Consider the following 125,381-nt stretch of genomic DNA (forward strand, 5'->3'; position numbering starts at 1 on the left):
TATGGTTCTACATTTTCTTAAAAATGTTTTCCTTCAATAAAAATTGGGCAGAACTTAGTAGATGCTTCCATTACATTACCTTATATAAATTATTTGCCCTCATCATCACCATTATCATTTCTAGCATGTATATAGATGTTAAAGTTTTACAAGGTATTTATGTATATTAAGTTGATATTTCATTGATGGTAAATTAATTCTAATTAAAATATTATTGAATATAACCCTTTCAGGGAAGTTTACAGCCATTTTAAAAAGTTTTTTTAGGAGTTTAAATTATTTGCCCAGAGTCCCACAACCAATATGTGTTAGATTTGGAACTTGAACCCAGATCCTCCTGGTTATGTAGCTGCCCTTCTTGCCACTATACCACAGTTCCTTTAATAAAGTAATTTAAAAAATCTTTTTCCAGGCAAGTCTAAGCAGTCCTGGCAATTTTGCTACTGCAATAGCTCTTCCATTGGTTCATTCTGACATATTCTCTCATTACACCTTTATCTGTACTGATACAATAAGGATCTTATCTGGTCTCAGGCTCCACAGCCATATACATGCTGTCTAAACAAATTTTCTAAATCTCTTGGATGTCTTATAATTCAATCTTGTCCCTACTCAAAAACAATAAAGGAGAACCAAGAGAACATTGTACACAATAATAGCAACAATGTACAATGATCAACTGTGAATGATAACTATTATCAACAATCTAAAACAATGCCAAGGGATTCATAACAAAAAAGACTGTCCACCATCACAGAAGGATCTGATGGAGTCTGAATGCAGATTCATACCATTCTTCACTTTATTTAATTCCTGAAGTTTTCTTTAGTGTAAGTGATATGTCTTCTTTCACAGTATGATGAACTTTGAAATATGTTATAACAACACATGTACAACTAATATCACATTTCCTGCCATCTTGTGGGCAAGGAGGGAGGAAAAGAACATGGATTGCAAAATGTCAGAAGATGATTATCAAAACTGTATCTACATCTAATCTGGGAAAATGTAGAATTAAAAAAATAATGGTTTCTTATTGCCCACAGATCAAAATCCATACTTCAACATCTGGAATACAGTTACCTCCATGATACGGCCCCAAACTATCTTCCTAACTTTATCTCTAAAGTTTTTCTCTTACACCCCACTATGCTTTGGATAAGAGATGGCAAATGTTTAAATCATCAACACTCTCACGTGTGACTATAACCAAATTAAAATGCAACTGGGAAATATTTAACAAAATAAATAAAAACACCATAGAATATAATATTAATGTGTGATTTTCTACGTTGATATTCAGCCCAAAGGAATCTTTATATATAACTTAATGGCACCCTTTTCTAACTGAGTTTGACACCACTGGTCTAGATAAATGGACCAGAACTCACTGTTTTGCAAATATATTCTATTCTTCCTTGATTTGAACATTACTCCTATTCCTTTCTACACATGCAATGTTTCTCTCTACACCTTCACCTGTGATGTCTTACACATATTCCAAGGCTCGGGTGAAAGGAATAACTTTTTTATATTTCCAATCAGATATTTCATGTTTTTATAGATTTAGAGCTGGAAGAAACTTCAGATCTCATTTCATACAACTCTTTCATTTTGCAGATGAAACAATGGTTAAGTAACAAGCTTACAATCATACAGGTAATAAATAGCAAAGTTGGAACTTCATCCCAGGTTCTCTAGCTCCAGATACAGTACTCATCCATTGTACTATTAGGCTGTTCTTCACATCTCTTATTGCTTTTTATCTTTTGCAGTCAAAAGCAAGTCACTGAGATTTTTCAAGCCTCAGTTGCCTCATCTGGAAAATAACAAAATAATAATTGACCTGTATATTTTTCTATAAGTAAACTGATAATTATAATAGAATTATAATTCTAAATATATATGTACATATTTTAATTTATTATTTATATATTACAATATTGAATGATATAATTTACACATATGTGTAAACCTTAAAATTTCTTAGACTTATGAATGTTGGAAATTTCCCCATTGGGAAATTTCATACTTGAAAAAATTTCCTACTGATAGTAAGAACTCTATTGGAATGTGAAACTCCTTGGCATGGGAGGATCCTTCTCCTCCCTACTTAAGACTACTTTAAGACAGAAACCTTTTGCTAAACAATGGAAAGGGCTTTGACCTATGCTTAAGCATAGAACAGGAAGTTCTTTGAGTCATGGTTGATTTTAGAATTGATACAATAGAGATACTTGGAATGACAGAACCAGGTCTTGGAAACTACAATCTCCACCCTACTCAGAGTAACAGGATTTAGGAAAGGCTGCAGCAAAGATCAAGATTTAATTATTTGAGAATATGACCTTCAACAGACATGTGCAAAGGGGAGAGACCTCTGGGCAGTCCTGGGTTAAACTAGAGCCACCATTGGCACAGGGGAGACATCGACAATGATTGGTAGATGTGAGAACTGAGGGGAGGGAACTTAGATTATTGGCTTAAAAAGATAGGGGGGTCTGAGGACTGGAGGTTTTGCTCTGAGGAGGTTGCTCTGAAGGAGGTGAGAGGAGAGAGGTCCTGGAGGGAGAGCTCCTAGAGAGGTCTTGAAGGAGGCTATGGAAGGTGAACTCAGGAGGAGAATGCTCTGGAAATATTTTCTTGAAAGGAGGCTCTCTTGAAGGTGGAGCCTGAGGTTGGCATGAGAAGCCTTACCTAGAGAGATCGTGGGTGAGTGATAAAACCAACTGACTGATTTATCTCTTAGGACTGAGGTCTAGACCTTATTGGCTTGAGGCCCTTCATTCTTATTCCTTTCTTACTTTCTCTCTTTTTCTATTGATTAATCAGTGTATTATAAATTAAATTTCTCTATAAAACCCAGTTGGCTTGGACATATTCATAAATTGGGAATATATTCCCTGGCGACCATCTTATATTTATATAAACCCGAGACACAGTAGAAAACATATTTCAGTGGTCATGATTTATATATATATATATATATATATATATATATATATATATATATATTTCCCTTGCTCCGAAACATTTTAATTATCACAGTTTATGGCTCCCATTCTCTTATCTACAACTATTTAATGCTAAAAACTATTTTAAATCTAACATATGTTACATTATATATAATTATAATAATATATCTTTGTAAGTAAACATAACTAAGCTTCCTTAGCACTATGTGAATTTGAATTATTATAACTTCTAAGTACTTACGCACTTGGGTCAGCTAGATGGCACAGCACATAGGCTGTTGGATATGGAGTCAGGAAGATTTATCTTTAAATTTGACTTCAGACATTTTACTAGTTATGTGACCCTGAGCAAGTCATTTAATCCTGTTTGTCTCAGTTCCTCATCAGCAAAATGAGCTGGAGAAGGAAAAGGAAAACCACTCTAGAATTTTTGCCAAGAAAACCCCAAATGGGGTTTTGAAGAGTCAGAAACAACTGAAACCATTTGGACTGTAAATTCATAGCTTATAAACTCTTTGGTTTTACTCCTCTTTATATATTCTCAGTAGCAACTGGTACTATGCTGGGGAAAGAAGGAAAAGAAATTTTCTCCCTCTCTTGTTAGAAGATGAAAGGAGAGAAGTTTAGTGAAAACAGAGGAGTGTGCAAAAATACAAACTCTTTTCCACAGCTGAATTTTATAGTTCTCAGAGAGGATAGAATGTTCTAAGATTATACGCTTCCCAGATTCTTTGCCACCAAAAATATGTAAGGCAACCCAGTTTCTGGGGACCAGTAATGAGAATTTGCTGAATTCTCCCAGGAAGATCCATGTCCATCAGCAACAAGTCAAAGTCTGTAACCAGCTCCATGGAAAGATACCCAATTCTGACAAACATCTATGCCTTGAAATCATACTAAGTTGTATCAAAGACTTATCAAACTGACCAGAGTCTCTTGATCATACCTGCTCCATCCAGAAATCCAAGTACTAAGAAAAAGAGCTGAATCCCTTCCAAGAAATCGTCTTAAATCTATCCTACCTTCTTTCTACCTCATTCTGAGTCATCTGCTTCTAATCTAATTGCATTCTTTAACAATAAGTGATGAAAGAATGATGGTCAAATGTTTGTAAAGCAAGAATAGGACTAGTTTGGTACTTGACCAACAATTCCACTTCTACTCTTGTTCTCCTGTGTACAAATGGGGGAAAATGTGCATAAGCTATGCAATACTTTTTTCACTGCAAACTATTTATCCTATATCCCAATGAACAATGACATCTCTTACAGAGTTCCTAATAAGCAGAAGAAATTACTGATCTTAAAAGAGACGGCAGACAGTAATGCTTTGTGATTTACAAACCTCTTTCTTCCCAGCAGCCATATGTGATAGATAATGCAAACATTATTATATATTATACAAGTATTATTTACATATCAGGGAATAGAGGCACAGGAAGGGTGTCTCAATCAATGGTGCCTGGCTAGTAAGTGGCATAGTCCAAGGCCCTGGATATTCCATTTACCAAGAGATAACTGCAAAGAAATAAATATAGCTGGGGACTTGAATGGTTAAGAGTGCTGGACCAAGAGTCAGAAAGACCTAATTCTGGACAATATATTTAATCTTTACTTACCTCGGGCAGTTGGAGAAAAAAAAATGGCAAATCACTCCATTCTAAGGGGAATTTGGAGAAGAGTTTATTATTAATATATATGTCAAAGGGTATGTAGGACACACATAAGATGTAGAATTTATAAGGTCATATACTAAAAACTACTTAATCCATCTTCTTCACTTCATATAATGATTTTATTTTACCAATTATATGTAATAAAAATGTTCCATATAAATTTTCTGAATTTATATGATCCAATTGTCTCCCTTCTTTCCTTCTCCCTTCCTAGGGATGGTAAGCAGTTTGATGTAACAATATGATGGTCAGAGGAGGAAAAGAAAATGATCTTTGTTTCCAATGAATAATGTTTGAAAATAACCAAATAAAATAATGTTTCAAAGGAAAAAAATAAAAAAATGAAAATTTGGATACTCTAAAAAAAAAAAACAATACGCAATATGATGGTCAGAGGACCAGTGCTTGTAATTCATGGGCCACTGACAGTGAATGATAAGGAGAATATAATTCCTAACTATGGATTTTCTTCCATTTCCCTACAATGGAGAATGACCTTTAGACCTGGATTATTACCCCCAAAAAGGGTTGGTAAGAAATTGAAAATCAAGAAGAGCAAAGAGGGCAAAAAGTCATAACTCTCTATCCACAATGAGTTCACAAAACAGATGAAACTCTATTTTAGAATGCTAAAAACAAAACAAAACCTTGTCAGTGCAATATTTAAGTTGCTTTTGGTGATCTAGGGAAGAGATTGTGAGGGTGGCATGAGGGACATCACGCAGAATTGAAAAAGGAGACACCAAATTGCATATGAGAAAATGAAGATATGATTTTAAAAAATAAAGTGAGCTCTTTAAATTATAGACCAATAACTTTTTTCTTTAAACTCTTATTTTTCTGTCTTGGTAACAACTCTAAGACAGAAGGGAAAAAAGGGGCTAGGCAAATGGGTTTAAGTGACTTGTCCAGAGTTCTATAGCTAAGCAGTGTCTGAGGTAAAATTTGAATCCAGGATATCCCAACTCCAGACCTGGCATTAGTGAATCTTAACTTGTATTCCTGGAGGGAAAGAGTGGTTCTAGATTATATTCCTAAAGAGATGGTTTGTCTAAGTTTTAATATTGTGGAACCAATGATTCACAAGAATAGATTATATTGGAATAATATGAGTTCTTTTCTTGGCATGGTTACTCAACTATGAAATCGAGGTAGCAAAATGAACCAATAAACCTGGGTCACAGTAAAGCATGTTACAAAAGATGTCTTCGTGAATGGGATGGATAAATGTGAGCGATCGGTAGGCTTTGTTTAGGTGGATTAAGTATTGATTGAATGTTCAAACAAAAGATTAATAATGAATTAGTGTAAACCTGGAGAGGAAGTCTGGAAAATCTCTAATGAAATAATCAGGAGATAAACAATCGAAGATAATTACAAAAGAGTGTTCTCCTAAAAGAATTTTGTTATCAGTATTAACACTAATAATGAATTAGAATTGCCAACTAAGAACTTTTTTTATTTCTCTTTGAAGACCCTTCGATTTGAAAGGCCCATGATTATTATCAGAGATGTTGCTGTTGGAATATGTGGCATATTTCTTAAATTTAAAGAGATGGAGTAGTAGGAATAGCTGACATGACAGATGGCAGAATGAGGATTCACAGAGACCTTGACTGGTTAGAATGAAAGGTGAAATACAGTAAGAAATTGGATAAGAATAAATATAATGCCCTATACTTCAGGTAAAAATAATCAAACACACAGGTACAGGATGGGAAAATTGTACCTAGACACAATTGCTTAAGGAGAAAAGACATAGGAGTTTTAATGGACTGCAAGTTTAATTTATTCAATGGACAGATATGTCAGCCACTGAGCAACTGAAATCACAATCTGGTACTTGAATGGGCAGCATCCATCTCTAAGCTGTATCGTTAGTTGGGTTGTGTCCAGAATTAAGAAGTCAATACTGGTCATATTCAGACCACATTTGTAGTACTGACAAGCTTGTAGATGAATGAGGATTCTGAGAGGACTGAAACTATGATGGAAACTATGATGATTTGTTTAAGGAAGAAGGAATCTTTAATCTGATTAAGCAAAGACCAAAGAGGAGGTCTAAAAGTGGTCTTCAAGTATTTTATAGGTTATAGTCAGTCAACCTGGCAGGTAGGTGGTACCCTGAATAGAAAACCTGTCTTTGAGTCAGAAAGACTTATCTTCATGAGTTCAAAACTGACCTCAGACACTTACTAGCTGTGAGACCCTAGGCAAGTCGTTTAACTGTTTCCCTCAGTATAATCATCTGTAAAATGAACTAGGGAAGGAAATGGAACCCCATTCTGGTATCTTTGCAAATGAGGTCACAAAGAGTCAGATACAACTGAAAAACAACAAGGTTTTCATATTTGGTAAGAAGGATTTATTTGTCATAACAGCGTGGGAGTATTGAACTGAAAGCTGAACTCTAATCTAGGAAGATTTTGGTCCAAGTCTGACCACTGACTCATAAAGGACATGATGGACCTTTCAGGGTCTTAGACCACATTTTAAAATGAGTAAGTGCCAACCTGCATCAGCATAAAAAGCTTTCCCTACCTGGAGTTCTCTATGACAATAAAATTATAGCTTTCATCCCTTTCACCACCATGTAGAAAGAGATAGACTATTCTTCCCACACATAACTATTTTCTGTTAAGTAGGAATTTACAAGCCTTTTCCAGTAATCTCTCTAACACTTGCTGGACTTGATAGTGCAAGACAGTCTCAAGTGAGAAAAAAAAAGATGAAAAATATTTATTTAGTCACTGTGCTATATATATATTATGACTTGTCATTCATAGGCAATATTATCTGAGATCAATCGGAAACATGTCCATGTGTAAGGAATTATTTTTATTGTTTGTAGCTAATAAAATTAAGGTCACATAATTGTGAAAAATGACATCAGAGAGAACTATGAAAGCTAGCATGTTTGCCATAAGAGGAAGAGGAAATTATTCTAGTCTAGCATAATCTTTTGTTGATGTTTAGTCTAATGAATACAACTTTTCTTGTACTGCCTTTAAATGATCTCTTGAGTATTTAAGGTAGAAATTTAGATCTCACCACTCTCCCCCAGTCCTTATAAGGTCATTGTTTGACAGAACCCAACAAAAAGGCATGCAGGAATTTATTAGAAAGAGAGTTAAAGTATGTACCCAAGACTCAGAGGTGAGTTAAAGGTCACCACTGAAATGATCAATCAAGACATGTAGACATATGGAAACTAGACATACGATATTGATCAGAAATTTTTCTTGAATTCATACTAAAGAAATGTGAATGCCCCCAGCACTGGGAATATTGTTCCCAGCAGTGGGAATATGGGAATACTACCTAACCAATATCTGTATGCATACAATGTAGAGAAATAAATTAACTACATATTTAAATATATTTGTGATTAACTGAAAGTGTGGACTCAGAGTACTAATTAATGGGTGACTATCCACTTCAAAAAAGTCTCTAGTGCAGTGCTTCAGAATTTGGACTTTATCCCAATTCTGTTCAACATTTTAATCAATGACTTGGATGAGGACATAAATGGCAGGCTAATCAAATTATATATGACACAAACTTGGAAGGAATGACTAACTCTTTAGATGAAAGAACCCAAGTCCAAAAAAAAAATCAACAAGCTAGGTTAAAGAGCCAAATTTACAAGACTAAATTTAATAGGTATAAATGCAAATTCCTAAAATTCCTACACTTGGATTCAAAAGATCAATGGTACACATCTAGTTAGAGAAGGCATAGGTAGATAATAATATATGTAAACACAGGTTGAATATAACAGGGCACAAAAAACAAAAACAAAAAATAATAATCTTAGACTGTTTTGATATAGAATCAAAAACCAAGAAGTTATAGTTCTACTGGTGAGCCTACATCAGAAACCCATGATGAATTAATAGATTGATGCTTTTGTATTAGACTCATTGGGGTCAGTAATTAACATTATGGAGACAGAAATTCTGAAAAGGATTTAATAATGATGAATCAAGCAGTTGTTGATATGACTCACATACATATGCACACATATGTGTGTACACAAGTATATGTATATACATATTTGGGATATATTATATATATATATATACATATAAACATACACATATAGGAACCAGCCATGGAAAAAAGAAATGAAGAAATTCTAATGGCAACTTCCAGTATCTGAATTTACTCAATTAATATGTAGCCTTTGAATGGCTTTTTTTAAATAGAGAAGTATAAATTAAGATAGTACCTTCAAATTCTTCTTAATAAATGAATTAATGAATATATGTATATACATGGATTACATATAACATATAATACAGCATATAGTAACATTACATTTAGTAATATAATTAATCTATGTATATAAATATATATTTACATGAATTATAATTGTGAAGAATTCCTTTAAAGGTATAGCATTATTCTCCACTAAAATCCAGTTTTTGAATGCAGAGAATTCCTATGAGTCCCAATTCACTTAAAATCCATTGATATCACTGGCTAGTTATGATTCCTGTTTATGGGATAAGATTATCAGAACTACAAAGGACATGGAAGGCCATCCAATCCAACTCCCATGTTTTACAGAGGAAGTAACTGACACAGATAAAAGTTAAGTGACTTCCCAGGTTCACACAGCTATATCTCAGACAGTATATTAATTCAGTTCTTCTTGACTCCAACTCTAGCTCTTTATCTACTATGCCAATGGCTTAGAGCTAGAATGAATTTTTAAGGACATCCAGCCAACTCTCTTCATTTTCCAGATGAGACACTGACTCTCAGAGACTTTCAGTAGTCTTTCCAAAGTCAACCAGGGAGTCTGTGACAAACACAGGATTTTAACCCTAATCATCTGACTCTAAATCCTGTGCAATTTCTAATAAACTATTCTCTTACTTAAACAGCAGGCTTAAAAGTACAATTACTGTTACTCCTTCATATTAATGTTGGCATTCACTTCACAGAGTGGTGTTTTATGAACATGATGTTTCTTTATATTTCTATTTCATACATCTTGAGTAGTGACTTATCCAAATACAAGTTGGCAGAAAAATATTTCTAGAGATTATTTTTACTATTTTGATTAAAAAAAAAAGTTCCTTTGTCATTGTTTTCTCTGTTTTGTTTTTCTTATTTAACTTGAAAATGCACTGACATCTCATGATAAAACATTTTCTTGCAACTGCCATATTTGGTAGCAACATGGAAAAAAGGAAAGTTGGACAGCTCTAATCAGGGTGTAGGAATCACTTTGATCTTCACAAAAAGAAGTTCCTTTAATTTGTGGTCAGCTATTTTTTAAATATATTAATTGTGGAATAAATTAGTTGTCTTTATAGCCTTTACACAGAAAAAAAAATCTTTGAAGTAGATATGAGTGTTTGTATGTGTGTTTGTGTCATGAATCTTCACTCACTTAAAGACAGATAGATTTTCCCAAAGGTTGACTGGGAAGTCTCCTAAGTTTGCAGCAATCTTCAGCTTCATCTTTCAGCATCAGTTGAAGGAAGTTGTGGTTAGCCTAGAGAGAAAACAATTGGGTGGTAGGGTGGAGGTAGGTAATAGGAGGAAGCATGATAGTTTTCTGCAAGTATTAGAAGGGTTATCATGGTAAGGAGATATAAGACTTCTGATTGGGTCATAAAGTAGAACCAGTGGCAATAGGAGGACATTGTATAATCAATGTAGGTTTGATATCAGGAAAACAAAACAAAATAACCGTAACAATTAAAGCTATCTCAGAGTGTAATAAGCCACATGAGGAAATGGTCAATGTTATAATAGAGATTCCCTTTACATATGGATTAGACAAGATGGTTACGAAGATCTCTTCTAGCTTTCAAATTATTTTATTCTGCTCTCTCTCCAACTACTGACGACCCCTTCCTTTGCTGCAGGATCCCCACACTTGCTACATTTTTCCCTTTCTCTACCCACCAAAACAGTTTATTATTTGATATCTCACCTCATTCTTACTGATTATGATTTCCTTTCAATCTCAAACCCATTTTAACAACTGTTATCTCTAACACTTATTTACATGATACAGATCTTGTTTTTCGACCCTTAAAAGACATCTCCTTCCCACAAAGGATTTTAGTCATCAGTGGATTCATAGAGATACCTTTGTAATTGTTAAGAACCTTCATAACCTTATAAACATGCTTTAGGATTTTAGAGTGAAATGACATGGGGGAGATGGTGGGAGTGAATCAAATGGATTGTCCACTCTCATGAGTATCATGGCATGATGGGGAAATTCACTGGATTTGGAGTCAGGGGGACTGGATTTGAATTTTGATCCTGATATTTACTACTTATGTATCAAGTCACTGTGCCAAGTCACTTCAATCTTATGGAACTCAGATTCTTTATCTATACAATGAGGGATTGGTCAAATGACCACCAACATCTCTTCTAACTCCTAAGCTATGATACTGTGACCATCAATTGATGGACCATAACATTGCATGTTACTGTCTTGTCACACTGAGTGTTTTTGTATGTACATGTATGTATTTAGATGTGTGTTTATAGGCATGTATGTTTATATGTGTGTATATGAGAGTGTGTGTGCATGTGCATGGGTTATTTCCCCCAATATACTATAAACTCCTTAAGGTCAGTGAGCAGCTATTTTTTTTTGTTGTTGTTTGTTTATTTGTTTGTTTGTTTGCTTGCTTTTTTATATTCCCAAGGCTTAGCACAGTGGCTTATACCAAGAAAACTCTTCACAAATATTTGTTGGCTGATTATTGCTTGGAGATGAGTTGAGGGCTCAATAAGTGGCTACGTCTGAAATTGCCTCAATCAAGAACTATGATAAAGGTGAGCAAATCTGGGTCCAATCAGTCTTGGCCTTCAGAAAATCAATATCTTTTCTGCTCTCTCCTTTTCTCTTTCCCTTTCTTCTCTTCCCCTCTATTCTTCACCTTGTCCTGCCTTCCCTCATCTCATCTTTCTCATTTCCTTTCTCTCTGCTTTAAGATTCTTACCTGTGTTCTTTTTTTGGACATACATGGTATTAAGATCACTAGCATTTAGTCTTTCTTCCAGTTTTTCCCTCACTTATCTCACTTAATAGAATGTAACAGGATGTTTCCTGTATTATATCTCTCTCTAACAATAAGGTTTCTGAGTAAAGAAGTATGTCAGAGAATTATGTCTTTTTCATTAATAGACTAATTATTCTAGAGGCTAATATGGACCCATAAATTATTTCATATTAGAAAAATTTATATCAACAGCCATATCAATAGAATGAATTAACATTTGAGATCAGCAATAAAAAAGACAGCCTCCATACTGATGCCAAGAATGAAAAACACTTTTTTTTAACTAGACTTTGACCTATATCAAGATGACAGATTGAAATGACCCAAAATTTTGACAGAATGCTTTTGCTGAAATAAACAGATAGCACAAACACTGGAGTAATTAAAGTCCAGAAACAAATCTGATTGAAGCTATGCCATTTGCTTTGCTAAGAGGGAAAAAAAAATCAGGCTTAGTTACAAGTGAGGTATTGTATTGTATTGTATTTTTTTTTTATCTTAAAGAGCTCTGGACTTACTTTGTGACAGACTAGGTATATAAATTTACATAAGCCAACAAATGAACTAGAATTGATATGGGACCTAACATGGCACTGTTCTAGGCTAGATGATGCGGATACAAAGATAAAAATGAAACAATCTTTGCCCTCAAGGAACTTATGTCCTCCCAGAGAAAGAAGGAAGGAAGGAAGGAAGGAAGGAAGGAAGGAAGGAAGGAAGGAAGGAAGGAAGGAAGGAAGGAAGGAAGGAAGGAAGGAAGGAAGGAAGGAAGGAAGGAAGAAGGAAGGAAGGAAGGAAGGAAGGAAGGAAGGAAGGAAGGAAGGAAGGAAGGAAGGAAGGAAGGAAGGAAGGAAGGAAGGAAGGAAGGAAGGAAGGAAGGAAGGAAGGAAGGAAGGAAGGAAGGAAGGAAGGAAGAAGGAAGGAAGGAAGAAGGAAGGAAGGAAGGAAGGAAGGAAGGAAGGAAGGAAGGAAGGAAGGTAGGAAGGAAGGTAGGAAGGAAGGAAGGAAGAAGGAAGGAAGGAAGGAAGGAAGGAAGGAAGGAAGAAGGGAAGAGAAGGTAAGGGAAAGACTTATAGAGTATTACATGAAAACTTAAGAAGGTCTTAAAGATTGTCTAGTTTAATTTCCCCATTTTACTGATGAGGAAATTGAAACCAGAGAAATTACCTTACTTGCCTATGGTTACAAAATTATAAATATATTTTATTTCAACTGACATGTTCATCATAATGCAGAAAAGGCATTATTCACTCACATGTGAACCATTATAATAGTATATAAATGTTTTAATTCACTCCAAATGTGTATTTCCCCACTTCTCTACCTGGCAAGCCTTTCCTTGTGACAATGTATAAAAAAGAACAAAGGGTAAACATTCCATTACAACTATATAGACTATGAAATGAATCCCAAAGAATGTGTAATATTCTGTAGTCCTAATCTCCTACCTCTACAAAGAAGATATGGAAGAGTGTTTAAATTTCTTTTCTTCAAGGTCAAGTTTGATCAATAAAATTTTACATTCTTTAATTTCTCCGTTGTGTTGTGATTATGGACATAGATGGTGTTCTTGATGTACCATTTTAGAAGTCATTTTGTATTATATTGTTTGCATAGTTCTTAATTTTCTTTGGATCTATTCACAGATATAGTTCCATTATTCTTCAAATTATTTATATATTTGATGAATATAAATAACTTACAGATGAGGAACCTGAGGCAAATAGGGTCACACAGCTTGTATATGAGGCTGGATTTGGACTCTGGTTCACCTGAGTACAGGGCCAGCATTCTAATCACTGTGCCATCTCGCTACCCAATACATGAGAGTACAACACGTATACAATACAATACATATTTCTTAGGGGAAAGTCTTATTCTATTACATTGTGGTTCCACAGTTGGTTTAAACACTCAACATTCACTATTTTCATATTCTGTTTCTCATTCATTGTTATTAATAGGTTTTTCAATCCACAGTTTATTTATCTTGTCATTAATCCAGTATAGTCCCACTAGACTATAACATAATGTTAACTTTGGCATGTCACTGTTTCTTCTTGAAAGCCATTAAATTACCTACCAAATGAAATCCAAATTTTCAAATTTGTCATCCAAGCCTTTCAACACACTGGCTCCATGGTTACCTCTATAGGAACCCTCCATTCTAGATAAACTATTCTTTAAATATCATTCCCTAAGCATCCACTCTATGTTTTTACCATTTTTCTGTCTTTGTTCTCATTGTTCCCCTGCCTGGCAATTCTTTCCCCCCATCAGTACCTACCAATCTTTCAAAGTTCTTCTAAAAACTTACCCTTTCCATAGACTTTTCTTTGATCATCTCTTCCCACAGTGACCTCCTTTTCCCCTAACTTCTTACAGATTTTACCATCTCTATGACTCATGACAGCACATACATTACCTTTTATTAGGCAATGCATTATATTATAGTTTTCCTAAGGTAAGGACTATAGCTTATCTTTCTCTACCCACAAGTCCAAAAAAAGTTACATGAACAAGGAGATATTCAATAGTATCTACTGGATAGATAAGTAAATGAATAATGAATCTCTGTAGATGGCAGGCATTATTACTTTTTGTGACTTTTTTTTCTTGCAAAGAAAATATAAAAGGAATGAAGCCATTTAGCTGAAATATTCCATAAACTAAATATCAAAGCTCAACAACAGGGCAGGGTTCCAGTCTCCCAACCCATGGAAATAGACAACACATTCCTCTGTCTTCTTTTGAAGTTCTCTAACTTAATCAGATAAACCTAGAACACAGAAAACTTTGGAAATGCCTTCAAAAATAAATGTTTTACTAATCTCCCCAAGAGATACTGAGTGTGTACATAAAAGGGTAGCAAGCAAGTCATCTTGGGAAGGTTTCTAATAAAAATCCTTCAACACCTACTGATGAATGTTATACATACGGTTTTGCTATTGTTTGATTGTTTCTGACCCTTTGTGACCCAATTTGGGGTGTTCTTGGCAAAGATACTGAAGTGGTTTCCCATTTCCTACTCCAGCTCAGTTTATAGATGAGGAAACTGAGGCAAACAAGGTCACACAGCTAGTATTTGAAGATGGATTTGCATTTATATCCTCCTGAATGCAGTGTCAATGTTCTAACCACTGTACCTCTTAGCTTCTGAGTACATAGACTGTACATAGACTAGGCAAAGAGTATTTAAGATTATGTTCTATTTTAAAATATTTTGATTACTCTCAATATAATTTACAATTTATAATCCTATATGTTTTTAAACCCTTAACTTCATTCATAGAATAAATAATAAATATTGATTCCAATGCAAAAGAGTAGTAGGGGCTAGGCAATTGGGATTTTGACTTGCCCAGGATCAGACAACTATCTCTGTGCCTGGTTCTCTGCCCACTAAGCCACCCAATCCTACTCCTTTTTGCATTTAAGAACTTTATTTTGTGGTGATCAAAGGCTTCATAAGACTGCCAAAGGGGTCCATCACACAGACACACACACACACATACACACACACACACAAACACATACACATACACAAAGTTAAGAATCTTATTTTTAGAATTATTTTTAGACTTTAGGTTACAGAAAATGTATCAATTTACATTGGGAATTGCAGTTCTCCATATTTTTTTTAATTTTAAACATTATTTTATTTGGTCATTTCCAAACATTATTCACTGGAAACAAAGAACATTTTCTTTTCCTCCCCACCCCTCCTCCCACCACCTTTCCCTCTCCCATAGCCAATGCACGATTCCACTGGTTATCACATGTGTTCTTGACTCGAACCCATTTCCCTGTTGTTGGTATTTGCATTAGAGTGTTCATTTAGAGTCTCTCCTCAGTCATATTCCCTCAACCCCTGTAGTCAAGCAGTTGCTTTTCATTGGTGTTTTTACTCCCACAGTTTATCCTCTGCTTGTGGATAGTATTTTTTAGATCCCTGCAGATTGTTCAGGGACATTGCATTGCCACTAATGGAGAAGTCTATCACCTTCGGTTGTACCACAATGTATCAGTCTCTGTATACAATGTTTTCCTGGTCCTTCTCCTTTCGCTCTGCATAACTTCCTGGAGGTTGTTCCAGTATCCATGGAATTCCTCTACTTTATTATTCCTTTTAGCACAATAGTATTCCATCACCAACATATACCACAATTTGTTCAGCCATTCCCCAATTGATGGGCATCCCCTCGTTTTCCAATTTTTGGCCACCACAAAGAGTGAAGCTATGAATATTCTTGTACAAGTCTTTTTCCTTATTATCTCTTTGGGGTACAAACCCAGCAGTGCTATGGCTGGATCAAAGGGCAGACAGTCTTTTATCACCCTTTCGGCATAGTTCCAAATTGCCCTCCAGAATGGCTGGATCAATTCACAACTCCACCAGCAATGAATTGGTGTCCCCACTTTGCCACATCCCCTCCAGCATTCATTACTTTCCATAGCTGTCATGTTAGCCAATCTGCTAGGTGTGAGGTGATACCTCAGAGTTGTTTTGATTTGCATCTCTCTGATTATAAGAGATTTAGAACACTTTTTCATGTGCTTATTAATAGTTTTGATTTCTTTGGCTGAGAACTGCCTGTTCATGTACCTTGCCTATTTGTCAATTGGAGAATGGCTTGATTTTTTGTACAATTGATTTAGTTCTTTGTAAATTTGAGTAATTAAACTTTGTCAGAGGTTTTTATGAAGATTGTTTCCGAATTTGTTGCTATCCTTCTCATTTTGGTTACATTGGTTTTGTTTGTACAAAAGCTTTTTAATTTGATGTATTCCAGATTATTTATTTTGCATTTTGTAACTCTTTCTAATTCTTGCTTGGTACTGAAGTCTTTTCTATCCCAAAGGACTGACATGTATGCTATTCTGTGGTCGCCTAATTTTCTTATAGTTTCCTTCTTTATGTTCAATTCATTCACCCATTTTGAATTTATCTTGGTGTAGGGTGTGAGGTGTTGATCTAAGCCTAATCTTTCCCACACTGTCCTGCAATTTTCCCAGAAGTTTTTATGAAAGAGTGGATTTTTGTCCCCAAAGCTGGGATCTTTGGGTTTGTCATATACTGTCTTGTTAAGGTTGCTTGCCACCAGTCTATTCCACTGATCCTCCTTTCTGTCTCTTAGCCAGTACCAAATTGTTTTGATGACTACTGCTTTATAATATAGTCTGAGATCTGGGACTTCAAGACCCCCTTCCTTTGTATTTTTTTTCATTATTTCCCTGGATATCCTTGATCTATTGTTCTTCCAAATGAACTTTGTTATGGTTTTTTCTAAATCAGTAAAAAAAAAATTTGGAAGTTCCATGGGTATGGCACTAAATAGATAGATGAGTTTGGGTAGGATGGTCATTTTTATTATATTGGCTTGTCCTACCCATGAGCAGTTAATGTTCTTCCAATTGTTCAAGTCTAGTTTTAGTTGTGTGGAAAGTGTTTTGTAGTTGTGTTCATATAGTTCCTGTGTCTTTCTCAGGAGATAGATTGCTAAGTATTTTATTTTGTCTAAGGTAATTTTGAAAGGGATTTCTCTTTCCAGTTCTTGCTGCTGAGCTGTGTTGGAATTATATTGAAATGCTGATGACTTATGTGGGTTTATTTTGTATCCTGCAACTTTGCTAAAGTTGTTGATTATTTCCACTAGCTTTTTGGTTGAATCTCTAGAATTCTTTAAGTAGACCATCATGTCATCTGCAAAGAGCGATAATTTGGTCTCCTCCTTGCCTATTTTAATGCCTTCAATTTCTTTTTCTTCTCTAAATGCTACTGCTAGTGTTTCTAATACGATGTCAAATAATAGAGGTGATAATGGGCATCCTTGTTTCACTCCTGATCTTAATGGGAATGAATTTAGTTTATCCCCATTGCAGATGATATTAGTTGATGGTTTTAGATATATACTGTTTATTATTTTTAGGAATGACCCTTCTATTCCTATGCTTTCTAGTGTTTTTAATAGGAATGGGTGTTGTATTTTATCAAAGGCTTTTTCTGCATCTATTGAGATAATCATGTGGTTCTTGTTGGTTTGCTTGTTGATGTGGTCAATTATGTGGATAGTTTACCTAATATTGACCCAGCCCTGCATCCCTGGTATAAATTCTACTTGATCATGGTGGATGACCCTTCTGATCACTTGATGGAGTCTTTTTGCTAGTATCATATTTAAGATTTTTGCATCTATATTCATTAGAGAGATTGGTCTATAATTTTCTTTCTCTGTTTTTGTCCTGCCTGGCTTTGGGATTAGTACCATGTTTGTGTCATAAAAGGAGTTGGGTAGAACTCCCTCTTTGCTTATTATGTCAAATAGTTTGTATAGTATTGGGATTAACTGTTCTCTGAATGTTTGATAGAATTCACTGGTGAATCCATCAGGCCCTGGGGATTTTTTCTTAGGAACTTCTTTGATGGCCTGTTGGATTTCTTTTTTTGATATGGGATTATTTAAGAAATCGATTTCTTCTTCTGTTAGTCTAGGCAATTTATATTTTTGTAAATATTCATCCATATCACCTAGGTTGGTATATTTATTGCCATATAGTTGGGCAAAGTAGTTTTTAATAATTTCCTTAATTTCCTCTTCATTGGAGGTGAGATCCCCTTTTTCATCCTTGATGCTGTTAATTTTCCTTTCTTCTTTCCTTTTTAAATTATATTAACCAGTACTTTGTCTATTTTGTCTGTTTTTTTCAAAGTACCAGCTTCTAGACTTGTTTATTAGCTCAATAATTCTGTCACTTTCGATTTTATTAATTTCTCCCTTAATTTTTAGGATCTCTAGTTTGGTTTTATTCTGGGGGGTTTTTAATTTGTTTGTTCTCAAGCTTTTTGATTTGCATTTCCAATTCCTTGATCTCTGTCCTCCCTAATTTGTTAATATATGCACTCAGGGATATGAGTTTTCCTCTAAGTACTAACTTGGCTGCATCCCATAAGGTTTGCAAGGGTGTCTCGCCATTGTAATTTTCTTCAACGAAATTATTGTTTCTATGATTTATTCTCTAACTATCTGATTTTGGAGTATCATATTATGTATTTTCCAATTAATTTTTTATTTTGATCTCCATGTATCCTTACTGATCAATATTTTTATTACCTTGTGATCTGAAAAGGCTGCATTTATTATTTCTGCTTTTCTGCATTTGAGTGCCATGTTTCTGTGACCTAGTGTATGATCTATTTTTGTGAATGTGCCATGTGGTGGTGAAAAAAAATGTGTATTCCTTTTTATCCCTATTTATTTTTCTCCATATGTCTATTAACTCTAATTTTTCTAAGATTTCATTCAACTCTTTTACCTCTTTCTTGTTTATTTTTTAGTTTGATTTATCTAAATTTGATAGTGGTTGGTTCAAGTCTCCCACAAATATGGTTTTACTGTCTATTTCTTCCTTCAATTCTCCTAGTTTCTCTATTAAAAATTTGGATGCTATATCATTTGGTGCCTACATGTTGATTAGTGATATTTCCTCATTGTCTATACTCCCTTTTAACAGAATATATTTACCTTCCCTATCCCTTTTGATCAGGTCTATTTTTGCTTTGGGTTTGTCAGATATCATGATTGCAACTCCTGACTTCTTTGTATCAGTTGAGGACCAAAAGGTCTTACTCCAACCTTTAATTCTGACCTTGTGAGTGTCAACCCGCCTCATATGTGTTTCTTGAAGACAACAAATGGTAGGGTTTTGGGTTCTAATCCAATCTGCTATTTGTCTACGTTTTATGGGCGAGTTCATCCCATTCACGTTCAAAGTTATGATTGTCATTTGTGGATTTGCTGGCATTTTGATATCTTCTCCTAGTTCTGACCTTTCTTTTTTAGCTATCTCCTTTTGAACCAGTGATTTACTTTAGGTCAGTCCCCCTAGTCCCCTCCCTTGAGATGCTTCCCTTTCTAGCCCCTCCCTTTTTATGCTCCCTTCCCCTCCCCCTCTCATTCCCTCCCTTTATATACTCCCTACCCTCTCCCCCTCCTTAATTTTCCTTTCTTTCTTGCCCTAATGGATAAGATAGAATTCAGGATTCCACTGGATCTAGATGTTCTTCCCTCTCAGATTTGATTTCACTGAGATTAAGGTTTAAGTAATTCCACTTCACGCACTCTTCCTCTCCTTCTCATATGAGAGTTCTTCCCCTTCCCTTCCCATGTGTATCTTTATATGGGAAAGATTATTCTATTAAGTCCTCCCCTATTTCTTGAAGTAAATCTTAGTGTTATCAATGGTTCCCCCCCTCCCTTTTCCTTTCTTTGCCCCCACTGTCCCCAAATCTTCTTAATGCCCCAATCTTTCCCTATGCATGTTTCTTCTAACTACTCTTATGATGCATACAATTTTTGAGAGTTACACAAAACATTTTCCCCACATATTAATATATATAATTTGATGTAAATGTAGTCCTTATAGAAGAGATTTTGACTTAAAGAAAAAGATAAGATTTATCTCCTTTTCCCTTTCTTTAATATTTACCTTTTCATGTTTCCCTTGCTTTCTGTGCTTGGATATCAAATTTTCCACTAAGTTCTGGTCTTTTCTTAGCAAATTCTTGGAAATCTTCTATTTCCCCTGGAAGTTTATAGTCAGTTTTGCTGGGTAGTTGATTCTTGGTTGGAGACCCAGCTCTCTTGTCTTTCTAAATATCATGTTCCATGCTTTGTGGTCTCTTAGTGTGTTAGCCGCTAAGTCATGTGTGATCCTTATGGGAGCCCCCCTATATCTGAAGCTCCTCTTCTTGCCTTCTTGTAGGATTTTCTCCTTTTCTTGGAAGCTCTTGAATTTGGCAATTACATTCCTAGGGGTAGTCTTTTGGGGATTTAGTATAGAGGGTGTTCTATGGAACCTTTCTGTTTCTATTTTCCCCCTTGCTCCAGAACGTGTGGGCAATTTTCTTTTATAATCTCCTGTAGAATAATATTGAGTTTATTGTTTATCTCTGGTTTTTCTGGGAGACCAACAATTCAGAGGTTGTCTCTTCTTCCTCTGTTTTCCAAGTCTGTGACCATTTCAGTGAGATATTTTATGTTTTCTTCTAATTCATTAATTTTTTGGCTTTGCTTTATTGATTCTTGCTATTTTATGATCTCACTTTCTTCGAGTTGCTTAATTCTGGTCGTTAGGGACTGGTTTTGCTTTTCAGGTTTGTCTGCCCTTCTATTGGATGCTTCGAGCTCTTTTTCCAATTGAGCAGTCTTATCTGTCATACTGCTGATCTCTTTCTCCCATTTTTCTTTCCAGGTTTCCATCTTTTGTGTAAGTTCCAGTTTGAGATCTTCCAGAGCTTGTTGATAGTTTCCATTTTAGGAGGCATGTTCTGATTTTTTTTGGATTTCATCCTCATTCTCTTCTTTTCCTTGGGTACTTCCACCATAAAAGTTTTCAATAGTCACCTTTTTCCCTTTCTTCCTGGAGGCTTGATTTTGGGCCATGTGAGCCATCCCTTTGGTGATTTTCTTCCCCTTTCCTTTTTGGTCTGGGGTCTGGGTGATATGGGCAGGTTTTCTGTGAATTTAGGTTGCCTCAGACTAGTTCTTCCCAGCCTCCGAGGTTTCTTAGAGTGCTGGGCCCCTGATCACAGCCAAACTGCCCAGGTGTTCAGCTCCACCCAGATAATCAGCGTGTGGTCCACCCCTGGTGTTAACTCTGCCCAGATGCTCAGCGCAACTGCCCCAAGTACAACTCCCTGGGCCCCCTGTGCTCAGTGCAGGATTCTCCCATGAAACCGCCCTGAGACGTTTTTTCCTGGAAGTCCCCAGATCCCAAGGACCCTGGAGTGCCCCCCCAGACAGAGACATTCCCCACTCACTCACTGTCCCAGTGAGTGCTCCGGTAGCCCACTCTGGTTTGGTGGGGGAGGTGGGGAGGGGAAGGCCACTCAGTTCATGTTTCTGTGCAAGCTTTTCCTCCTTCTTATTATAGTGTGGAAATGTTCAAACACCATATACCTTCACCTTTGTGGGGTACTGGGGAGTACTGGGGAGTCCTTCTTTTTCTCCAAAAGTGATTTTTATGCTCCTTTGATTCTAGTCTATTTTGTTTGGTCCCAGGGAGGGGAAGCGTGTGGCGTCTATATTGCAGCCATGATTACCCGGAAGTAAGAAATAGAATTCTTAAATAATCCCATATCAAAAAAAGAAATCCAACAGGCCATCAAAGAAGTTCCTAAGAAAAAATCCCCAGGGCCTGATGGATTCACCAGTGAATTCTATCAAACATTCAGAGAACAGTTAATCCCAATACTATACAAACTATTTGACATAATAAGCAAAGAGGGAGTTCTACCAAACTCCTTTTATGACACAAACATGGTACTAATTCCAAAGCCAGGCAGGACAAAAACAGAGAAAGAAAATTATAGACCAATCTCTCTAATGAATATAGATGCAAAAATCTTAAATAGGATATTAGCAAAAAGACTCCAGCAAGTGATCAGAAGGGTCATCCACCATGATCAAGTAGGATTTATACCAGGAATGCAAGGATGGTTTATATTAGGTAAACTATCCACATAATTGGCCATATCAACAAGCAAACCAACAAAAATCACATGATTATCTCAATAGATGCAGAAAAAAGCCTTTGACAAAATTCAACACTCATTCCTATTGAAAACACTATAAAGTATAGGAATAGAAGGGTCTTTCCTAAAAGTAATAAACAATATCTATCTAAAACCATCAGTCAACATCATCTGCAATTGAGATAAACTAGATGCATTCCCAATAAGATCAGAGGTGAAACAAACATTATCACCTATATTATTTAACATTGTACTAGAACACTAGCAATAGCAATTAGGGAAGAAAAAGAAATTGAAGGTATTAAAATTGGCAATAATGAGACCAAGATATCACTCTTTGCGGACGATATGATGGTCTACTTAAAGAATTCTAGAGAATCAACTAAAAAGCTAGTGGAAATAATCACCAATTTTAGCAAAGTTGCAAAGGATATCCAGGGAAATGAAAAAAAATTGTGAGGGAAGGTGGCTTTGCTGTATCAGATCTCAAAGTATACTATAAAGTAGTGGTCATCAAAATAATATGGTAGTCTCAAGCAGAGGACAAACAGGGTGAGTAAAAACACTGAGGAAACACAACAGCTTGACTACAGGAGTGGAGGGGATATGATTGAGTAGAGACTCTAAATGAACACCTTAATGAAAATACCAACAACATGGAAAAGAGTTCTGACTGAGGACACATGTGATACCCAGAAGAATCACGCATCACCATTGGGAGGGGTATTGGGAGGAAGGGGGGGAGAAAAAGAAAATGATTTTTTGTTTCTAATGAATAATGTTTGAAAATGACCAAATAAAATAATGTATAAAATAATAATAATATGTTAGTGGCTAAGAGACAGAAAGGAAGATCAGTGGAATAGACTTGGGGTAAGTGACCTTAGTAAGACAGTCTATGATAAGCCCAACGATCCCAGCTTATGGGACCAAAATCCACTATTTGATAAAAACTGCTGGGAAAATTAGAAGACAGTGTGGGAGAGATTAAGTTTGGATCAACATCTCACACCCTACATGAAGATAAACTCTGAATGGAGGAATGACTTAAACATAAAGAAGGAAACTATAAGTAAATTATGTGAACACAGAATACTATACATGTCAGATCTTTGGGAAAGGAAAGATTTTAAAACCAAGCAAGACTTAGAAAAAATCACAAAATTTAAAATGAATAATTTTGATTACATCAAATTAAAAAGGTTTTGTTCAAACAAAACCAACGTAAACAAAATTAGAGTGGAAGTAGCAAATTGGGAAACAATCTTCATAACAAAAACCTCTAACAAAAGTCTAATTATGCAAATTTACAAAGAGCTATATCAATTGTACAAAAAAATCAAGCCATTCTCCAATTGATTAATAGGCAAGGGACATGAATAGGCAATTTTCAGTCAAAGAAATCAAAACTATTAATAAGTACATGAAAAAGGGTTCTAAATCTCTGATAATGACAGATGCAATTCGAAACAGTTCTGAGGTATCACCTCACACCTAGCAGATTGGCTAACATGACAGCAAAGGAAAGAAATGAATGTTGGAGGGCATGTGGCAAAGTTGGGACATTTATGCATTGCTGGTGGAGTTGTGAATTGATCCAACCATTCTGTAGGGCAATTTGGAACTATGCCCAAAGGGCGATAAAAGACTGTCTGCTCTTTGATCCAGTCATAGCACTGCTGGGTTTGTACCCCAAAGAGAGTATAAGGAAAAAGACTTGTATAAGAATATTCATAGCTGTGTTCTTTGTGGTAGCAAAAAATTGGAAAATGAGGGGATTCCCTTCAATTGGAGAATGGCTGAACAAATTGTGGTATATGTTGGTGGTGGAATGGTAGTAGTAGTCTCTCGGTAATCGAGAATGACGATTGTCTTTGTGCATTTGCACAAAGACACTTGTGCGTGAAAGAGATTTAAGTGGAAGAGTCAATGCACAGTGACAGTCCCATTCTCTCGGCGTTGGAAGCCTGGTTCCAGTGGCATGAAAAATCGTTACACCTGGAGACTTCCTCAGTTGCATTGGATGGCCGTGTTGTCTTTTGTGCTCCAACATGCCCTAAGCACTCCACAGTGCCTTGCTTCGTCACCATTTCAGCCATTGAACTTTCTTGTTGGTTTCTTCCATCTATTCAGCCGAAGTTGTATGAATACTATTGTGCTCAAAGGAATAATAAAGTGGAGGAATTCCATGGAGAGTGGAACAACCTCCAGGAAGTGATGTAGAGTGAAAGGAGCAGAACCAGGAGAACATTGTACACAGAGACAGATACAATTGAATGTAATGGACTTCTCCCTTAGTGGCAATGCAGTGATCATGAACAACTTGGAGGGATCTACGAGAAAGAACACTATCCACATTCAGAGGAAAAACTGTGGGAATAGAAACACTGAAGAAGGCAACTGCTTGATTACATGGGTAGAGGGGAATATGATTGGGGATATGATTGGGGATGTAGACTCTAAATGAACATCCTAAATCAAACATCAACAACATGGAAATAGGTTCTGATCAACATCACATGTAATACCCAGCGGAAATATGCATCAACTACGGGAAGGGCCGGGGGTTAGGAGGAAGGAATAAAATATAATTTTTGTAACCAAGGATTAATGTTTGAAATTGACCAAATCAAAAAAATTAAAACTATCAACAATCATATAGAAAAAATGATCTAAATCCCTACTGATTAGAGAAATGCAGATCAAATCTGCCTTGAGGGACCACATTGCATCTACCAGACTGGCCAATAAGGGAACTAATAAATGTTGGAGGAGATGTGGCAAAGTTAGAACACTAATGCATTGCTGTTTGTGAATTGATCCAACTATTCCAGAGGTCAATTTGGAACTATGTCCAAAGGGTGCTAAAAGAATGCCTACCCTTTGGTACAGCAATACCACTACTGGGTTTATATCCCAAAGAGATATTTTTTTAAAAGGACCTCTTTATACAAAAGTATTTATAGTTGTGATTTTGGTGGTAGCAAAAAATTGAAAAACGAGGGGATGTCCCTCAATTGGGGAATGACTCAATAAATTGTGCTATGTGATGGTGATGAATACTATTTTGCTGTAAGGAATTATGAATTGCTTGATTTCTTTAAGAACCAGAAAGAGCTCCATGAACTGATGATGCAGAGTGAAATAAGGAGAACCAAGATCACATTATACACAGAAACTGTAACACTGTGGGACAGATAAAGTAATTGACTTCACTACTATTAGCAATGCAATGATCCAGGACAATTCAGTGAGACTTATAAGAAAGAATGCTATCCATATCTGGAGAAAGACCTGTGGGAGTAGAAATCCAGAAGAAAACATATCACTTGTCATTTGTTTATATGGGTGTTTGATGTGGGGTTTTGTTTTTAAAGGATTACTCTTTTACAAAAATGAATAATATAGAAGTGGGTTTGAGTGTATATATATATATATATATATCATTTTATATTATATTTTATATATTGTTTATATAGATGTATATGTTCATATATGTTATATATAGGTGTATATGCATACATGTACTTATGTATGCATATATGTATATAAACCCATTCGAAAAATTAAATTAAAATTGAAAAAATTAGTAAAAATAAAATTAATTAATTTTTGAGTTCTAAATTCTTTCTGTCTCTCTCATCCATTCTTTATCCATTGAGAAACTAAGTAATATACTCTCAATTATACATGTGAATTCATGAAAAACTATTTCATGTTAGCCAAAAAAAGCAAGAAAAACAAAGTGAAAAAATCAGTCTTGCATTTGCATTAAGATTCCATCTGATTTCTTTCTCTGAAGATAAATAAGATTTTTCATCCTAAGACCCACAGAATTGTCTTGGATCATTGCTTTGATCAGAATAGCTGAGTCAGTTGATCCTTATTTCACTACTAAGATTATGTACAAGATGGTTCCCCTCATCTCATTCTGTATCAGATCATGTAGGTCTTCTGAGGTTTTCCTGAATTCATTTTGCCCATCATTTGTTATAATATTCCATCATTAATAATATGCCATAACTCATTTAGTTGATAAATATTCCTTTATTTTCTAATTCTTTGCCATTACAAAAATATTACAATAAAATTTTTGTACTATATAGTTCCTTTTCCTTTTTATTTGATCTCTTTGGGATACAGACATAATAGCGACATTGTTGGGTCAAAGTTTTATAGCTCTTTAGGCATAGGTCCAAATTGTTCTCCAGAATTGTTGGACCAGTTCACAACTGTAGCAATAGAACATTACTGTCACAATTTTCCCACATCCCTTGCAATATTTCTCATCTTCCTTTTCTGCTACGTAAGCAAGCCACAAAGTTGAGAAGTGTTACTTCAGAGTTCTTTTAATTTACATTTCTCTAATCAATAGTGATTTAGAGCATTTTTATATCGCTAAAAATAACTATGATTTCACCATCTAAAAACTATCAGTTTACATTCCTTGACTATTTATCAATTGGGGAATGACTCATTTTTGTGAATTTGATTCAATTCCCCAGATATTTGAGAAATTATCCCTTTATCAGAGAAAATTATTGTAAAAAATTTCCCAGTTTCTCTGTTTTCCTTCTAATCTTGACTTCATTGACTTGTTTGTATAAAACCTTTTTAATTTAATAAAAGCACCCATTTTACTCCCTGTATATCTTTTCCATCTTTTGTTCAGTTATAAATTCTTCTCTTATGCATAGATCTCACAAATAAATTTTCTATGTTCCCCCAAATTTATATAGCTTTCCAGTTTTTCTTGAGGTCCTTAGAAAGTATGTCAGAAGATCATAGGCTTAGAGATGATAGGGACCTCAAAGACCACCTAGTCCCACTCCCTTACTTTACAGATGAGGAAACTGAGGACCAAGTAAGTCAAATGACTTTTCTGATTCAAAAGATTATAGATCTAGATTGTCAAGGCCACTTGAATAAAGGTCATCTAGGTCAAGCCCCTCCTTTTACAGATGAGAAAACTCAAGCCCAGGGAAGTTAGGACTCAACCAAAATCACACAAGCAGAACATTTCAGAAGTAGGACTTGAACTAACTCTCTATACTCTGTATGTCCTTTCAAATCCTAGAAGGCAGAGGGAAGGAAATACTATTATGAGAAGAATCACTTGCTATAAATTATTTGTAGTTGGATAATACTCATTTCAAAATTTTCATGTGAAAAAATAGATGAATTGTTTTACTGTTTTACCATACAATCATATAGTTTCTCTCATCCTTAGAGGGTCAGGGTTTTGATGGAGAAGCTCATACAGGAGAAAGAAATTAAAGATATAAGGACAGAGGCAAAGATGTAGGTTGAGGGCTACAAGGGACCTCAGAACTCATAGTCCATTTTACATATAAAGGAGATGTTACTTAAAAAGGCTAACTTTCATTCCCAGGGCCATTTTAGAAGTAAGAAACAGAACTAGGATTTGAACTCAAGACATCTTTTTCCAAATCCATCGTTCTTTTGAAATAAAATTAATTTATTTCTTTGTTCCCTTAAAGTTCCCAAATGTCTCCCTCTCCACACTAGAGAAGTCATTATTTGACCATATTTAATATAATATAAATTTGTAATATATTACTTAAATATACATTTGTAATATATAATATATATGAGTATAAAATTTTAATACATATATGCACTATTTCTTGTTATCAGTTCTTTTTCTGGAGGTGGACATACATGAGCTCTTCTTCAAATAAATTTTCTGTTGCTATATATAATATTCTCCTGGTTCTGCTCATTTCATTCTTCATAATTTCATTTAGGTCTTTCCATGATTTTCTAAAATTAACCCATTCATCATTTCTAATGGCACGGTTGTAATCCATCACTCCATCACAATCATATGCCACAACTTGTTTAGCAATTCCCCATTTGGTAGAAATCCAAGTGCTCTATCTGTGGTTATATCATGCTTGAATATGGGTCAATATCAATGTCTTGTGATAGTAGAAAAAGGGACAGGTAAGACAATGATGATCAAAACCAAGGGCTGTGATTTCTTTGCAAGATGGAAATAAAGCAAATATGCAGAGGATTTGACTCTGTTTGTTTCCAGAGATTGAGGCCATTTCTGCAAATGAACATTACAATCCATGATGAGGCAATTGTATTTGAGGCTTTGTTCCATGTCATCTACTCTCTCCTTTACATGATATTGGCTGGCAAATAGGTAAAGAACATGAAATGACTGCTGTCAAGGCTTGCTCAAAGTATTTTACTAGTTTGGGAATTTTTCTAAGCAATTTGATGAAAGGAAGCTGAAGGGCTTTTATCTCACTTTAGAAAACAGAAATAGAATGAGATCAAATATTCAAATGAATCACTACTGCAAAATAATTTTAGCTTTGCAGTTTCCATGATCAGAAGGTAGTTGTCTTCTGTTTTTCTTTTTTTCCTTCTCTCCTTTTGGCTCCATCTCTAACTATACTCTGCCAGCCATCTGCAATAAAATCTAGGCTCAAGGCTACTCTCAAGACTGATTATGAGTTCATTTTTGTTGTGCATTCTTACCATGGATATCAAGATGTCAAAATCATGTGTGCTACTTCATGTAAATATAATATTGTGTCTTTGGCATGATTCCAGTAAGATCACCAGTTGTAGTTACCAATAAATAAAGCATTTTTTCTGTGATTTGTACAGAAAAACAACTTATTTTGAATAAAGAATACAAAGTTCCCAAATATTAAAGACATGGGAAAATTGTAAGAAAAAGACACTTAAGTAATATTAGAATGTAAATTAATTTACAATATATATGCTTCAAATTTTGCTTCCAACTTAATATGTTTAAAAGATATGTTTCATTTTAAATTGAAATATCTAGCATATTAAAGATCATAAGTTTAATATAAAATGTTTAATCCACAAATAGAAAAAAATTGAAAGATATAAAAATAAAATGTAGCTTCACTTTTTAAAAAAAGCTTTTGAAAGGATGCTTGCCAAAAACTCCTGGCTTGGTTTCCAACATGCCCCAAAGCCAAAAGCTCACCCAGCATGCACTTGGGATATACCGCATCCCAAAACACAAATCCACTGCTTTGAACTGAATCCCTCCTCATCCTCCATTCTATGTTAAATAAAAGCCAAATTGAATATTTTGCAACAGGAATGTTGATTCCACATTGAATGGGAACCATTGCATTGAATAAAACATATGTATGTTTCTATATATCATATGCAAACATAAGAAATTAGGAGTACTATACTAATTTGATATATTTTGTACATATTCAAATATGTACATGTTGCTTCCTCAATAAAAATCTGAATTTTTTGAGGACAGGGATACTTTCCTTTTAGTCTTGGTATCCCTAAAACCTTACATAATAGTTGACACATTAGATGTATGACAAATGTTTTTGATGGATTGACTGATATTTGCAATGGGTTGGAAAAATAGAAACATGCAGAGGAAGGAATTAGAGATTCTCTATTCCAATCACCTTCAGTTACCTGAACTCTAACCCAACCATCCATCTAACTTTATTTTGCCAAGAATTCTGGATATTTTTGGTCTGTGGATTTAGAGATTTCAGGTGCCTTTCTGTTGCAAAATGACCTCTCTGTCAAGATCTGGGTATCTACTCCCTCAAGATGCACTGTGTAATTGGACTGCCAACTCAGTCCACTCAATGCTTTCCTTTCTGGTGACCTTCCAGGAACAGGTGCTGATGGTTCATACTGACTTAAAAGTAGCTTAATGGGGTGACAGTCCCTTGATAACCCCATAAGCCACCTAAAAGTAATTGTCCTTGTAAGATAAAAACATTTCTCTGTTTTTTTTAAACAGTCATAACCAGATGTGAACAGGCACAGGCATCTCCTTGAATCAATCAAATATTACAATTAGGTGCAATAGGAAGGCTGTTGTAGTTGATTTGAGAGACTTGGTCCTGCAATGAGAAGTTCATATGAAAGTGGGAGCTACTTGAGAACTAGAGAGAGAGATTGAGTAAAGAAAGAGTGGAGACAACAAAAGTTGAGCTGGAAAGAATTTGTGGCCCCCCAGGGCAATTTTGAGAGGAAGAACAAGGATTGAACCTTGGTGGTCAAAAGAGAGATCTAGGAGGAACTTTGGCCCTGTAGGCATCTCTGAGCCAAAAACTCTGGCTGAAGCCACCAGTTGTATACACTTCCTTCAAGTTCAAGAAGTTCCAGAGCTCAATAAAATTCCAAAGAGAATGGGGAAAACCACACATTTCCCCCTCCAAATGCATGTTTATTAACAGACATTTAATATATTCTGCTTCTTCACATAAATATTTGTCCTGTAACACGAATGTTGCCTTAACCACAAAGAGGCCAGGGGTTAGCTAAAAGTTAAATGTAAATGTAAATTAAGGCTCTGAGCCAAAACTAACATTGCCTAAATGTTAAGAATTTTCCTAACTGGGGGATTAGTGTATTTGTACTCCTAATGTTTCATTTAATATAAACTACCAAAAGGAGCCAAGAAAGGCAATAGATTAATTAAGTGACTCCTATGCTCCAGGCACAAATATACCATCTAACCCCCACAGCAGCTCTAGGTGGAAGGTGATATGATCATTGCCATTTTACAGTTGAGGAAACTAAGATATATAGAACTGATGGAGATATGGGTATGATAGGAAAGAGGGAAATTTTAAGTTTTAGGGAAAGGTCTAGAATATCCAAAATAGGTAAAATGTTCATGATAGAGAAATGAAAAAAGCTGAAGGGACAACCAGATTGACATTGGGAAGCATGAATAAAAGAAACAGGCCAAATATGAATAATTTCCCTTCTGTTTTAAGAATAATTGATTTGGAATCAAAAAGACTTGGATCTAAACATCAGCTCCACTGCTCATTGTGAATGACCATTGGCAAGTCATCCATCCTTTCTGGGGCTCAGCTTCTTTAAATGCAATATATGGAGACACAACTCAATGACTTCTAAGTTGTCTTTCAACTAAAATCTTAGAAGTATATTCTCTGGCTGAGTTATAAGAGTTGAGAAACTAGATGGTTGTTAGTGTTGCCAGTCATCACCATCGCCATCTTTTTTTCAATGAAGTTGAGAAAGAAAGACTCTTGGAACAAATCTCTATCTGGCTATTATTCTAGTATGTTTAATATTCTAGGAAACAGTACACAAGTTGCCCAAGTGGATAAAATAAGTGTTTTTTTGTAATGTAATGATTATCTTAATATGGACATTTATTCTCTGTAGTTTCACAGAAAACATCTGAATAGTGCTTTTACCAGCTAAGACAAGATCCCATTTCTACATACTGTTGATCTCCTCTGTTAGGTCTATATATTTTGAAATTGTTTTCCCATGTTTCTTGGAAATATGGTCACATGTGAAAAATATTGTCCTTAAGTATTTATGGATTGGTATTGTGCCCAGTCATTGTCAGCAACAATTCAATCTATAATGAGGTCCTGGATGATCCAAAGCAATGTATTGATTAAATAGTCCAAGATATTTAGGGTTTCCATTTGTAGTATCAGGATTTTTCATTGGTTGATCTATGAAAAACTGAAAGCTCCTGATGTATAATCCCATTTCTTTGTCTTGCTAGATATTCAGTAGGTGTGAAATTATTTTATCCTTCAGTGATATGCTGCAGTTTCTACAATTTCCTTGCATCATCTATATTAACCATTAGTCCAGCATCCTTAAGGAAAACCCTTCTGTAATTGCTAGTGGAAATGCCCTGGTAATGAAATGTTATTATAAAGTCTTCCAATTCCTTTTTTAAAATTATTATTTTTCCAGATTACATGTTAACACATGTAATTTTTAACACTAACCTACCATCTTAGAATCAATAACATATCAGTTCCAAGACAGAAGAGAGGTAAAGGCTAGGCAATGGAGATTAAGTGGTTTGCCCAGGATCACACAGCTGGGAAGTGTCTGAGTTCAGATTTGAACTCAGGATCTCCTCTCTGTAACCCTGGCTCTCTATCCACTGAGCCACCTAGATAATCCCTTGATATAATTTTTAATAATTGCTTTCTCTTATTTTGTGATCCATGTTATTTCCTTGCCTCCCCATCCCTAAAATGTGGGGAATTATGAAATAGATTGTGCATGTGTTATCATGCAATATTTATTTCCATATTCATCACGTTATGAAAGAAGACACATTTTATTTATACTAGAGAAAAATTCATGGAGGAAACAAAGTAAAGAATGGTAAGTAAATTTTTCCAATCCCACAAAGAAATCCACATGACTAAGTCTTTTGTTCAATACATCTTTATAAGTACAATGGTTAGCTAAGATCATATGGATGATGCTCATGGCAGCCCTTTGGATTTCCTTCTTGGATATCAGCTGCTTCCTGAGCTATATCAGGAGCTAAATCACTTTTGATTCCCTTTTAAAAATCCCATGGCATGAATCTACTTTCAGCCTTTCTTGTGAAATCTGCTTATTCTGAAAAGTATTTCCAGAGTTTTTTTAAATGTTTCTCACATACTCTAAAAATTATGTTGCTGTTGCCATTATTAGTTTGCATGGATAAGACAAGTGAAAGTTTGTGCATTTGCAAAAATGACTGTAAAATCATCTTCCAAAGAATGCTTTTCTTCTTCCTCATATAACACCCGGGTTCCTTATCTAATAGTTTTTCTTACAATTTATGAATAATAGCAACAACAAAAATAAAAAATGGAAACCATGTCCTTAGAAAATCAAAACCAGACTACTCAGAGAAAAAACAAGCAAACAGGTAATCTCACTGTTCAATACCAAGGACACAAAATAATCAGTATATTGAATGAATTCTTTTCTTTTCAAACTAGATGTTTAAGAAACCTTGAGCTCCTTGAAGGCAAGAGGTTTCTCAATTTTGTATCTGTATATCCAGTACCTAGAACACTACTTGATATATTTTGTTGTTGTTCAGACATTTCAGTGGTGTCTGACTTTTAATGACCCATTTTAGAGTTTTCTTGGCAAGATCTTGGAGTAGTTTTTCATTTCCTTCTCCAGCTCATTTTACAGATGAAGAAACTGAGGCAAATAGGGTTAAGTGACTTGTCTAGATCACATACTAGGACCTAAATAAAGTAGTTGGTTGATTAATTGACTGTAGCAATTGAGTGAATGCCTATGTATGAATGGAGAGTCTATGTCAGTCACATATCTTTAAAAGAACTGAACTATATGGATATTAAAATTTAGAATGTTGTACTTTTCATTAAAGGATAATAGATATAATTTATATAGCATTTTGATATTTGCAAAGTGCTTTACTTATTACCTCATTTGAGCCTCACAATAGCCCTGCAAGGTAGGTACCATTACTTTTACCCATATTATAATTGAGAAAACTGAGGAAGAAGTGAAGCAACTTGCCCATGGTCACACAACTAGTAATTGGGTTGAGGCAGAATTTGAACTTCGATCTTCCTTTTTTCAAGTCTAGCATTCAATCCACGGTACCCTCTATTTTCAGTAAACAATACCATGGTTAGATGTTGTGGTTGTTCATCCTTTGTTTTGAAGAAGACCAGTGACTTCACAGAGTGATATCTTGTTTTGAGCCTGAATTAGTTTCATTCTTTCTTCCAGTCATCCAAATCCAGTGAAAAGAGAAAAGTCAGGATGACTACCAATGGCTTGGGATGCAATGGAAGACCTTGGTGTCTTCATTGCCTGACCAACTTCTTCAGGTTTCTTCATGGCCATTGTTCATATTCATCCATTCTGTTAAGGAAAGTCTTCACACTCTTGGGGTAGACATCTCCCTAACTAACCAACATTTTGAGGTCAGTTGGTTACTCTCAACCTGGTGTACGCCCACCTGCCAAAATGGAATGGGCCAGTCTGCATGGAGCCACAGGTGAGAGCTGGGTGAAAGGTGGACACTAAAGATGGATGAGAAGTCCTGAAAAGGGATAGGATGATAGCCAGTGATTAAAATCTGCATGTAGCTTTAAAAGCTATGATTTCCCCTGCATCACCTGCCCTTAGTTTTCATGTGTAAGAATTATATCCAAGGGTTTGGGGGAAGAAACAACTATTAGTAGAAGCAATCACTCTGTAGCTCTGTGCATGTCTGAGCATTTCTAGTCTGAAAGGGGCCAAGAGCCAACCCTTAATTCACTGTAGCCCATCCATGCTGCTGCACTACACAGCAGAAACAAAGAAATTCTGATCTCACTGCTCGTGGGTTGTCATAATGACTCATTTTAAATTTTGGTCACATCTAACCTCACTGGCCTTACACTGACAAGGCTTCTAACTCCTGTCCATCGTGATACCTGGGCTCAAAAAGTGATCTCATCCCCAGCTGCTGGTGGTATATTTATGCCCAACAATCCACAGCAATGCAGAATCATTTAAAATATTGTATTTTTTCATTGCAGCCACAAAGAATGTCTTTTCTCCTCCCTAGCTACAGATGCCAACTTCTTGCTAACCATAGTGAAGTCACTGAACTGTTTTCTCATCATTTTTATTAAAATGAAATAAATAACCATTTGAATACCACTTTGAGTGCTACGAAACATTTATCATAATTTTTGTTTTGTCTGATGTGTACTTTAAGCTTGATCAGATAGGTGATTTAGGCATTATTCCAATTTTACAGATGGAGAAATTGAGATTCACTGCTAATATGTCACTAATACTATAAGGCAGTGTTTGAAACTTACTGCATCTCCACTTATCTCAGATTTGAGTTCCTAACTAGACTTTTTTAGTTGAAAATTTTTATCTAATTAATTAATTTAGAATATTTTTCCATGGTTACATGATTCATGTTCTTTCCCTCCTCCTTCCACCCTTCCCTGTAGCCAACGAGCTATTCCATTGGGTTTTACATGTGTCATTGACTAACTAGACTTTTTTTAAACCCTTATCTTCTGTCTTATATTGGTACTAAGGCAGAAGAGTCACCAAAAGGCACAGGAACATTGAAAGCCCTATTGCTTGTACACTAGAGTTCACTCTAAGATTCAATGTGAATTAAGTAGGGGACTTAGGTTTAGAGACAGACACCCAGGTGGTAATGCAGAGCAAGGAGCAGTTTGGGGCTTGATGCTATATACCGAGCAAGAAGCAAGAACAGAAATGAAGAGCAGAAGCTATGTGGCTCTGACACAGGAATGAGTGGAAGGTCAGATTTAATTCTCAATTTGGTCTTAAACCTGCAGTTGAGTTACAATGGTAAGGGGGAAGACTATAGTTATATTATATTGATCCTTCAGTGTCAGCAGATAAGGTCAGCAGGAGTCTACTTGAGTTCCAACCAGGGATGAGCTTAGAGTTATGCCACCCAGATCCAAACAAGAGTGAGGAGCTTTTAAAGCCCAGACCAAAAAGTCAGCAATCAGACTTCTACCTAGATGAGGTCATTTTTGGGTGCACTGAAAGTTTGTCAGTTCCCATCTTGAACTATCCTTGAAATTCTTTTCTTTTATCCCTTTCTTTCTTAGACTTAATGCTGTGTATTGATTCCAAGGTAGAAAAGCAATAAGGAATAGGCAATGGGTCAAAACAGCTAAGACGGGCTGAGACCAGATTTGAAACAAGATCTCCCATCTCTAGGCCTGGCTCTCAATCCACTGCCCCCACTTTTGGAATTCTTGAAGCATGCAGAACTGAATACCTGAAGAAAACCAGAGCAAAAACCCAGAGAATATAAAGTAGAACCAAGCAAGGACTGACTATCCCCCCAAATAAATGTATAAAAACCTGAACTACAAAATCTTAATTCAGGAGTGATAGAAGAGCAAATTAAACAAACCATTATATAAAGAAACCCACCATAAATAGCTGATAGGAAGACCAAAGACAAAGAAAATGAATGAATGACTCCAAAACATCTTTAAATAAAGTTTCAGAGTATAATTTGAATGCAAGGTCACTTAATATAATATAGGGATAGGGAATGAACCTGTGATCTCCTAAATAAGTAAGTTCTTACTAAGCAAAGTAACTTCTAAATAAGTACACCCCCCCCTATAAATATGGATCAGTATCTTCTATGCATTAGTTCCCTAAAATGGGGGGATGGGGTTTGCAGCCTGGCCTCTTAGCTGGGGTTGGGCTACCAGAGGGAATCAGCTTTGGCTGTTTTTAAATTGTGGAATGAGCCCCCACTGGGGCAGCTGTAGGAGCAGCCTGGGTTTGAAATCTCCAGGCAGAGGGAGTCCTTAAAAAAAATTCTCAGTTCAAATCCCTTCATGGTTGCTAATTGTAAAGATTAAAATTAATATCCGGATACTCCAAGTATTATTTTAATAATACTTAATAAAAATCAACTTACAGCAAAGGGAAGAGTAAAACCAGAGGGGGAAAAAAAAACACACTGCTACTGCCAGCCAGATCTTCAGGAGAGAGTAAATGTGGGAGGCAGAAATGGAACCAAAACTCAATTGACTTAAATGATGCACAAACAGGAAATGGAAAAGGGGATTGTGGGAAATGTAGTCTCTTGGGTTCAAGATTCTAAATCAATACAGATGGACACTACATTGATAGAACTATGGGTGTAGAAAAGCAAAAACAACACATAAGATATCACTTATCACATGTATATATGGATATGTGATTTGGGGTTTAGGTCTTTAAAAAAATCTCTCTATAGCAAAAATGAATAATATGGGAATAGGTATCAAGTGACAATATTTGTATAACCCAGTAGAATTGCTTTTCAGTTCTGGGAGCAGGGAGGTAACAGAAGAAGGAAAGAAAATGAATTATGGAAACATGGAAAATTATTCTAAAATAATAAAATTTTAACAGTTTCCTAGATCACTGAGAAATTATGTGACTTGCTCAAGGTCACACACACAATATGTGAAAGAGGCAGTTGCTTAATCCCAGTATTCCTGGAACCCATCAGCACTCAATCTACTATTCCATAAAGCTTAAAAAACAAAATAAAATCAACCATCTCTCTTTTAGATTCTCATTCACTTTCTTTATAAGTTTCATTTATTTAAAATTTTAGAATGATTCACTATTATTACAAGACTGAGCCACACATTTGTATTCCTTGAATGATATAACATATATTCTGCTTTACAAAACTTAAATAGCTATATACATGCTAGTTGTTACTGGTAATTGTTTCTATTTTCTGTAGATGTATCTTGAGTTATAAGTCAATGCCTCTCCTGTGAATTCAAATGTGTCTTTAGACAACTCCCCTTACCAAAATTCTTTTGCTTCACATTTTTAGAATTTTATTTAAGAGTTTCCCTCCTAGGAAAAATTTCACTATAGAATTTTAATCAATAAGACTTTATCTATCATTTTCAAACTCTTTGAAATGAGTCTGCATTTGAGATTTAAGACTTGTCTTCTCAAGACCATCAATTTCCTCTTTCTGGACAGGAGGAATACAGCATATTTCAGGTGATGGAGCTATTCCTGTTTTTGCTTCTGTCAACCTATACTCAAATATTCTTCACCATGTTTTACTCTCTTTATGACTGGATTACCTTAAATTAACATATCTTTTTCACTTACAATTCTGTTCCAACACCCTGGTGCTACATTTTTTTTTCCTCGTCTTTCTAAATAATATGGATCCTTCCAGTCATGGGTCTCATCCTGACAAATTTCAGTGAAAGCTATGAATTTTCTGAATGTAGTGATGTTTTCCTTTAATCCCATCTACTAAGGAGGCTTCCAAACTGTGGTTAATTAAGCTAGTCACAGGTTCTGTGTCAATCACTTATTGGGCTAAGCCCTTCTGAGGGCATTGAGTTTCTAGCCTGAGTGAGACAAAGAGACCTAGTCTAGTCAATGAATTCAAATTTGATTCCTTCTGTTAAGAATCTTGCTTGTTGAGTTTTGGCATATGATTGTGATGGAATACTACTGTACCATAAAAAAGGAGGATCAGGTTAATTAAATATGGAAAGACAAGCATGAAATTCTAAAGAGTGAAGTGAGTAGAACCAAGAGAATATCATATACAGCAAAATAAATATTATTAGAAGAATGACTTGTGTATGTTCATCTCTGGAGAAAGAACAGATTAATAAAATAGACAAGACATAAAAAAGAATCTTGCTTGTTACCTTTATTTCTGCATATGTATAAAGATTTGTGAAACCATAGGTTTTATTGATGCTACTTTCTTAGATTTTATATCCCATGGGTTTCTGAGCATCTCTACTATCATTATTTTACCCATATTCTAGCACTGGATCATATCCAAATAATAATTTCATTTTATAAAGGATTTACCAGATTATATAGGTAGATTACCAGATTTTATATATATATATATACATATATATATATATATATACCAGATTATATAGGTAGAGTGATATATATATATATATATGGTCTGAACTTGTAATTTAAAAAACACTATTCCAAAATAATTTTCTTCCTTTCTAATTCTATGAATTTTATCTTATGAATTTAAATTCATAATTCTGAGAAATACATTGGCTTCACACACACATAGTTACTAATAATTGGTTTTAAGTCTTACCATTTAGATTTCGAAGACCCAGACAAATAAAATGATGCTCTCCCAAGTTTTCCTTTCTGGTTCATGAATTTCATCATATGAAAATCTGATATCTTTGTATACAGTATTACTCTATCATCTTTTTGGGTTAATCATTTTTTTAATCTTACCTCCTGACTTGAAATCAATACTAAATATCAGTTCCAAGGCAGAAGAGTGGGAAGGGCTAGGAAATTAGGAGTTATGTGATTTGCCCAGGGTCACACAGTTTAGAAGTGTCTAAGGCCAGATTTGAACCCAGAAGCTCTTGTCTCTAGGCCTGGCTCCCTATCCATTGAACCACCTTCCAGCCCTGAATTAATGGTCTTTTTAAATAAATATCTTATTACTACATTCCAGATATTGGATCACATCCTACTAATAGTTACATGTCAAATTGTTTTTCTTACCTTCACATATCTATTTTACTTTATTACCCTCTATGGGTTTGTCAATAGATATCTGAGACCCAAACTTTTATGTTTTTATGTTTGGATGTTGAATTACCATTATGAGTCTCTTTTTTCTATTTTTTCCTCTTTATGTCATATCCATTATTATCTGTGGAGTCCACTTTGACCGATATGTGAATATGCTTAGTACAGTGTCTAGAATATATTAGGTTCTTAATGAATGTTTATTGATTAATTGATTTTAAAACCCTTAATTCCTGTTCCTATATCAATTCTAAGACAGAAGAACAGTAAGGGCTGAGCAATTGGGATTAAGTGACTTGCCCACATAGCTAAGAAGTCTGAGGCCAGATCTGAATCCATCTCCTGGCTCCAAGACGGGTTCTTTATCCACTGTTCTATCTAACAGCTCCAGATTAATCTATTGTTCATGGATGGAATATTTTGTCTTCCTCTCATAATTTTCAGATCAAAAGCCCTTTGATCAGATTTTTAGATTTCTTAGGCAAATAGATATATATTTTTCTTGCCCTCAGTAAATGTCTATCCTTGGCCAAGAATCCTCTTTTTGCATACCATAACCTCATTTTTACAAACCATTCTAAGCATCTGATCACTTCCAGTATCTTCCTGATTGGTTCTGAAGTTTCTGCTATTCAGTGGTAAGTGATAATAACACCATTCTAATCCCAATGGCTTTTTTTTAAATCATCTGCAGAATTCCAGGAACCCTTGCATTTCTTTCTAGGTTCTTTATGGCACTCTTATGCATTACTACATGATTCATCAAATTATAATATTGAATCAAATATTCAAGTATGACAAAGACTGGAGGGCTCTCTGTCCTGCCTCAAGTGGCCATTCCTAAAATGATTTTTTTTTTTTACTTTTTGCTTCTCTCTAAGAACCCAACCTGCAGTTCTGTACCTACATTTGTTACTCAGAACTTATATTTTGGGGAACCTCTACTGATATCATAAATAGTCCTTTGACCTCCCCCAGATTTGCTCATAAGAAGTTTCTAAATCTTCTGTTATTCATTTTACTATCACTTGTGGTTAATTTCTGTGCAAACCAATTGTTTGCTCCACCCACTCATATTCAAAGGACCCTTCCAATGATAGTTCCTAGGTGAAAGTACAATCCTTGAATAGAGAACAAAAGATGATCCAATTAAAATGGAAGAGGTTATACAAGGGGACTATCTTGAGGTAGTTTTTGCAAGGTAAGGTGGTGCCTGACTCTAAAGGACATTGAATGAGAGTTTAAGGAGTTGGAGTATTTTTATTTGGTAGGCAGACAGGAGGCATTGGAGGGTTCCATATATTATGATTCTATACTACCCTTATATATTGATGGTAACCATTTTATCATTTGAATCTTAATGTAAACTTAGTCACTATATTGTATTGGCCTTAAGCTAGAACTCATCAGTTAAAATTAGTAAACTTTAAAATTATTTTTACAAATACTATCAAAATTAGAAATTACAAAATTATCCATTATGTACTCTTAAAGAGAAACAACACATTACCTACAACTATTTTATGAGTCACAAACTCACAGAAAAGGGCTGGGAAAACCATTAAATGATAAAATTAATAAAAATAAAAATAATAAAAATAGCATTTCCAGTTGCTTAGATAGTACATTATATAAAGTACTGGGTTTGGAGGCAGAAAGATTCATCTTTGTTTTTGTTTTTGTTTTTGTTTTCAATTTGGAATTTTTATTTAATTAATTAGTTTAGAATATTTTTCCAAGGTTATAAGATTCATTTTCTTTCCCTCCCCTCCCCCCATGCCCCTTCCTGTAACTGATGTGCAGTTCCTGGATTTTACATTTAAGACTCATCTTTGTAAGTTTACATCAAGCATCATATACTTAGGAGCTATGTGACCCTGGGCAAGTCATTTAACCCTCTTTCCTTAGTATCTTCATTTCTAAAATGAACTGGAGAAGGAATGGTAAACCACTCCATTATTGTTGTGAAGAAAGCCCCAAATGAGGTAAAAAAAAAGAGTCAGATATGGCATAAAAATAAAAATAACAACAAATATTAGCATTTATATATTGCTTTAAAGTTTACAAAGCAATTTACAAATATCTCATTTGAATCTCATGACAAATATGGGAGATGGGTGCTACTATTGTGCCCATTTTATTTATGTGGAAACTGAGGCAGACAAATTTGCTCAGGTCCACATATCTAGGAAACATCTGAGGCTAGATTTGGGTTCAATTCTTCCCCCTTCCATCCCAATGTTCTATCTCCTGCTACCACTTGCTTCCATCTCTAAATTCAGAAGGGGCGGGGATAGTTGTGTTTTTTTTTTTTTAAGTTTGGTCAAATGACAATTTCTCTGAACCTCAGTTTTTCCCATCTCTAAAATGATGGTCTTGATGCCTCTCTGATCCCTGCTAGCTCTAAATCCATCTAAATCTATGACCTTGTAATCGTCTGACTGGGCACATTGGTTGGATTGAATTCAAAGACACCAACAAATTCCATGTGTTCTTCTGAAATGCTTCTGCCTTAACCACCTATATGAGCCCTGCCTAGAACAGATGCAGGAACATCGTCTGGGTGAATGTGCATACATCAGAACGTTTCAATGCCGTCTGCACACCCTCTCTGTCATCATCCTAACACTTCCCACTTATTGAGCGCTTTACAGTTTACAAAATATTTTTCCTCACCACACACCTGTGAGGTAGGCAGCAGAGTTGCACTATCTCTATGTTTCCCATGAGGAAACTGAATGGAAGGGTCTAGCTCAAGGTCCCAGGACTACTTGAACTTCTAATTTTGAAATCCAAACTTGGTACTCTTTCCTTTACATCTTGTTGCCTCTTTAGAAATTGCAGGTCCAGTCCATTAGGATACACCGAAATGTTTGGGAAGATGGGTACCATTAAAGTATGGCACAGCTACAGGATACTCTATTGAAACCATATTGTCCATTGCAAGTTAGATTTGGGACAAATAATTATCTTGCCTGTTAATCCTTTAAACTTTATTTTAGTTATAACCACTACAAAAGAGAAGTTCCATCTACATATTTATCTAGATACTCACAAGTTTGCTTAATTTAATTAGATTTTAAAACATTTTAACATTCTTCAGTTGGGGAAAAAAAGGAACTACTAAGCACTGTGTAAACACTTTACAAATATTATCTCATCTCATCTTCATGACAACTGGGGGGTAAGTATTCTTTTTAATATCATTATATTAATTGGGAAACTGAGGCAGGCAGAGATTAAGTGACTTGTTTAGGATCCCACAACTGGAAAAATGTGAATCAGGGCTTCCTAGGTTCAAGTCAAGTACTTCATCTACTGTGCCATCTTGCTGTCTGACAACACAAGGACAGAGGCTTTGCCTTTGATTTCATTGGGTCAAGGAACTTCTAAATGAGAATGATCCCTCTACCGGATAAGAGCAGCAAAGCACCTTCTCTGTATCTTATATTCTTTACACATTTATCTACAGCAGAAATGTCAACCTAAGTAGATTAAAAACCCAGAGTCTGGCCAAAAGTAGATTAAAATGTATTTGGTAAATGTTTAACAAAATAAATGAAAATACAATGCAGCATACTGTTGATCTGGTGTTTACTCAGTCAATATGAGCCTTTGAGAGTCCATTTCTATTTGAATCTGACACCACTGGTCAAAAGTATTTAGAGATTACATGACTTGTGTCCAGGGTTACATGGTCAGTATGTCAGAGGCAAAATTTGAAACCAGTTCTTCTGGGCTTTAAATCTGATTATTTATTACACTACTCTGCCTTTGTCTAGATACATGCCAAGTATTATTCATCTAGGAATGTGAACTTTTAGTTTGTTTTTAATATATGATACTATCATTTCTCTAAATTCTGTATCTTTTAATAATAAGATATGTTTTGCCAATTATAGAGCTCACATAGTAGAATCACAAAGGGTGAGCCCATTTGAAACTTTCCATTGGCCACCATTTTTTTTTAAATATATTTTATTTGATCATTTCCAAGCATTATTCGTTAAAGACATAGATCATTTTCTTTTCCTCCCCCCCACCCCCCATAGCCGACGCGTAAGTCCACTGGGCATTAGATGTTTTCTTGATTTGAACCCATTGCTTTGTTGATAGTATTTGCATTAGAGTGTTCATTTACAGTCTATCCTCTGTCATGTCCCCTCAACCTCTGTATTCAGGCAGTTGCTTTTTCTCGGTGTTTCCACTCCCATAGTTTATCCTTTGCTTATGAATGGTGTTTTTTTTCTCCTGGATGCCTGAAAGTTGTTCAGGGACATTACACCGCCCCTAATGGAGAAGTCCATTACGTTCGATGATACCACAGTGTATTAGTCTCTGTGTACAATGTTCTCCTGGTTCTGCTCCTCTCGCTCTGCATCACTTCCTGGAGGTTGTTCCAGTCTCCATGGAACTTCTCCACTTTATTATTCCTTTGAGCACAATAGTATTCCATCACCAACATATACCACAGTTTGTTCAGCCATTCCCCAATTGATGGGCATCCCCTCGTTTTCCAGTTTTGGGCCACCACAAAGAGCGCAGCTATGAATATTTTTGTACAAGTCTTTGTGTCCATTATCTCTTTGGGGTACAGACCCAGCAGTGCTATGGCTGGGTCAAAGGGTAGATATTCTTTTGTCGCCCTTTGGGCATAGTTCCAAATTGCCCTCCAGAATGGTTGGATCAGTTCACAACTCCACCAGCAATGAATTAATGTCCCTACTTTGCCACATCCCCTCCAGCATTCATTACTTTCCTTTGCTGTTATGTTAGCCAATCTGCTAGGTGTGAGGTGATACCTCAGAGTTGTTTTGATTTGCATCTCTCTGATTATAAGAGATGTAGAACACTTCTTCATGTGCTTGTTAATAGTTTTGATTTCTTTATCTGAGAACTGCCTATCCATTTCCCTTGCCCATTTATCAATTGGAGAATGGCTTGATTTTTTGTACAATTGATTTAGCTCATTATAAATATGAGTAATTAAACCTTTGTCAAAGGTTTCTATGAAGATTTTTTCCCAATTTGTTGTTTCCCTTCTGATTTTAGTTATATTGGTTTTGTTTGTACAAAAGCTTTTTAGTTTGATGTAGTCAAAATTATTTATTTTACATTTTGTGATTCTTTCTATATCTTGCTTGGTTTTAAAGCCTTTCCCATCCCAAAGGTCTGACATGTATACTATTCTGTGTTTACCCAATTTACTTATGGTTTCCTTCTTTATGTTTAAGTCACTCACCCATTTTGAATTTATCTTGGTGTAGGGTGTGAGGTGTTGATCTATTCCTAGTCTCTCCCACACTGTCTTCCAATTTTCCCAGCAGTTTTTATCGAATAGTGGATTTTTGTCCCAAAAGCTGGGATCTTTGGGTTTATCGTATACTGTCTTGCTGAGGTCGTTTTCCCCCAGTCTATTCCACTGATCTTCCTTTCTGTTTCTTAGCCAGTACCAAATTGTTTTGATGACTGCTGCTTTGTAATATAGTTTGAGGTCTGGGACTGCAAGGCCCCCATCATATGTGTTTTTTTTCATTATTTCCCTGGATATCCTTGATCTTTTGTTCTTCCAAATGAACTTTGTTATGGTTTTTTCTAAATCAGTGAAGAAGTATTTTGGTAGTTCAATGGGTATGGCACTAAATAGATAAATAAGTTTGGGTAGGATGGTCATTTTTATTATATTGGCTCGTCCTATCCATGAGCAGTTAATGTTTTTTCCAATTGTTCAAGTCTAGTTTTAGTTGTGTGGCGAGTGTTTTGTAGTTGTGTTCATATAGTTCCTGTGTTTGTCTTGGGAGATAGATTCCTAGGTATTTTATTTTGTCTAAGGTGATTTTGAATGGGATTTCTCTTTCTAGTTCTTGCTGCTGAGCTGTGTTGGAGATATATAGAAAAGCTGATGATTTATGTGGGTTTATTTTGTATCCTGCAACTTTGCTAAAGTTGTTGATTATTTCAATTAGCTTTTTGGTTGAATCTCTAGGATTCTTTAAGTAGACCATCATGTCATCCGCAAAGAGTGATAACTTGGTCTCCTCCTTGCCTATTTTGATGCCTTCAATTCCTTTATCTTCTCTAATTGCTACTGCTAGTGTTTCTAGTACAATGTCAAATAGTAGAGGTGATAATGGGCATCCTTGTTTCACTCCTGATCTTATTGGGAATGCATCTAGTTTATCCCCATTGCAGATGATATTAGCTGTTGGTTTTAGATATATACTGTTTATTATTTTTAGGAATGACCCTTCTATTCCTATGCTTTCTAGTGTTTTTAATAGGAATGGGTGTTGTATTTTATCAAAGGCTTTTTCTGCATCTATTGAGATAATCATGTGGTTCTTGCTAGTTTGCTTGTTGATGTGGTCAATTATGTGGATGGTTTTCCTAATGTTGAACCAGCCCTGCATCCCTGGTATGAATCCTACTTGATCATGGTGAATGATCCTTCTGATCACTTGCTGGAGTCTTTTTGCTAGTATCCTATTTAAAATTTTTGCATCTATATTCATTAGGGAGATTGGTCTATAGTTTTCTTTCTCTGTTTTTGACCTGCCTGGTTTTGGAATCAGTACCATGTTTGTGTCGTAAAAGGAGTTTGGTAGAACTCCCTCTTTGCTTATTATGTCAAATAGTTTGTATAGTATTGGGGTTAACTGTTCTCTGAATGTTTGATAGAATTCACAGGTGAATCCATCAGGCCCTGGGGATTTTTTCTTAGGAAGTTCTTTGATGGCTTGATGGATTTCAATTTCTGATATGGGATTATTTAAGAATTCTATTTCCTCTTCTGTTAGTCTAGGCAGTTTGTATTTTTGTATATATTCATCCATTTCTCCTAAATTGGTGTATTTATTGCCATATAATTGGGCAAAATAATTTCTAATGATTGCCTTAATTTCCTCCTCATTGGAGGTGCTGTCCCCCTTTTCATCTTTAATGCTGTGAATTTGCTTTTCTTCCTTCCTTTTTTTAATTAGATTGACCAGTACTTTGTCTATTTTGTTTGTTTTTTCAAAGTACCAGCTTCTTGTCTTATTTATTAAATCAATAGTTCTATCACTTTCGATTTTATTAATTTCTCCCTTAATTTTTAGGATTTCTAATTTGGTTTTCTGCTGGGGGTTTTTAATTTGATCGCTTTCGAGTTTTTTCAATTGCATTTCCAATTGATTGATCTCTGCTCTCCCTTGTTTGTTAATATGAGCTTTCAGGGATATGAATTTGCCTCTGATTACCGCTTTGGCTGCATCCCAAAAGGTTTGAAAGGATGTTTCGCCATTGTCATTTTCCTTGATGAAATTATTAATTGTTTCTATGATTTCTTCTTTAGCTAAACGGTTTTGGAGTATCATATTGTTTAATTTCCAATTGGTTTTAGATTTGGTTTTCCATGTACCATTACTAATCATTATTTTTATTGCCTTGTGATCTGAGAAGGCTGCATTCATTATTTCTGCTTTTTTGCATTTGTGTGCTATGTTTCTGTGACCTAATGTATGGTCAATTTTTGTGAATGTGCCATGTGGTGCTGAGAAGAAGGTGTATTCCTTTTTATCCCTATTTATTTTTCTCCATATGTCTATTAATTCTAATTTTTCTAAGATTTCATTCACTTCTTTTACCTCTTTCTTATTTATTTTTTGATTTGATTTATCTAAATTTGATAATGGTTGGTTTAAGTCTCCCACTAGTATGGTTTTATTGTTTATTTCTTCCTTCAATTCTCCTAGTTTCTCCATTAGAAATTTGGGTGCTATATTATTTGGTGCATACATGTTGATTAATGATATTTCCTCATTGTCTAGAGTCCCTTTTAACAAAATATAATTACCTTCCCTATCCCTTTTGATCAGGTCTATTTTTGCATTGGCTTTATCAGATATCATGATTACCACTCCTGCCTTCTTTCTATCAGTTGAGGCCCAGAAGGTCTTAGTCCATCCTTTAATTCTGACCTTCTGGGTGTCAACCCGCCTCATGTGTGTTTCTTGAAGACAACATATGGTAGGGTTTTGGATTCTAATCCATTCTGCTATTCGTCTACGTTTTATGGGTGAGTTCATCCCATTCACGTTCAAAGTTATGATTGTCATTTGTGGACTCCCTGGCATTTTGATTGCCTTCCCTAATTCTAACCTTTTCTTCTTCGGCTCTACCTTTTAGTCCAGTGATTTACTTTGAATCAGTCCCCCTTGTCCCCTCCCTTGATGTTTCCCTTTTTAGTCCCTCCCTTTTTGTTCCCTCCCCCTCCCCCCTCTCTTTCCCTCCCTTTTTGTTCTCCCTCTCCCCCTCCCCCCCTTGGTTTTCCCTTCTCCTTACCCTTGTTGGGTAAGATAGAATTCAAGATCCCAATGGATCTGGATGTTTTTCCCTCTCAGAGTTGATTTCCCTGAGATTGAGGTTTAAGTAACCCCCCCCCCTCTCTTCCTCTCCTTCTTATAGGAGTTTTCTTCCCCTCCCCTTCCCCTGTGAATCTTTGTGTGAGAACCATTATTCTATTTGGTCTTTCTTTACCCCCTATTTATACATTACATTTTCCCCACATATTAGTATACATAGGTTGATATAAATGTAGTCCTTATAGAAGAGAGTTTGAGTAAAAGAAGATAACATTTTTCCCCTTTCCTTAATATTTACCTTTTCAGGTATTCCTTGCTCTTTGATTTTCGGTATCAAACTTTCCACAGAGCTCTGGTCTTTTCTTTGCAAAAAGTTGGAAGTCTTCTATTTTGTTGAATGCCCATACTTTCCCTTGGAAGTATATAGTCAGTTTTGCTGGGTAGCTGATTCTTGGTTGGAGACCCAGCTCTCTTGCCTTTCTGAAGATCATGTTCCATGCCTTACGATCATTCAGCGTAGAACTTGCAAGGTCTTGTGTGACCCTGATTGGCATTCCTTTATATCTAAATTGTCTTTTTCTGGCTTCCTGTAGGATTTTTTCTTTTGTTTGATAGCTTTGGAATTTGGCAATTACATTCCTGGGAGTTGTCTTTTGGGGGTTTAGTGTAGAAGGTGTTCTGTGAGCTCTGTCAGTGGATGTATTGCCCCCTTGTTCTAGAATCTCTGGGCAATTTTCTTTGATTATATCTTGTATCACCATGTCCAGTTTGGTGTTTATTTCTGGCTTTTCTGGGAGTCCAATTATTCTTAAATTTTCTCTTCTCCCCCTGTTTTCCAGATCTATCACCTTGTCGGTGAGATATTTTATGTTCTCTTCTAATTTCTTGGTGTTTTGGCTTTGCTTTATTAGTTCTTGCTTTAAAGCCTGGTTTTCTTTTACAGTTTGGTCAAACTGGTTTTGTAGATGCGTGAATTTCTTTTGCATCATTTCCCACTTTTCCTCCCAGAGGGCTTCCATCTTTTTGGTCCTTTCTGATTCAAATTCTTCATGGGTTTGTGGAGAGTTTCTATTTCCTTTGGATGATTTTGGAGAATTTTCTTGTATATCTTCTTCTATCTGCTCTGTATTTTGTATTTTGGCTCCATAGAATGTGTCCAGAGTCGCCCCTTTCTTCTTATTTTTCTTGGTATTTTGGGGCTTCTGTGCTTCTGTGGAGTTTGTCATCTCTGAACGTGGAGGATTGGCTTTTCTTGTCTTTGTCTGGTGATCAGAGGCTTTAGTCCTGGGCAGATGTTGGTTCTATGAGCGTTCCCTGGGTTAAACTGAATATGCCTCACTGGAACTGGAATGGAAGGGTCGGACCACGAGGCCACACTCTCCCCCTGGCTCGATTTCCGGAAGTTGCCTTCAGAATCCCTGGCCGTGAGGCTGTTTCGTCGGCCTGCGGGGGGATGGGCTGCCGCTTCCCCAAGCTCCGAGAGCACAGACTTTCACTGAGACTTGGATAGCAGGATCCAGCCCGTGAGGCTGTCTTGCCCGCCCTGAGGGTTGCTGTTGTTTTGACCAGCTCTCTGCAGCGGAGGCCCCAGGCAGTAACTTTCACCCGGACTGACCAGCTCTTTGCAGCGGAAGCCCCAGGCAGTAACTTTCACCCGGACTGGGACTTGGGTAGAAGACCCTGAGGGTTGTTGTTCCTCAGACCCTGCTCTCTGAGCCCGGCGCGGCTGCGGCTTCCGGGAGCCTTGGACTCTGCGCTCCTACCCCTGAGGTCCGAGGGATCTCGGGTTCTGGCTTTTAAGGGGAGCCGTACCTTTTGAACCGGGTCCAGGTCCAGGAGGAGGGTTCCCAGGGTCTGTGCTGTTGATCGTTTTGAATTTCGGCGCCTTAGGAGCTTCTAGTTTGAGATCGGTCGGGAAGGGTTTTCCGGAGATCTGAACTTCAGCTTTCTCTAAGCCGCCATCTTAACCGGAAACTCCTGGCCACCATTTTATTTCAAAGTCAGACTAACAAATTGATAATAAAGCACAATTTGGCATACTTAAATGATAAAGAGAAATAATGTTGTTTAATGGATAGATGGCTGATATTGGAAAAAACCTGAATTCAAATGTGAGACAACTAATTCTGAGATCATAGGCAAGTTGTTTAACCTCTCTAAAGCACTTACCTGTGATTCACATTTATAAATATGTTATATTATGTTTCAATGAAAGTAGCTCAAAAGATCATAGGACCCAGAGCTAGAAGTGATCTCAGAAGTCAACAGATCCAAACCTACCATTTTACTGAGGCAGAGGAGACTAAGTCCCAGAGACATTAAGTATCTTGCCCAGAATCAAGCAGCTCATAAACATCTGAGGCAGATAACTTAGGTCTTCCTGATTCCAAGTCCAGCAGCAGTTTGTGCTACTTCTGTGAAATCAGAATAAATCAACTAATTATTAAATTTAGTCTAAATAAGTAACAAATCATGAAATGAAAAGCCACCAACTAGAAATAGTAAGTTCTTGACTTGAAAGACTCTTCTTTGTTCAGTCAAGAAAAGAAATTCTTTTTCCTCACTATTATTAAGTTTCCACTTTTTATATCTACCTATGCATTAAACAGATTGTCAGAACAATATAACAAGCCTCATAAGTCAAATGACAGCATATTTTAGAAATATTTTTATTTTAAATTCATAAATGACCAAAGTGAAAGTTGCCAACATTTTTTTGCTGCAATTGTATAAATACCACATATTCCAATACTCAGTATTCAGGCTGTGCATTATTAAGAAAATTATTGGTAATTTGAGTAGTTATAAAATAATGTTTACTTATTGCATTGACTTCCCTTATGCCATTTTTTTCCCCACAATCCCAGTGGGTGCTAATTCTGAGTCTCTCCAGAGCACAAAAAGAAGAAAAACGTTCTGCCTGTCAACTCTTACTCTTACTCCTCACTCTAGATATTCCCTCAATCCAGATCAAAACTGAGATAGATATAAGAATGCCAGGAAGGTTTCCATGAATCATAAATTCCCCTTTTAGTAGAATCACATGAAAGTGAATTACCATATGGGACAGGTTTCTAAATGATTGTATTTCGATTTGTTCTTTTCCAAGCAAGATGGAAGACCCCCCACCTGTTGCCACCACTTTTGACCTCTCTTTGTTTTGAACCTCTTTAATGCCTTTCACATAGTGTTAAAAATTAGACTAATACAATCATTTGTGTTTGGATCTTATCCTTCTACTATATTGAAATCTCCAAGAAGGAAGAGGCTATGTGATATCAGTGTAGTTCTCTCAGGACCAACACAGAACTCTGTAACAAGTGAGTGAATGACTGAATAAATGAATGGATGGATTAGAGGTTAGATGGATGGATGAATGGAAGGATGGAAAGATGGATGGATCCATGTATCATTGAATTAAAGGTATAAAAACCTGGAAACATATATAAAATGATGCAACGTGAAGTGAGCAGAATCAGGAGAATATTGTACACAGTAACAGCAATAATGTATGATGATCAACTGTGAATGACTTTATTATCAGCAATCCAAGGACCCAAGATAATTTTGAGAGATTCAAGATGATAAAGAGCTATCCACTGCCATAGAAGGAACCAACAGATTCTGAATATAGATTGAAACATACCATTCTCCACTTTATTTTCTCCATGAATTTCTCTAGTTGAAGTGATATGTTTTCTTTCACATGACAAAAATGGAAATATGTATTGCATGATAACACATGTACCACCTATTTTATATTATATACTGTCTGAAGTCAGGAAAAACACAGGAGGAGAATATGAATTGCAAAAAAAAAGTATTAACATATGAAAAAGTATAATTGGGAAATGTTTAACAAAATAAATCAAAATACAATAAAAATAAAGTTTATTCTACTATTTAAAAAAAGTAATGAATGGTATGGTGGTAGCCTCTATTCAAATCCCCTTTCTAGCTTAATACAATATATAAAGTGCTGAATCTGTAGCCAAATAGCTTGGGTTAAAATTCCAATTCTCTCACTTACGACCAATATGACCTGGAGTAAGTCTCTTTGCCTCATGGGGCCTCATTTTCTTCATATATTAAATGAATGAATGAGAATAGATAAGGTTGAAGGTACCTTCCAATTCCAAACCAACAGCCTATTAGTTGGAAGACAATGGAACAATCACTTGGCTCTTCTGTACCTTAATTTCTCATTAGCAAAATGGGAACAATGACAATAGCACTCCTATCTTCAAAGCATACTGGTGAAGCTAAATTGAGATCATTGCCTATAAAGTACAATTTAGCCATGAGCATGTAAGTTGTTCAGGTTTTTGTTGAACTGATGATCACTGAATGGTTTTGTTCAATGAAATATAAATCTAGAAGCTCAGCACAATAAAATGAACAGTGACTCCGAAGTCAGGGGATGTAATTCAAAACAGAAATGCCCCTCACACTGAACACACACACAGACACCAATTCAATAACTACAGACAAGTCACTTCACTGGTCTCTTCCTCATCTACAAAGTTAAGGGTTGGATTAAATGGTGTCTGAGTCCCCTTACAACTCTAAATGAAAGATTTTGATTCAAGAGCTAGAAGGGACCTTAATATCTTCACTTTTCAAGGGAGAAATCAAGCCCAAGGATATTAAGTGACCTTTCCCATTGTCACTTGGTACCACTGGTACAAGGTAATATCCAAAGTGGGATTTGATCCTATGTCTTTAAATTCTAAAACCAGGATTTATTCCATTGAACCAGATTGCCTTCTCATTGTGCTTTCCTTCCTTCCTTCCTTCCTATACCACAATAGGTGCTTAATAAATGTGTTAGGTTCTAGAGAAGCAATACCATGAACTTAACATTCTATTGGAAAGGTTCAATGGTATTGATGTAAGAGAGCAGCATATATATATATATATATATATATATATATATCCATATATATGGATATATATATATAATTAAGTAAAAATCATATACTTATATCTGGGTGTGTGGAATAGAAGAAGGATCCTAGCAAGCTGCTTAATTAGACCTTAAGCAGGAATTTATTTAAGTAAGATCTTAAGTAGCAACAGGGATTGTCTTGTAATTTTTTTTTATATTCCTGGTGTTTTAAGCACAGTGTCTGACATACAGCTGGTGCTTAATAAATGCTTGTTTATTAAGGGACATATCCAAGAGGACACTAGAGGAAGATCACAAAACTAGTTCATGAGGTGATGTTTATGCTGAAGTCCAATCATAAGTAAGCCCCTTAAAGGGAGAGACATTATGGCATTTCGTATTTATATCCCCAATATCTGACACGGAAAGACATAGTGGATTTATAAAAATATATGAGATTAAAAAGATGGTATTTATTTTTAATACCTCCCTTGCCCAAAAGGTTTCCATTAATATTTTTACTGTTTTGATTTTGTGGCATGTCATCTGTGAGTCACAGGTAAACACAGTAGTTATTTGAAGTACCTTGATTTTTTGTTTGTTTTTAAATAAAACAATTAAAGATGTTTTAAAAACCCTTCAGAACAAGACTCTGATCTTCTGTCTTCCAGTTACTCTGTTGTTTTTCCTTTTATCATGATGCTTGACAGCTGAAAAATATAAAACCCTGAGAAATCTGGAAAGAGAAAGACTTGGGTGCCAGCCACAATGGGGCTAGAAACGATGGAAGAACTGGGAAAAAGGCATGTTGCACCATAATCTAAGCCAACTATCTCCTTCCTGAGGGAAGAAGTTCCAAGGAATTATTTCTTACTGAAATAGCTAGTATTTGGAGAGCAAGGGTAGGAGAAAAAAAATCCTGACAGTAGAACCAGATTTCCCATGCATGCTCTGATAGTATCCAGAGATTTTGAATTATGATGGAAAAAATATGAGCATTGACCATACCTGGCTTCCTCTTGGAGGCTTAGGATCCTGGTCTACCCGCAACATCCCACCAGCAGTTTCATTTTCTCTACCCTGCTGCCCATAGAATACAGCCCAGACAGTTTGACTGTTTTCTTTATTATTAGAGACAAGATCTCAGTTCTGCTTCTGGGCATTTTTACTGTCTGTCTACTGTGACTGGAACTCTCTCATTCTTCATCTCTGCTTCCTGATTTCCTTCAAATCTCAGCTAGTGTCCCACCTTTGTCAAGGAGCTTTTCCCAGTCCTGTTTAACCTTAGTGTCCTTGAAGATTACATCCAATTTAACTTGTCTACATACAGCTTGTACACAGGTGTTTGCATTTTATCCTTTCCCTTTTGTGCCCCTAGAGCTTAGCACATTAATAATTATTACCTTGATTGCCTTCCTTTAAACTTAATTCCTCCTTCCTCTTTTGCCACACATGAAAAAAAAAACTAGCAGAAAAATGAGTCAGCAACCCTTGGGAAAAAATACGTTCTAGTTTGACTTTAATTCTATCTCAGAATCGAAGATGCAAGAGCTTGGGAAGGAGGTCAGAGGAGAAGCCACAGCAAGTTAAGCCTTAGAAGAGGAGAAAGCAGCAGGGCATTTGTATATAGGATGGATCTGTGCACAATAGATACAGGAGAGCTTTTAAAAGAAAATGGGGGAATCAGTTTCTAAGTGAGGGTGAGGCAAAAGAGATAGAAACAAGCCTGTGGGAATAGAAAAGATCTTTTTTTGTGAGACTTCAAAAGCAATTTTACTCTATATTCCAATGCATAGAATATGTTTTATTCTGAATTCTTCCTTGCCTGAACTTCTGATAATCTATCTGCCTTTCTTTCTCTTATTAGTTTAGGATGACCTCAGATATAAGTGGCAAAATATGGATTCCTATCTAACTGGACTTCTTTTCCTTGGCTGCCAGTGAGAGTCAAAGCTTCCTGAATAAGCAACTGTAGAAGGTACCACGAAGACCATAATGAGTGACAACAATTAAAAGAGGATAGTGAAAATAATAATAAGGCTATCAATATTCCAGAAAAAAGCAACATTCTAGAAGATTCCTTTATAGTAAGCATTTATTAATTCCTGTCATGTGCAAGACATTCTGCTAGACATTAGGAAGATGCTTTAAAAATATGAAATGACCCTTACCCTTACCCTTCCTTTTCCAGTTTATACTTAATTAAATTAATAATTTTATTATTAAAGGATTAAATGAATAAATGAAATGATAACCAAGAAATGAAATGATGTATATAAAAACCCTGGGCTCTGATGTCAAAGAACCTGGGTTCCAATTCTCCGTATCAATTGTTACCTGTGTGACCATGGGCACATCTCTTAAGCACTCTGGGGTTCAGTTTTTTAGCATCTAAAATGAGAGGGGTGGGGAGAGGTTAAAATAGGTGGTCCCTAAGGTTCCCTTCTAACTTCAGATCCACAAAATCTAAATTAGATGATCCTATTAGGTCTTTCCAGAGGAAAAGGTAGAAGAGCACTCCAACCCTGTCCCCAGCTAAATCTGGCATAACTATACTTTGCTGGCTGTTTTCTTTTTCTAAAAAAAGAGAACTCTTTGAAAAGTTGATGGACTATCCAATTTTATAGAAACCTTGAGATGGAACAGGGAAGCAAATTGTGTTCCAAACTTGGAATTAATTATTTTTGTCCAGGAGAAAACATTCAGCACGTTCCCATAAAAGGAGCTGGTACATTAGGGAAAGCAAATGTAAATAGCGGATACTAAATATATTGTATGGAGCAGACAAGTCAATTTCTCTTCTTGGGAAGGAGCGCCACCTAGTGGTTCATCTTGTCTGCTTGTTTTGCCATCATAACAGCTTTCTGCTTAATTTAGCATTATGCCTCTGTGTTCTTTAGTTAGGTTTCCATTTTCTCTGTTTTGCTGTTGTTGTTGAACGTTTGTTTCAGTAGATAAGAACCAGAGAACCCCCCCCCCAATATAGATCTACGGCTTGGTTAAGCCAAAAACATTTCTGGGATTGACTTGGGCAGCTATTATTTGTGGATTTGCTATTTTTTGTTTGTTTGTTTTGGAGGGGGGAGGTTGCTATGGTCATTTTTTCCTTTGGTGGATCTGTGATTTTATATATATATATATATATATATATATATATATATATATATATATATATATATATATGTATGTATATATATGTATATATATATATGTATATATATGTATATATATATATGTATATATATGTATATATATATACACATTTATTTATTTATATATATTTTATATATATATATATATATATATATATATTCCCTTTGTGCCTCCATATTCTAATCTTTCTAAAAGTCACAGACGTAGCCAAAGCAATGGAGGGTCTCACCTTGTGCTTTTTTAAATATCAAGGTTTGTCAATGTTCACAGCTTTTCCTCTGTTATACTTACTCTTTTATTTTTCCTTTAAAAAAATTATATTTATTTTTAACAGCACCTTTTTTTATCAATATATCCTTTACTTACTCCCCTATTCAAGGAGCTGTTCTTTATAATAGTGAAATTAAAGGGGGGAAAATCCTTTAGCAAAATGAGACAAAACAGCCAATCTTGACATCACATAATGCCTCCTCCTTGCAAAGAAGTTCTTGTTTTTTTTTTTTTTTGAGAGAAGCCAGTTTTATGTATTTTAATTTTGTGGCATTCAGTTTCATTTATTTATAGCCATTTAATGTTGCCCAATGGCAGACCTGGAATCAGGAATCTTCCTGAGTTCAAATCTGGCCTCAGACACTAGCTATGTGACCCTGGACAAGCCATTTCACTATTTTTGTCTCCTTTTCCTTATCTATAAAATAATCTGGAGAAGGAAATGATAAAACATTGCTGCAAGAGTCAGACTCAACTGAAAAATGGCTGAATAAGCATGGTAAAATAGAGGAAAAGAATAGGATCAGGAGCCAGAGCTCTGGACTATTCTTTCTGATATTTTATTACTCATGTGATTGTGGATAAGTCTTTTAACCTCATTGATCTCATTTTCTACATGTAGAAATTAGAAAATTGCATTAGCTGGTCCCTGAAGTCTCTCCTAGCCCTAAAATGATGATTGTGCTCTGTAGGAATTTGGAGAGTGGTTTTAGAAATACCTTCTGATTCTCACTTTTCTTTCTGAAACTATTTTGGGGAAAGATTGGCCATCAGTGTAGGCAAACACCTTCTAATATTAGCCTAAGTAAAACATAATTAAGAAAGTAAGATGTTACACTGAGAAAAGAAGACTTGACTTACACTAAAGATATGTTGTTTGCCTCCATAAAAATTAGAGTAGATAAATTTATTTTATTTTATTTGAGGAATTTTATTTACTTTGGAAAAAATTAAAGATGTTTTCTTTAAAGAGGAATATTCTGGAAGCACTTAATTAGATGAAAGCATCCACCCCATAATTCTGAATACCCTGGTTTAGTTTCAGCTGCACCTGATAAGCACTGATTGAAAAAGATGTTATTCAAGGCCCCCAGACGAGGATATTAAAACCCACTGGAGGATTTGCATTTCTCTTTCCAATGGAAGGCTGGTCCAAGACAACACTTGATAACTAAAGGCTTGTATGGAGGCAGGATCATAAAATGATAAGATCCCTTCTAGCTCCTAATCTATAATTCTCTGATGAAATTTAGAGTTTCCTAGAGAATTCTAGTTGTCTTAGGTCTTCCTATAAGAAAAGGTATAAATACACATTAATCCTCTCTTTGGAGGGAAGGTAGCATAAATCTGAAAATCAACACATGCAAGAGAGCTAATGGCATGGCAGAGAGGGAGACCTGGAATCTGAGTCAGGAAGATCTGTGTTTAAATCCTGCCACTGCCATTAATGAGTTTTATGATGCCTTAACCTCTCTTTACCTTAGTTTCCTCATCTCTGAAACAGAGTTAATACTTGTATCTACCTTATAGGGCTTTTTGAAGATCAAATATATAATGTACTTTGGAAAATAATGCACTATATAATTGTTAGCTATTATATTATTTTCATCCTCATGGTTTTTATATAGACATGCCTACTATATGTCAGAATCTGGTGATATGGATATAACTGAAACAATCTCTGCCCTTAAAAATGTATGTTCAACTGGGGAGGGATATACATATTCATAGAGAAGTAATTGCAGGATATATACCCCAAAAGTACATGGAGAGAGTTGGAGGAACACTAAGAAGAGAGGGACTTGTTACTTGAATTGAACTTTGTAGAGAACTAGACATTCTATTCTTGACATAGGGAGGAAAATGCACAAAATACCTCCTTAGGGTTGCTTGGCTAATGAAAGTCTTTGCAGAACATCAGGGGACATATGATTAACAAAAAATAATTTACCATGGGGGAAAACCTCCATGATTTTAACTAAGCTGAAAATGAGCAGATCATGAATTCTGCATCAATGAAAATCTGTACTTTCCCCATGAAAATATGGACTAACTCCAAGAGAAAATATTGTGCCAAAGGAAATGTGATCTCCCATCATGAATTAAATAATTTCACAATAGCTAGTACTTTTAAGATTTACAAAGTTTGCAAGGGATGTTGCAAATATTACCAATTTTATCTTCACAAAAATCCTGGAAGACAGGAGCTGATATTAGCCCCATCTTAGAGCTGATAAAAGTCAAGTGAATTGCCCAAAGTTTTACAATATCTGTGTCAGGATTTGAACTCAAATTCTCTTAATTCCAAGTCTAGGTCTCTCTCCATTGTACCTAACAAATGGAACACTAGACACTTATGTAAAAAAGGAAAAAACACACAAATCTACCTCAAGGGAAATTATACTCTATAATATATAATATCATCTATAGCAATATATGTGTATAATTAATATTCAATGATATATATTAAATATATTAAATGTTTTAATATATTAAATATTTATAAAAATATAATTTAATAAGTATTTTAATTTTATTCAATATACTTATTTTTACATTTGCTTATATTTATATTATAAATAAATATTATTTTATATTTGTTTACAAATATTTATATTATGTTCAATATAAAAATATCCATAGAGACATAATTTTATAGGCCACCATCTACACTCTTAAGTATATGCATGGTATTCTAAAAGTCATAGTGTAGGTTTAATCTATTAAAACCCCAAACTGCATTAAGACTTCTAGGTCACTGTATAAAATAGATTCATGGTCATTTCAGGAATGGTAAGTGTTAGTAACATGTGGTGGCACTTAAAATGATTTTTGAAGAAGACTGGTGACTCTAACAGATGGAACAGTGAGGGCATTCCAGACCTGGAAGGTAGCCAGTGTAAAAGAACAGAGATGAGAGATGGAATGTCTTGTGGGAGAAACAGCAAGAAGACTGGTTTCATTGGACTATAGCATGGATAAAAGGAATAATTAACCTTGAAAAGTAGATGAGAAGGGGCAACTAGGAGGCTCAGAGGATTGAAAGCCAGCCCAGAATTTGCAAGGTAACAGACCCTCCTTAGGTTTACTCTATTTTATAACAAACTTTGTATTTTCCTGTACCTCTATTATTTACTGTTGGGATTGTAGAAAGCAGTCATTGACCCATCTGCACGTTGTGCTTCAATAACTTTTTTCCACATTCTTTGCCTCTAAAAACAAAAAAAAAAAAAGGCACTTAATCCCAGTTGCCTGGTCCTTACTACTTCTGTTCTGCCTTGGAACCAATACTTAGTATTGATTCTAAGAAGGTACCAGTTTAAAAAAAATAAAAGCAGTTGGCAATATGGGGTTGAATCACAGGAAAGTGATGAGGAATGAGTTTGGTTATCATCTGTAGAGAGATAATGCTTGACTCCATCAGAACTAATGAGGTCTCTACAAGAAGATACAGAGAAAGTAGAGTCTTCTTTCCTTCTTTCTCTTTCTACTTTCTACTTCTCTACTACAGTGGAAGCCAGCACCATGAAGTACCCATGGTTAGAGGATTGGATAACAATAATTATCCAGAAAAGGAGACAGCTAATTTGTATCTAAAACTCTGTGGTTTAATTCAACTCAACAGTAATTTGTTTATTATGTGGCATTTTTCTAGATGCTGGGAATACAAAGACAGAAGAGAAATGGATGTTGCCTTTACATTGAAAATCTCAAGTGATCAGGACAGAATTGGCTCCCTTTTGGGAGGAAGGAAGGAAAAAAATGTCATTGAAGCATTTTAATTTCTTTTTAACAGAAGGAAAGCATGAAGGAATAGCAGGCAGGATAGCCTTGAAAATCACATGTTGAGCCTGGCATGGTGGTACAGACCTCTAGTCCCAGGTACAGGAAGGGGTGAGGCTGGCAGAATTTTTGAAGGCTGTAGGGTCAGTGGTACACATCAAGTTGTGAATTAAATATGATAAACCCATCTGCTGCGAAGGACAATTAGGCTGCCTAGGGAAGAAATGATAGAGCTCTGTTCAGAATAGGAGAGGATCTTAGGCACCCATGCAAATCAAAAAATGAGGCTCAAGAGTAGACCCTGCACTTCCAGCCTGGGCAAGGAGAAAGAGGCAGAGGAAGAAATAGAGGACGTTGTTGAATTTATTATATATTGTCTGCACATAATCACAGTTTCATTTCCAATCTTCTTTCTGTTATGTTAGGTATATGGAAAATTCTCTTTTAATTGGTTAAGTTTTAGAGGGGGATAACTTAAGCTTCTATCGTACATGCCTTATTTGAGTTTAATATATACATAGTTTTTTAATTATTATTTTCTATCATTGAGTCAATATTATGTTCTGAAGGTGTTCAATACACTCATGTCATTTTCCTTAGACTCCCGCCTGCCCAGCCTAGCTTGATCTCCCCAAGCTTCTGGTTCTTTACTATGCCTTTTAATTTCCCTTAAAAAGAGAGTGTGTATTAATTCGTGTCTAAAACTTCAGATTAATTCAATTCAAATCCATTTGCTTAATATCTCCATAAAGGAGACATTAAAAAAATAGAAACTATTTTCTATTCCTAAAAGTACCAGTTAGCTCATCAAAAAGTTAATCTATGCTGCTGTGTTAATACTATGATTTAAATGGAAAGGATTATAATTTCCACTTCTTCTTCCTCTTTCCTAATAATAAGAACATTTTAACAGTGTCCTTATGGAGATAATATGCCTGCCTCTAAACAAATGAATACCTAAATATTGGATTTTCTTATGAGATAGAAGACATCTAAAAGAAGATCAAGACAGACCAATAGGACAGAGAAGGTAATGATACATCAGGATGCAAGTTATGACTGTCTTAATGTCTTTCATTCTGTTTTATAATTTAATTTTTTAATTAACAAAAATCTATTTTTCTTCCTTCTACTTCCTCTTCCCCAACTGAGAAAAGAAAAATAGAAAGTAAATCTTTAGTAACAAATATTAATAGTCAAACAAAACAATTTCCCTCATTGGCCATGTCCAAAAATATGTTTTCAATCTTCACCCTAAGGCCATTATTTCTCAGTCAGGAGTCAAATAGTATGATTCATCATCCATTCTTTGAACATATAGCTCCTATTTCTGCTGATCAGTATTTATAAGTCATTCAAAATTATTCCTTCTCACAATGTTGTTGTTATTGTATAAATTGTTCCCCTTGTTCTATTCACTTCATACCGTACCTACATCAATTCATACAAATCTCCTTAGGGTTTTCTAAAGCAATCTTATTTGTAATTTCCTACAGCATAAGAATATTTACATATAATTTATTTAGTCATTTTCCAATTGATAAACATGCCCTCAAGTTTTTACTTTTTTGCTATATTTTTGTACATTTGGGTCCTTTTCTTCTTTAGAACATAGGGCAATTAGTGATATCACTGGTCAAAGGCCAAAACTTATAGTTCAAAATTGCTTTCTGGAATAGCTGGACCAACTTGTAGATATCTATTCACTTAATATACCTATTTTCCCACAAGCCCATCAGTATTTATCATTTCCCATTGCTTCCATCTTTGTTAATCCAATGGGTATGAAATAAAATCCTAGAATTTTTTAATTTTACATTTTTCTAATTATTACTGATTTGGAATATTTTTTTTCTTTATTTACATTTTCAGATAATTTGACTATCCATGGAGAATGGCTTTTATTTATTTATTTTTTAATTTTAGTAATCAGTTTCATGTCTGGAAAGGAAATTTTTATCAGAGAAATTTTCTGAAAAGATATTTTCCAGTTAAACGCTTTCCTTGTAATTTTAACTGCATTGGTTTTATTTGTGCAAAACTCCTTTTTTTAATGATGTGTTCAAAGCTGTTCATCTTATCTTTTATATTCAATTGTATTTCTATAAATAGATACATTGCAAAGCCTTTGGAAGACATTCAAAGATAAAGACCTATTATTTTTCCTCCAATAGCTTACGATGTAATGTACTTCTGCTGAGAGATAGCCCAAATGGTCTGTTATTAATAACCTAATGACCAGTTATTAATACTACAGGTACTGGAGGGGATGTGGCAAAGTGGGGACATTAATTCATTGCTGGTGGAGTTGTGAATTGATCCAACCATTCTGGAGGGCAATTTGGAACTATGTCCAAAGGGCGATAAAAGACTGTCTGCCCTTTGATCCAGCCATAGCACTGCTGGGCTTGTACCCCAAAGAGATAATGGACAAAAAGACTTGTACAAAAATATTCATAGCTGCGCTCTTTGTGGTGGCCAAAAATTGGAAAATGAGGGGATGCCCATCAATTGGGGAATGGCTGAACAAATTGTGGTATATGTTGGTGATGGAATACTATTGTGCTAAAAGGAATAATAAAGTGGAGAAGTTCCATGGAGACTGGAACAACCTCCAGGAAGTAATGCAGAGTGAAAGGAACAGAACCAGGAAAACATTGTACACAGAGACTGATACACTGTGGAACAATCGAAGGTGATGGACTTCTCCATTAGTATCAATGCAATCCCTGAACAATCTGCAGGGATCTAAAAAAAAAATACTACCCACAAGCAGAGGATAAACTGTGGGAGTAAAAACACCGCTGAAAAGCAACTGCTTGACTTCAGGGTTGGAGGAGATAAGACTGAGGACAGACTCTAAATGAACACTATAATGCAAACTCCAACAACAGGGAAATGGGTTCGAGTCAAGAACACATGTGATAACCAGTGGAATCATGCGTCGGCTACGGGAGAGGGAAAGGCGGGGGGGGGGGGGGGGGGTGGAGGGGAGGGGAGGAAAAGAAAACGATCTTTGTTTCCAGTGAATAATGTATGAAAACGACCAAATAAAATAATATTAAAATTTAAAAAAAATACTACAGGTAACTGAAGAGTAGAGTGATAATACAGCTATAGTGTCAAACTCAAATAGCAATGGGTCCCTGACTTGGAAATCCACAAATTAACATTATCTATGTTGTGTTGTATTTTATTTTGTTAAGTATTTCCCCAATTACATTTTTATTCTGGTTTAGGACTCCTAAGCCTAGAATTTGACACCTCTAGTATATATTACATATCTATATTAAGTCCTGTGTAATAGGGGGCCCATGACGACCTACCTCTTGCCTTTTAAAAAAATTCAGTTTCTCATTTGAGTAACTTAGTGTACTATTATCTTGCCTAGCCTTTATTTCTAAATCCTTCAAGATCTCCTCACAGCAAACCTGCTTCTGTTATTTCTCTTTGGCTCAAGACTACAGCATCTGCTTCAAAGTGGCCTACCAATACTGGCTCCTGCTTGGTTTACGATTCCCCCCACCACCATCCTGGCAGCCCAAGGTTCTTCCTCTGCCAATACCTAGCCAGCTTGCATGCCCACCTACATTCATTAGTGACAGCTGAGCCCTAATTTAGAAAATTAGACATTCTAGAAGCTTAGACTCCTGCCTTAGAACAAAAGGGGCAAACTGCCTCGATACTCTTCTTATAAAGAGAAGGTCCATTATCAGAGCTTGTTCCTGATTTTTAAAAGTTTTAATCTCATAAATAATGCGTCACAATATTTCCAAGCCTCAATGACTGATACTCAGCACTTTGGTGGTCTGGTATTACATATTATAATATGGAGAAGTTTCTTCTGAGACTGACACAGAAAGTTCTGTCCTGAAAAGGCTGGAATTCGTCATCTTCCCAAAGCTCATGCATCTCAGTGAAATGATGGCCAAAAGGGTCATAACAGAGGAAAGAAAATGGACCTGAGTCTGGTTTTATATTGATAATAGGGAATTTTCAGATAAGAAAACTCCCTCTATTAATAGTACCTTCTTTATACTTTATACATAAATTTTATGGCCTTAATATTTATTTATCTTACAAAAAGGTGCCTTCTTTATACTTTATGGCCTTAAAGAGTTGCCTCCATTTGAACAGTCAGAATTTGTGACTTACTAGACTCATAAGCCAAAAAGCGTCAAGATTAGGGACTGGAATCAAGGTCTTTACAGCCAGCTCTCTAGTCCTTAAAAGGAGTGACTCATACTGGTATGAAGAATGCAAATGTTGAAAAATTCCGCATTGTTAAAACATTCAGATGAATGACCTCACCTTCTCCCTTGCATTTTTTGTACCAGCACATATTTTATTGTACAATGATAATTTGCTTGTATAAGTTGCTATGACCAAATACATACATGACATATAATATTGATCACCCAGTGGCCATGTGTGGGGATAAAAGTGTATCTCAAAATTTAAAAAAATATAATTATCTAATGATGAAATTTTCATTTTAGTGAGAACAAGAGCTGGAAGAGACCTCAGAAGCTATATAGCTTATTTTAACAATAAATCAATATTTATTGGGATCTTTGCAGGGCAGCCAGATAATACAGAGGAGAGAATTCTAGATGAGCAGTCAGGAAGAGCTGATTTCAAATGTGACCTCAGACACTTTCTAGTTGAGTTACCCTGGGCAAGTCACTTAATCCTATTTGTCTAGCCCTTGCCCTCCTGTCTTACAGTTGTTATTGAGGAAGAAAGTAAGGGTCAAATAATAAAGAACTTGCTTACTATGCATCAGATATAATACTAAGCACTGACAATACAAAGAAAGGCAAAAGACAATTTCTGCTATTAAGGAACTCAAAGTCTAATGGGGGAGACAGCATATATACAAGATGAATAGATAATTAAAAGAGGGAAGACATTTGAATTAAGAGAGTTTAGGAAAGTTTTTTCTATGGAAGTTTGGATTTTACAGATGAAGAAACTGAGGCACAGAACTACTGCAGCAACTACCTCAATAGTAGCAGCAGTGGAAGATCGGACCAAGATGCCAAAGTAAGAAACAATTGAAGCCTACAACCACCCTCCAAACAACCACAGAAGAATAAAAAATGCTTCAAAATAAATATACTGGAGCAGCAGAACCAATAGAAGAAGGGGTGAAGGAATGTTCTGGCCCAGGAGACCACTGAAAGCCATCAAGGAAGACTCACCTCCCTGTGGTATGAGGAAGGGATGCTGAACAAGCCTAGCAGGCTTCAGATACAATATTGTGCAAGTGGCTTGAGAAAGATAACAGATGGCTGAATCCAGCCTCAGCAAGGTAAGATGCAGAAGGGTAATAGTGGGAGGAAAGTGGCCCTGCATAATCCAGCCAGAAAAGAGGCTGGGCATAACCCAGAATAGATAGCAGCAGGAGGAACTCATTCCAACAAGGTGCAGCCTAGGCAGAACTGGACAGAACCCAACTCCATTTGAACTGAATAGTTGCAAACCTCCACACAGCAGGTCAACCAGGCTGAATGGTCAGTCTGAGACCCAGACAGCTGAATCAACCCCAGGCACAAAAATACAGAGCTAAGCTTCAGCATATAGACAAAATTGAAGTAAAAAAATTACCTCCAAATTAGCAAAAGCAGAGAAATAATAGCCTGATGTTAGAAAAATATCTCAACAAGAGAAATGGCCAAAGTACAAACTCAGATGAGGACAGAAATACAAAAATGAAAAGATATGAAACCTCAAAGGAAGATGTGAAAGAATGTTAAGCCCAAAATGAACCCTTGGAAGAGTTACAAATAAAAGAACAAATAAGTAGAAAAATTAGAAAATGATAGAAAAAAATCAATAATTTAGTACAAAAACTTACTAAAGAAAGCAATTCCCTATCAAAAGAAAATATAGAAGCTCAAATAGAAAAATAACTTCCTAAAAAAGTAAGTATAAACCCTCATAAAGAAAAAAATGGCTCCCTAAAAATTGGAATTAGACAAATGGAAGCTAACAACTTTAAGAGACAGCTTGAAACAATAAAACAAATTCAAAAGAATGAAAAAAATGGAAGAAAATTTGAAATCCCTCACTAGAAAAACAGCTGATCTAGAAAACAGATTCAGGAAAGATCATCAAAGAATCACTAGATTGCTTGACAACCATTATTGAAAGAAGAACCTAGATACCATACTGAAATAAATCATCAGGGAAATTTTCCCTGATGTTCTTAAGCAAGAAGAGGAATTAGAAATCAAAAAATCCATCAATCAAATCATTAAAGAATCACAAATTTTAAAATCCCAGAATTATTAGAATCAAATTTTAGAAATCCCAAGTCAAAGAGGAAATACTACAAACAGCCGGAAAAAAAATAAATTATTGTGGAACCAAAGTCAATATTAAACAGGACTTAGCAGCTTTTACATTAATGCCTCAGAAGGCAAGGAATATGCTCTTTTACAAGGCAAATGACCTAACCCTTCAAAGAAAAATCACCTATCAAGCAAGACTGAGCATAATATTCCAGGAGGGAAATGGACTTATTAGGATTATTTATTAATGCTATTATTAATTAAATAGAGTAATTCCAGGCATTCATGGTGAGATGGTCAGGCTAAAAAGGAAATGAAATGATGACATTTGAACCTCAAAAAAAGCATAAAATGATATGTAAAAAAATAAAGCTCAAAAGAATCAATGAGGTTAAACTGATATATCCCCCTTCTTGGGAAAGTGGCAACTAGGATAATTAAGATATCTGTAAACAAGAGATACCTAAAGTTCGTCATATATTTAAAGTAATCAAGGGAAGCAATGAGGTTAAATTATGTTCTTTTCTTTTTTTTTAAACATTATTTTATTTGGTCGTTTTCATACATTATTCACTGGAAACAAAGATCGTTTTCTTTTCCTCCCCTCCCCTTCCCCCCCCCCCCCGCCTTTCCCTCTCCCATAGCTGACGCATGATTCCACTGGTTATCACATGTGTTCTTGACTCGAACCCATTTCCCTGTTGTTGGAATTTGCATTATAGTGTTCATTTAGAGTCTGTCCTCAGTCTTATCTCCTCCAACCCTGAAGTCAAGCAGTTGCTTTTCATCGGTGTTTTTACTCCCACAGTTTATCCTCTGCTTGTGGGTAGTATTTTTTTTTTAGATCCCTGCAGATTGTTCAGGATCACTGCATTGTCACTAATGGAGAAGTCCATCACCTTCTATTGTACCACAATGTATCAGTCTCTGTGTATAATGTTTTCCTGGTTCTGCTCCTTTCGCTCTGCATCACTTCCTGGAGGTTGTTCCAGTCTCCATGGAATTCCTCCAGTTTGTTATTCCTTTGAGCACAATAGTATTCCATCACCAACATATACCACAATTTGTTCAGCCATTCCCCAATTGAAGGGCATCCCCTTGTTTTCCAATTTTTGGCCAACACAAAGAGTGAAGCTAAGAATATTCTTGTACAAGTCTTTTTCCTTATTATCTCTTTGGGGTACAAACCCAGCAGTGCTACGGCTGGATCAAAGGGCAGACAGTCTTCTATGGCCCTTTGGGCATAGTTCCAAATTGCCCTCCAAAATGGTTGGATCAATTCACAACTCCACCAGCAATGAATTAATGTCCCCACTTTGCCACATCCCCTCCAGCATTCATTACTTTCCATAGCTGTCATGTTAGCCAATCTGCTAGCTGTGAGGTGATACCTCAGAGTTGTTTTGATTTGCATCTCTCTGATTATAAGAGATGTAGAGCACTTTTTCATGTGCTTATTAATAGTTTTGATTTCTTTGGCTGAGAATTGCCTGTTCATGTCCCTTGCCCGTTTATCAACTGGAGAATGGCTTGATTTTTTGTACAATTGATTTAGTTCTTTATAAATTTGAGTAATTAAACCTTTGTCAGAGGTTTTTATGAAGATTGTTTCCCAATTTGTTGCTACCCTTCTGATTTTGGTTACATTGGTTTTGTTTGTACAAAAACTTTTTAATTTGATGTAATCCAGATTATTTATTTTGCATTTTGTAACTCTTTCTAATTCTTGCTTGGTTTTGAAGTATTTCCCTTCCCAAAGGTCTGACATGTATACTATTCTGTGTTCGCCTAATTTTCTTATAGTTTCCTTCTTTATGTTCAAGTCATTCATCCATTTTTGAATTTATCTTGGTGTAGGGTGTGAGGTGTTGATTTAAGCCTAATCTTTCCCACACTGTCCTCCAATTTTCCCAGCAGTTTTTATGAAATAGTGGATTTTTGTCCCAAAAGCTGGGATCTTTGGGTTTGTCATATACTGTCTTGCTGAGGTTGCTTGCCCCCAGTCTATTCCACTGATCCTCCTTTCTGTCTCTTAGCCAGTACCAAATTGTTTTGATGACCGCTGCTTTGTAATATAGTCTGAGATCTGGGACTGCAAGACCCCCTTCCTTTGTTTTTTTTTTTTCATTATTTCCCTGGATATCCTTGATCTTTTGTTCTTCCAAATGAACTTTGTTATGGTTTTTTCTAAATCAGTAAAAAAAAATTTTGGAAGTTCCATGGGTATGGCACTAAATAGATAGATGAGTTTGGGTAGGATGGTCATTTTTATTATATTGGCTCGTCCTACCCATGAGCAGTTAATGTTCTTCCAATTGTTCAAATCTAGTTTTAGTTGTGTGGAAAGTGTTTTGTAGTTGTGTTCATATAGATCCTGTGTTTGTCTCGGAAGATAGATTCCTAAGTATTTTATTTTGTCTTGGGTAATTTTGAATGGGATTTCTCTTTCTAGTTCTTGCTGCTGAGCTGTGTTGGAATTATATAGAAATGCTGATGACTTATGTGGGTTTATTTTGTATCCTGCAACTTTGCTAAAGTTGTTGATTATTTCGATTAGCTTTTTGGTTGATCTCTAGGATTCTTTAAGTAGACCATCATGTCATCTGCAAAGAGCGATAATTTGGTCTCCTCCTTGCCTATTTTGATGCCTTCAATTTCTTTTTCTTCTCTAATTGCTACTGCTAGTGTTTCTAATACAATGTCAAATAATAGAGGTGATAATGGGCATCCTTGTTTCACTCCTGATCTTAATGGGAATGGATTTAGTTTATCCCCATTGCAGATGATGTTCGCTGATGGTTTTAGATATATACTGTTTATTATTTTTAGGAATGCCCCTTCTATTCCTATGCTTTCTAGTGTTTTTAGTAGGAATGGGTGTTGTATTTTATCAAAGGCTTTTTCTGCATCTATTGAGATAATCGCGTGGTTCTTGCTTGTTTGCTTGTTGATGTGGTCAATTATGTGGATAGTTTTCCTAATGTTGAACCAGCCCTACATCCCTGGTATAAATCCTACTTGATCATGGTGGATGACCCTTCTAATCACTTGCTGGAGTCTTTTTGCTAGTATCTTATTTAAGATTTTTGCATCTATATTCATTAGGGAGATTGGTCTATAATTTTCTTTCTCTGTTTTTGGCCTGCCTGGTTTTGGAATCAGTACCATGCTTGTGTCATAAAAGGAGTTTGGTAGAACTCCCTCTTTGCTTATTATGTCAAATAGTTTGTACAGTATTGGGATTAACTGTTCTCTGAATGTTTGATAGAATTCACTGGTGAATCCATCAGGCCCTGGGGATTTTTTCTTAGGAAGTTCTGTGATGGCCTGTTGGATTTCTTTTTCTGATATGGGATTATTTAAGAAAACTATTTCTTCTTCTGTTAGTCTAGGCAGTTTATATTTTTGTAAATATTCATCCATATCACCTAGGTTGGTATATTTATTGCCATATAGTTGGGCAAAGTTGTTTTTAATGATTGCCTTAATTTCCTCTTCATTGGAGGTGAGATTCCCCCTTTTCATCCTTGATGCTATTAATTTGCCTTTCTTCTTTACTTTTTTTAATTAAATTAACCAGTACTTTGTCTATTTTGTCTGTTTTTTCAAAGTACCAGCTTCTAGTCTTGTTTATTAGCGTAATAGTTCTGTCACTTTCTATTTTATTAATTTCTCCCTTAATTTTTAGGATCTCTAGTATGGTTTTCTTCTGGGGGTTTTTAATTTGTTCATTCTCAAGTTTTTTGATTTGCATTTCCAATTCCTTGGTCTCTGTCCTCCCTAATTTGTTAATATATGCATTCAGGGATATGAATTTTCCTCTAAGTACTGCCTTGGCTGCATCCCATAAGGTTTGAAAGGATGTTTCGCCGTTGTCATTTTCTTCAACGAAATTGTTAATTGTTTCTATGATTTCTTCTCTAACTATCCGATTTTGGAGTATCATGTTATTTAATTTCCAATTAATTTTTGATTTGGGTCTCCATGTACCCTTGCCGATCAATATTTTAATTGCCTTGTGATCTGAAAAGGCTGCATTTATTATTTCTGCTTTTCTGCATTTGAGTGCCATGTTTCTGTGACCTAGTGTATGATCTATTTTTGTGAATGTGCCATGTGGTGCTGAAAAGAAGGTGTATTCTTTTTTGTCCATATTTATTTTTCTCCATATGTCTATTAACTCTAATTTTTCTAAGATTTCATTCACCTCTTTTATCTCTTTCTTGTTTATTTTTTGGTTTGATTTATCTAAATTTGATAGTGGTTGGTTCAAGTCTCCCACTAATATGGTTTTACTGTCTATTTCCTCCTTCAATTCTCCTAGTTTCTCTATTAAAAATTTGGATGCTATACCATTTGGTGCATACATGTTGATTAGTGATATTTCCTCATTGTCTATACTTCCTTTTAGCAGAATATATTTACCTTCCCTATCCCTTTTGATCAGGTCTATTTGTACTTTGGCTTTGTCAGATATCATGATTGAAACTCCTGCCTTCTTTCTATTGGTTGAGGCCCAAAAGGTCTTACTCCAACCTTTAATTCTAACCTTGTGAGTGTCAACCCGTCTCATATGTGTTTCTTGAAGACAACATATGGTAGGGTTTTGGGTTCTAATCCAATCTGCTATTTGTCTACGTTTTATGGGTGAGTTCATCCCATTCACGTTCAAAGTTATGATTGTTATTTGTGGATTCGCTGGCATTTTGATATCTTCCCCTAGTTCTGACCTTTCTTCTTTAGCTTTCTTCTTTTGAACCAGTGATTTACTTTAGGTCAGTCCCCCTAGTCCCCTCCCTTGAGAGGCTTCCTTTCTAGCCCCTCCCTTTTTATGCTCCCTTCCCCTCCCCCCTCTCCTTCCCTCCCTTTTTGTACTCCCTACCCCCTACCCCTCCTTGATTTTCCTTTCTTTCTTGCCCTAATGGATAAGATAGAATTCAGGATCCCACTGGATCTAGATGTTCTTCCCTCTCAGATTTGATTTCACTGAGAGTAAGGTTTAAGTAATTCCACTTCACGCTCTCTTCCTCTCCTCATATGAGAGTTCTTCTCCTCCCCTTCCCAAGTGTATCTTTATATGGGAAAGATTATTCTATTGATTCCCCCCCTATTTCTTGAAGTTAATCTTAGTATTATCGTGGTTCCCCCCTCCCTTTTCCTTTCTTTGCCCCAACTTTCCCCAAATCTTCTTAATGCCCCAATCTTTCCCTATGCATGTTTCTTCTAACTACTCTTATGATGATACAATTTATGAGAGTTACACAAAACATTTTCCCCACATATTAATATATATAATTTGATGTAAATGTAGTCCTTATAGAAGAGAGTTTGACTTAAAGAAAAAGATAAGATTTATCTCCTTTTCCCTTTCTTTAATATTTACCTTTTCATGTTTCTCTTGCTTTCTGTGCTTGGATATCAAATTTTCCACAGAGCTCTGGTCTTTTCTTAGCAAATGCTTGGAAATCTTCTATTTTGTTGAATGCCCATACTTTCCCCTGGAAGTATATAGTCAGTTTTGCTGGGTAGTTGATTCTTGGTTGGAGACCCAGCTCTCTTGCCTTTCTAAATATCGTGTTCCGTGCTTTGCGGTCTCTTAGTGTGTTAGCCGCTAAGTCATGTGTGATCCTTATGGGAGCCCCCTTATATCTGAAGCTCTTCTTCTTGCCGTCTTGTAGGATTTTCTCCTTTACTTGGAAGCTCTTGAATTTGGCAATTACATTCCTAGGTGTTGTCTTTTGGGGATTTAGTATAGAAGGTGTTCTATGAATCCTTTCTATTTCTATTTTGCCCCCTTGCTCCAGAACGTGGGGGCAATTTTCTCTTATAATCTCCTGTAGAATAATATCGAGTTTGTTGTTTACTTCTGGTTTTTCTGGGAGACCGATAATTCGGAGATTTTCTCGTCTCCCTCTGTTCTCCAGGTCTGTGACCTTCTCAGTGAGATATTTTATGTTTTCTTCTAATTCATTAATTATTTGGGTTTGCTTTATTGATTCTTGCTGTTTTATCATCTCGCTTTCTTCGAGGTGCTTAATTCTGGTCATTAGGGACTGGTTTTGCTTTTCAGCCTTGTCTGCCCTTCTATTGGATGCTTCGAGTTCTTTTTCCAATTGAGCATTCTTATCTGTCAGACAGCTGATCTCTTTCTCCCATTTTTCTTTCCAGACGGTTTCCATCTTTTGGATAAGTTCCAGTTTGAGATCTTCCAGAGCTTGTTGATAGTTTCCATTTTGGGAGGCGTGTTCTGAATTTTTTTGGATTTCCTCCTCATTCTCCTCTTTTCCTTGGGTACTTTCACCATAAAAGTTTTCAATAGTCACTTTTTTCCCTTTCTTCCTGGAGGCTTGATTTTGGGCCATGTGAGCCATCCCTTTGGTGGTTTTATTCCCCTTTCCTTTTTGGTCTGGGATCTGGGTTATATGGGTGGTTTTTCTGTGAATTTAGGTTGCTTCAGACTAGTTCTTCCCAGCCTCCGAGGTTTCTTAGAGTGCTGGGTCCCTGATCACAGCCACACTGCCCAGGTGTTCAGCTCCGCCCAGATAATCAATGGGTGGTCCACCCCTGTTGTTTAGCTCCGCGGAGATGTTCAGCGCAGCCGCCCCAAGTACAGCTCCACGCTGGATTCTCCAGTGAAACCACCCTGAGACGCCTTATCCTGGCAGTCCCCAGATCCCAAGGACCCTGGGGTGCCCCCCCAGACAGAGACGCTCCCCACTCACTCGCTGTCCCGGTGAGCACTCAGGTAGCTCACTCTGGTTTAGTGGGGGAGGTGGGGTGGGGGAAGGGCGGCTCAGTTCACTTTTCTGTGCAAGCTTTTCCTTCTTATTTTAGTGTGGAAATGTTCAAGCCCCACGTACCTTCGCCTCTGTGGGGTACTGGGGAGTCCTTCTGTTCCTCCAAAGGTGATTTTATGCTCCTTTGATATAGTCTATTTCGTTCGGTGCCAGGGAGAGGAAGCGTGTGGCGTCTAGATTGCAGCCATGATTACCCGGAAGTCTCGATTATGTTCTTTTCAAGGGAAAGTGATAACTAGAATCCTTAAGATACAAGAGACATTTAAGATACTTACAATACAAGCTTTAATGAGGAAAGCAAAGGGATTAAATTGATTACATTACTTGTAAGAAGGTGATTTCTGAGATGCTCAGGATATACAGATACCTAAAGTATCCAGATACCTTAAGATATCCAATGTATTTAAGATACTTGAGAACTTTGGAACTATTGGGGCAATAAATAGGAAAATAAAGAGGAACATATGTAGAAAGATAGCAGGGAGTAAGTTGAACATAATGGCATATTATTTTTCTAATCAAGGGGATAAGAGAATAATAATATATTGAGAAAAGATAAAATGAGAGAAAGTTTGGGGTAAATATCTCAAATGAGAAGGCATGATAGAATCAATACAGTATAAGGGAAGATGAGGGGATGGCAAGCAATGCTTGAACTTTACTCTTTTTATAGGTAATGTTGATCTTATTTGTGGTTTGGATATTGATAGCTGATTGACAATGATCAGATGGTAGATATAGGCTAAAGCTATTAGGGTAACTTAGTTGAAGGTGGTAGATGAACTGACTGAACACAGCTTAATCCAACATTTATTTATTTCTAACTATGAGGAGAGGCAGGGACAAGATAAAAGACATAGGAATAAATCAGGAAATATCTTACCATATTATTAATATTTTTAACTAAAACCCAGAACCTAAAGTGCCCCTCATGGGGTGTCTTTTTTGTCTACTAAGTAGACACTACACTTTCATACACTGACTATGGATAAATTCTATCTTATTAGCCTATTCTAAAATTATGAACTTCAATTTATATTAACTCCTTAAAATATCTATGGAAATCCACAAGCTGCCTCAGCTAACTGTTGATATGACTGTTAGGGATCACTAGGTTGTCTGACCCTCCCAGCAGGGAACCAGACACAGATACTGCTTTAATGAGAGGAAATAGAGCCCCCTCCTGGCAACTTTTCTCACTCTCAAACAACTTTCTTCAGGTTAACAGATGGTCACCAACTTTTCAAAGTTAACTCTCACAGAAATTATTAACAGATAGTCCCAGAGAAAAATCTCTAGCAATCTGCTCAAGAGAAGGAGTTCAAGACACAGGCCAAGAGTTCTGCAACTTCCTTCCCAACATGAAAAACTTCTTTCTGATGGCTCCTTAAAGAGCCCTAAGTCCTATTTCCAAGGCTTCTTAAAGAGCCTTCAACAAACATTCTGTGGCTGTTCTCTTATAGAAAAAAAAATATTCAAATTACAACTCTATCTCTGGTTTACATCTCTGCTTCTTATTTGACTATATAGCTAATTAATAACTAATTAAAATCAACAGTCTCATTAAGAATTGGTGCATATAGAAAAAACATCAGGGATAGATTTATTTTGCCCAATAGGGAAGTAAGAAGGGGAAAGGGAACAAAAAAGAGGCCAATAAAAGGGAAGAGGGACTCAGGGAAGTGACTAAACAGAATAAAAAACATTTGTAAACAGAGAAAGGTTGAAAAAGAAAGAAGGATAAATGGGAGAAAACAAGATGGAGGGAAATAGTAGTCATAATTGAATGTAAATGGAATGAACTCACCTATAAAACAGAAGAGAATAGCAGGGTGGATTAAAAGCAAGACTCCCATAATACGCTATGTATAAGAAACTCATTTAATACAGATACGCATAGAGTAGAGATAAAGGGCTGAAGTGAAATCTACCATGCTTTAGCTAAAGCTAAAGAAGTAAGAGTAGCAGTTATGATTTCAGACAAAGAAAAAGTTAAAATTAACCCAATTGAAAGGAACTAAGGCCCAGAGAGATGCAACAAATTTTGACACTGTTTAAGAGGCTAGTGATATATATAAAGAAGTTATCTATCTATCTATCTATCTATCTATCTATCTATCTATCTATCTATCTATCTATCTATATCTGTCTATCTTTCTATATATATGTATATCTATTTATCCTTCTATATATGTATATCTATCTTTCTATCTACCTATCTATCTATCTATCTATCTATGAAGCTAGGTGACAGCATAGTACATAGAACACCAGGTTCAAGTCTGGCCTCAGACACTGTATTACTCTGGGCAAGTAATTTTACTTTATTTGCCTCCATTTCCTTATCTGTAAAATGAACTACAGAAGGAAATGGCAAACCACTCCAGTATTGTACCAGTTAAAAGAGTGGTTGCCATAAACTGTGACTGCAAAAATGTGTAAATGGCCAAACTGTAAGGTTTTGGCCACACTGGTAAAGATAATTTTTTTGTGTCTTGATTTTATATTAAAAAAATAAAGTGGTCAGCATGGGAAAAATTCCCAAATATGAAATACCCAAGTCAACTGGGTTTTTAGGGAGATTTTAATTAATACAAATAAGGAATTAAGGAAAGGGAGAGAGAGAGTAAGAGGAAATAATGGGAAAAGGGCTAGGCCAGCCTAGGCTTAAGCCTTAAGAGAGAGATCAGTCAGTCTTTAATCCACTCACCACAAGATTTGTCCCAAGCAAGATTCTAGTGTTCAGAGAGACCCACCAGTTCAGTTCCTGAGCTCTACTTCAGCTTCCAAGGCTGTATTTCCTTTCAGCCACTGAGACAGAGATCAGCCTCCAATTCAGACTCCATAGCTGAATTACGTTCAGAGGCCTTCTGATCTCCTTTTAAAGAGAATTTTCTCCTATGTCACCTCCCCTAAGTTTTCACATCTACCAATCACAGTAGACTTTTTCACAGGACTGACCATTCTTAATTCACATCTTCTTTAGTTCTCAACTTCTCTGGGTAGACTAAAACTTCGCACCTCTTTTATTAAGCTTGTCCCTTGCAAGTTTGCAAGTTGCCTAACCTTTCAGTGATTAATTTGACCTTTATAGGTATTTCTCACCTTTTTGTATTAGATCTAAAAATAGACCCAGCTTAAGAGTTTTAGCTTTACTTTAAGTATGGGTTGGGGACCTTTTCATTGTTCAATCAGGAGTTTACAACTTTATCTTCCCCTAAAGTATGCTTAAGTATGGGTGGAGTAATGTTAGAGTTCTCACATTCCTGATTAAGTACTTTCATTGTTTAAAATGGGGAATGGTCTTAACCAAATGTTCTAAGGTAGAGTCTCAGAATTTTTAACATTCACCAGTCTGAGAAATTTTAAGATTCACAGTATCTTTTCCAAGAAATTTATAAAAGGGGTCAAGAAGCGTCTGATATGACTGAAAATACTCATATAAACACATATAATATATGCTCTATTTGCCTCAGTTTCCTTAACTGTAAAATGAGCTATAGAAGGAAATGGCAAACCACTCCATTATCATTTCCAAGAAAACCACAAATGGGATCAAGAAGAGTCTGATATGACTGAACAACAAATAAATATATACATACTCATATAAGCATATATAATATAAAAAATATAATATAATACAATGTATAGCATATACAACATATATCAATTTATTTAAAATATAAAGTGAATGATTCAAATAGATTTTTTAAATTAGGTAGCATTTATTAAGTACATACTGTATACTAGGCATTGGGTCAAATATAAAGTACAAAATAAATTAAACCAGCCCCTGCCCTGAACAAATAAACAGACTAATGAGGAAGATAAAACACAGATAACTGTGTATAAAAAGCTATAAAAACAGGATAAATTGGGGGTAATGGAAGAGGGATGGCACAAAGATTAATGAGGAATAGGACATTCTTCTTGCATAAATTATGACTTCATCCAAGACTAGGAGGAGGCCAGGAAAGCTAGGAGAAGATTGTGAGAGGGGTCATTCCAGGCAGCTGGGGCATCAGAAAAGATTTTGTCCAGAAAGTCACCCTGAAGAAAAGGTGTGAACAAGGACTGAATATGACATGAGAGACAGCCAGATCAAATGTATAGATGTCCAATTAATTTTTTATTTGACTCTCCATGTACCCTTACTGATTATTATTTTTATTGCCTTATGATCTGAAAAGGTTGCATTTATTGTTTCTGCTTTTCTGCATTTCTTTGTCATGTTTTATGACCTAGTATATGGTCAATCTTTGTGAATGTACCATGTGCTGCTGAAAAGAAGATGTGTTTCCTTATGTCCCTATTTATTTTTCTCCATATATCTATTAACTCTAATTTTTCTAAGATTTCATTCACATCTCATATCTCTTTCTTATTTATTTTTTTTTATTTGATTTATATCTAAATTTGATAGTGGTAGGTTCAGGCCTCCCACTAGGGGAGTTTTACTATCTATTTCCTCCTTTAATTCTACTAGTTTCTCCTTTAGAAATCTGCATGCTATACTATTTGGTGCATACATGTTGATTACTGATATTTCCTCATTGTCTATACTCCCTTTTATCAGGATGTATTTACCTTTCCTATCTCTTTTAATCAGATCTATGTTTACTTTAGCTTTGTCAGATATCATGATGGCAACTCCTGCCTTCTTTCTATAAGTTGAGCCCCATTCAATAGGTTTTGCTCCAACCTTTAATTCTGACCTTGAGAGCATCTACCCTTCTCAGGTGTGTTTCTTGTAAACAAAATACGGTAGAGGATTTTGGATTCTAATCCACTCTCCTATTTGTTTACATTTTATGGGTGAGTTCATTCCATTCACGTTCAAAGTTATGATTTTCACTTGTAAATTCACTAGCATTTTGATATCCTCTCCTAGTTCTGTCCTTTCTTCTTTTGCTATATCCTTTTAAACCAGTGGTTTACTTTTATTCAATCCCCCTAATCTCCTCACTTAATATACTTCCCTTTCTGGTCCCTCTCGTTTTGTTCCCTTCTTGTTTTTTTAGAGTCTGTTGAGTTCCTTCCCCCCCCCTCTCCTTCCCCTCCCTTTTTGTACTCCCAGACCCCTAACCCCCTTAGTTTTGCCTTCTCACTTAGCCTGTAGGATAAAATAGAATTCAAGATCCCAATGGATCTATATGTTCTTCCCTCTCAGAATTTATTTCACTGAGAGTACGGTTTAAGTATTACCTATTCTTCCTCTTCTTATAAGAGTATTCTTCCCCTTCCCATGTGTATCTTTGTGTGATAAAGATTATCCTATTGATTTTATTTCTTCAAGTTTCTCTTGAAACCATTTTTGATTCCCCCCAACCCTTTTTCTTTTTTTATATCATCTTATAGCCTTTATGCCCCAATCTTTTCCTATGATTGATTCTTCTAATTACTACAATAATGAATACAATTTTTGAGAGTTACAAATAACATTTCCCCATATATTAATATATATAATTTGACCTAATTGTAGCCCTTAAAAAAGAGTTTGAATTAAAAAAAACATTTTCCCTTTTTCCTCACTTTCTTATTTACCTTTTCATGTTTCTCTTGATTTTTTGTGTTTGGATATCAAACTTTCCATTTAGTTCTGGTCTTTTCTTTACAAATACTTGGAAATCTTCTATTTTGTTGAATGTCCATACTTTCCCCTGGAAGTATATAGTCAATTTTGATGGATAGGGAATCCTTGGTTGAAGACCCAGTTCTCTTGCCTTTCTGAATATAATATTCCAAGCCTTGCGGTCCCTTGGTGTGGAAGCTTCCAGGTCTTGCATGACCCTGATTGATGCTTCTTGGTATCTGAATTGTCCCTTTTTGGCTTCTTTTAGAATTTTCTACTTAGCTTGAAAGCTCTTGAAGTTGGCAATTACATCCCTGGGAGTTGTCTTTTGGGGATTTAGTGTAGAGAGTGTTCTATGAACTCTTTCATTGTCTATTTTGCCCCATTGTTCAAGAACATCGGGGCAGTTTTCTTGTATAATTTCTTATAGTATGATGTCAATATTTCTGTTTATTTCTGGATTTTCAGGTAGACCAATGATTCTCAAATTGTCTCTCCTTGATATGTTTTCCTGATCTGTCATCTTCTCAGTGAGATATTTTATGTTTTCTTCTATTTTGTCAGTCTTTTGACTTTGCTCTATTAATTCTTGCTGTTTTTCAAGATCATTGGTTTCCAGTTGCCCAAATCTGGTCCTTAAGGCCTATTTTCTGTTATAATCTTTTGGTTTTCTGCTTTAAACTTTTGAATTTCCTTTTTGGTTTGGCCTCTCCTGATTTTCCTGGCTTCCAGCAATTTCTCCAACTGGGAGTTCTTGTCCCTCAAACTGTTATTTTCTTTTTTACCTATTTCCCACTTTTCTTACCAGAAGGCTACCATCTTTTGAATAAGCTCCAATTTAAATTTTTCAAGAGCTTGTGGACAATTTCCATTTTTTGAAGGTTTTGGCATTGTTTGAATTTCCTCCTGAATTTCCTCTGTAGCCTGGGTTTTTCCTCCTTAAAAATTTTCAAGGGTCAATGCCTTTTTTTTTTTGGTGGTGGATGGAGGTTGTGGTTCCTGGGTGCAATTTGCCATCACTGTGGGGGGTTTTTCCTTCCCTTTTTAGTCAGAGATCTGAGTGAGATGGACAGGCTCTCTGTGTATGGAGTCAAGGAGCAAGGATTTTGCCTGAGGCAAGCTCTCGATTCTCAACAGCTTCTACTGTTGCTTCTCTTCTCTGCATCTCTTTGCCGAGAGCTCCCACAGTCTGCACTCCCCAATCCACTGGGGTTTCAGGTGTAGCTGCTCTCAGGGGTAGGTCCTCATTATTTTTAGTCAGCTCCCAAGGACCTAGAGGTGCCCCTCGCTCACTCCAGAGGTGTCCCTTACTCAATCTCTGATTCTGGCACTTGCTGGCTGCCGTAGGTGGTGTGGGGGAGGGTAGATCAGCTCACGTTTGGGTGGGAGTTTTTCACCCCCTTATAGTGCGGAAATGCCCAAATCCCATGTACCTTCAATGCTGAGCCCTACTGTAGAGACCCTTCGTTCTTCTGAAAATTTTTTTTGGGTCTTTTGAGATAGTCTATATTAGTGGGTCTGAAGAAAGGAAGTGTTCCATGTCTAGACAGCCACCATGCTTACCCAGAAGTGAGATCAGATATATAGAAATAGACAATCGAGTACTGTGTATAAGTACAGAGAGAAGACTGGTTTGGCTTAAACCCAAGAGTTGAAAGGGTAGATGTAAGTGTCAAGCTTCAAAGATAAGATTTGAGCCCAGGTACTCTGAATTCAGAGCCAATGACCCCTTTCCTCTGATCTAGGCAAATGAGTGAATTAGGAGAGGAAGACTACATTCAAGACAGGCCAGAAGAACAAGGATAAATTGGGGCAAACTAAGGCCTTTTCTCATGGTGAGTCTTTTTTAATTTAGAATGGGCAGTCAATATATAATCTATGGTTGGGTCTATACCTGAAGCTGCCCAGCTTAGAAGTACTTAGAATAGCTTGAATTTCCTTGTATAACATGTAAATTCCAGGAGTCACCCCTGTCCCACAATGAAACATCAGGGTAAGGCAGTGATTTTGAATAATGTAAAAACAAGGGAAATGCTGATGCTAGCAAAAACCAGTGTCTAATGAAATAAATTTAAGAGTTTCTTTGCAATGTACTTTTAATTTACTCAAATGTTTACATATTGCATCCCAAAAAAGATATAAGTGCCTTGAGGGAAAAGACTTGTAGAATTTTTGCCTGTATCCCTATCAACTACTATAAGCCTTAACACATAGTAGGCACTTAATATTTGGCATTGAATAAGAAGGAATACATTTTGTTTATTCTTTTATCTGTTTCTTTTTATTCATATTTATTATATTAAGAAGCAGCTCTGTGGCACAGTACAGAGTGCTGGGCTTAGAATCAGATAATTAAGATCTGAGCTCAAATGCAAGTCATTTAATCTCTATTGGACTCAGGTACCTCAATTGTAAAATGGGAAAAATAAAGGTACCTACCTCCCAGTTAAATGAAATGAGATAACACTTACAAAGCACTTAGCATAGTGTTGGAACATAGAAGTCACTTAATAAATGCTTGTTTCCTTCTACTATAGGACAGATGATGACATTCTTAACTATATTTATTTATTTATTTAGCTATTATCTTCCCTTTGTTTCCATTAAAGTAGTGACTTTGCTTAATGTATTTCAGGAGTTCTCAAAGTGTGATCTTTGGACCCTTGCCTTCAAAGTCAAAAACATTTTACTAGTAATCCAGAGACATTATTTTATTAAAATGCCCCCTCTTTTTCCAACTACCTATCTATAAGGCCTGATTTTCTTTATATACTTCAAATAAAACAGCTCATCAAAACAGAATAAAGGCAGATAGAGATAAAGATAGATATAAACATGAAAATTCATCTACCTTCTATTAAATAAGATGTTAAAAAAGTTTGCAAAACTATATAAGTCAAAGCAAATTTCCTAACTATTTTTTGCTTTGGAGGACATAATTTTCAAAATAACATGTGTTACTTATACTGACACATAATGAGTTTATTACATATATTAATATTTTAATAATATATTTGTTTTTAATTTCAAATCTGTTATATATTGATAGATATAACCCTTATCAGAAAATGATCTTTGGGGTCCTCAATAATTTTTAAGAGTGTAAAAGCATCCTGAATATGAAAGTTCTATAATTCTATAATTTTATAATCCTGTAGTTCACCCAATGTCATACTTTCTCTGCTGCAAAGATGGATTTGGATCTAAGAGTGGGAAGAGAAGAGGATAAGGAAAGGAAACAAGAATTTATTAAAATTTCTTCTACTTGCCAGCCACTGCTCTAAACATTTTATAGATATTATCTCATTTGATCTTCTCAACACAACTGTAAAGTAAATGCTTACATGATGCTTATTTTACAGTTGGGGAAATTGAGGCAGGCAGAAGTTAAATGACTTGCAGAAGGTCACACAGCTAGAAAGGCTGAATTTAGACACAAATCCACCTTTAACACACATTGGCAGTAGGCTCTTCTCAGTATTTAGATAGTAATTTACAGAATAGGTAAAAAGTTCTATGGAAAGAGGGCCATTCCTTATCTGGGAATTCCCTACACTGATAAAATTTCAGGTCTAGTTCTTATATTATGGTCCGGATTAGATTCAGCTAAAACTTGGGTCCTTGAATATCTATTGATAACTCTTTCAATGTAATTAATTTCCTTAACTCTATATACTTTATTGTATATATTTCAAAATATGCTTCTAAGTAGGGATCTAAATTTAGGCTTCACCATAGAGTTCATATCACACACAAGATTAAGAAGCTCTGAACTAAAGAATAATGGGAGATAACAAAGAATTTCTATCACTTTTAACTACATTCCCTTTGCCAGTAGGTGGCATTTCTAAGAATCATACTCTGGCAATTGTGGAATAAATTCCAGGTGGATTAAGGGAGAGTAAACTAGCAAAATTAGAAAAAAGTTATTTTTTTCTAATTATGATAGATATAGATATATAGAAATATACTAATTATTATAGATATAGATTATAGATTAAAATATCTATTATTTTTCTAAAAAAAGTTATTTTGGATTTAAAAATCAAGATTACTCACAAGTTCTTATTTTCATAGTAGAGGGTACCTCAAAAAGTTCTTGGGGGAATAGAAATATGTATAGACTTATAGAAATAATATATATACAAATATGTATATTTTTTTCCTATAGAACTCATGAGAATGAAAAATATGTTATCAAATGAAAAACATTTTGCTCTTTGAAGCTGTGGCACTGATGTTGGATAATTACTAAAATGAAGACTTTCTATGCACTATTATTTAATATTATAAACCATTCTATCCCAGGAAACCCAAACACTTGAGAATATAAAAATCTCTTCAAGGAATTTCAAAGAACAGAAAAAGTCACTACTTTTAGAAGCACCATCTTTCTAAAGACATTTGTTCCTCCTTATGACATTTAATGATTTGTGTTATGAGAGATACCTAAACCTTGATATTAGCCAAGTGTCTTAAGATGCCTAGAATAATTCACAGGAAGAGACTGGGATAAAAGTGCTATAAGATAGTATGCAAAAAAAGAAAAAAGGGAGGGGAGGAATCAAAGATGGCACCAACAGATATGTGAAGAAATAAAATAAATAGGATAACCTTTATCACACAAAGATATGCATAGGAAGGGGAGGGGAAGCATACTATTATGAGAAGGAGAGGAAGAGAGTACTAATAGGTAATACTTAAACCCTACTTTCAGTGCAGTGAAATCAAATCTGAAATGAAGAGCATCTAGACCATTGGACTTAACAGACCCTACAAAAATAAGAAGGGAACAAAAAGGAAGGGGCCAGACAGGGAAGCATATTGGGATTAGAGAGATTGATTAAAAGTAAACCAATGGTTTAAAAAGATATAGCAAAAGAAGAAAGGACAGAACTAGGAAAGGATATCAAAATACAAGTGACAATCATAACTTAGAACTTGAATGGGATAAACTCACCCATAAAACAAAAACAAATAGGAAAATGGATTAGAATCCAAAATCCTACCATATGTAGCCTAAAAGAAACACACCTGAGGTGGGTAGACACTCTCAAGGCTAGAATTAAAGGTTGGAGTAAATCTCATTGGGCCTCAACTGATATAAAGAAGGCATGAGTTGCAATCATGATATCTGACAAAGCCAAAGTAAACATAGATCTGATTAAAAGAGATAGGAAAGGTGAATACATCCTGATAAAAACGGGAGTATAGACAATGAGGAAATATCAGTAATCAACATATATGCAACCAAATGGTATAGCATGCAAATTTCTAAAGGAGAAACTAGTAGAATTAAAGGAGGAAATATATAGTCAAACTCTACTAGTGGGAGGCCTGAACCTACCACGATCAAATTTACATAAATCAAATTAAAAAATGAATAAGAAAGAGTTATTAGATGTGAATGAAATCTTAGAAAAATTAGAGTTAAGAGATAAATGGAGAAAAATAAATAGGGACACAAAGGAATACACCTTCTTTTCAACAGCTCATGGTACATTCACAAAGATTGACCTTATACTAGGTGGTAAAAACATGACAAAGAAATGCAGAAAATCAGAAATAATAAATGCATCCTTTTCAGATCATAAGGCAATGAAAATAATAATCAGTAAGGGTACATGGAAAGCCAAATCAAAAATTAATTAGAAATTAAATAATATGATTCTCCAAAATCAGTTAGAGAACAAATCATAGAAACAATTAATAATTTCATTGAGGAAAAAGACAATGGTGAGACATCCTTCCAAACCTTATGGGATGCAGCCAAAGCAGTACTCAGAGGAAAATTCATATCCCTGAGTGCATATATTAACAAATTAGGGAGGGCAGAGATCAATGAATTGGAAATGCAAATAAAAAAACTTGAAAGCAAACAAATTAAAAACCCCCAGAAGAAAATGAAACAAGAGATCCTAAAAATTAAGGGAGAAATTAATAAAATCGAAAGTGATAGAACTATTTAACTAATAAATAAGACTAGAAGCTGGTACTTTGAAAAAAACAAAATAGACAAAGCACTGGTCAATCTAATTAAAAAAAGAAAAGAAGAAAAGCAAATTAACAGCATCAAATATGAAAAGGGGGACATTACCTCCAATGAAGAGGAAATTTATGAAATCATTAAAAACTACTTTGCCCAATTATATGGCAATAAATATACCAATCTAGGTGATAAGGATGAATATTTCCAAAAATATAAATTGCCTAGACTAACAAAAGAAGAAATAGAAATCTTAAATAATCCCATATCAGAAAATGAAATTCAACAGACCATCAAAGAACTCCTTAAGAAAAAGTCCCCGGGACCAGATGGATTCACAAGTGAATTCTATCAAACATTCAGAGAACAGTTAATCCCAATACTATACAAACTGTTTGACATAATAACCAAAGAGGGAGTTCTACCAAATTCCTTTTATGACACAAACATGGTACTGATTCCAAAGCCAGGCAGGTCAAAAATGAAGAAAGAAAATCATAGACCAATCTCCCTAATGAATATAGATGCAAAAATCTTAAAAAGGATACTAGCAAAACGACTCCAGCAAGTAATCAGGAGGGCAATTCACTATAATCAAGTAGGACTTATACCATGAATGCAGGGCTGGTTCAATATTAGGAAAACCATCCACATAATTGATCGTATCAACAAGCAAACCAACAAAAATCACATGATTATCTCAATAGATGCATAAAAATCATTTGATAAAAAAAAAACACCCATTCCTATTAAAAACACTAGAAAGCATAGGAATAGAAGGGGCATTCCTAAAAATAATAAACAGTATATATCTAAAACCATCAGCGAACATCATCTGCAATGGGGACAAACTAGACATATTCCCAATAAGATCAGGAGTGAAACAAGGATGCCCATTATCACCTCCACTATTAAACATTATACTAGAAACACTAGCAGTAGCAATTAGAGAAGAAAAAGAAATTGAAGGCATCAAAATAGGCAAGGAGGAGACGGAGGAGACCAAGGAGCTCTGCGGATAACATGATGGTCTACTTAAAGAATCCTAGAGAATCAACCAAAAAGATAATCGAAAAAAAAATCAACAACTTTAGCAAAGTTGCAGGATACAAAATAAACCCATATAAGTTATCAGCAATTCTATATATTTCCAACACAGCTCAGCAGCAAGAGTTAGAAAGAGAAATTCCATTCAAAATCACCTTAGACAAAATAAAATACTTAGGAATCTATCTGCCGAGACAAACAAAGGAACTATATGAACACAACTACAAAACACTCTCCACACAAATAAAACTAGTCTTGAGCAATTGGAAAAACATTAACTGCTCATGGGTAGGACAAGCCAGTATAATAAAAAATGATCATCCTACCCAAACATATTTACATATTTAGTGCTATACCCATTGAACATCTAAATTTTATTTTTTACTGATTTAGAAAAAATACATAACAAAGTTCATTTGGAAGAACTAAGGATTAAGGATATCCAGGGAAATAATGAAAAAAAATACAAAGGAAGATTGCCTTGCAGTCCCAGATCTTAAACTATATTATAAAGCAGCAGTCATCAAAACAATTTAGTACTGGCTAAGAGACAGAAAGGAGGATCAGTAGAATAGACTTGGGGTAAGTGACCCCAGTAAGACAGTATATGACAAACCCAAAGACCCCAGCTTCTAGGACAAAAACCCACTATTTGACAAAACCTGCTGGGAAAACTGGAAGACAGTGTGGGAGAGACCAAGTATGGATCAACATCTCATACAGTACACCAAGATAAACTCAGAATCGGTGAATGACTTGAACATAAAGAAGGAAACTATAAGTAAATTAGGTGAACACAGAATAGTATTCATGTCAGAACTGTGGGAAGGGAAAGATTTTAAAACCAAGCAAGAATTAGAAAGAGTCACAAAATGTAAAATAAACAATTTTGATTACATCAAATTAAAAAAAGTTTTTATACAAACAAAACCAACGAAACCAAAATGAGAAGGGAAGCAACAAATTGGGAAACAATTTTCATAACAAAAACCTCTGACAAAGATATAATTACTCAAATTTATAAAGAGCTAAAGCAATTGTACAAAAAATCAAGCCATTCTCCAATTGATGAATGGGCAAGGGATTCTTGACACGCGTGTTGTTCTCGACATACGTGTCGACTCCGGCACACGACGTTCTGGACACATGTGTCATTCTTGACACACGTGTCAGAACCGCCACACATGTGTCAGGGAGCAGTCACGTAGCGTGACATGGCCCATGTGACATGGCATGGCCCACTTGACATGTCATGAGACATGATCCCTAACATAAAAGTAAAAAGGCACTTAGAAGCAAATATCTTTTAAAAGAATGACCTGGCTATGCCATGCATTCCACCCTTCGGTAATATGTTACATTAATTCAACAAACCTTAACAAGGTAGGGAACAGTTTCTATGTCTAAAGATATCTAAGGATCATGTCTCATGACATCTCAAGTGGGCCATGTCATGTCACATGGGGCCATGCCATGTCACGTGACCAACCCAGACACGCCTGTCGTTCTGGACACATGTGTCATTCCTGACACATGTGTCAGAACCACCACATATGGCCAGATAGACACATGTGTCTGGAATGACACATATGCTCAGAGCGACACATGTCAGGAATGACAGGTGTGTCCAGAGCGACACGCGTGTCAGGGTTGGTCAGGTGACATGGCATGGCCTCATGTGAAATGACATGGCCCACTTGACATGTCATGAGACATGATCCCTAACATAAAAGTAAAAAGGCACTTAGAAGCAAATATCTTTTAAAAGAATGACCTGGCTATGCCATGCATTCCACCCTACAGTAATATGTTACATTAATTCAACAAACTTTAACAAGGTAGGGAACAGTTTCTATGTCTAAAGATATCTAAGGATCATGTCTCATGACATGTCAAGTGGGCCATGTCATGTCACATGGGGCCATGTCATGTCACCTGACCAACCCTGACACGCGTGTCGTTCTGGCCGCATGTGTCATTCCTGACATGCGTGTCGTTCTGAGCATATGTGGCGGTTCTGACACGTGTGTCAGGAACGACATATATGGCCAGAACGGCACGCGGGCCATGAATGGCACATGGACACACTTGTCATTCTTGACACGTGTGTCGTTCTGGCTATCCATGTCATTCCTGACACACGTGTCGTTCTGGACATGTGTGTCGTTCCGGACACACGTGTTGTTCTGATCACATGTTGCGGTTTCTGGCACGCATGTCATGAATGGTGCGTGTGTCCAGGACGACACATGTGTCCTGAACCGGCACATGTGTCAGGAATGACACATATGACCAGAACGACACGCGTGTCAGGGATGGTCACGTGACATGTCATGAGACATGATCCCTAATATAAAAGTAAAAAGGCACTACACGTGTCATGAACAACACACGTGTCAGAAACGCCAGCGTGTCAAGAACGACACATGTGTCAGGGCACTCAGGACATGACACGGTCCACAGCAGCTGGGAAGTGTCTGAGGCCAGATTTGAATTTGGATCTCCCATCTCTAGGCCTGGCTCTCAATCCACTGAGCCACCCTGCTGTTCCCCACCCCCACCCCCATCATGTGGAAGATTTTTGAAAGAACACATATAGAAGGATAGGTGAAGGGCAATTACATGGTTCAGTGGATAGAGAGCCAAGCATGGGTTTAAATCTGACCTCAGAGAGCTGTGTGACCCTGGACAAGTCACTTAACCCTAATTGCCTACCTCTTATCCCTCTTCTGCCTTGGAACAATACTTAGTATTGATTCTAAGACAGAATGTGAGGATTCACCACCTACCCACCCCCCAAAAAAGAAGAGTATATGCAGATGGGTTGCTATTTTCTTCATTTGAGGTAACTCCTGAAATAATGAAATCATAGATCCATTTGAGCATTTCTTGTCTCAACTATATGGACTTCTCTGGCTTTAAAGGTTTCTTAGCCTGTTGTCTTTATCCTTCTTATATTTTGCTAGTGGGTTTCCAATTTGCAAAAGGCAGTATTTTCTGAAATGCAAATATTTTTGTACTTGAAGGATTAAAATTATTTTGAAATATAATTGAAAATGATTTGGCCTCTTATAAATGATGAAAAATCATGTCTACTCAAAAGTGAAAACTCAGACTTTTAAAAACCACTTGAAAAAGATGCTTCATCTCACTAACTGACAAAGCACAAATTAAAACCACTTTGAGGTAGGACTTAATAACATTTCCAATTGGCAAAGTAATTATCAGTAATTAAATGCAATGGTAGCAAGGATGTAAGAAAAGAACTGTGCTCTTTCATTGTTGGTGGAATTGTAAGATGATCAAATTATTTTGGGAATGGAATATAGCTGTAAAAGTAATGAAAAACAAGTCTATTTTTCACCTAGTGTTGGAAATATACCATGAAATTATTACTTAAGACAATAAATACCAAGTGCTATTTGTCCAAAAACTTTTCTAGAAACATTACATGCAATTTTTAATAAAAGTCCAAGAGTAGATAATGGTTTAAAAAATGTACTACATTAATGCAATGAAATAGTAAAGAAGAATTCAGACCTACAAATACAAAGAATAGAACCATCGTAGAAGATATTTAAGAGATAATTGAAAGCTAAATCAGGACTAAAAGAATGGGTGACCTCTACCTATAACCAAAGAGGGGAAAAATTAATGAAAATGGATAATGAAAAATCTTTTTGGAGATAGGAGTAGTAAGTGAGAAATTATGATGTTATGCATTAAAATCAATAAATGAAATTTAAATATTTATTTAGAAATTTTATTTTTGTGTTTCTGTTCAGTGTTGTTTTTTTTTAATTACTGAATTTTAAAATATATATATATATACATATATATATATATATATATATATATATATATATATATACTATATCTCTCAAGCCCAGAAAAACTAGCTTGTTTTTTTTTTTTATCACCTGAATAGCCAAGGAACTGCTTTAAAGAGAGATATATTATAGCAGCATGGTACCTGGATGACAGAAAACTATTTCTCTGGTGGGAATAAAAAGCTAGCCCCTGACATGTAAAGAGGAAGTGTTTGAATTCATAATGTGTACCCATAACCTAAATCAAATTGCTTATGCTCTCAGGAAGAAAGGAGGGAACAGAGGAAGGAGAGACTTTGGATTTAAAAATTCTCAAAATGTATTTTAAAAAGCATTATTACATGGAATCAGGAAAAAATAAAATGTATTTTTAACAAAAGCAAAAAAAAAAGATGCCTAGAATAAAGGTGATATATATAAAATCAAAGACATCTCTTGAGGAGAACTTGGCAAGACTTTGTGACTACAGAACTGTCAATTAAATGAAATTCTTAACATCAAATTTATTTTAAAAATGAAATCATGTTAGTAATAGATACCTAAAACAGCAGTTGGAAATGCCAGTTGCTGTTAATCCAAAATACTTTAAAAAGAAAAAAATTGGGAAATGCTAGTTTTAGGTGTTAAAGGTGATCATGGCTGACATAACTCAGTTACTAAAAAACTAAGAAAAGTAGAATTTTTAGAAATTTAATTCCAAATAATGCCTACTAAGGCAAGATGTATAAGGAAATGGCAACAGTCTTATTCTATGTCCCAACACAATATAAAGATTATGAGTTTTATGAGAATAGGGAAAACAGGAACCAAAATGGAACACACTATCTTCCTCCTTTAAAAATTTATTCCTATAAATTTCTTGATCCCACTAAGGAGACAGTGTACAGCATTCATTCAATCGCTCATCCAAAATTACAACCTTGCAGTTACTTTTGAGTCTTGCTTCTCCTTAATCCCAGTTAGGCGGCACAATGGATAGAACATAGAACTTGAATCAGGAGAGCTAAATTCAAATCCAGCTTCAAACATTTACTATGTGACACTGAACACGTTATTTAGTTGCTGTCTGTCTCAGTTTCTTCATCTGTAAAATAAGGTTAACAGTATCACCTACCTCCCAAGGTTGTTGCAAGGATCAAATATTTGTTAAATGTTTTATGAGCTTTAAAGCTCTATATAAATGCTCATATACTTATATCCAACCACTTAACATAATTCTAATGATTCAACTTCCACAATGATTCTGTTATACCTGCCTTCTTATCGCCACTCACATAGCCATCAAGAGATAGTACAGCCTTTTGGCTGGACCATTGCCAACAGACTCTCAGCTTCTAGTCTTTCCTCTTTTTATTTTTTATTTCTTTTTTATTTCTTTTTTATTATCTTTTTATTTCATTCATTTAATTTGCTGAAACTTCCTATAAACACTCCCATCCTCAAAAAGCCTTCATTTGATCCATTCATTTCTGCTACCATCCCATATCTTTCTTCCCTTTTTCAGCTGAACATTGTCAGTTATGAATGCCTCCACTTCCTTTCCTCTCACAATTTTTTACCTCTTTAGTCTAGATTCTGATCTCGCCACTCAACTTAAACTATCCTCTCCAAAGTTATAAATAACTTTAAACCTGCCAAATATAATAATTTTGTCAATAATCATCCACCTATAATTTCTCTAAGCCTCTGATGCTATATCCCCTCCCTCAGAATTATTACTTCCCTCCTTTCCTTTAATCTTTCAGCCTGAATCCTTTCTCTGTTACTTGAATCTTCTCTTGTATTCATTGATGATTTCAATTAAATGATTCACTTGAATTCTATCATCTCAAATCTTCCACTTTCTTTTTCTAGTGTCCTTTCTTTTCCCTCTAACTCACTAATAGTTTTGTTGTTGTCATTGTTCAGTCATTTCAGTCTTGTCCAACACCATCTGGGGTGTTTTTGGCAAACACACTAGAGTGGTTTACCATTTCCTTCTCAATTGTCCAACAACAACAAAGAAAATGAGGACCAAATCACTCCTTCAACTCAAATATTTCCTTAAATTTGGGGAGAGAAAACTTAAGGCTCCCAGGAGCTTCTCTTGAGTGATACGTTGATGAGTACAACAAACAAGAGAGTCAAAGCAGATATCCCCCTAGAATAGCAGAAAGGAGTCAAGTTCACAAGGATTTATCACATACCATGCTAAGTACAGAAGATGGAAGATAAATATCCCTTTCTCTCAATGAACTCATAACTCACAGCCCTATGGGGGAGACAATGTGCAAACAATTATGTATGAGTGTGATTTAGACAAATTAGGAATAAACTCAAAGAGAAGGGAAGACTTCTTTCCGAAGGTGGGACTTCAGCCAAAACTTGAAGCCAATGAAGTCAGGAAAGGTCTTCCACTCAGGCTCTGAGAAAAGGGAATCCACATGACAGATCATCTCTGTTTCTTATGTTAGAGACATTATGTCTAACATAATACATCTCTTTTGTCTGACACTTCTATTAATGGACACTTTTATTAGAGCATTAGCCATTTTTAAGGATATTACTATATCATTGCAAACCACAACCTCATTCTTCTTTTCTTTAATTAAAAAATTTTATAAACCCTTACCACCTTCCATCTTAGAATGAAAAAAAAAGTTGTATTGATTTCCCAAGGCAGAAGAGCAGCAAGACCTAGTCAGTGGGAATTAAGTGACTTGCCCAGCATTGCATAGCTAGAAAGTGTCGAAGGTCAAATTTGATCTCAGGACTTCCTATCTCTAGTTCTGGCTTTCAATTCACTGAGCCACCTTGCTGCCCAAATCCTTATTCTTTCATGATAATGGAGGGCAACACTGTCACAGATATTCCAGAACTGGAGGCTTGTTTATGTTTTTATTTATTATTAATTTATTTTTGCCAATTACACATAATAAGTTTTCATATATGTTTTCCAAATTGTCTCTCTTCCTCCTTCCCTTCTCTCCCCTCTCCCAGAGCTGAAAAATAATTCCATTTGGTTATAAATGTAGTATTATGTAATTTTTAAAAAAGAAAATAACATATTAAAGGCTTTAGAGTACATTATATTGCTTTTGGCAAAAGAATTATCTTAGTTATTTGAATTTGCTAATGTAAAAACTAACATGGTGACATAGTAAAATAAGAGATGAGAGGGAAAACATGATCCTGGTGTTTGAAATTATTTGTAGATAACTTAAAACCAATTATAGCTTGTCCTTGTGCTGCTAGCTCTCACTTCATGCTTCCCTGGAGAAAAGTAGCAGGGGAAGAAAAAGAAGGGAAAAATTATTTGTCACAAAATCTGCATAAAATGTGTCATCTTATTGTCCCTTTGAGAGGCAAGGTAGTGTCATGGGAAGCATCCTTTCCTCCATTTCAGGAAGGACTGGATTTAAGAGCTTTACTGAAAACATGCTCAATGTGACTCTACAAGTCACTTAACTTCTCAGTGTTCTGGGCAACATGGTAGAGCAGTTCTTACCTTGGGATCTGTGTAAGTAAGTTTACTTTGAGTATAGGGAATCCACATGACAGAACACCCCTGTCTCTTGTGGTAGAGTTATATTTCTAACATAATGTCTCATGTCTGTTAATGTGTCTGACATTTCTAATGATGAATATTCTCACTGGAACCTAAGGCATTTTTAAGGATATTACTACACGGTTGTAAATCACATTCTCATTCTTTTTTTTTTTCATTAAAAATGTTATAAACCCTTCCCCCTTCCATTTTACAGAAGAATGATAAGGATTAGGTAATGGGGATTTAAGTGACTTTTTGCCATTATATATATATATATGTATACATATACATATATGTAACATAATATGTGATAGAACAATAATATATGATTTATTATAAGTACTAAATTATAGATATGCTTATCCAAGAGAAACAAATTCTCACATTAGCTCTGTCCAAAAATCTGTCTCATTCTTTTTTCCCTCCCTCCTCTCCAAGAAGAGATAATATGATATATTGTACATATATGATCATAGAACATATATTTCCCTGCTTTGCTTTTGATAACCATATTTCAACATAGTTGGTTTCCTTTGTAATCCTTCATATATTTAAAATATGATTCTGAGAAGAGGTCCATAGCTTATTCCAAACTATCAGAGGTCTAAGGCACTAACAAAAATAAACATTTATATAGTGCTTGCTAAGTGTCAGTCACTGTGCTAAGCATTTTATCATTTTTATTTATAGTATATTATAATATATAATATATAATAATATAATATACTTTTCTCATTTGATCCTTACAAGATCTCTGGGAGGTAGGTGCTATTCTCATCATCTTATCTTTACAGACAAAGAAACTGAGGCAAGCAGAGGTCAAATGACTTACCTAGGGTCACACAGCTAGTGAATGTCTATGGCTGGATTTTAATTCAGATCTTCCCGACTCTGGACCCAATTCTCTATACACTGTACCATCTAGAACTGAGAAAAAATACCTAAGGGACATTGGTAGAATGGATTTCCCCATTAAGAATTTCCTATTCCAAAAAATTCACTTGTCCACTCCAAAAAATAAATCATTTTATTACCTTTTCCCTCCACTGATTTATTGGTGATAAAAAAGGACTTTTATTGACTTTGCTGGAGAACCAAGACCTCTAGTGGAGCAGTATCTGCCCAGAGTTAAATAAGCCTGAGGCAGGCTTTGCATTATGACTAAATTGAGATTCACTTTCTGAATTCATTGACAATATATTCATTTTGTCACATTGAATGTACACACACACACACACACACACACACATATATATATATATATATATATATACACACACACACACACACAATATTCTCTCTTGAGAAGACATAGATGATTACTTGTTTCTTTCCATTTAGATTGTTGAGGTCATTGTGTATCTTGTTCTCTTAACTCTGCTGACGTCATCAGGTCCTGTATCCCCATGCTTTTCTGTATTTAGTACATTTGTCATTTCTTTTTAAGTTTTGGAAATTATTTAATTAACTTAGAATAATTAACTTAGAATATTTTTCCATGGTTACAAGATTCATGTTCTTTCCCTCCCCTCCCCAACCCCTCCCATAGTTAATGGCTTTTACATGTGTCATTGATCAAGACCTATTTCCATATTATTGATATTTGCACCAGGGTGATTGCTTAGAGTCTACATCCCCGATCATGTCCCCATCAAACATTTGTCATTTAAGTTACATGTATCTCTTTTTTTCTGGACATGCCCCAATTCAATGGGCATCTATTTTTTTCCAGTTCTTTGCTACCACAAAAAGTGCTGCTATAACTATTTTGATGGATCTAGCCTTTTAGTATGTCAATGACTAAGCTGGGGTATGTGTCTAACAGTAGAATCTCTGGGTTGAAGGGTAGAGACACTATAGCACCTTTAGTTACATAATTCCAAATTGCTTTCCAGAACAGTCCTGCTTATTCACAGGTCCACCAACATTGCATTAGTGAGTCTGTCTTCCTTCAACATTGACTATTACCATTGCTGTCTTTGCCAGTTTGCTGAATGTGAGGCAAAACTTCAAGGTGCTTCTGAAGTACATTTCTCTTATTTTTATTGATGTGGCACATTCCTTTATATATATATTAGATATTCCTTTATATGATTGTCAATAGTTTTCAATTACTCTTTAAAAACTGGCTTATCTATTGAACAATGCATTTAACCATAAATTAATTACTCTTGGTTGTCTAAATATCTTTTTTGCCAAATCATTTTCCAATAAATTTTATACAAAGTTTTTTCTCCCAGAAAGCCACTTCCTTAAATGAATTTTATTTGCATATATGTTTATATATATATATATATAAACTTATGTATATGTTTGTGTGGGGGTGTATGTGTGTATTCTATGTATGGCTTATATTTATTTTTATTTTATGGGGTTTTTTTTGAACCCTTACCTTCCATCTTGGAGTCAATACTGTATATTGACTCCAAGGCAGAAGAGTGGTAAGGGCTAGGCAATGGGGGTTAAGTGACTTGCCCAGGGTCATACAGCTGAGAAGTGTCTGAGGCCAGGTTTCAACCTAGGACCTCTTGTCTCTAGGTTTAACTCTCAATCCACTAAGCTACCCAGCTTTCCCCATATGTATTTATTTTAAGGAAAAGATTGTGGAATTTTGTTTTCTTTATTCAACATGTCAATCTCAATTTATTTTATTTTTAATCCTTTTATATTTAAAGTTTAAGATTTTCATTTGTACTTTCATCCATTTGTTTTTCTAGTATTTTTGTTTAATTGGAATTTTTTTGTTATTTCCTTTAAGACAGTATGTAATCTCTATAATTTTGTTTGTTCAATCTGTATTAAGGCAGTTTTATTACCATAGTGTCTCTTTACCTTATCTTTACCTTCTCCCTAACTAGTCCCTACTTCCCTCTGTCAGCTTTTCCCTCATTGGATGGTAATCTCATCATTTCCTATAGATTGACTTTTCAAATCTATGCAGACAATGACTCTCATATCTATTTATCCAGCAATAACCTCTCTCAACTCCATTCTCACATCTCCAAATTTTTATTTGACATCTTAAATTTAAGGTCTCATAGATATCTTCAACTCAACGTACCCAAAACAAAATTCATCTTCTCCCACAAACCTTTTCCCTCTTTCTAAATGTCCTATTACTGTTGAGGGAACCATATCCTCAATCACCCAAACCATCAGTCTAGGTGTCATCCTTGATATCTCACTCTCTCTCTTTCTTTCTCTCTCTCTCTCTCTCTCTCTCTCTCTCTCTCTCTCTCTCTCTCTCTCTCTCTCTCTTCTCTCTTTCTCTCTCTCTCATTCCTTATATCCCATCAATTACTAAATCCTATTAAGTTTCCCTTTATAACATCTCTCATATATGGCACCCATTTTTCTCCTGTGACATTATTGTCACCCTAGATTCAGACCCTAATCACTTCATTTCTATCTTATTTCCTAGCTTGCTGATTGGTCTCCCAACTAAAAGTTTCCTCCCACTCCAGTTCATCTGCTACTCAGCTGCCAAACTCATATTCATTCTGAAAGAACAGGTATGATTATACCCCATACTATTCACTAAGCTGTACTGGCTCCCTATTGCTTCTAGGATCAAATATAACAAATGCAATGATTCAACTCTAAAGTGAGATGAGAGTTTTGGGGTTTAGTCCATGACATTTCAGGCATCATCTTCCTCCATCATTTCTTTAAATTCTGCTTTACTCTATCTTCTTGTGTACTTTAGAAATTCTTCAATTACATACATCTAGTGCTATTTCTTTAACTTCATAGATGTCTATTTCTAGGTGTACTCCCACCCCACACTGCATTTAATGATCTCGGGAGATGTGTAACTTATGACATTTTACCTTTCTTCTGTTTCTGTTGAGATGTTCGTGAGTTGAATAATGTCTTTCTTTTTAAAAAATCAATGTTTCAAAGCCTTTTATTCAATGTCTATCTCTTCCATTGATGAGTAGGTTCAGATTTTCACTCTGAGAAGCATTTAGTCTTTTTGCTATTAGGAATGCTATTCATTTTACTTCTACAGTTTCTAGTGAGTGTTGAATAGAATATTAATAGTCAATAATTATTAAATACCAGGTACTTATGCTAGGCTCTGGATGTTACTCAAATGATTTCCTTATTATTGAAAATCTTTCTCTTGATTGCTTAGAGAATTTATTATTTATCCAGAGAATTAACTACTGCATGAAGATGTTTAAATGTGTTTTGTTTTACTTTATTTTCCTGGAGGTGATCTACAAATTCTTTTGACCAATGCTTTATATTCTGTGTATACCTATACTTCTAGCAAGGATTGTATTCAGTTGTTGGCTGTTTTCTTATATTATTTCTTGCATTAATTTATTTTAAACTCATCATGCAGGCAAATGGTCCTTACATTATCTAGACATTTTGGCTGAAATGGATACATTTTGATCATATAGGGGTCATGTATTCTTTCAACGGTTAGTTAATGTTTCTAGTTCTTCACTTTAGTTTATCTGTTCTCAATCTGTTGTTTTCTCCATTTCTTCTTTGCAGAAACTGGTCACCATGGATTCAAAGTGGCTTTTGTTTTGTTTTCCTTTTACTAATTATTTGTGCTATGTAGGCCATAGTAACCTATTATGTGTTTTCATCTAAATTCTTCTCTCACAATTCTTTTTTTATCTCTAACTATTCTGCAACATTTTTCTCAAATTCCAAGCTGTCTGGGAAACCCTTATAAGGTTCTGTGTTTCATTCATCTGGTAGTAATGTAATTTTCTTTGTTGCTCAATATCTATTTAGAGATATTTGCCATTTTTGTTTTTATACCACTCATTTTCCCTGATGATTTTAGGATGTTACCTGTTAATTTTATCTGTGTTCTTAGTTTTTAATTTTTTTTTTCGGTTGTTTTTTTTTTTCTTCTGAGATTTTTGTGGCAGTGTTAGACTTTTCCCTTACATTCTTCAATTCCTGCTTTTCTTATTCCTTTTAAAATTTTAAATGATTTATTTTAGTTGTGAATCATTTATTTTTCTATCTCCAATTCTCCATCCCACAATGAATAAAACCAAACCAATCTTGTAACAAATATTTAAGTCAAGCAAAGCAAATTTTCATATTGATATTTCCAAAAATGACTTGATCTTCACTGGGTCCAATGCCTGTGTCTCCAAAGATGGGCTACATTCTTCATCAGTCTTCTAGGATAATGGTTGATCATTGAGTTGATAAGAATTAAAAGCTTTCAAAATCATTCATTTTTTCAATGTTGCTTTTAAATGTTCTTCTGGTTCAGCTACTTCTCTCTGCATCACTTTCTATTAGTTATATCAGATTTCCCTCATAACTTTTTACCAATTCATAAATAATAATAGTCTTTTATGTTCATATGTCAAAATCTGTTTAGCCATTCCCTAGTTAATGAAGACTCCTTTGGTTCCAGTGTGTTGGCAACAAAAGAAAAACAATTAAAACTAAAAGAGCTGCTGTAGTCATTTCTATGCATGGGTTCTTTTCTCCATTCTTTGCTCTCTCTCTCTCTCTGTCTCTCTGTCTCTCTGTCTTTCTGACTCTGTCTCTGTCTCTGTCTGTCTGTCTGTCTCTATATATATATATACACATATATATGTATATATCTGCATGTGCAGAGGACTAATAGTGGCATTTTTGTTCAAAAAGCATAAAGAATCCTATCACTTTTTAAGTAGAGCTCCAAATTGCTTTCCAGACTGACAAGACCAATTCATGATTGCACCAACAGTATACTAACGTGCTTATTTTCCCACCGCCTCTCCAATACTCATCACTTTCCTCTTTTTTTATCATTTTACTAATCTGGTGGACATTAATAAAGTCTATATAAGTTTCTCTCCTTTGCATATCTCTAATTTGCCATTTTCTTATTTGGATCCTTTGTCTTTTTATTTTTCATAATGGTTACAAATGGCATGGATTCTTTTCCTTGCCTATTTATATACTTTGGTCATTTATTCATCAAAGATGAGACATTCTTACAAATCTAAAGTAATTATATATCTGGGAAATTAGATATTTGTCAGAGATGTTTATAAAGCCTTCCTTCTTCCTACCTCCAGTTACCTAGTTCTAATCTTAGCAGCATTGTATGTTTGTACAAAGACTTTTAGAGTTCATTAATAAACATTGTTCATTTTGTCCTCTGTGATAACTTACACCTGGCTTAATGATTAACTTATTCCCTATCCATAGATTAGAATGGCAATTTCTTACTTTTTCCTCCAATTTATTATAACTTGTCTTTTTAACATATTGGTCGTTTATTCATTTGGTGATTATATTGGTATATGGTATTAGTATAGTTGAAACTTAATTTCTGCTAGACTTCTGTCCAATAGCTCTGATTTTTTGATACATGGAACTAAATTATGTTATTAGATTCATTTGCTTATTTATGTTAAATATCTATTCTGTTCCACTGATCACTGTATATTATAACCAGCACCAAATAGTTGATTACTATTTTATAGTGTAGTTTAAGAGCTAGTCCTTATTAAACTCCACTTCCTTCTTCCTCTTTTTTTCCCCTTGTTTTCCCTCATAGTTTTCACCTTTTGTTCCTCCAGATGAATTTTGCTATTATTTTTCTAGTTCTATAAATTAATCCTTTGATAGCTATTCATTTTTTGCTTTTAATTTTATTAATCTTTTATCTAATTGAGAATTTATATTTTATTGTCTAATTGGGGGGGTAATTCATGACTTCTCTTTTTATTTCATGATCAATTCATTAATTTTTTTTTCTTTTGTTGGCATAATTGTTTGAGACATTTCCTCCTAAGGACTGTTCTAAAACTATATCTTCCCAAAATTATTGGGTTGCCCTGTCATTGTCTTTTATGAAAATGTATCATTTGGTCTTTGATTCACTTTAGGATTGCATTAGTTTCCAGTTAATTTTCATCCTTTCTTCATTGGCCCTTATGGAATATAATTTTATTATTAAATTGTGGCCAATAAAAGATCTTTACTATTATTGCCTTTTGCCATTTGCTTATGAAGTTTTTCTGTCTTAAATAATTTCAATATTTGTAAAATTGCCATGAACAGCTTCAGAAATATCTATGTACTTTTATACATATGTGTTTAATAAGCACTAGTAATCTATTAGAGTATCTAAGTTTTCTAATATTCTATTTAGGTCCCTTTTTTCAATTATATTTGTCCACATCTGAAAGAGGCATATATGGAGACAGACAAGAGATAGAGAGACAGTAACAAAGAGAGGTCCCACACTATTAAGGCTTTATTATTTTTCTCTGTAACCCATTTAGCTTTTTCTTTAATTATTAGAGTCATTGTATCATTTTGTGCATATATACACATGGTATGATGGATAGAGTCCACATGGTTTATACTTCCTTCTGGGGCAGCTAGATGGCACAGTAGATATAGTACAGGATCTAAAGTTAGGAAGGTCTGAGTTCAAAAATACTTTGTTTTTATCCCTTTTCTGAAACCTTTACTTTCTTAGAACCAATACTATCAGTTCCAAGGCAGAAGACTGGTAAAGGCTAGGCAATTTGAGGTTAAGTGACTTGACCAGAGTCACATAGCTAGGAAGTTATCTGAGGCAAGATTTGAATTGGGACCCTTCTGTCTCCAGGACTTGCTCTCTATCCACTGCACTATCTAGCTGCCCTTGATTTCAAACCATACTAGCTGGGTGATATTAGGCTATTCACTTCATTTCCATTTGCCTTAGTTTCCTTTTCTATAAAATGGGCATAATAATAGCACTTATTACATACAAGGTTGTTATAAGGATTAAATGAGACAATTTAATACTTTGAAAACTTTAAAGTAATATTTTACTGCTAATTATTATTACTATTACCATTTTTATTAATACTAAGGCTGTTGAAATTATAATATGTTCCCCAAGAATGTAATTTTCCTATTTCCCTTATAATTCTTTGTTGATAGATTGATATTATGACTTGCTACCTGATTTTTGTTATTGCTATAGTCAGTTCAATGCAAGTAAAATAGATTTTGTTCTAATCCATTATTTTAATATTGTATTAAATGTTTCTTACAAATAATATCTATCAGATTCTGCTTCCTAATCAATTGTTATCTTTTTCCATTTTATGGGTAATTTAGTTTCATTCACATTTATAGTTATGACTATTAGTTTTGATTTCTCTTCATCCAAATCTCTTATAGTTCCTCCCCAACCCTTTGCTTCCTGCTCCCTTTTCATTATGGGGAGAAAGGTTGTGGACAGGAGTATGCTTGGCACTGATAATCTAATCTTGCTGCAATTAGCTTCTGTTTCCCTGCCCTACTTACTATCCTCACCCAGACCCAATAACAAGTTATATACTTTCTTTTAAAATCTTTCTTCAGACAAATGCAGGGCTCAGAGGACAGAGATTGGAGAACCTGTGTTCAAATATGACCTCAGATATTTTCTAGCTGTGTGATACTGGGCAAGTCACTTGTATCTTAGAACCAATAGTATCATTCCTAAGACCGAAGATAAACATTTAAAAAATAAAATAAATTCTCTTTTCACATTCCACACCCATTTTGCTCATAACCAATAACTCTGTGAATGTACCTTCCCTGTTGCTCTCCCATTCTTAATTTCTGTATTGAATTTATGCTATTTATCTTCTCTACCTTCCTTAGACCAGTTCAGTTGAAAATATCAACTTCCTCACTTGTATGGAATTTTACTTGAGTATCCAGGTTTTGTGAGAGAGATTCTCCCATCCTTCCTTCCATTTCCTTCCATAGTATATGATTACCTCCCTCCCTCTTCTTCTAAGCTGATCAAGACATTTCTATCTAATTTGACTCCCTCTATGAACTGTGATATCATGACAGTCACATTTAGAATACAAATATTTCATCATCACAAAATCTTTTCACTTGCTCTTTGCTTTCTGCCCTACATATCTCCTGATAGATTTTTGATCATCAATGTTATATTATGAGGGAAGCTCTTTGTGTATATATATATATATATATATATGTATATATATATATATAAATGATCTATAGGAATGAGTCATTACTATTTCTATAAAAAACAGTAAGGTGGAACATAAAACTATCTGATAAATTTGATCCTAATGACAAGTTCATTCCTTCTTATTTGGCCTATGTGGAAGCTACTTCAAATGCCAATGATGGCAAGAAAATAATGAAGAGACTTGAAACTCCCTTGCTATTTAGATGCCCTTGGCATAATTCTCAAAGTGATAAAGGGTTTTTTCTCCTGGTATCCATTGTTTGGACAAAGTTATAATACCGATACCTGCTTTATGGAATTTTTTTCAGTGCATATGTGTATAGAAATAACTGATTTTGTCATTGCCTAAGCTAGAGTTTTAGGGTTTTTTTTTTTATCCCTCCCCATGGCAACTAATAGAATAACAAATATGTGTAGGAGATGTTCTACTTAAGAACACTTTCAGATATCACATTGGCCTTTTGTCTTCTAAAATGCTATTTTGGTGTAATGTTAGATACGATATAGATCTGGTTTCCTTTTACCTACCAACTGTAGAATGATTAATCTCTGTGATTTGAAGTGGTCACAAGAGTCTTCTGATTAAGCAAGACAATATAGCAGAGGAAATTCATTTGGCTGAAATATTGCTGGTTTTTACATTTTTGGTATTTGAAAGATGGGGCCAATAAGGCATCACTTTTACTTCTTAGGTTTGTTTTTAGCTGGTTTTAATTCTGAATAAGGAATTATATCTTCTATCTCTGCTTTGCCTGTTTCAGTGACTATAGTTTGACTTTCTTTATTTAACCAGAAGCTAGCATAGAATTGTTAGGTAGATTTTTTTTAAACTCTTACCTTCTGTCTTAGTAGCAATTTTAGAGTAAAGGAGTGGCAAGGGCTAAGCAACTGGAGTTAAGTGACTTGCCCAGGGTCACTTAGGAAGTGGCCCTAAGGAAGTATTTGAGGACAGATTTGAACTTTATCCTCCCAATTCCAGGACTGGCACTCTATCCACTGCCACTTAGCTGCACTGAAACATCCACTGCCCTTTTAAAAAATCTATCCCCCCCCCCTCTTTTCTGAGTCTTAAATCTTACTTGTGACCCATTCTGACTGTGTGGCCCCAAGTAAATCACTGCATCCTTCAGGGTTCTCAGCAATTCTAAGACTTCTAAGAGAAATGGTAGGTCTGCAGTGGTAGACAATATGGCTTTAGGTGGGAATTCTGTCTCAATTAAGAGATAGGTAGGTACCTATCCCTAAACAAGTGTGGAATTTTGGTGGTTTAAGATATTTCCTGTTAAGGAAACTGATTATAGAATTGAGATTAAAATTCTAACCAGAGGGGGAGTCTTTATGCCTTAATTGAATATACTCAAATCCCAAAAGAGAAAAATATGAAGACAGAAAGGGCATTTAAATATATATATATATATATATATATATATATATATATATATATATAGAGAGAGAGAGAGAGAGAGAGAGAGAGAGAGAGAGAGAGAGAGAGAGAGAGAGAGAGAGAGAGAGAGACTGGAATGAGGTGTCTCTTTTTATATTCCTTAAAAAAATAAAGATCTGTTACTCTGTACATCATTTGAAGATCTTGGGGTGGGATGCAGGGGTTAATATGTTGTTTAGTCATTTTTCAGTTGTGTCCAACAATCTCTATGAATTCATTTTGGGTTTTCTTGTCAAAAATATGTTGTGTGCTTTTCCAAATTATTTTACACATGAGGAAATTGAGGCAGATTTTTTAATAGATGAGAAAACTAAGACAAATAGGGTTAAATGTGGCTTGCCCATCATCACATGGATATAGTAAGTATATGAGGACAGATCTGAACTTAGGAAGATGAGTCTTTCTAACTCCAGGTTGAGGACTCTATATTTGGGCCACTTAGCTGATCCATAAAAGGGAAATATGAAACATAGTAAATCATTTCATTATACAAGTCTGAGGCCCCTTCCAACTCTGAATTCTGTGATATTATAATTCTGAATTTTTGTAGTTAAGTAGCTAATTGGGCTTGTTTAAACATTCAAATTCAGATTTGAACATAAGGCTTTCAGTTTAGAGTGTTCAGATTACAGTTATTTTTTTCCTTTCAAATTTATCACCGAAATTTATATGTGTATATGTATCTTTCTATTCTATTTATCTATTCCAGTCTATTTATACCCTCCACTCTCTATTCTTAGTCTCTCTCTCTCTCTCTCTCTCTCTCACCCCCCCAAGTTAAACACCTATACTGTGCTCAGTATAATTAGAGTCACATCGACAAAATTAACTGCATTTCTTAGCCCCAACAGCACTATTTAATGTAAATTATACATGAGAGCACTGATTCAGGAGTTAAGGGACCCAAGTTCAAATTCTGCCTTTTACTCTGTGTCACCTTTAAGTCACAACTTCTCTGGGTCACGTTACAACTCACATTTAAATGAAGAATTCTCAATTTTTTTGATCTCTTAAAAATTATTGAGCAACTCTCTTCCTTCCCAAAGAGCTTTTCTTTATGTGAATCATATATACTACAACAAGAAACTAAAAAGGTTTAGTATTAGGAAAAAAAGTTAATTAGGAAAAAAATATTTGTTAGGGAAAAAGTCTCAAGGACCTTTTCCAAGGGTCCCTGGATCAAATTTGGAGAACTCCTGGTCTATATGATTTCATCTCTAAATCCCATGATCTTATGAATAAAGATTTCCAAAAGAATGGCATAGAAATTAGAAGATCTGAATTACTTGCCCTTTTCTCTTCTGACACTTGCTATGTAATATAACTTTATTTTTTGGAATCTGTTTACTTATCTGTAAAATAGGATTAGAATTCTTTATGTGAACTGAGAGGGTAGAGGGTGGTCATGTCAAAAACAATTTGCAATCTTAAATGAATGTGAATTGCTATTGAGTTGCTGATGGATGTCAGATTTTACTGCATATCAGAGCAGTTTTCAATTTACTTCTCCCACTCTACTGCCCCTTATGGACCATATCTAATGTCCCCCAAATTCTAAATTCTTTAGTTCTGAAAATCATATTTTCAGAACCTCCACATTTATAGAAAGGCACAGAGTTCAATCTCTTACAGAATGGTAGAGCTGATAAAGAAGCTCAAATCATATCCATGAGCAGTCTTAAAATACTCTGAATTCTGTAAGTAGAAATAGATACTATTGTCACTGGTAATTTTTTCATAAATATTGGATAAGAATTATGCTGAATGATAAAGTGGAAAAAGTTGGCTCAAGTCAAAGAGACTGGGGTTTAAATTCTGCTTCTGATGCTTACAAATTGACCTTGGATAAGTATACTTCACCTCCTATCTAGGCCTCAGTTTCCCTATGTGTAAAATGAAGAGTTGGATAGCTTCTGAGGCCCCCTTTCCAGTTCTAGGTTTATGATTTTTGCAAAAAATATTTTCTTGAAAACAACAGTTTCTGTTTTGTTTTGAGTTTGGATATCCCTATCTTCCACTCTAAGAAAATCCCTAATCCCCAAATAATTGGCAAATTAGCTTTGACTTGCTCCATTTTTTCCAACCTGGGATTAGTTTGCCCCACTCTCTTAAGGCAGCCTAGTGGTCTAATTTAGCCTCCCTGGGGCTCACCATAGGAATGCTAATATCAAAATTAGTGGGGACCACCTGATAGATTTTAGTCACATGCTGAAGCTCAGAACACTCTGGAACTTGTCAAGTGATCCCATCAGCCCAGCAGCTTCAGTCTCCCCAAGTAGCAGGGAACACCTAGGCATGTGCCACCATACCCGGCTACAAGGTGTCTCTTAAAAAGGTTGACGTCTCCTCTTGCATATTAGACTTCTTTTTTTTTCCTAAATACATCTGTAGAGTAGAAAGTTTTTTAGTGAGTAGCATACAAGTTCTTATTCTTCATCTGAGGGTTACATTAGAAAGATGTTGTAGAAATCTGCTAATAAATTATGGAAATCAAAGTCTTTGAAAAAAATTAATTTCTAAAAATTGAATGCTTGGGGAAAACATTTTTCAAGCTTATTAAATCAATAAAACATGCACGCCTCACATACACCTCAACTGGCCTTTGTATTTATAGTCTCCTTTTCAGGAGGAAAAAAAAGCCACCCCCAGACAAAAATAAATTAAAAAAACCTATAAAATTGGGAAATAAAAATAAAATCAGCTTGTTCCTCCCCCTTAAAAGGCCAAAAGTGATTTCTCAAAAAGAAAAAGAAAAAAAACAAAAGACACCCATTCTTCAAAAACCATTCACCATGGATCCACGGAACTTGTTCACGGAAAAGTATCCATCCAGGAACCACCGCTTCAACATATATGTTCCATTGTTTTTTGCAGTTACCTGGAAATTTAACCAGATGTGCAAGTTGCAGTACTTGACATCTGACCATGGGGAATCCTCTCCATTCATGGATTATGGATTGCTGAGGCCATGGCAGAGAACCATATACACAGAAGCAACTTCATGTTCTTCTGAAGAAGATCCATGGCACTGTGGAACAAGGAATACAAATAAGCAATGCCACAAGACACTACAGATGGGGTTACCAACAATAAAACCCACAAAAATGAGCTCTCAAAGTTGCAAAAGCCTACTGGGGGGGCAAAAGGTACATAGTAGCAAAACTGAATATTTTATCATATGGTCTCAATTGAACTATTTTCAAAGGGCCAGTGGGGAGATGTTTTCATATGCATTCAATGTTCAATGCCAAGTGGCATGTACTTTTTAAATATTTAAAGTTCCAGTGATGCTTAAATTTAAAAGCAAAATCAAAACAAAACAAAAAAAAACTTAAAAGTTCACAAGAATGCTAGAAGATATATTTTCTGAGGTCTTATTTCTACAATATTTTTTTCTTCCAACATTTTTCACAGGTCCAAAAACAACAAAAAGACACCAAAAAAGAAAAGTGCTAATTTTCCCTGGCTTGGAGCCCTATGGGCAGGTAGGGTGGGAGTGGGAGTGGAAAAACAAAATCTAAACTATTGTAGTTAAAAAAAATGTGTTCTTATAAAGCAATTGCAACTATAATCCCCCCATTGGGGACCTCCCTGCCCCCTAACCATATTCACACACAAACACATTAATGTTTTTTAATCATTTTACAATTTTACAAAGGAGGGATGTGCATAGATAATATTTATTCATGGAACTCACTTTTATATTAGATTTTTTTAGCTGCTAATTTCATTTTAGCCAAAGAATCAGTTCCATCCTATTCATCCTTCCCTCTCCTCAGTCTAACACAGAACTTTCTGCACAATCATTGGGCATCTTTCTTGGAGCTTTTGGGCAATTCTCCGTTCTCGAGCTAAAAAATGACAGTTCAAAATGTTTTCTGGCTCTTCTTCAGGTGTTGCCGGGCTGGTGAGAGGGGTTTCTAGAGGTTGTTGGTCCTCATCTTGCAGCTGCTCTTCCTCCTGGTAATCCTCTTCTTCCTCCATCTCCTCCTCTTCCTCAATGTCATCCTCCTCTTTCATCAACTCTTCCTCCTCATCTTCTTGGAATTCTTCCTCCTCCTCATCTCCCTCCTCTGATTCCTCCTCTTCCTCTTCATACCGCTCCTCTTCTTCCTCCTCCTCTTCCTCCTCATTGTCCTCTTCCTCCTCCTCCTCTTCTTTCTCCTCTTCCTCCTCGTCTTTCTCCTCCTCCTCCTCCTCCTCTCTCTCCTCCTCCATTCCGTCTTGCTGCAAAGACAGGTGGAGCAGGTGCCCCTCCTCCTCCTCTTCATCCTCCTCCTCCTCCTCTTCATCTTCCTCCTCCTCCTCTTCATCTTCCTCCTCCTCCTCTTCTTCCTCTTCCTCCTCCTCCTCCTCCTCCTCTTCTTCCTCCTCATCTTCATCCTCGTCCTCCTGGATGGCCGCCTTGGCCGCAGGGCTGGGCACGAGGCAGTAGAGCTGCTTCTGAACGAAGCTGTAGAAAGTTTCCTGCAGCAGCTGCATTTCCTTGTCTTGCTCGCCTCCTCCTCGAACCGGCTGGAGCGCCCCGGCACTGCCCTCCGGGCGGGACGTGGCAGCCACGGCTGGGACTCCTTGCTCCTGCCCCACTGTAGCCGCAGCTGCAGCAGCTGCCGCAGCGGCGGCGGCGGCCTGGCGGGCTCGCAGGGCCTCCTGCTGGCGCTCCTGCTTCTCCTGCTTGCGCATGTCCTCGTAGACCTGGTTCATTATGAACTGTGTGGTGTTGCGCGGGGCTCGCATGCCGGGCGCTCGACGTCCATACAGATTCACTGGGCGCAGCAGGGCACTCAGGTCCACTGCTGGGCTACTCTGCAGGGGGCGGCGGGGATGGCCACGCCGCACACCACGGCCCTTGCGCCCCCAGCGCTTCTTCTTCTTCTTGCGGTAGGGCCGCCCAGAGCCGGGCTTGTCAGGCCCGCTCCAGCAGGAGCAGCAGCAGGAACAGGCGGGCCGCAATCCGTACACTCGCACCACCTGCACCCGGCCCGGGGGCTTCCACACCTCCACAGGCGGGCAACGCCACGGGCCCGGGGTCCAGCAGGCCCCGGGGCCCCAGCAGGTGGGGCTGGACGGACGCTCAGTGCGCCGCTGCGTATGGGGCCACTGCGGGCCTGCCTCATGCTGGTGCTTCGCCTGCTTGCGCAGCTCCTCATACTCCAGCTTGGGTCCAGAGCGGTGGCGCCGTCGCGACATGGCGGTGCTTCTCCGCCGTCGGTGGCACGGAGACCAGGGAGGGAGTGGCGACGGGGAGGCCCAGCCGCCGCCTAGGTTCAGGGGATCCGCCCGTCGGTCAAGGGCCAGGGCCATGCCTTCTCCGTGCAGCTGTCAACCACGTCGAGGACTCTGGGATGCTGCTGGACGGGCCCCCTTCTGGGCGAGGAGGGGCGACTCCCAAGATCTTGGGTGGCCCCTGGGCACCTCGCGCCTCTTTCTCCTCTCTGCCGCCGCCGCCGCCTCACGTGTGCTTGCCCTCTGCGGTCTCGCCTTCGTCTCTCCAAAGGGTCCCCTATTCCTCGCGCCCCCACCAGGGGGTGATCGCTCGTCCTGTCCTTTCTTCCTAACTTCTTTCTTTTTTCCTCCTCTTTGCCTTCACACCTGAGTAGTTGCCTCTCCCAGGCTAGGTGAGTGGATGGATGGATGGATGGATGGGTGGGACAGGGGGGCTGAGTAAGGATGGTCGGGGGGAGGGGAGTTTATTGGTGAGCTACGCGCTGTGAGCCCCGCTCCTTGTTCCGGCACAAGCCCGTCTCCGCGGTAACGCGGGGGTGGGGATTGGGGGTGGGCCGGGGGAGCGCGTTACCTTGCTGCACCCTCTCTCTCAGCTCAGGTGCCAGTGTGGTCGCCGGTCCAGGCCGGACTGAGGAGAGCGCGGGGCCCGAGCTGCTTCAAATACTGGCCGGGGGCCCCCGCGTGCCCACAGCGTCCCTGGTTACCCTGGGCAACAGCCAATCAGAGGGCTGGGTTGTGCTCCCAGTGTGTGAAGCCAGAGTTCGGCTCCAGAACCAGGGGTTGTATGAGTATTCTCCAGGGGCTTGTGACGCAGCCGGGGGCAGGGAGGTCCAAGGAGAGGGGTAGGTAATGGGGACTGGGTTGGCTGCTAGGAAGAAGCTGAGGTTCCAAAGAGGTCCTCCGACTCCCCATCCCGAGGTTGTGTTTTTTTGGGGGGGCGGGCAGGAAGCAGGGCTGAACCCCAGATGTTTAAAGAGACCCATAAATGGTCATAGATTGAGCTCCTCTAGTAAATTTAGTAAAGTCTAGAAATTGAAGAACCTGAGGAGCTTCTCAGGTACCACCACCATTCTTCACCCCCTCTAACTCCAAATTTAATGTTCTTGTCACTTTGCCATGTCACTGAATTTAGTCCAACTTCATTAATTTTACAAATGAAACTAACTCAAAGAGGTTGGGTGGTGCTATTGGACTAGAACATGGATTTCAACTTATTTTGGCCCAGGTACCTTCTGACTCCTATGTACCTACGTCTTTTTGCTTTTCCCCCAAAAGATTAGCCACATGAATCAAAATGGCCACTGGAAATCCTCTGACCCCTTACAAAGTATTTTGCCATGTTAGGTGCTTAATAAATGCTTGTTTTACTCATTCACGATTCATTGTTAATTAAGTGGAGAAAGGAACACGCAAAGTCATTCCATACACTTGCTTCATTTTGCCCAAATGGTAGCAGAATCTAATTAAACCTTGTTCTGGCAAGTTTGAGCTTGGGGGACTCAGTCGAAAAAGGTTGACATATTCCTCAACATCACTTATTTACAGAGATAGGATGAAAGTTGCAAGAATAGAATATCACCTGCTGAGAGCCCTGGTTTCTACAAACTTTCATTAAATCAATAAAGACTAGAATAAGTAGGAAATCTACAGACTGCTGAGAACACTCCTTCCACTCTTGGTTGAAAATTGAGACTAGTATGGGGTCCCAGAGTTTTAAGACTTGAGCAGTTGTCTTGAGAATTAGATTTCATTTAGGTTTCCCAGCTTGGCTATTAACTTCCCACTTGCAATCCTAGAATTGGAGGGAAGCATTAAAAGCTTCCATGTTTCCCCTCCACAGGTTCCCTCTCTTTCAAGATTCAACAGCATGCATTTAAAATTTAGCTTCCTGGATTCTGTTTGTGTTGAGGTGGCACCCTGATATGTCATGTATGCTCCTCAGGACACATGGATTAATATTCTTCCTTGGAAACAAAGGTTTGAGAAACTTTATATTCAATTGTAGAACCAAAGATTCTAATTTTCCATCAGCTGCATCTCTATTTTAAAAAGGATTTCAATTTAAAGAATATTAACAAAAGAAATAACAGCATTGCCTGTAACATTTTAGCAGCTTAATTGTATGTCCACTGATTGATATGACATAATCCCTACCATCAGTATTGGCTAGGTGTAGACATTAGGATAACATGCAGATTTTCTGAAATAATTATTAGCCTTTTCTTCTAATTAGTCAGCCCTTCCTAAAATCTTCATTTTAAAGAAAGTGTTCAATTCAAGCATTTCTTTATTACTCTCTTGGCCTCAAAAACTGATTTTCTATACTTTTTTTCCCTACCTTGTCTGATCATTTCCTCCTCTTTGTGTCTTTTATGTGTAAATCTGGCCCCATTAAAATGTAAATTCCTTGAGGACAGGAATTGTTTTTCTAAAAGTAGCTAGCTGTCACAACATGGTTTAAAAATATTATCTTATTGAAACCTCATAACCACCCTGGGAGAGAAGCACTATAATTATAGTAGGACCCTGCTTCTCCAGAACTCAACAAACTCAAATTTGGTTATACCTGATTGGCATTCACTCCCCCATATGAGTCAGAGCACTGCTACTCTAGATTTCATTAATGCTTTTAGGTAAAAGAATGGCCCCAAAGTACAAGAGTAGTGATGTTGGTAGCTCCTACAAGTCTAAGAAAAATTGTAAAGTATTTGTGTATAAGAAAAGCTTATTAAATAATGGAGTTCACTGTGATGACAGATTTTTCAACATATAAAAAAGCTCTTGGAACATATTGGTCATGTAAGATGAAGTCCTGCTTCATCCCCATTTTACAGAAGAGAAAAATGTAGGCAAACAATAACTTTTTTTTTTTTTGCTTTGTCCTGGGATCACACAACTCAGAAGTATCTAATTGTTTTGTGTTTGAGTTAAAATCTTCCTGATTCCAGGTTCAGTCCTTTTATCCATTTCAACACTAATAAAACACAACCTTTCTGTTGGTGTCTGCATTCCCAGAATTTAGCACAACTCCTCACATGTTGTTGTTACTCAGTCCTATCCAACTCTAACCCCATGGACTATGGGGTTTTTCTTAGCAAAGATACTAGAGTGCTTTGCCATTTCCTTCTCTTGGGTATCCCTATTCTACAGTTGAGGAATTAACTTGCTATTCATTTGATTTCTCAGTGGGAGAGGGAGTGGGTCCAGACTGTAATTTCTTCAAAAGTACAGATTGTTTCTGGTATAGAAAACTCACCATCAAAATAGATGCTTTTCTGAAATTTATAGTCTTAGGGAATTCCCAGAAGTAACAAGGGTTTAAGTGACTTGCCCTGAGTCACACAGCCAGAATGTCTTAGAGTCAGTATTTGAACCCCAGGCTCAATTGTTGGTTCCTGAACTGCTGTAATGTATGACCTCCATTTTAGCCATGGGAATTTTAAAATACTGTACTGCATTGATTTTTCCCCATGTTTCTTCCAGATAAATCAAGCCACAGAACCATTGTTGAGATTTTTACTATTTTATTTCAGTTCTTTGGGTTTGTGTATCTTAGAAGTACTGAATTTATTGGCCTTTTATAATACAGATGGGTTAATCAAAGGAAACTTTCATGAAGGCATTTAGCATAGTGTTTGCTACCATCATTGCTTATCAATGACTTTTTTATAAGAGAGTTTTCTATGACAGATATGCAATTAAATGTCTGGTGAATGAAATATTCTAATGTAACCAAAGGCCTGTTTCCATGCCCATTGTGGTACATCATCTACCCTAGGTTCTCAAAATCAAGGTTATTAAAGCATTAGTGTTAGAAGGTCTTACCAAGCTGGAACACATTCAAGAATAGGACCAGGAACAACTGAGGTGCCTGTTATGCAATGATCAGCTTAGCTGAATTGTTGGGGGGAGGGGAGGTCATCCCCAAATGGACTATGATGACTTTTCTGATTCTGACAGATGATCTCCAAAGTTACTAAGGGGCTGTGGATTGCATTAATGGGGAAGGTACCCACCTCCACAGGAAAAAAAAAAATTAAAAGTAGACCTGTAGAACAGAGTGGGGCCCAACCAGATTAAAATATAATTGGGGGAAAATTTAACAAATAAAATTACAGCAGAAGATAGATTATTTTATTTAATATGTGGTTTCTTAAGTCAATATACTACCTACAAGAACCCTTAAGTACAATTTAGTGGCTTCCATTTTTATTTAGGTTTGACATCACTGTTTTTTTTTAATGTATTTTTAAAAACCATTACTTTATGCCTTAGTTACAACTCAATCTAAGATAAAAGGACAATTAGGCAAATTGGATTAAGTAACTTGTCCAGGGTACCCAGGTAAGTAATGTCAGAGGTCAGATTTGAACCCAGGTCTTCCTGACTTCTGGCCTGGATTAATGTATTATTTTTAATTTCTTATTTTAATATGCCAAAGGTCACGGTGGATATCATTATCTCTTCCCAGACCTTAATTACAAAAAAAAATTTTAATTCATATTTAGATTTAACAAAAATGATGAATTTTTCTTAAAAACTTAGTGTGGATTATACTATTGGGGGACCTCAACTCCCCCCATTCAGATCTAGATAAATCAAACCAAAAAATAAATAAGAAAGAAGTAAAGAAAGTAATGAAATCTTAGAAAAGTTAGAACTAATAGATCTTTGGAGAGATTTGAATGGCAATAGGAAGGAATATGCCTTCTTTTCAGCAGTATAAATGGCTTTTATGGAAAAACTGGCCATGTATTAAGGCATAAAATCTTCACAACCAAATGGAGAAAAGCAGAAATAACATGCATACTTTTCAGATCATAATCTAATAAAATTATAATCAATAAAGTTCAATGGAAAGATGAATAAAAATAATTGAAGACTAAATAATCTAATGCTAAAAAAGGATGGGACAACAAATTATGGAAAAAGTCAATAATTTCATTAATGAGAATGACAACAGGGAAACAACATGACAAAATTTATGCAATATAACCATAGCAGTACTTAGGGGAAAATTTATATCTTTAAAGACTTACATCAATAAAATAGAGAAAATGCATATCAATGAATTTGGCATGCGACTAAAAGAACTAGAAAAAAGAATGAATTAAAAACCCTTATTTAAAGGCTAAATTGGAAATCCCAAAAATTAAAAGAGTAAATAAAATTGAAAATAAAAGAGAACTATTGAATTAATAAATAAGACTAGGAGTTGGTTTTATTAAAAAATAGACAGTGTGGGTTAATTTGATTTAAAAAGGAAAGAAAAAAATAATCAGTATCAAAAATGAAAAGAGTGAACTTACCACCAATGAAGAGGAAATTTAAACAATTATTAGGAGATATTTTGCCCAATTATATACCAATAAATATGACAATCTAAGTGAAATGGATGTCTATCTATAAAAATACAAATTGCCCAGATTAGCAAAAGAAGAAATAAAATCCTTAAATAATTCCACCTCAAAAAAAAAAGTAATTGAGCAAGCCATCAATGAACTCCCTAAATAAAATCGCCAAGGTCAGATGAATTGACAAGTGAATTCTATCAAACATTTAAAGACCAATTAATCCCAATACTACATGAAATATTTGGGGAAATAGTCAGAGAAGGAATCTTTACCAAATTATTTTTGTGGAATGAATAAGGTACTGTTACCTAAGCCAGGAAGAACAAAAACAGAGAAAGAAAATTATAGGTTAATTTCATATATGAATATACATGAAAAAAATTTTAAATAACATACTAAGCAAGGAGACTACAGCAGTATATCACAAGGATCAGTCACTATGACCAGGTGAGATTTACATGAGGAATGCAGATATGGTTTAATATTAGGAAAACTATCAGCATAACTGACTGTATCAATAATCAAACCAACAAAAATCACATTATCATCTCAATAGATGCATAAAAAGCCCTTGACAAATTTAAAAATGCACTGCTATTAAAAATTCTAGAAAGTACCAAGAAACTTTTTTACTGAATTAGAAAAAACTACAACAAAGTTCATTTGGAAGAACAAAAAATCAAGAATATCAAGGAAAATACTGAAAAAAAATGTGAAGGAAAGTCGCCTAGCAGTACCAGACTTCAAATTATACTATAAAGCAATGGTCATCAAAACAATATGGTACTGGGTAAGAGAAAGAAGAGAGGATCAGTGTACTAGACTTGGGGTAAGTGACCTCAGCAAGACAGTCTATGATAAACACAAAGATCCCAGCTTTGGGGGCAAAAATCCACTATTTGACAAAATCTGCTAGGAAAATTGGAAGACAGCATGGGAGAGATTAGATTTAGGTCATCATCTAACACCTTACACCAAGATAAACTCAGAATGGGTGAATGACTTGAATATAAAGAATAAAAATATAAGTAAATTAGGTGAACACAAAACAGTATACTTGTCAGATTTTTGGGAAAGGAAAGATTTTTAAGACCAAGCAAGAGTTAGAAAAAATTACAATATATAAAATAAATAATTTTGATTACATTAAGTTAAAAAGGTTTTGTACAAACAAAATCAATGCAACTAAAATTAGAAGGAAAGCAACAAATTGGGGGAAAATCTTCATAACAAAAAACTCTGACAAAGGTCTAATTACTCAAATTTATAAAGAGCTAAATCAATTGTACAAAAAATCAAGCCATTCCCCAGTTGATAAATGGGCAAGGGACATTAATAGGCAAGTTTCAGATAAAGAAATCAAAACTATCAATAAGCACATGAAAAAGTGTTCTAAATCTCTTATAATCAGAGAAATGCAAATCAAAACAACTCTGAGGTACCACCTCACATCTAGCAGATTGGCTAACATGACAGCAAAGGAAAGTAATGAATGTTGGAGGGGATGTAGCAAAGTCGGGACATTAATGCATTGCTGGTTGAGTTGTGAATTGATCCAACCATTCTGGAGGTCAATTTGGAACTATACCCAAAGGGCACTAAAAGACTGCCCTTTGATCCAGCCATAGCACTGCTGGGTTTGTACCCCAAAGAGATAATAAGGAAAAAGTCTTGTATAAGAATATTCATAGCTGCACTATTTGTGGTGGCAAAAAAATTGGAAAATGAGGGATGCCCTTCGATTGGGGAATGGCTGAACAAATTGTGGTATCTGTTGGTGATGGAATATTATTGTGCTCAAAGCAATAATGATCTGGAATGACCTCTAGGAATTGATGCAGAGTGAAAGGAGCAGAACCAGGAGAACACTGTACACAGAGACTCATACACTGTGGTACAATCGAATGTAATGGACTTCTAGTAGCAATGCAATGATCCAGGACAATCCAGAGGGACTTATGATAAGGAATACTATCGATAGCCAAAGGAAAATCGGTAGGAATAGAAACACCGAAGAAAAGCAACTGCTTGATCACTTGTGTCAATGGGGACATGACTGGATTTATAAACCCTAAATGATCACCCTAGTATAAATATCAATAGTATGGAAATATGTCTTGACCAAAAACTCATGTAAAACCCAGTGGAATTATGTGTCAGATATCAGAGGGGGTTATAGGGAGGGAAGGGAAAGAACATGATTTTTGGAATCCTGGAAAATGCTCTAAATGAATCAACTAAATAAAATTTAAAAAATATGAAATTTAAAAACAAATTTAAAAATGCTAGAAAGTATAGTAACAAATGGGTCATTCCTTAAAATGATAAGTAGTATATACCTAAAACCTTCATCATGTATCATATGCAATGGGGAGAAGTTAGAAGCCTTCCCAAAAAGATCAGGAGTGAAGCAAGGATGCTCATTATTTCCACTCTTATTTAATATTGTATTATAAATGCTAGCCTTAGCAATAAGGAAAGAAAAAGAAATTGAGGAATTAAAGTAAGCAACAAGGAAACTAAACTGATTCTTCACAAATGAAATGATGATATACTTGGAGAATCCTAGAGAATCAACTTAAAAAACCCACTAAATTAAATAATAACTTTAGTAAAGTTGAAGGATACAAAATAAAACCACATAAATCATTAGCAATTCTATATATTACCAAAAAAGTACAGCAGCAAGAATTAGAAAGAGAAAATCCATTTAAAATCACTCTAAACAATACTTCGGAATCTACTTGCCAACATAAACACAGGGATTATATGTATACAATTCCAAAACACTTTTCACATATAAAGTCAGATCTAAACAATTGGAAAAATATTAATTGCTCATGAGTGGGCCAAGCTAATATAATAAAAATTATAATTCTGCCTAAATTAATTCATTTATTCAGTGCCATACTCATCAAACTCCCAAGTAATTATTTTATAGAACTAGAAAAAATAATAAAATTCATCTTGGAATAACAAAAGATCAAGAATATCAAGGAAACTAATGAAAAAATGTGAAGGATAGTGGCCTAGCAGTGCCATATCTCAAACTGTACTATAATGAAACAATCATCAAAACAACAGATTAGATACACATTATGTGGGTGTAAATAAAAAGTAAAAAATCAAAACAGAAACCTAGTGTTTGAATAACCCATTGATCCCAGCTTTGGGAATAAGAACTCAGTCTTTAACAAAAACTGCTGTGAAAAAATGGAAAATGGTATGGCAGAAGCTAAATATAAGACCACTATCTCACACCCTATGCCAAGATAAGATCAAAATGGATATATGATTTAGATATAGAGAGTGATGCCATAACCAAATTAGGGGAATACAGAATAGTTTATCTAGCAGATCTTTGGAGAAGGGAAAAATTTATGACCAAACAAGAGATAGAGTACTGTAAGATATAAAATAAATAATGTTGATTATATTAAGTTATAAAGATTTTATACGAACAAAAGTAATCTAAGCAAGATTAAAAGGGAAACAATGAACTGGAAAAAATTTATGGAAAAAGTCTCTGATAAAGGTCTAATTTCTCAAGTTTATACATAAACTTCATATTTATAAGAATACAAGCATTCCCCAATTGACAAATGGTCAAGAGATATGAATTAAGAAATTTTCAGATGAAGAAATCCAACCATTAATAATCATATGAAAAAATAATGTTCTAAATCCCTCTTTATTAAAGAAATGCAAATTAAAACAATGCTGAGGTATTGCCTCACACCTATCAGAATGGCCAAAATGGCAGTAAAGGAAAGTGGTTAATATTGGAGGGGATGTGGCAAAATTGGGACATTAATGCATTGTTAGTGTAGTTGTGTAAACTGATCCAACCATTCTGGAGGGCAATTTGAAACTATGCTCAAATGGCTATAAAACTGTGTAATATCCTTTGATGAAGTAATGCCATTATCGGGTCTGTATCCCAATGAGATGATTAAAAAGGGAAAAGGATCTACTTGAACAAAAATATTTATCGCTGCTCTTTTTGTGGTGGCAAAGAATTGGAAATTGAGAGGATGTCCATTAATTGGGGAATGGCTGGATAAATTGTGGTATATATTGGGGATGAAACACTTTTGTTCTATAAGAAATGCAAAATAGGATGATTTCAGAAAAAAAATGGAAAGATGTGTGGAAACTGATGCAGAGCAAATAAGCAGAACTGAGAGAATCTTGCATATAACAACAGCAATATTGGACAACGAATATCTGTGAAAATTTGGCTACTCTCAACAATACACTTATCTAGGATAATTCTGAAAGACAGAAATGTCATCCTCCTCCAGAGAAAGAACTGTTGAGTCGTCATTCACATCATTGTGGTTTTATTTTACATATTTGGTTTTATTTTGAGGCTTTGGTTATATATGAGCGTGTGCTTTTACAACAATTATCAATATAGAAGTGTTTTTGCATGGCAATATAAACAAAGAAAAAAAGCTTAGCACAATCTTTATTAGTGGCAGCAGCAAGAGAAATTAATTCCCTAATGGCTTTTCTTTTGCTGGGTTTAATTCCTGCATCAAACACCCCACCAACTGTGTGATCGCAGATAAATCACTTAATTCTTTTTTAACCCTGTTTCATTTTAGCCAGTCAGTCAACAAGCATTACTCAACATCCATCCACTCTGTGCCAGGCACTGTATTAAAACACTGGGGATTCCAAGACAAGTGAAATAATCCTTGTCCTTAGGGGACTTTTGTGTTATTATATAAAGGAGCACAATTCTGGGCATACAGCAGGTATTTAATATATGTTAATTTATTTTAATTAACTTTTTGGCCCATCTCTCCCCCAAACACAGTCTTCTGTGCAAACCTGCTATGATTTTTTTTTTTAAAAATCACTTCAGCCATCTCTAAATTTATTGTTTGAGCCAAAGAAAAGCATATGGAAAGCCAAAGCAAATGGAAATCTTTGTGGATCTAAATAAATATAGAGTTTATTAATTGACTTTCTGGCTTTGGAGACAGGAGTCCTGGATCTTAATCTCCCCTCAAATATTCACTAGCATTGTGATGCTAGGCAAGTTATTAATTCCTCTGGTATGAAGTTTTTCTTTTGTCAAGTGATAGGATTGAAGATACCTTCACTTCTAAGTCTGTAAGTATATGAACCTATGAGCTATGGAAGGTTTAAAGAAAGGCACTGAAAGACTACATCAATATCTAACTGGCCCAAAATTTCAATGCCATATTGGCCAGGTAAAGAGAACAATAAATATACATTATGAATTTAACTGAAAATCAAATGTATATTAGAAAGTCTCCATTTCCTTAATCAAAGAAATGAAAACAAATCAAGGAATTAATGTGATAGGAGGTGCCAAAACAGGGTAAAGGAGAAAATAACTATTGACACCAACCAAAAAGTTTACTATATAATCTTGAGAGTAATTAACAAGAGGAGAGAGGTATCTCCTAAAGAAGGTAGAAGTAGGAAATTTCTTGTCTTCTTGATGACCACAAGAAATCCAACACACACACACAAACAAACAGAAGTTGGACAGATATAATGGATTTAGAACAATGAGTACGACATAGAAAAATAGCCCTCCAAATAAAGAGGAGTCCTGGTTGAGTTAAAAGATTGTTTATTAAAGGGGGAAATAATTAGACATGCATTCCAGGGAACATTTTGAATGGAATCCCCCAGACCAACTGGGAAGCAGCAAGATTTTATAGTAAGTAGTACTAATAGTAGTAAGACCCTAGCAGAAAGTCTGACATGTTGACCCAATAGATGTAGTAGGAGTAGCAGTAGCAATAATAGTGAGACCCAAGCAGGAAGGCTAAAATGCTTAACCAACAGGCTCTATTGATGCCATTGATTGGGTCAGCACTCACACCAATAAAAAAAAGACCTTCTAGAAACTTAAGAAATAAGTGTGTATTTAGGGGGAGTAACTGGGTGACTCAATGAATTGAGAGCCAGGACAAGAGATGGGGAGATCCTGGGTCCAAATCTGATACCAGACACTTCCTAGCTTTGTGATGCTAGACAAGTCACTTTAATCCCCCCTATTGCCTAGCCAATACAGCTCTTCTGCCTTGGAACCAATCCACAGTATTCATTCTAAGATGGCAGGTAAGGGTTTAAAAAAAGAAGAAGAAAGAAATAGATGAGAAGGCATGGGATTGCAGTCTGGCTGTGATATCAGTCTCTAATTAGAGATACAGTTCAAGTACTGTTTACTGATTGAGTTCTTGAGCATATTTGGAGATCTCTACTGGTAATTTTGGGGATTTATCATGTTTTGTTCATTATTTTTATTACTACTTCTATATTAATGCTGCTTTTTTGTTTTTGATTGTTTGGTTTTTTTTTTTTAGATTTTTGGAAATAAAACTTTAAATAGTTAATTTAGAATATTTTTCCATGGTTACAAGATTCATGTTTTTTCCCTTCCCTACCCCCACCACTCTCACATAGCTGATGCACAATTCCACTGGGTTTTACATGTCTTCATTGATAAAGACCTATTTCCATATTACTGATATTTGCACTAGGGTGATCTTTTAGAGTTTACATCCCTAGTCATATCCCCATTGACCCATGTGATCAAGCAGTTTTTTTTTCTTCTGCATTTCTACTCCCATAGTTCTTCCTCTGGATGTGGATAGTATTCCTTCTCATAAGTTCTTCAGGATTGTCCTGGATCATTGCATTGCTGCTAGTAGAGAATTCCATTATATTTGATTTTACCACAGTGTATCTGTCTCTATGTATAATGTCCTCCTGGCTCTGTTCCTTTCACTCTGCATCAATTCCTGGAGGTTGTTCCAGTTCACATGGAATTCCTACAGTTCATCATTTCTTTGAGCACAATAGTATTCCATCACCAACATATACCACAATTTGCTCAGCCATTCCCCAATTGAAGGGCATCCACTCATTTTCCAATTTTTGGCCACCACAAAGAGTGCAGCTATGAATATTCTTGTACAATTCTTTTTCCTTATAATCTCTTTGGGGTACAAACCTAGTAATGCCTCTCAACTGCATTAGGCTGATTTGATGATATATAAACATATTCTCAACAACTATATAGAAGTTTTATTTTGTTTTTGTTTTTGTTTTTCTCAGCTGGTTGGTCATCCCCGAGCTCTTATTCTGCTGTGTTTCTCAAAAATATAAGGGCACATCCAAATAACCAATTATTTCCCTCCTTTAATGGGTTTCATCAATGTAGATAACTCCTTTAGTGTTGTAAGTGCCAACGCAATCATATTCTTTCATTCTATATGGCCACATCATCTTGGAAATCTCATGGGGTAGGGTGGGAGAGGGGCAGCCAATGGAGTGAGCATTCTTCCCTAAATATTTTGGCATTGTGAATGTACCAAAAGAGGATGGCATCTGTTTATCCATTATTCCTTCCTAAGCAATAGATCCACCTCTCTCTGTCATAACTTTCCTTCATGATGAGATAATTTCTTCATATTTACCATTTATATCTTTAATTTAGGAATTTTTGATGGATAGTCTAGTGTTGAGAAATATTTTACCATGCTAGAATAGAAGCACGAGAGGCACGTTGTAGAGAAAATTGTAGTATTTGGCATTAGGGGCCCTGGCTTTAAATCCTCATTATTTAACTTTGGGTAAGTCATTTAAGTTTTTGGTGGACTAGATGACTTCAAATATCCATTCCAAATATTTATCTGTAATCCTGTGGGAGATGAAAGAAGAATGGAGAGGAAGGAAGGAGAGTGGTGGGAGAAGAAAGAAGGAAATAAAAAAGGATGGGAGGGTGGAAAGAGAGTGGAGAGGAGGAGGAGAAGGTGGAAGGAAGAAATGAAAGAAATAGGAGAGGAGAGGAAGCAAACATTGATTAACTGCTTACTGTATGCCAAAACTTTGCTAAGGGCTTTGGGAATATCTTCTTTGATCTTCACAACAATGGAGGCAAGTGCTATTATTATCATTGTGGAGGAAACTAAGGCAGAGAGAGGTTAAGTGACTTATAAAGGGGTCACTCAGGTAGCAAACATATGATGTTGGATTTGAAATCATGTCTTCATGACTCCAAGCCCAATGCTTTAGCCCTGGAGTTGCAACTGCCTCTAGGGCTTTACAGGCTTATGTTGTTAAATCAAAAATAAAAAGCCCAGATGCTCTTTACATAAGGCTTTAAGGTTTATAAAATCCTTTTGTGCCTTACAACAACATAGTCAGGTAGGTTATACAGTACCACCATTCCCATGGAGAAAAACTGAATTTCCAAGAATTTAAGTAATTTTCCTAAGGCTGCTCACAGGGTTTTCCTGACTCGGTGTCCATTTAACTGTATTCTCTTTTAACATTCTACCTCTAATATATTCTAAACTCAGGCCTCACTATGATAGAAAGAAAAAAATATTTCATGAGAAAGAATACTGTTCTAACACATGATGGCAGTGGTGGCTTATTCAACATTCAAGCAGACATAGTTACCTGGGAAAGAACAGTTCATGCAGTGGATAACAGAATATGACAGTTCAAAGTATTTTATAAAAGTTGGTGAAACATTTTAAATAGGACACATAATATTCTTGGACATAATAATTTTCTTTGTTGTCTTCCATAGAATAATAATGCTAGATATACATTATTTTTTATGTGAACAAATTATTATTTTGAAAAATTCTCTATATCTTAAAATCTTTCCAAGGGACCTAAAATTCACCAATTCTGACAATTTTCCATAATCAATTTACTAAGTTATTTTAGTGCTGTTTCCATATTTGATCCCCTTAATACATTTTATTTTCCCATCAGCAAAGATATCCATATATTTAGCCATATCTATCTACATATTTATCTATCTACCTTCCTATCAGTCAAACTAAGATCTATCTATCTATCTATCTATCTATCTATCTATCTATCTATCTATCTATCTATCTATCTAGATGAATGGACCCAAAATGGCCATTTCAATCTTGTTATGTTCCTGGTACACCACAGAGGAACTTTAAACACTGATCTAGTTCCCTACTATTTTATTGTTTTTTACATCCTACTCTCTGCACTGTTCTTTCTGATCCAGTGGCACTGGCCTCCTGGTTTTGTTCCATAAACAATACACTTCATCTTTCAGCTCTGGTCATTTTTTTCTGGCTGTCCCTCATACTTGGAATATCCTCCCATCTCACCTTTGTCCATTGATTTCTGACTTCCCAACTAAAATGGCACCTTCTTCAAGAAATCATTTCCTATCCCTCTTGTTTCTAGTACTTCTCTCTTTCAATTATTTTCCATTTCTCTTGTACTTGTTTGTACTTTTTTGTTGTCTTCCCCATTAAATTGGAGTCTCCTTGAAGGCAGATGCTATCTTTTGTCTCTTTTTTGTATCCTCTGTGCTTAGGATGGTGCCCAATACATAAAAGTGCCTGCTACATGCTTCTTGACTATAAGAGGTGAACAAGTTAAAAGGTAATAAAAAGAAAAACAGGCAGATGATCTCTCTTTTTTTAAAGAGTCCCCTGGGTCCTTTGTTTTTTGTTATTTTGAGTCTTTTGACAAGTCTGACTTTATGATTCCATGTAGGGTTTTCTTGTCAAAGAAACAAGTAGTTTGTTATTTCCTTCTCCTACTAATTTTACAGATGAGGAAACTGATGGTCAGGTTGGGGAAGTGGCTTGTCCAATATCACACAGATAGCAGATATCAAAGCTGGTATTTTAACCCAGGTTCTCTGATTCCAGAGCCAATATTCTTCATGTTGTGCCATGCAGCCATACACAGAGCTGGATGGAATCTCAGAAGTGATCTAGTCCCACTCCTTTATTTTTAGTTAAAGAAAATGAAGCCCAGAGAGATCAAGTGATTTGTCTGACTGAGACATTCAATATTTATCCTTTTTAAAAATCCATCTGCTTTAGCTTTTATAGGGCAACTAGGTGGCACCATAGTGCACAGAGTGCTAGGTCTGGAGTCAGGAAGACTCATCTTCATGAATTCAAATCCAATATCAAATACTTACTATGTGACCCTGGGCAAGCCATTTAACCCAGTTTGCCTCAGTTTCCTCATCTGTAAAATGAGCTGGTGAAGGAAATGTCAAAACACTCTAGTATCTTTGGGATAAAAGCCCTAAATGGGTTTTTAAGGAGTCAGACACAACTGGGAAAAGACTGAACAAAAGCTTTCTATATACTTATCTCATGAGTTAGCAGACAAAAATGTGTCTGGATTTTTTGGGGAGACCAGACTTTTGATATCATTGGTTTGGAGAATTTCCACTGAGAAGCTTCCTCTATGAGTGCAGTTATAATTGGAAGTCTTGGGGTATCAAGGCACTGAGAGTTTAAGAGACTTGCTTACATAGTAAGGACTTGTTAGAAGCAGAATTTGAAACCAAGTCAGCAGCTGTCTCCCCACTATAACAGGTTGTATCTCATGAAAAAGTGTTCTAAATCTCTTATAATCAGAGAAATGCAAATCAAAACAACTCTGAGGTATCAGCTCACACCTAACAGATTGGCTAACATGACAGCTATGGAAAGTAATGAATGCTGGAGGGGATGTGGCAAAGTAGGGACACTAATTCATTGCTGGTGGAGTTGTGAATTGATCCAACCATTCTGGTGGGCAATTTGGAACTATGCCCAAAGGGTGATAAAAGATTGTCTGCCCTTTGATCCAGCCATAGCACTCCTGGGTTTGTACCCCAAAGAGATAATAAGGAAAAAGACTTGTACAAGAATATTCATAGCTGTGCTCTTTGTGGTGGCCAAAAATTGGAAAATGAGGGGATGCCCTTCAATTGGGGAATGGCTGAACAAATTGTGGTATATGTTGGTGATGGAATACTATTGTGCTGAAAGGAATAATAAAGTGAAGGCATTCCATGGGGACTGGAACAACCTCCAGGAATTGATGCAGAGTGAGAGGAGCAGAACCAGGAAAACATTGTAAATAGAGACTGTTAGACTGTGGTACAATCGAATGTAATGGACTTCTCCATTAGTGTCAATGCAGTGATCCTGAACAACTCGGAGGAACCTACGAGAAAATCCACTATCCACATCCAGAGAAAACACTGTGGGAGTAAAAACACCGAAGAAAAACAAATGCTTGAATACATGGGTTGAAGGGATATGGTTGGGGATGTAGACTCTAAGTGAATATCCTAGTGTAAGCAACAACATGGAAATAGGTTCTGATCAAGGACACATGTGATACCCAATGAAATTGCGGGTTGGCTGTGGGAGGAGTGGGTGGAGGGAGGGAGGGAAATAATGTGATTATTGTAACCAAGGAATAATGTTCTAAATTGACTAAATAAACTTATTTAAATGGAAAAAATAAAAAAATAAAATAAACAAAAAAAACCCTTTAGAGAAAAAAATGTTATTTCATCGGCATGTTGTTATTTAATCATTTTTCAGTCACATATAAATATTTGTGACTGACATTGGAATTTTCTTGGTAATAATGGAATAGTTTCCCATTTCCTTTTCACATTCACTTTACAGATGGGGAAACTGAGGTACATAGAGTTAAATGATTTACCCAGAGTCACACAGCTAGTAAATGCCTGATGATGAATTTGAACTCTGAAGGATCAGTCTTCCTGACACTAGGCTGACAATCATGCCACTGTATACTGGGTTCTGAGAAAAGATGGTACCTTCAGAGTGTGATTGATTACTCCACCCTACTTAGTCTAACAAAATCAGGAATGTCTACTCCCATACTTAAGGATTAAGTACCTAGGAGGATGGCCTATGATAGACATGTGCTA

At 35.9% G+C, this 125,381-nt stretch overlaps 1 protein-coding gene across 6 annotated transcripts; it reads right to left on the reverse strand.

Moving 5' to 3' along the window:
* Positions 1-1,596: 1,596 nt before the first annotated feature.
* Positions 1,597-108,997, reverse strand: CCER1 (coiled-coil glutamate rich protein 1). 6 transcript variants are annotated; one of them, XM_056798639.1, is made up of 4 exons: positions 106,747-108,997; positions 105,928-106,077; positions 93,461-93,555; positions 89,203-92,351 (listed from the first exon to the last, which is right to left on the reverse strand). In XM_056798639.1, the coding sequence occupies exon 1, from the start codon at positions 108,351-108,353 to the stop codon at positions 106,830-106,832; it is 1,524 nt and encodes a 507-aa protein (XP_056654617.1). In that variant the 5' UTR covers positions 108,354-108,997; the 3' UTR covers positions 89,203-92,351; positions 93,461-93,555; positions 105,928-106,077; positions 106,747-106,829. The 6 variants fall into 6 exon arrangements, with proteins under 6 accessions (XP_056654619.1, XP_056654621.1, XP_056654620.1 ...); XM_056798641.1 differs by lacking the exons at positions 89,203-92,351; positions 93,461-93,555 and adding an exon at positions 1,597-1,819; XM_056798643.1 differs by lacking the exons at positions 89,203-92,351; positions 93,461-93,555 and adding an exon at positions 10,075-10,159.
* Positions 108,998-125,381: the final 16,384 nt, after the last annotated feature.

This window comes from Monodelphis domestica, chromosome 5 (assembly GCF_027887165.1).
Source record: "Monodelphis domestica isolate mMonDom1 chromosome 5, mMonDom1.pri, whole genome shotgun sequence".
Taxonomy (NCBI): domain Eukaryota; kingdom Metazoa; phylum Chordata; class Mammalia; order Didelphimorphia; family Didelphidae; genus Monodelphis; species Monodelphis domestica.

Excerpts from the sequence above, each read along its gene's own strand:
- CCER1 (XM_056798641.1), bottom strand. The coding sequence starts at position 108,353 with ATGGCCCTGGCCCTTGACCGACGGGCGGATCCCCTGAACCTAGGCGGC.